This window comes from Mastacembelus armatus, chromosome 11, assembly GCF_900324485.2.
Source record: "Mastacembelus armatus chromosome 11, fMasArm1.2, whole genome shotgun sequence".
NCBI lineage: Eukaryota > Metazoa > Chordata > Actinopteri > Synbranchiformes > Mastacembelidae > Mastacembelus > Mastacembelus armatus.
This window is the reverse complement of record NC_046643.1, coordinates 22,651,930-22,787,543: the sequence shown is the minus strand read 5'-3', so window position 1 is coordinate 22,787,543 and position 135,614 is coordinate 22,651,930. Positions and strand designations below refer to the sequence as shown.

At 43.5% G+C, this 135,614-nt stretch overlaps 16 protein-coding genes and 1 long non-coding RNA gene across 26 annotated transcripts in view; 3 read left to right on the top strand and 14 right to left on the bottom strand.

The window, feature by feature from the left end:
* The window catches only part of pdia8 (protein disulfide isomerase family A, member 8), a 5,330-nt gene extending 5,057 nt beyond the window's left edge, over positions 1-273 (bottom strand). Inside the window, exon 1 of the mRNA XM_026299468.1 lies at positions 20-273. Coding sequence (XP_026155253.1) covers positions 20-183 — 164 coding nt within the window. The 5' untranslated portion in view covers positions 184-273. The remainder of the gene's footprint in view (positions 1-19) is intronic.
* A 1,063-nt stretch (positions 274-1,336) lies between these two features.
* gon4la (gon-4 like a) lies at positions 1,337-12,624 on the bottom strand. 3 transcript variants are annotated; one of them, XM_026299456.1, is made up of 26 exons: positions 12,534-12,624; positions 11,098-11,348; positions 10,643-10,821; positions 10,468-10,542; positions 10,332-10,382; positions 10,194-10,247; positions 9,887-9,982; positions 9,702-9,794; positions 8,662-8,823; positions 8,286-8,496; positions 8,006-8,107; positions 7,743-7,783; positions 7,118-7,233; positions 6,869-7,049; positions 6,451-6,537; positions 5,942-6,119; positions 5,565-5,715; positions 5,328-5,475; positions 5,140-5,256; positions 4,081-4,890; positions 3,740-3,823; positions 2,994-3,191; positions 2,769-2,912; positions 2,289-2,554; positions 1,975-2,077; positions 1,337-1,886 (listed from the first exon to the last, which is right to left on the bottom strand). In XM_026299456.1, exons 2-26 carry the CDS (start codon positions 11,321-11,323, stop codon positions 1,773-1,775), a joined length of 3,987 nt encoding a protein of 1,328 aa, XP_026155241.1. In that variant the 5' UTR covers positions 11,324-11,348; positions 12,534-12,624; the 3' UTR covers positions 1,337-1,772. The 3 variants fall into 3 exon arrangements, with proteins under 3 accessions (XP_026155241.1, XP_026155242.1, XP_026155243.1); XM_026299457.1 differs by having other exon boundaries at positions 11,098-11,341; positions 12,534-12,593; XM_026299458.1 differs by lacking the exon at positions 12,534-12,624 and having other exon boundaries at positions 10,643-10,814; positions 11,098-11,229.
* A 915-nt stretch (positions 12,625-13,539) lies between these two features.
* LOC113125880 (C2 calcium-dependent domain-containing protein 4C-like) lies at positions 13,540-14,691 on the bottom strand. Its single transcript, XM_026299471.1, has 2 exons — positions 14,331-14,691; positions 13,540-14,208 (listed from the first exon to the last, which is right to left on the bottom strand). Exon 2 carries the CDS (start codon positions 14,198-14,200, stop codon positions 13,571-13,573), a length of 630 nt encoding a protein of 209 aa, XP_026155256.1. The 5' UTR covers positions 14,201-14,208; positions 14,331-14,691; the 3' UTR covers positions 13,540-13,570.
* Positions 14,692-14,748: 57 nt separating this feature from the next.
* ints3 (integrator complex subunit 3) lies at positions 14,749-24,329 on the bottom strand. The gene is made up of 29 exons (XM_026299460.1): positions 24,246-24,329; positions 23,027-23,110; positions 22,595-22,678; positions 22,397-22,510; positions 21,710-21,794; positions 21,557-21,623; positions 21,246-21,387; positions 21,033-21,162; positions 20,562-20,659; positions 20,127-20,318; positions 19,949-20,036; positions 19,745-19,824; positions 19,047-19,138; positions 18,861-18,967; positions 18,645-18,764; positions 18,274-18,403; positions 18,082-18,136; positions 17,902-18,005; positions 17,561-17,725; positions 17,308-17,461; positions 17,155-17,223; positions 16,615-16,690; positions 16,418-16,531; positions 16,243-16,291; positions 15,997-16,164; positions 15,793-15,893; positions 15,643-15,715; positions 15,412-15,568; positions 14,749-15,316 (listed from the first exon to the last, which is right to left on the bottom strand). Exons 1-29 carry the CDS (start codon positions 24,327-24,329, stop codon positions 15,239-15,241), a joined length of 3,060 nt encoding a protein of 1,019 aa, XP_026155245.1. The 3' UTR covers positions 14,749-15,238.
* Positions 24,330-25,634: 1,305 nt separating this feature from the next.
* LOC113125870 (atrial natriuretic peptide receptor 1-like) lies at positions 25,635-43,665 on the bottom strand. The gene is made up of 22 exons (XM_026299459.1): positions 43,231-43,665; positions 40,767-41,504; positions 37,860-38,050; positions 37,156-37,269; positions 36,510-36,666; positions 32,797-32,891; positions 32,520-32,655; positions 32,184-32,268; positions 31,186-31,306; positions 31,023-31,097; positions 30,868-30,945; positions 30,494-30,598; positions 29,638-29,709; positions 29,149-29,308; positions 28,874-29,029; positions 28,323-28,491; positions 28,080-28,226; positions 27,819-27,942; positions 27,323-27,391; positions 26,863-27,037; positions 26,672-26,770; positions 25,635-26,048 (listed from the first exon to the last, which is right to left on the bottom strand). The coding sequence occupies exons 2-22, from the start codon at positions 41,473-41,475 to the stop codon at positions 25,861-25,863; spliced, it is 3,225 nt and encodes a 1,074-aa protein (XP_026155244.1). The 5' UTR covers positions 41,476-41,504; positions 43,231-43,665; the 3' UTR covers positions 25,635-25,860.
* Positions 43,666-46,402: 2,737 nt separating this feature from the next.
* On the bottom strand, positions 46,403-48,947 carry LOC113125876 (zinc finger protein 768-like). The gene is made up of 3 exons (XM_026299467.2): positions 48,628-48,947; positions 47,999-48,292; positions 46,403-47,833 (listed from the first exon to the last, which is right to left on the bottom strand). Exons 1-3 carry the CDS (start codon positions 48,848-48,850, stop codon positions 46,845-46,847), a joined length of 1,506 nt encoding a protein of 501 aa, XP_026155252.1. The 5' UTR covers positions 48,851-48,947; the 3' UTR covers positions 46,403-46,844.
* Positions 48,948-49,650: 703 nt separating this feature from the next.
* LOC113126140 (oocyte zinc finger protein XlCOF6-like) lies at positions 49,651-52,976 on the bottom strand. Its single transcript, XM_026299994.2, has 2 exons — positions 52,634-52,976; positions 49,651-51,920 (listed from the first exon to the last, which is right to left on the bottom strand). Exons 1-2 carry the CDS (start codon positions 52,938-52,940, stop codon positions 49,825-49,827), a joined length of 2,403 nt encoding a protein of 800 aa, XP_026155779.1. The 5' UTR covers positions 52,941-52,976; the 3' UTR covers positions 49,651-49,824.
* Positions 52,977-53,328: 352 nt separating this feature from the next.
* On the bottom strand, positions 53,329-57,873 carry LOC113126143 (zinc finger protein OZF-like). Of its 2 annotated transcripts, none has more exons than XM_026300000.2 (2): positions 57,507-57,873; positions 53,329-56,461 (listed from the first exon to the last, which is right to left on the bottom strand). In XM_026300000.2, exons 1-2 carry the CDS (start codon positions 57,790-57,792, stop codon positions 54,963-54,965), a joined length of 1,785 nt encoding a protein of 594 aa, XP_026155785.1. In that variant the 5' UTR covers positions 57,793-57,873; the 3' UTR covers positions 53,329-54,962. The 2 variants fall into 2 exon arrangements, with proteins under 2 accessions (XP_026155785.1, XP_026155786.1); XM_026300001.2 differs by lacking the exon at positions 57,507-57,873 and adding an exon at positions 56,561-56,760.
* Positions 57,874-59,772: 1,899 nt separating this feature from the next.
* Positions 59,773-67,783, bottom strand: lrp12 (low density lipoprotein receptor-related protein 12). The gene is made up of 11 exons (XM_026299993.2): positions 67,076-67,783; positions 66,333-66,389; positions 66,100-66,235; positions 64,552-64,754; positions 64,001-64,248; positions 63,335-63,484; positions 62,980-63,201; positions 62,464-62,730; positions 62,163-62,365; positions 61,927-62,059; positions 59,773-61,594 (listed from the first exon to the last, which is right to left on the bottom strand). The coding sequence occupies exons 1-11, from the start codon at positions 67,140-67,142 to the stop codon at positions 60,680-60,682; spliced, it is 2,601 nt and encodes an 866-aa protein (XP_026155778.1). The 5' UTR covers positions 67,143-67,783; the 3' UTR covers positions 59,773-60,679.
* A 2,063-nt stretch (positions 67,784-69,846) lies between these two features.
* Positions 69,847-72,233, bottom strand: ntaq1 (N-terminal glutamine amidase 1). Its single transcript, XM_026300033.1, has 6 exons — positions 72,145-72,233; positions 71,314-71,413; positions 71,145-71,195; positions 70,908-71,056; positions 70,368-70,492; positions 69,847-70,274 (listed from the first exon to the last, which is right to left on the bottom strand). Exons 1-6 carry the CDS (start codon positions 72,204-72,206, stop codon positions 70,126-70,128), a joined length of 636 nt encoding a protein of 211 aa, XP_026155818.1. The 5' UTR covers positions 72,207-72,233; the 3' UTR covers positions 69,847-70,125.
* A 944-nt stretch (positions 72,234-73,177) lies between these two features.
* On the bottom strand, positions 73,178-79,552 carry bop1 (BOP1 ribosomal biogenesis factor). 2 transcript variants are annotated; one of them, XM_026299995.1, is made up of 16 exons: positions 79,247-79,552; positions 78,730-78,903; positions 78,536-78,610; positions 77,969-78,123; positions 77,753-77,870; positions 77,334-77,435; positions 77,036-77,248; positions 76,787-76,948; positions 76,507-76,587; positions 76,315-76,384; positions 75,085-75,217; positions 74,786-74,969; positions 74,063-74,354; positions 73,872-73,956; positions 73,606-73,713; positions 73,178-73,502 (listed from the first exon to the last, which is right to left on the bottom strand). In XM_026299995.1, the coding sequence occupies exons 1-16, from the start codon at positions 79,355-79,357 to the stop codon at positions 73,349-73,351; spliced, it is 2,217 nt and encodes a 738-aa protein (XP_026155780.1). In that variant the 5' UTR covers positions 79,358-79,552; the 3' UTR covers positions 73,178-73,348. The 2 variants fall into 2 exon arrangements, with proteins under 2 accessions (XP_026155780.1, XP_026155781.1); XM_026299996.1 differs by having other exon boundaries at positions 78,742-78,903; positions 79,247-79,551.
* A 642-nt stretch (positions 79,553-80,194) lies between these two features.
* Positions 80,195-87,013, top strand: hsf1 (heat shock transcription factor 1). 2 transcript variants are annotated; one of them, XM_026300011.2, is made up of 15 exons: positions 80,195-80,651; positions 81,591-81,699; positions 81,829-81,965; positions 82,329-82,453; positions 82,671-82,746; positions 82,883-82,944; positions 83,406-83,484; positions 83,752-83,870; positions 83,952-84,133; positions 84,247-84,397; positions 84,712-84,783; positions 85,247-85,352; positions 85,433-85,486; positions 85,711-85,768; positions 85,865-87,013. In XM_026300011.2, exons 1-15 carry the CDS (start codon positions 80,529-80,531, stop codon positions 86,050-86,052), a joined length of 1,641 nt encoding a protein of 546 aa, XP_026155796.1. In that variant the 5' UTR covers positions 80,195-80,528; the 3' UTR covers positions 86,053-87,013. The 2 variants fall into 2 exon arrangements, with proteins under 2 accessions (XP_026155796.1, XP_026155797.1); XM_026300012.2 differs by lacking the exon at positions 84,712-84,783.
* A 904-nt stretch (positions 87,014-87,917) lies between these two features.
* On the bottom strand, positions 87,918-98,281 carry LOC113126151 (uncharacterized). 2 transcript variants are annotated; one of them, XM_026300021.1, is made up of 24 exons: positions 98,199-98,281; positions 97,493-97,557; positions 97,349-97,414; positions 95,730-95,765; positions 95,342-95,392; positions 94,671-94,730; positions 94,297-94,356; positions 93,802-93,831; positions 93,610-93,666; positions 93,129-93,173; positions 92,706-92,762; positions 92,533-92,604; positions 92,238-92,357; positions 92,112-92,144; positions 91,923-91,961; positions 91,687-91,749; positions 91,554-91,598; positions 91,434-91,466; positions 90,693-90,755; positions 90,533-90,598; positions 90,416-90,451; positions 90,280-90,315; positions 89,913-89,957; positions 87,918-88,535 (listed from the first exon to the last, which is right to left on the bottom strand). In XM_026300021.1, exons 1-24 carry the CDS (start codon positions 98,207-98,209, stop codon positions 88,501-88,503), a joined length of 1,224 nt encoding a protein of 407 aa, XP_026155806.1. In that variant the 5' UTR covers positions 98,210-98,281; the 3' UTR covers positions 87,918-88,500. The 2 variants fall into 2 exon arrangements, with proteins under 2 accessions (XP_026155806.1, XP_026155807.1); XM_026300022.1 differs by having other exon boundaries at positions 91,554-91,595.
* Positions 98,282-102,137: 3,856 nt separating this feature from the next.
* Positions 102,138-111,442, bottom strand: stm (starmaker). The gene is made up of 17 exons (XM_026300019.1): positions 111,310-111,442; positions 110,278-110,336; positions 109,499-109,531; positions 109,266-109,301; positions 109,149-109,187; positions 108,451-108,486; positions 108,290-108,349; positions 108,028-108,066; positions 107,800-107,838; positions 107,668-107,706; positions 107,197-107,232; positions 106,208-106,246; positions 106,032-106,064; positions 104,385-105,110; positions 104,044-104,100; positions 103,724-103,773; positions 102,138-102,487 (listed from the first exon to the last, which is right to left on the bottom strand). The coding sequence occupies exons 1-16, from the start codon at positions 111,318-111,320 to the stop codon at positions 103,763-103,765; spliced, it is 1,293 nt and encodes a 430-aa protein (XP_026155804.1). The 5' UTR covers positions 111,321-111,442; the 3' UTR covers positions 102,138-102,487; positions 103,724-103,762.
* An 11,887-nt stretch (positions 111,443-123,329) lies between these two features.
* rnmt (RNA (guanine-7-) methyltransferase) lies at positions 123,330-127,495 on the top strand. 4 transcript variants are annotated; one of them, XM_026300025.1, is made up of 11 exons: positions 123,330-123,411; positions 123,768-123,891; positions 124,379-124,508; positions 124,873-124,998; positions 125,476-125,591; positions 125,673-125,854; positions 126,055-126,219; positions 126,469-126,586; positions 126,734-126,835; positions 126,913-126,946; positions 127,292-127,495. In XM_026300025.1, the coding sequence occupies exons 2-11, from the start codon at positions 123,775-123,777 to the stop codon at positions 127,327-127,329; spliced, it is 1,128 nt and encodes a 375-aa protein (XP_026155810.1). In that variant the 5' UTR covers positions 123,330-123,411; positions 123,768-123,774; the 3' UTR covers positions 127,330-127,495. The 4 variants fall into 4 exon arrangements, with proteins under 4 accessions (XP_026155810.1, XP_026155808.1, XP_033181333.1 ...); XM_026300023.1 differs by having other exon boundaries at positions 126,734-126,946; XM_033325442.1 differs by having other exon boundaries at positions 123,374-123,392; positions 126,734-126,946.
* Positions 127,496-128,052: 557 nt separating this feature from the next.
* LOC113126138 (toll-like receptor 13) overlaps positions 128,053-135,614 on the bottom strand; it is a 7,613-nt gene continuing 51 nt past the window's right edge. The window contains exons 1-4 of the mRNA XM_026299992.2: positions 135,398-135,614; positions 130,292-132,786; positions 128,839-128,956; positions 128,053-128,659 (exon numbers count right to left, since the gene is read on the bottom strand). The exon at positions 135,398-135,614 is cut by the window's right edge and continues 51 nt beyond it. Of these exons, the coding sequence (XP_026155777.1) occupies positions 128,422-128,659; positions 128,839-128,956; positions 130,292-132,764 (2,829 nt within the window). The 5' untranslated portion in view covers positions 132,765-132,786; positions 135,398-135,614 and the 3' untranslated portion in view covers positions 128,053-128,421. The remainder of the gene's footprint in view (positions 128,660-128,838; positions 128,957-130,291; positions 132,787-135,397) is intronic.
* The window catches only part of LOC113126165 (uncharacterized), a 4,206-nt gene continuing 4,024 nt past the window's right edge, over positions 135,433-135,614 (top strand). The window contains exon 1 of the long non-coding RNA XR_003295277.2: positions 135,433-135,556. This is a non-coding gene — a long non-coding RNA (uncharacterized LOC113126165). The remainder of the gene's footprint in view (positions 135,557-135,614) is intronic.

Genomic DNA, 135,614 nt, shown 5'->3' with positions numbered 1-135,614 from the left:
GCTAACGTCCCTCCGTTACCATGGAGCGTAGAATTTCACCAGCATGGTCTCGTGCTCCGTTGCCAGGTAGTCGAAGTCCGCGTCCCCGAGCTCGAGCACGTCTCTGCGCGAAGACATCGCGGCGGGAAAACAGTACAACAGCGCGAGCGTAACGGCGGGAAGAAGGCGGACAGCGGCCGCCATGATGGAGGGAAAATGTGATTTTAGGTGGAAAAATGAAAACTATAACAGAATCGGTGACCGTTAAAGACCAAGGAGAGCGTCCCGTTACACCGGGAGTCAGAGCGGATGAAAGCATCGACGTTTCCGGTCACGATTTCCAAAATAAAATCCTTATCTGCTGCAGACGAGTGACAAAGCTGTTGAGAGATTTCAGCCCCACAGTGATCGCGTTTTATTAATGGCTCAAAAGACTATTGTTAGCTTGTATGGCGTTATTTGTTATTGAAACTTTCACAGCCTGTACGTCTGTTACGATTGTTGCTTTTTATTAACACATTTTCGCCTTTAATTAGAAAGGGCAGAACTTTTTTTCTTGGGAATTGCTGTATACATTTAATACATGCCCCTTATTATTGATAGATACTTACCAAAACTGTGAGAAGTTGAGTACAAAGTACGGCAAGTGAAACAATGATCTATATAGCTTTTTTTACAGCTTTTAATTTGAAAGCACGTCATTGCACTTCTGGTATTCACGTGGCTAAGTGGCGTTACCTTGACAACCTCAGCTGTCCAGCTGTCAGATGAAAGGTGGGACTTGAACAGAAAAATACCGGAAAGGCGCTCTCTGATTGGTCCACAGCGGTTAGCGATGATGTGATGTAAAGTTCTCATTGATCAAATGACCTGTCAATGACATTGCGTCACCACCTAGCTAAAGTCCTGAGAAGCAGCAAATGTTTGATGAGCTGACAGTTTGATTTATAAAGTATATTTTAGTTTTAAAAGGCAATATATTATTTTAATGCAGAGATAATAACTACAAGTAAAACTTGTAATATTTTACGTTTCATTTCCTAGTTTGTCAAGCTGCTAAAACAATATTACATGTTCTTTTTCTTCTGGATCAGACCAAATTGAATGTAATAATAATAATAATAATAATTTAATAATAGCTTGCTTGTAATGAACATTTAAACAGTCTAAGCAATGTTACATCATGTACAAAATCCATTTTTGAAAGCACAAATTTTCTTTTTATGCTAGTTTATAATAAAAACTTTTTTTTAAAAGTAAAACCTAATAAAGTAGTATTCGAGTTTTCCGTTTTCTCTATCCTGTATCAAAGTAAATTCTCTTTACTATTACTAAACCATTAATGTACATAAAACAGTTTGGAAAACAATAAAATATGTTTTATTAAAACAGCTGACCTTCATTCATTCATATTCAATATGAATAACCAAACATTTTCTACAGAACTTATGCAGAACAATGGTGCATCCTTCATTAACTCATATGTGAGGGTGCTATGAATCATAGGATTGGTGAGGTGGGTTAAACCTGCTCCATCATAGGAAAATAAAATTTCTCACAAATATTCAGAAGACATTTTTAACATGTTCTACTTCTAGTGCAAAGTGTTTCAAGTATTTTAAATTAAAAAAGCTCAAAGTTTAAAGTGTAGTTTGTGTTACTGTTGTTACTGGTTGGAATGATAAACCGGAGCAGAAAATCATTTCATCAGACAAATATGTGTAAATACAAAAAACCCACAGCAAAGGCCATGTTGTGGTTGTTTGTAGCCTAATCTGTGACTGGTTCAGCCTTCAGTCCTGGGCTGCCTCCTGTCTGCTGGTTGGCTGGCCCTCTGAGGAACAGGAAGTCGACTTTTGGGATGCAGAGTGGAAAAGAGCCATCAGGTACTGAAAACGATGACTCACCTGGAGAAAACAGAGGAATGAACCTTCAATCTGTTTTAATATTTAAAGAAGCATGACTTCAGGGTTCTTTACACCTGCCGCCTCTCACCTGTTGGGTGGTCTTGTTTCCCAGCTGTGCAGACACATGTCTGAAAGTTTTTCTACTGGCTCCTCTCTGCTGACAGGCCATCAGGATGGTGCGGTCTGCCTCCCTGAAATAGGAAGGGTAATTTTATCTTGTTTTAATGACTTCTTACATATTCAACATACTCTATGAAGCTTCTAAAATGTTCTGAAATGTTTTTTTTTTTTTTTTACAATTTTTAAATATCTCTAACATTTGATGACCTTATGTAACTAGACTTGTTAGATAAATTCCAACAAACTGATCATCAATTTGTTTCAGATGAATTTTGTTCTGACCGGGTCCAGGTGACTTTTTCTCCAGTCAACGTCATCAAGATGTTTTTAGCACAAATCAGTCGATCCTCCTCTTTCTCACTTCCTGGCTCTTCCTCTTTGTCAATACTCTTCCTGTTCCTGTTCCTGTTCCTGTCGGGAGGATTTGGGGAAATAGGGTCCACTTCCATGGTCTCACAGCTGGTTTGTGATGTGCAGGTGTGAAGCTGCTGGAAAAACTCCCAGAATTCCTCTTGCAGGTTGGGGTGGTGTCTGAGGAGAGTAGAGATCTGAGAGTAGAGGCGAGATCAGTCACAAAACAGATTTTAACTCCTATAGTTTACTCTGGATTTAGTCTAAACTGTGGTGGTCCAGAATGAAACAGGACTTCTGGTATGCTTCCCTCCAGCGGCTGCACACTCAGTATGTAATCTAATTCTCACTTAAAAGACCAACAATTAAATGATCAGCTGAATTCTGGTGGGGTCAAAGGTCATCGTTTACCTTGTCTATGTCCTCAGGTGGGGGGGCGGAGCTTCCCTGCAGGACTGACACCACCTGTTGATAGAGACAGGAGCTTTCTCCCAGGCTCTGCTCCAGTCGCTGTAGAAATTTTCGGCTACGTTCAAACAGCTGTTGCTCCAACAGCTGTTGAGAAAAACCAAAGAGTGAACAGGTTCAGTCTGTTTCTAAGTGACATCAGAGGGATGTCAGAGTGATGTCACCCACCAGTCCACACCGGCGGGCCTGTCCTCGGCTCAGGAAAGCGGCAAAGTCTCTAAGCAGCTGAGGCCAGGGTTGCAGCAGTCTACTCAGCTGGAGATACAGAAGCTCCGGGGCCCCGAGGGGCCCTGCAGCTGAAAACTGGTCGAGCACCTGCAGCAGCTTGTCAGACAAACCCGGAGACATCTGCACTGCTTCACACACCTGCACAGAAAACAGGAAGTACAAACATACATTGTCTGGACAATGAGAAAGCAGGTGGTTGGGTCACTTGTTCAGGTGCTGCAGATAAAATGGTTTAATACATTTTAACATTAACCACATCAAAACGGTCACAGTGACACCGCTGCTGACATCAGTGGTGATGGATCGGCCACGTGCCACCTTTAAGGTAACTGTAAAACCTGTGTGGTTAATAAGACTATGGGTGTTGCTTTATACATTTGGCCACTCACTGTGGTCACTGCACTGGTGCTGTTTGTCTCGTTTGGTTGTCATTTTAGCATCAGATTCCTGAAATTCACTGAAAGGTTTTAAACTTTTCTTTAATTAATTGGATCAATAAATTTGTATAAGTAAGTATTTGTATAATAAGTTTTTATAGTTAACTACAAAAAAGTAAAAATGCTGAGTATTTATAAAACTATAACTTCAAATATGAAAAGCAGATTATTAAATACAAACTGTCAACAGCTGGAAACATCTGTTTCACAGAACTAATCACTTTTGCTCTCACTGATTTCAAATCTTACTCTGTGCAGATAATCCTGAGCAAACGCCACATCCCTCTGCTCTTCTTCACTGTCATCCTCAGTTCCTTCTGGAGACAGCTTCTCCTAAACACACAAAGCATGTCTTTATTCTAGTGTTGCAACTGCTTTGTTTATTTCCCATGAACCTGCACATTATTTCCTCAGTTCATCGTTGCTCAGGGAGCCGTTGCAAACAATTACTCCTGCAGCTCTACACATTATCAGTCCAAAAGCAGAAAATCCAGCGTTTTCCTTAAAAACTGACTGAAACAATAAACTGATTAATAAAATGGCTGCAAACTTTATGGTGTAACATGAAAGCTGTAAAATCTATGACTGACCTGCAGGCCCAACACTCTGGATTTAGCTGAAGACATCCCGCCATCATCATCATCATCATCTCCTCCTTCTTCGTCTCCTCCTGTATTTGATGGCGTCAGTGTCACTTCCTGTTCAGTGTCTGATTCCACCTCCTTGGGGTCGGCCAGGTCGTCACTGTGGACAACACTTCCTGCAGCGCTGGATGAAGATTCAGACAGAGTCAGCAGCACCTTGCTCTCCTCCTCCTCCTCTTCATCTTCCTCCATTCTTTGCTCCTCCTCCTTATTCATCTTCATGACATCATCACCAACCTCCACCTGGGAAAGGACTGGAAGAGGCGGAGTCAGTGCCTCTTTGTCAAATCTCCTCCTCAGGCTGGTCAGGGTTCGATAGTGGCGTCTGATTTGGTCTTGGGTTGCCAGAGAGATGGTGGAGGTGTTGGCAGTGAGGCTGTCAGTCTTGGTCAGGAGGAGTTGGCGGAAGAGGATTTGAGGAGGTCTGCGGTCTGGGGGACAGCATGGTTTGTGAGGTGGTGAGGGAGAGGAGGAAGGGTCCATCTGTCCGTTAGGTAGGGGAAAGTAGTCAAAGGCAGGAGGGGTGAGGGGGTTCTGCAGCAGGATAAAGCCAATGCGTCTGAAGTCAAGGTTTTTGGGAAGGCGGGGCGGGTATCTTGTCCCAGGAGGGAAACTGTAGGCGTTGGATGCGGACCGGAGAAAGGTCAGGTGGCTCTGACGGGATCGACCCAACCTGGAGTGGAGCAGTGCCAGTGGGGCAGAGCCAGGCGGGCTATTATAGTGTTTGATGGTCAGGTAAATGACAGGAAGACTCCTCTGTGGGGGTGGGGGGGTTGTGTTTAAAAAGACCACAGTTTACATAAACCTCTTCATGCTAATGTCTAAACTGTTCAGACTCTTAAAACTCTGATTTTCTTTTGTAGTGAAATACTTTTTTCAGTGGGTGACTGATCCAACTCAGCTCGAATATGTATGACATGTGCTAACATTAACATATATGATCAATCTGATTCCAGCTGTTGATCAGTGTTCAGCTTGGACTAGACTTGTATTACTGTCACCTACCACCAGCCACAGAGGCATGGCACGATCTTCTCTCTCCACTGGGGGACGTAACTCTGATGGGTCAACATGGCTACAGGCCACTGGCATCGGCCACAACACCCGCTGATACCTAAAGGCCTGCGTAGGACAGATGTGGTCAAACACAGATCCAGTGGTTCACATGGAAAACAGCTGGACACGTGTGTCACCTTGACAATGTTGTCAGGAAAACCAGGTCTACAGCATTGCAGGATTCTTCGCCGGACTTGGACGAGAGTCTTTCTCAGCAGGAACTGGGACACCAGTTTAGTCGGGTCACATGAGCCCTCCATGTTCCTGAGACCCAGTGCTAGGAGGCTGAAAACACAAATGTTAATGTCACATACATTTAAAAGTGGAAAAAAAAAAAAAAATTCACAGATACTAAAATCAGTTGTTCAAGGTACCAGTCCTCAGCTGCAGTGAATGCAGCCGTCCTGCGGGGGCAGTACAGACCAGGGTCGAGGCTGGCACAGGGCAGCAGCTCTGGGTAGAGAAAGACCGGACGAGTGGCAAAGAGCCAGGCCAGTTCAGCTGGCATGACGGGGTAACACCGCACTGGAAAGCCAGGGACATACAACAGCAACAGCTCATACTCAGAAACACTTTATTTCTTAAACTGCTTTAGAATTATTTCATGTCTATTAGTGAACCTTAAACATCTGACATTTCTGTTTTAGAGGAGTTTTATCTTCTGAAAACAGGGATACTTACGCACATTTATTTTTGGTTTCCACACATTTCTGGTTTTCTCGAGTTTATCTTAATTAAAACAGAGACTCACTGTGTCCTCTGGCATCAGGAGGATGGTGTTGTGGCTGGTAGCTGATTGGGGTCTGTTGTAGCTCCTCCAGCAGCTGCAATGCCCCCTGCAGGTTAGAGGCTCTGAAGACGCTGCAGAAACCAGGACAGGCTGAAGACATGAGGAGCTCGGCTCTCTGAGCCAACATGTCCAACTCGAACTACAGAGAGAGGTTGTCATGCAACAGCATCCAAAATCACATGCATATTGTCGTTAACTTCATTTACGTGATCAATAAAGTCTGTCAGTGTGTGTTTATGTACACTTGTATTTGTACCTTTGTTAGAAATATTTTGAGCATAACTGCACCTGAATGAGGACATTTGACAAAGTGAGTCCTCACTTTGTCAGACTCCTGTTTAAGGGTTAACACTTGGTGTAACGGTAAGGGTTAGGTATTTAGCTGTGATAGTTTCAGCGTTAGTGAACAGATGATGTCAATGTTTGTCCTAATAAAGATAGAAATACAAGTCCACGTGTGTGTGTATTACCAGGAACTGTTTCGTGGTCTCAGCCTCACTGTGAAGTTTGGCTACAGGTGAACTCAACAGGTGAACCTGAGTCAAAAGCTGCACATGCTAGAGACAAACAGACAGAGACAGGTATTTTATTGCATATAACGACTTCCTGTATTCTCACTCCACCTGTCTGCTCTTCGCTGTGTGAGAAGCGTGGATAAGCCATGACCTCGGTAGGACACGACAAACTAACACTCCACCTGGTTTGTGCCTCTTTCCCCCATCATTCAAAAAAATATCACAACAAAATATGGCGTACAGGGGTCACACCACATTCTACCACATCAAAAATTAATTCTTTGTCTTATCTTACTAAGAAAATGTTATATAAAAGTTATATAAGTATACTGCATGTGTACCTCAGTGTGTACACCTGTATACTGTGTGTTACCTGTTGTAGTTGTTGCTGCAGTCTCAGCTTCTGCTGCCGGTTCAGTTTCAGCGTATCAAGCTCAGGAGTGAGCGTGTTTGTCTTGCAATGTGTGTGTCTCTTCCTGATCAATGCCAGCTGCTGCTTCACCGTAAGCAGCTCTGTGATTGGTCCATCCTCCCCCTCGTCGTCACACCGCCCTCTTTAACACAAACACAGAGGGTTGGTGTGTGTATCACACGTCTATTCAAGTGTTGCTGTGTTACATACATGTTGTGCTGCTCCTCAGGTGTATGTGTCTGAACAGTGTGTGCTTCCTCCTGTGGCTCCTCCTCTTCCTCATGGCCTTCATCATCCACTTCCTGTCCAGCCAGGTCTTCTTTCAACTGAAACACAGTCACAGTCGACACGAGCAGCAAAAGCCAGTTTTATATTTGTACGTTAGCAGCGTTTACCTGTTTTGTTGGTCACTGCTGAAGCATCATCAAACTATCTCAGTCAGGTGCTGAGTAACTGATCACATTTACTCCGTGCAGACCTTCTGATTTCCAATATTTGTTAAACGATGCCTGAGTCCATGCTGGAGGATTACACATGCCCTCGTCTGTACTGTGAGCAGTAGATGTGTAGTGTAGCTCAGCTGATGCTAAATTTTAATACTGATGTGGGATTTTAAAAAGTCAGATAACAACAGTAGTAGATATGTGTTGGTCCAGACAAACATGATGTATTACACTGTAATGATCAGATGCTCAGTGTGTTTCTGATCACCGCAGAACGACACTGATAATGGATAGATATCAGTAAATATGTGAGGACAGAATATCTGCGATGATGCCGGTGATTGTCACATTAGCCAAGGTTTGAATGAAGAGTGGATGGGTGGTGTATGTACCGTTTCAAATAGTTCCTCCATCAATTCGTTCACCTCCTTCTCTGGAAGACAGAACATCAATCATTAATTATTAAACCATTCAGTCTGAAAAATAATCATCAGTACATTTATAGTACTGCTATTCAGTTTATTAGTGATGACAAACACTTTTATCAATCTAATATTCCTCAAATGTAATTGATCAACTGATCAGTTAATGGATCGATGGTTAAAGCACCAATCATTATCAATGAAACAAACAACTTCTGGTTGTGGGTACTGACTGGTGATTCGGACAGCCTTGTCATCACGGTAATCCTCCAAGTCTGGTTCATCGATGTCAGCCAGAAAGTTATACTCTGGATCATCTTCATCATCACACTCCTCTGACAGAGACACAGAGAGACTGTAGAGGAACATGTACCAGTGATTCTTGTTCATTTCCCACCAACACAACCTTCCACCATCCAGAGAGAAACAGGTGCCTCTTATATACGTTTTAGTGTCTGGCGCTGTCCCTGCCAAGGGCGTGGCTTACCCATGCTTCACACACCTGTCCCTCACCTTCATTGTCCACATCTGAGCTCATCAGACCCCTCAGCCAATCAGTCCACTCCCTGTCTTCATGGGCGGAGCTAGAGTCGTACATGTCAGGGGTGATGTCAGGAGCTTGGAGCTCCGCCTCTAGCTGGCCCAGCGGGACATCACGTAGAGGACGCTTGGACCGAGTCCGGTATGCCATCAGACCCACCTCTGCCTCTGTGTCCGACAGAGGCTGACAGGAACAGAAGTAATCAATGATCAATAATCACTTATTGGAGGACAGGTTTATTTATTATTATAAAACTATTTTTGCCTGTTGTTACTGTTGTGACTTGTAAATCTCCACCCACTGGTCACAGCATAGTGTGGAGCTTCTGTACTGTCCAGTGGTTCTTACCTGGTAGGGCTCCATGCACACAGCCAGCTCCTCCTCCACAGCATGAAGCTTTTCCAGAAAGGTGCTGTCTGTCACAGGTTTGTGGGGCAGAGCTTTAGGAGGAGGGGGAGGGCCCATTGAGACAGACCCTGTCCTCAAATGTCTGGATCTGCTCCGAGAAGTCTTGGGGGGGGCAGAGAAAGAGACTTTAAGGCAGGGTTGTCAAACTCTAGTCCTTAGGGGGCCACTGTCCTGCTCTTTCCCAACTATCCCTCCCCTGGCAGCTTCTAATTAGATGAACACACCTGATCCAGGTAATCAATAGGGGAGGGATTGGTGGAAAACAAGCAGGACCGTGGCCCTCGAGGTTTGAAACTCCTGCTTTAAGGTTTGATCCATATTTAACCTTAAAGGAATAGTTCAGGACTTTTTCAAGTTGGTGTTAAAACAATAATGACCCATCTTTACATAGATGAGAAGAGGCAAGGCAAGTTTATTAATATAGTAAAATTCATACACAATAATTCAAAGTGCTTTACAGAAATAAAAGACAAATTAAAAGTACATAGGCAAAAAAAGAAACAGTAAATAGTAGAAAATGAACTTTTAAAAAAAAATTGAAGGAGATTGAGTGCAGATAGGTATTTGTCATTGTCACTTATCTTACTGGGAAAGTCACTACACTGTAAACAAGCTGTGCAACTTTCATTCTGTGCAAAAACGCACTCCAAAGTTCCTTTGAGGCTCAAATGCAGCTTCTGCTGACCCACCAAGCTAATTTGAGTCAGTACCTTTTGCAGTTGTGGTGTATTTAAGACAAATTTTTCACTTTTTGTTCCCTGGGAAGTACTTTCTTGCTAAGCATACATGGCAAATATAACGTATCGCTCCGCCAAAGACCTATTCTCACGTACATAAATCTAGCACAATATTAAAAAATCCCAAATTACTCCTCAGGCAGGATGAATCGGTGCTACTGGTGTTACTGGGCTTTTCAGTTATTCTTGTGGGAACAGTTTTGATTATGTGAACTTCATTTTCAAACTCCCAGCAGACTTTACCTGCCAAGGGCTGCAATTGTCCTCCTCCCCCCTGTTCAGCCGACTTCCCCTGGGAGATGAAGCCGTGCTTTCCATGTCGCTCTCTTGGAACGTCTGCACAACAATCAATAATCAATAACAGCTTTACACACAGATTGGTCAATAATCAGTGAGCAGGAAGTGTGCAGTCAGAGCAAAAGTCTCACATCTTCAGCTGTCTCATCCTCCTCTTCCTCATCTGGACAATACTCTTCATCAGAGGAGTCTTCCTCAGCCAGAGGGATGTCCACGAACTGAGGAGGCTGAACACAAACAAATGAGACCAAAAAAAATTTCAAATGAATCCGTTTGAAATATTTGCATGCTAAATGGAAATGGTGATTGCAATTTGCTTGGGATTTTTGTAAAATCGATCCCAAAAAGGGAAAAAGTACAAATAAATGTGAACACAAATACTTAATAACATTTATTTGTTTTGACCTTAATGGAAGAGTTTAAACCTTTGAACTTCACCTTATTGACATCACTGGTTTTCTTGATGGGAGAAATGTTCCAGGCAGGAATCACCTGACAGGAAACACAGGTGTGTTACAAACATATTTGTCTACTGAGATTTTGAACATTTCACATCAAACAGACGTCGGGTCTCACCACTCCTTTCTCCACCACTTCTTTAAACTTGGAACGAGTCATTTTGAGCTCCTGGGGAAACAGAAAGGGGTCAGTGAAGGCACCTGCACACACACACACACAAAAAACCTCTCATCAGGTCCAACAAGAAACTCACAAATGGAGGAACAGCCTCGGTCTCATTGATGGCTGCTTTCATCATGGCCACCACGTGTTCATTAGTGATCACTTCCTGTAGGTCAGAGGTCACATTTGTATTTAGGTAATCAAGCCACCAATCAATAATCATAGACAATGTAAATCTCCAGCTGTGCTCGAGTGGAGGAACTCACATGGATGATGTTTCTGACGTTCATTGTGGTCAGGTTATGTTGTTTAGACTTTGTCTCCAGTGATTGGTCCAGCTGTCTGTCAATCTCCACCTCCTCTCCCACGTCCTCCTCTTCGTCCAGTTTCTTCCTCTTCTTCCTCAGCACTCTCCTCCTTGCTGCCTTCACCTCCTGACTGTCCTCTGACAGACACAATAATTTCACTTGGAGAATCTGTATCAGCACTGTCATAAACTAGGCGGTGGTCTGGAAAAAACTGGTCCAGGACTAATTTTTCACCCCACACATCAAATAAGAACCAACTGCTTCTATATTGTACTGCATATAACTTGCCTGGACATGACACACATGGACTAAATGACACAAAATTCTGGTGTGTGTCTGTGTCTATCTATATGTATATGTATGTATATGTATGTATATGTGTATGTGTGTGTGTGTGTGTGTGTGTGTGTTACCCATGGTTATGATGAGGCTAGAGTCTGTGGTATCTTCCTCCACCACCAGGTAACTGTCCTCCTCCTCAGCTCCGCCTCCTGCAGGAGCTGAAGAAGGAGGCAGCAGCAAAGCATTATGGAGGAGACTCGGGGGGCTGGACTGAGGCAGTCTGACTTTCCGGGCGGACGACAAAGTGACAGCAGGGTGTGGCTTGGACGGGCTGAGTTTGAGGCGTTTGCGGATCATAGCAGAGGAACATGACCTCTGACCTCTGAAAGATGGATCATTAATGAAAAAGTAAATATAAAGTAAAATATGGACTTATTTACCTGTTCACCTTGAGAACACATGCAGGTATGTTAGTCATGTGACCACATCTGGATATTTTGGACAGCTGTTCACTCTGGGATGCTACTAGCAAACACTTCATATGGCAATTTTTTTTGTTAAACCATGGTTCAAAAATTAATTATAAATAAACCATATGTGTGTGTGTATACATAATTTATATATACATATATAACATTGGTTTGAGATCAGGCTTTTTCTCTTCCGTGTTCCTGATACTTATATATTTTATAAAACAAGAAAAATAATTTTAAAAAATAATTTACATGTTTTTATGTGTATTTATATGGCAGCAGCTGGAGGTGTCTGATTTTACTTTGGTAAAATCTTAACCAGTGAGAACAAACGTGAACAAGCATAAATGGAAAAAAGACTTGTACAAAAAACAGAGGTTGTCAAGGTTGTCCAACATTTCATATTTAAATATACAGAATGATAGCCAGAAGTCTGACAGAATTTTAAAAAATCCTCGTTTCACAGTAACATGAAATTTTACCAGAAGAGCTTAAAACCTGCTCTATTCGCAGCAGTAAACTGTAGGTTAGCAACTGGCTTCTGTTAACTAGCAACTGACATCTGTTAGCTAGCAACTGGCTTCTGTTAACTAGCAACTGACATCTGTTAGTTAGCATCTGGCATCTGTTAGCTAGCAACTAGCTTCTGTTAGCTATCAACTGGCTTCTGTTAACTAGCATCTGGCATCTGTTAGCTAGCATCTGGCATCTGTTAGCTAGCATCTGGCATCTGTTAGCTAGCAACTTGCTTCTGTTAGCTAGCAACTAGCTTCTGTTAGCTAGCAACTAGCTTCTGTTAGCTAGCAACTAGCTTCTGTTAGCCCCTCGGAGTCCACTCCGGCCCTAGTTATCGGGTGCTCAGCCCGTTAAACCGGATATGTGGATGGTCTGTGGCTCCACTGCTGCTAACAGCTAACATGCTAACACAGAAATGTCACCTTCCCTGCTTGTTAGCTGCTAACGTTTGCAAGCTAGCATAAGGACGCAGTCTAAACAAAGCCGGAGCCCGGACAGGTTCTGACTCTAGCGGAACGGTACCAGTCACTTTCATACAGTTTTACATTAACGTTCTAGTTCAACAGAAACACACTTACCCGCCACAACAATAAAACTCTTCTGTCGTGTAAAAACTACGTTTCCGGGTGTTTGCTTGCCCATACCTGTGACGTCAGCCGTTCTTCTTCTTCTAAAGCCCATTCGCAGCGTTTGTCCGCGGCTCTTCTTCTTCTCTTTTGATTCGCTCAAACTAACATTTCCCTCTAAACTTTTCCTTCTTCGGCGATTCTGTTTACATTATATAATGTATATAAATATATAATATACATTTTTATTTATTGGATAAAGTAGCCTATCTATTACACCACTGTTGCTCCACTGTCTGAGGGTCTTTAGAGTCATCTGTAAACAGAACAAATTCCCCAAACATGTGCTCAACTCTGTTTCTCACATCAAAGACACAGTTTCTCGATTATTAATTCAAGTCCACCTTAGGGCCATACAGTCAGGCTAAACTAATAACTTACACCGACATAGACAGCCGGTTGATTTCCAGTCAAAACTGTGTTTGTAGTACAGGACAGGAATTTTATTTCAAAACGCTTAGACTGCGTAGACTGTAACGTAGTAAAATACGTGATGATTTAAATAACATTCTATATAATAAATTTGCAAAGATGGTGTAGAAATTTAAAAGCTAACGGGGGTCACTATTTCTTTGACCCGGACACAAAGGTCACTGGCTTATGCGTGTACATGGGAACATGCTGTGCAGGAGCGTAGTTACATCCACTCATTTCTGATTAAATTAAAAAAAATAAAATAACAGCCTCCCGCGCGGACTGATAATTAGAATAAATCACTACACCGCTTATAAAGAAGCTTTAAGGAGAGACTTTCTCAGGAAGGAATAAGGCGTAAACTGTTTTTGTTTTTCTGCTTTACTGGATTAAAGAGCCCGGTCAGTGTCATGGAGACTGACCCAGAATCAGACCAGAAACGCACTTAAGTTTCATTGAGACGTTTTAATAAAAATCCTTTATTTCATTTAGTTTTAAAAGTACTAATCCAGTTCCCAGACCAGCCGCTCAGTTATGTTTCCGGTCCACCTGTCAGGTGTGTTTACGATGTGACGTCAGCGGGTCTCAGTCCTCCTGTCTCCAGGACTCCGCGCCTTCAGAGCAGCTGCAGGTTTCTTCAGTTCCTTCATCACGTGCACACCGAGAGCTTTAACGGGCCGCAGGGAGACCCTGGGCCGACCGGGACCAGGACTACGAGAAGGGCGGGGACCTTCCAGGTTCTGCTGACCCAGATGCTCGACCTCCAGGACCGTGGACTCGGTGCCCGCCACCGGTTTGCGCCTGTGAAATAGAGACTCCCGTCGGCGCGTGCACGGGCTCGCAGCCAGCACGGCGCGGAAGCCGTAGGGCGTCGTCACCTTTCCCACGTGCGGCAGCGACATGGCCGCGCGCGTCGTCACGTCTGTGTCCGAGACGGCGGCGCGGCTGGGAGCTGTGCTCCGCGGCGGCCGCAGGTGGAATGGGAACCGGGGCGAGGCCGCGGGACTGAGCGGGGTCTTGGGAGAAATCGCCACTGGACTGTCATCGTCATGGTCGGACAGGAGTTTGGTGCGGTCAGGGGAGGTCCGGGAGCGACGCGGAGAGAGCGAGAGGAACGGACTGCAGGACGGGACTATGAAGCCCGGGATCCTCTCCGGGGTTAGAACCAGGGTTCGCAGAGACGATCCGGACTTAACAGCCGACATGACTGAATCTGCGGAAAGACCAGAGGACACTTCAGACAACTCAGCAAGAACCAGCTCACCTGAAACGTTCAGACACCATGAAGCCAAAAACCATTGCACTGACTGAACTGCACCTGTGAATGCCACTTACCTGAGCGTGAGCCTCACCTGGGGTAAGCAGGTCTGACGCTGGTGTCCTGTTTATATCAGCAGCAGCAGGTGGCTCCAATCACACTGATGACACATCAGTCCACCAGTCTTGTTCATCAGGATCAAGACCGTGATTGTACATGCGCTGGCAGTGGTTGTGTCTGAGTTGATGGAGATCAGCACATGAATCCACCACAGAAGAAGAGGAGCTGATTACAAGATGAAAACATGATGAAAACCCGTAAAGCTGTTACTCAGGTATTCTTCGCAAAAATGAAAATCCAGGTTTATTTGTTATAATTATTGTTTTTTGTTTTTCATGTTTTTAGCTTCAATACACCATTAAAAATGGCTGAGATGGCCCTTGCTGCACCACAGTGCGGCCCCCCCCCCCCAGTAACAGACAGAGGACGACCAGCAACAAACATCAGTTTTTATGACAAAATCGGCACACATGAAGTTCAGAACAGATGAGGAGCTTTTACTGCAGCAAGACAAACAGGAAGGGCTGCTAAAATCAGCAGGAAGTCAGGATCCTCCACAATAAGTCCAATATACCCCTCCAAAAAAAGAAGAAAAAAAAAAATAGTACCCACAAATCTTCATTTGTATTATCATGTTCCCTGTTTAAAATCAGTCATTTGGTTTCCAGAGTTCATAGTTTCTTCCTCCCAGTGCATCATGGGAGTTTATCAACTGGGGACCCACATGGTGACCTTTGACCTGGTCAATCCTTGTCACCTGGAAACAGCATCAGTCTCATGTGAAAGTCAGTTCATCACATGGACCTAAAGTCCGTGGCATCTCAGAGCCACTGGAGGGGGTGGGGATTGTTCCAGTGGTCAGAGAAGCTGGTTGGCTGGCGGTTTCTGTGGCAGCTGGAGTGTGACTGGTCAGAGGATGAATTCATCAGTCACTGTCAGAACCAACAGCTGACGAGCCTTTCCTCTTCCTCTTTGGCGCTTTAGGCTTAGAGTCCTCCTCGTCCTGAAACAGAAACGACATGACTGAACATCAGAACGCTTCCTTTATTTACCTGTTAACGTGTGCGGCCAGGTGCGGTACCTGAACTTGGTACGTACCGAGGCACTGCTGGAGGCGCTCTCCTCCTCGTTGTTGGTGGGTGGAGCTGCTCCTTTCCTTGAGCGAGGCGACGAAGCCGGCGCTTTACGGCGAGACTTCGGAGGCTTTGACTGAGAGTCCTCATACTCCTCTGCCAGCGCAAACAGGTCACTGAACCTGCAGGAGGAGGAAGTGATGTCATCAGCACCTTCTATGATGTTGCCCATCGGTGCATTTGTGTGTATGCGTACCTCATCTTGTGTGCTTCGTCACAGCTTGCCTGAACGTGCTGCAAAGCCTGGAGTATGGGAGTCTGAGTGAAGACTGGCAGAGACAAACAACCAATCAGGCATCGATACATCATCAATAATCATTAATCAATAGGTGTGGCAGATACTGACAGTTGTTCTTGGTGTTGCTTAGGCTCAGTCTCAGGTTGTCCATGTGCTCCAGAATCTGTTCCAGGGTCAGCTGAGCCAGTTTACTACTGGAACTACGCAGGCTGAACACACACACAGAGTTTTTTAATTCTGTCTGTAGCTTTGTCTTTACAGGAAAACTTGTCTCTCCCCGTCTCTTCACCTCCTGTCTCCTTGCATTCTCACCTTTGTCTCTTGCGGGGCTGGTTGTTGTTCTTGATCAGCTGGGCTTTAATGTGTTCTCCCAGCGTGTCGTCATATTTGGATGCCCAGTGTCTCAGGATGCTGGTGGTAAACTGGTCCTCAGGGTGGCAGGGACGACTCAGGACCATCTTCACCATCTCCTCAGTTGGCCTGACACAGACAGGGACATTAATGGACATGGAAACATCCAACATGAAGAAGGACAAAGTCTTTGTGTGCTTGTCATACTTTTCTCTGCGGAGTTGCAGCAGCAGACAGGATAAGGCCTCTGGATGTTCTGGAAAAAGAGTCAGAGCAACACAGTCAGAAAAACTGCAGGTATTTTGGTTCTGTACATTTTCCAAAAAAGTTTGGACAGAGGTGCCGCGGGCTCGTCATGATCTTGGATGGGGTCAGTTCTCACCTTTGTATTTGAGGTGCTGCAGGATGGGGATGATTGTTTCCAGAGGAATACTGTGAGCCAGAAACAGCTGCCAGGTGCTGTATTGCTCGAAGGTCTCCCAGTCCAGAGACTGAACTGCTCAGACAAGAACACAGAGTCAACTGTAGTGCAGCAACAACATGTTACACTGGAATTGTGGTGTATGGGATGTTTCTCACTTAATATGTTGAGCACAGAGTCTTTCCTGAACATCACCAGGTTCCCCATCATCACATGACACATCAGCTCCTGCAACTGCAGACACGTCATTAGCACAGACGCTCACCAGTGACGTGGATTGAACCTCCTTTAATTTCTGCAATATATTTACGTTTTACTTCCTCTACTGCTTGTGGTCATTTTTTGTTCAGTTTTATGTGCTGTGAGTTTTATCGGGTTCACAGGAGGAAGGCTATTACTTCATATCACCTCATCTTTTCTTCTGGCAGATGGCAGAGTCCAGCAGCACTGTGAGCACCCTAACCCTGTGGCAAATTAACTGTTTGTCCACACCCTGACAGAAACACCACAGACGCCTGTGGACGATCAATGGCATACTCTGATTTCCGGTATCGTTCTGAACGTTGCTTCACTTTGATTTTGATCCAATGTTTTTATTGGATCTGCTGTGTTTATCATCAACACATTAAACACACAGGACACAGCAACCCTTTTTTTACATTTCTTGGTTTGTAGCTGTTTTTGCTCAGGTGAGTTACCTGTGTTGAGTCGATGACGGCAACAATCATGTTGAGCAGCTCTCCACTTCTCAGCGTTTCATCTGGAAACTGATGAACAACAGCAGGTTCAGTAGACACTAGTGAGTCTAAAACTAGCCTGTGTGTGTGTGTGCGTGTGTGAGGTCTGTGTACCTCAGAGTATATGGAGGGCGTGAGGTAGCAGAGCAGCCGGACGTCGTCCTCCTGACATGCCTTCATGTCCATCATCAGACAAGTGTGCAGGTCGCCGAGCGCCGTCGCCTGAGCAAAAGACTCATACAACATCATCTTACCGTTTGCCGCTTTACTGTTAAAAGACACACAAAGTTCACAGATGTTCAGATTTAACATCATGTTTCTAATGTTTCCTCACACTATGACGTCACATCTGTAGCAGGTGTGTCACCTGGCTTTGAGGTAGTACAGCAGGTGGTATCCGATCTTGGGCTGTTTCTGATAAAGTTCAGCCAACATGTCGAGCAGCACCGAGAAGCCGCTGTTGTCCTCCTGCATGGTGACCAGGTTCCTGAAGATCAGACAGACCGGTTTACACACAGACTCCTCCAGAGACCTGCAGAGAGAAAAATGGGTGGTCAGAGAGGGAGTCAGGTACAGACAGTCAGGTAAATGCAGGTAGGGACAGGTAGAGACAGTGAGGTAAATATGGGTAGAGACAGGTAAACAGTCAGGTAAATACGGGTAGACAGTCAAGTAAATACAGGTAGAGACAGGTACAGATGAACTCACTCCTCAGTGATCTCCTCTGGTAGGACGTCTCCTCTGAAATGATCTTTAAACAGTTCAGACAGGCAGGAAGCCAAAGCTGACATCTGCTCTGAGTCAAAGTCCTCCTGGACACAGCAGAATAAAGTAAAACCCAGCAGAACAAAGTAGAACCCAACAGAATAAAATGTAGTATAAACTCACCTCCAGGATCAGGTCCACGATCTCCTGCATCACCTCACACTGAGTCTCTGGGTCACTGTTGACAGGACACAACAGTATTCATTTATTTACATAAACACAAACATACACAACCACTCCGTGATGAATAATTATACAGTGACCTCCGACCGCGGGCCTGATCTGAGGAACTGAGACAAGACTATGAGGGCTCACCTAGTTTTCTGCAGCTGCAGCACCTTCTCCTTCATGGTGTCATCCAGTTGGTCCAGCCAGGGTGTGATGTCAGCAGGTTCCTCCATCACAGCCTCTTTGATTGGATGGAACCGGAACTCCCTTTTCTTTCCTGAACCGTGATTGGTCAATACATGGTGTAATTGCTTTTTAACCACAGGTGGTTTCCAATTAAAGGTTTTAACATCACTGGTTTACTCTGGATTAAACTGATCCAGGTGAGTATTCCGATGTAAACTGACATTTTCTGCTGATAAAATAATTTCTTATTCTGGTTTGAAATCGGTTTGGGTTTGCAGTTTTTAAATCATTACACAAGTATTAACCAGTTTAAATAGGTTTGTCTTGCTCACCTTTGTTATTGACCTCCTCTTCATCATCGCTGAAGGCGGCCTCAGTGTTGTCATAGCAACCCTCCTCCTTGTCCAGCACATGGTTGTCAATCTCCAGGGAAACAGTCTCCTCCATCTTAACTACAGGATATACACACAAAACATAGTAATGTGTGTTACAGTGTGTATTTAAAAGGTAATGTGTTAATGTGTGTGCGCATTAACGCGATGTATTACCTTCAGTGGGGGGGGAGGGTGAGCTGCAAAACTCGGGGAATCTCTCTCTGAGCATCGATCGAAGCTCTCGGTCCAACTTTGGATTATCAAACAGTGGAGCGAGGTGACTGAGAGACAGACAGATCAGTCATCAATAATCAATACTTTATGAAGTGTCAAAGTGAATGCAGTGTGTGTGCTTCTTACGCCAGCACTCTCTTCTCCATGATGAAGTTGAGCGAGTTGAAGATGCCCTGACGGACCTGAGACTCCAGCGGAGGGAAGAAGTGAGGGATGATCTGAGGAGGGACGGAAACATGGAGGTGACAAACTAAGGTTGGACAGACGAGGCGGCATAAAAAGCAGAGTAAGGAAAACACAAGCTGTGATGATTCAACTTTCGAATGAAGTGAAGAAACTTCTGGCTTCACAGCTCAACAACGCGCTGATTAAGCCAAAACATTTGTTTTGTGGAGGGTTTGCTGGTGTGAACCCCCTGAGCTCCTAAACTGCCACCATGGACAGACTGAACTGAAATGTGAAGAACAACAACAGCATTTGTGCACAGTTTCCTCCAAAGCAGCTGGGTTCCCATATGTTCCTTCCAGTTTGGCTCCATCAGAAGCTCCTCCATAAATGTCCAACCAATGTGAAGCATCCTGGTCTCTCCATTGCCAGTGCCAGTGCCAGTGCCAGTGCCCCCCCCGTTGTTTTCCACACTGAATGATGACGACAGGCGACGTGCAGAGGAGGGAGACGTTAAAACAACCACATGGATTCTGATCTGACCGTTCTGAATCTGATCTGAGAACATCTGGTTTGGTCTGTTCACACTGTGGGAACATCAGGACTGAGTCCCTGCAGCTAAGACATGAACACAGCTATCAAGTGTGTGTGGGTGTTACCCTGCACATGAAGTCCAGCAGTGTGGCAGTGATGGCTGGATGAGGTTTCATGGAGTGATGCATCACCAGGATGGCTGGTTCTGTCGCAGGAGGAGAAAACATCATCACTCTGTTCATTTACTGATTTACTGTGTTCATTCTGCACAGTTATCGTTCACATCAAACTCCATGTAACTTTCTGTGTATTTAAGGAAACAATGTTACCTATGTTCATGATACTGTCTTTCTCAGGGTTGAAGAACAGCCAATCGTAGAAGAGTGCCAGCTTGGCATTGGAGGCAGCAACATTCGACTGGAGACACACAAATGAATGAATCAATAAGTTTAATTGTTACTGATTTCAATTAATTATAACCCTTAGATTAACAGTGTGACCCCTTACCGTACAGGTGGTGAGCAGCCAGCCAATGATTGCCCAGCGTGGCAGTATGTCAGAGCTCAGCACCTCATTGGATGGATGGACCACGCCACAGATGTAGCGAATCAGGTCGCAGCGTAGTGACTGACTCTCTGCTGTGGACAGGTACTGTCTCTGAAACCAGTCTTGATACCGTTTCTGTTGGCCAAAACGCACCTGGACACACAGGTGAAGACAGTCAAGAGGTTATGACAGTCCAGGTGTTTGTTTTCATTGGTTTATATTTTTAATGATCAACAGTTTCAGTTCTGGAGAAATATTCAGTGGAACAATTCAAATTCTGTGTGAACACCAGACACACAAGCTGAAGCACATCGGGCTGCAGGGTCTGATGGACTGAAAGTGGACCCTCACAGTCCAACATGGTCTCAGTCCTATACACCAGAATCTAGTCTTTACCCTGGAGGTCATGAACAGCAGCTTGGTCTCCATGTCAGGTGTGAGTCGACAGGCCAGAAACTTCCTCGAGGTGCGAGCTGTGAGCAGCTGAAGGATCCCTGAAACAAACGCACAAAGATCGACCAGTCATCAGAAATCGCATCTGCAGCTCTGAACCAGTCTGCGTGAATATTGGTCTCCCTGTCTGAGCTGCAGGATGTGACATGGTGTAACCTTGAACAACAGGAAGTACATCATGTCTCAGCCAGTGTTAAGTTACTCTCAACCGATGAATGATGTTTGTCATTTGTGTGACTTTTTACAGAAAAAATAAGTAAATTACTCAAAAATCTGATTATCAAATTAAATCAATGTCATAAAATCTTGTAGAATCACAGCTTAATCAAATTGCACCATTTTTATCACTTTTATTTGACTCTACAAAGATGGGCTTTAACACCTGAGCTGAGGACTGTGGGTAGTGCAGTTTACCGGTGAACTGAGGACTGAGGACTTGTGGGTTGTGCAGCAGGTCTCTCCACAGCAGCTCCATCTCTGGGATCCGAGCGACGTTCTGCAGGAGACGAACCAGATCTCTGCCAATGATCAGACACTCCATGAACTGCAAACAAAGAGAAAAAGGTTATCACCATGAACACTAGGGGGAGCGATACAACTGACTGACTTCCTTTCCTCCCTCCTTACCTTCTCCCTCAGCATGCTAATGCAGAAGTCCACCTCTTTCTGGCGCAGAGGCACCAGGTTTGGGGCTCCGTGGTCAACAATCAGACGGAGGTAGGTGTAGACCGCCATCGCTATCAGCATCCCGCTCTTCAGCACCCACTCCCTACAGGGGGAGGAAAACATTTCAACTGTGTTACAATAAAATCTCCCAGCTGCTTCCCAGCAGCGTTTTCTGCCAACAAAGTGTGATACTTGATTGATGCTGGTGGAATCACGTCAAATGGTGCAGTCAAAGTGAATCAGTCTGTTACCAGATACAAAGAAAAACGTACTTTTGCTCTAGCAGGATGTCCAGGACACTCTCCGCCAGCCACAGGTTCTTGGTGGAGATGTCTCCACCTGAACATGAACACAGTGAAAACACAGTGACTCCAGCCTCCAGTCTCACACTCTGCATGACGAAACTGTATGAGTGAGGGTCTGACCTGCAATCTGTTTCAGCAGCGTCATGACGACGCCGTCGGCTCCCATCACACCACTCTTCACCAGCTCTCGGACCAGCCACACCAGCTGCACACATCAACACTTTCATCAACATAACATGTCAGTTTCCACAAGATTCTCTAGATGAGGCTGCTTTGGGGCCACACCTACAGGTTTCTGCTGTTCGTCATTCCCCTAAATTGGATCTGTCTGACACCAGGACTCAAGAACTGGTTCATTGTGAAAAGGGTCTAACTGCACCAGTGTTTGGGAAGCGATGAGACACTGATGAATTTTAGGGTGTTGTAGTGACATCTGATGAGCAGTAACCTGAGGCTGGGCAAGAGAAATAACCTTGTGCAAAGGTACATTTCATATCTCTTATCTTTCTCACAGTGGTGAGCAGTAAATGCACATTTCAGACACATGGTCTTTTCACAATCCACTGTAGAGTCATGCAATAATAAAATGTAGTGCATTGCATTGCGGGATTGGTAGCAGAAAGTGACGTGCATACAGTGTCCACTACAGTTCGCATTCCACTGAGAAATATTTGAGCACACCAGGTGGACAGGTACACAGTCAGCATCAAGTCATACTACAAAAGGACAAACACACTACACATCTGCATATACACACTGTATGTTTAGCTGGGTGTCTACATGTGCGTGCACCTGCGTCAAGTTCACCTGTGTTCTGGGGATGTCCTGCAGTTTGAGGAACTTTTCCATCAGGACCTGGTTGATCTTGACCAGGACCACATTCATTCCATCTCTGCTGACCAACGTCAGGTCTCTGTAACACTGCCCCCCCCCCCCCACAGAAAGTGATGTCAGAGTGATGTTACAGTGATGTCAGACATGAATAATGATGTGGTGGCGTCTCACCCTCTGTGCTTGGGCAGGCTCTGTGAGGACCAGGGTGAACAGACCCAGACACACTTCCTCATGCTGCTGTAGACCTTTACACACCTGAAAGACAGGTAAACAGAAAGTTACATCACCAAGCATGCACTTGTGGTTGCCATGGTAACAGGAGGAATTATTTTAACTGCAGTAATTATTATTTATGTGTCTGTAAATTACAGTTGCAATGATCATTTGATTCATATTTTAATCACTTGCTAAATTTAGCAGTTTAGTATTTTGTCACAGCCTAAGTTGTAGTATTAGATATATTGTGTATTTGTAGTAGGTGTAATAGCACATAGTGTTTTTACATTGGCAGTGTTAATTAGCACCTATAGCAACGGCTGTAGTATTTATTACAGTATTATTTGCAGTATTAATATTGGGAGCAGTGTAGTGTGTATTTCTTACGTTTGCAGTGAGCACATCGTTGGCCTCCCTCTCTGAAAGCCCATTGGTCAACGACTGGACAATCCCGACACAACGCTCCAATCTCTGCACGCGCGTGCACACGCACGCACACACACACACACACACACACACAAATAAATGTGTGTTGCCTGATGTTTGGTCAGTTTTTATTTTCTGGTTCAACAGCAGCAACATTGTACTGAGCAAGCACACTTTCAGTCTAAGGGCAATTTTATTTCAAGGAAAAAAAGAGCTGAAGTGATAAAAACACAGCATTTTGGTTTAAAAATTCAATTTCAAGACCAGGAGAAATGCACGATAAAGACCTTTACTGCAACAACTCCAGCAACACAAACCAATTCACTGAGGTTCATCTGTAATTCTGAGAACACACAGACCAACAGCACCCAGAGAACTACACCTTCAGTTTTACGCTTCAGTTTTAAGTTTCAGAATGATTAGACAACAATGCCCAGTACGATTCAGGTACCTAAAGTGACATCAGGAGAGACATTTCACCTGGAGCAAACACCTGATGTGTTGTTTTATTAATGTGCTTTCAAGTTCATGAACGTTCAGAAGTGACTTAGTTTATTGGTGCAGGAATTGAAGTGACTCAAGGTGCGTTCAAATGCCCAGAGGTTTGTGCTTTGAAAACAGCACATATACCATGTGTCCTAACCGTCGTGACACCTGACACTTGACACTTCATGTCATGCTCCATGACGACCATCTGTTCTGAACTGGAAACTGGTCTAAAGGGATCCCGGTTTGTTCAGATACAAACAGATAGGTGACCACAGGTGTAACGGACTACCTCACCTGTCTTCATCTCGCTACTTCTGACATAAGAAACACAAGCGCGGCGCATGCGCATCTGTTATCTTTCATCCATATGTTTACGTAGTGTTAGCATGCTAGGCTAACATTACTCAGCTGTGACTTTGTACCATGACGGTGACGTTTGTCATAAACACCTGAAACACCTCACCTATCCCACCGGGTGGGTTAAAGCACATACAACATGTTGACCCCTGTTAACACAGCGCGGGTATATGCTAACACTCCCCGTCAGCTATGCTAACTAGCCTAGCCTCGGTCCGGTTGGTAAAATGGTTGCATCTCTTTGTATCCGGTTCAAACAAACACACCGCTGATGAACCCGCTCCAGCCCGCTGTGTCCCGGGTTCTAGGGGGCTCCGTGAGCCGGTCACCCTACCTCCTCCAGCTCGTCCTTGGCGTCCAGCGGGGTGGACACCAGTAGCCGGCCCTGCGGCTTCGCCTTCGCCGGTGCAGGCTCCATCTGCTGCCGCCGCACCTCGCCGGGCCCTCGGAGCTGAGAAGGGCTGGGAGTCCCGGATCAGAGGCTTATAAATGTTTGCGTCGTACTGCTATCGGTGTCAGGGTCCCTGACTGAGACAGTTCGCTCAGAAAAGGTGTGTTTTTAAAACTTATTTCAGGGACGCGGCGACTCTCGGTCCCCCTCCGAGAAGCTGTCCGAACACAGGAACATAACGGACATCCGCACCGAGGGACCGGGGCGGGGACCGTGGCCTTTCGGGCCAATCACTTTACGTAGTCTCCTGAGTGACGTTTGTGGGAACCAATGACAGGGTAGATCTGGAGCCAATCCCCGAGCTGCTGTAGTGAGGACCACCTGCATGGAAACCGTTTAGACCAGATTTAATAAGTCCAGGACTTCATCGTGTTTATCAATAAACCAAGTAAATCCGAGAATTATTTCACATTCTTATTCTCATATGCTCAACACCAACCACAACTAATAAAGCTGTATGAAATCAATGCACTGCTCTTCCTCTAGTAAACAAATCCCAGTTCACGGTGAATTAGCCAAGTTTACAAGTTGAATTCCTTCAACACAAAAACCAAAGTTTTCCACAAACCTTTGGCCACACGTTATCAAATCATGATCATGATGTATATTGTACCTATTCAAATGTTGTACTTTCTGCTCGTATTTTTTTTATTCTATTTTCATTTTTATTATTTAGTAGTTTTCAAGATCGTCTGTATGTAACTGAGCTACTGTGATCAAGGAATTTCCCTTGTGGACCAATAAAGTTTATCTAATCTAAATCTAATTTAATACTGCCACAACCACCTCATGCTCCTCATGTTCATGTGGGTTAAGGTCCCTTCAGGATCTGGGACCTGCAAAAACATAATTTCCTGTTGCATTCCGACACTTTCCACTTGTCAAGGCAAAGCCCATACTTCCATGTCTTTGTGTTACCGTTTGTGAGTTATTTTTGCTATCTGTCCTTGGGTTTGTGATCAGCTCACGGATGACCAATTAACTTTGAACAATGGCCCAAATGTGCGCAGGAGAGAATAAAAACGCTCAAAATACCTTTTCTAAAACAAACAAAAATAGAGGCTTGAAACAGAGTTTAGTTGTTCTCAGCCAGAAAGAGTCTCAGTGTCGATGGTCCAATCCTGTAGGTGTATGAACTAAACCAAGAAAAAATCTTATCTGTGTGTGTCCCACCACATCATATATATTTATAGCTCCTCTTCCCAGAATACTTTATAGAAAATTACTAAAAATATTATCCAATTTTAACAATTTATAAAATAAAGTCTTACAACAGCCTGATGTTTTAATAACACAAAAATTATAAAACAGTTTTTTTATTTACATAATAAACTTCAAATAATTGTTTCACACAATTAATTATTCAGTGTTTTCTGTGCAGTTTGTTTTTTCCATGTAACATCCTGAAACTCTTGCTTTAAATGACATCAGAGATAAATATCCAATTAGCCGAGGAGGGGGGATTTAAAACCAGGAGGCTGTTTCTGATGCCTGCCAATCAGCTGTCAGTCATCAAACAATCATCAGCCAGTCGTCTGTCAGCTTCAGCAAAGTCCTCTCCCAACAGCCAGTACGTTTTCATGCGTCCTTTTCCTTTCACCTCGATCTCGCCACGGAGCTGCAGCAGGAAGCAGCTGAAGTCCTGCAAAACCTGACGAGTCGCCTCGGACACATGAATCTTCAGCGCTGCAGAGACACATCACAATCTCAGTTACTTGAGAGTCAACATGGATTTATGGTAAGACGGGCCTCCCATTGTTGGTGAGGAAGAACCACGTGAGCCAGGTCAGCGGTGTGGCTCCCTGCTGTGTTTTTAAAAGTTTTTGAACAACAATGGAGGTTTACGGCTCAGACCCATAAGCTGAACCAGGTTCTGGATTCACACACATTATGCTGAGGACACCACATTGATTGGTGCTGTCAGTCTCTGGATGGGATCTGGACTCAGTAACACACAGACTGAATCAGCAGCCTTAACCTGCATTGTCTGCCTGGATCTGAGCTCCTGGGGATTCTGATCCTATCCACTTCAAGTCTCCCTCTTGGTATGATTGTAAAGTCTGAGTGAACACAATGTGGACTTAACAAAAAAAATAATAATGGATCAGCTTTTCCTGTGACCTAGACCAGATGAACCAGTCTACAGGTGTTAAACTGACTGTGGAGTAGTGAAGTCCACACTCCTGAATGTGCCATTTTCACCCGAGGGGCCAGTGAAACACTGTGTTCAGCTTCAATGGGGGGGAAGGGTGTACCTGGTCTCACGTTTCAAATTCAAATTCAGTATCTCACTGGTATTTCTTTGTTACCTTCTCCATTGGACTCCATGCGGGATGCTGTGTTGACTGTGTCTCCAAACAGACAGTACCTTGGCATCTTCAGCCCGACCACCCCAGCACATACTGGACCTAAACACACACACACAGAAATCCAACCATCAGACAACAGAGCAGTTATTTTACCCTCCATTGACCACTGACAATCACAGAAACACACTGACCGCTGTGGATGCCGATGCGGAGCCGGAGCTGCTGGTTCGGATGGTGTCGGATTCTGAAGGTCTTGACAGCATCCAGCAAGGCGAGAGACATCCGAGCAACTTCCCTGCCATGAAGTTTACCATTCCTCACCGGAAGACCCGACACCACCATGTAGGCATCACCGATGGTCTCCACCTGAGGGCAGTGCTCACGAATCTCAAATCTTACTGTACTTTCTTGTTATTTGGAAATTAAATCTGGAAATGGGAAGGATGGCTAACCCATGTTTATAATGCATTTGTTTATTTGACACACAATTTATTTCTTCGCATCTCAGAGTGCTGTCGAGTGTCTTTGCAATGAGAAAGAGATTTGTTTCTAACAGAAAAACATTTAGAAAACAATTTGTTGGGAAGGTGTTTAGATTAGGTGTTTAGTTTACAGTGAGCAAGGCGGACTGTGTGGAGAGGAACCTGTTACCTTGTAAACATCAAAGTTGTCAATGATGGCATCAAAACAGGTGTAGAGGTCGTTCAACAAGGTCACAACCTGGAGAAAAACTATATTTAAAGCTCCCAGTGCGGAAAACTCATGCACATCATTACAGGACAATTCACAAAGACAGACATGTTTAATCCAAACGTTTTGTTGTAATAACATGTTAAACCAATAGATGGTGCCATCCTGTCAGACTCTGTATATTTACTGAGTCCATAGAGAAATATGAGGCGATCTTGTAAATAAAAGTGTTGAAAGGAACATCAGATGGACTGATTCATGAAATGATCCTCCAGCGTCAGAGCAACCACCCATGACACAAGAATCACAACACTAGATCCTGTTGCAGCCAAATGGGCCGGGACCTGGTCCTGGTCTGGATATTGGTTTGTGGTTGGCACAACTACCTGAGCAGGTCACAGTGACCCCTGAAGAGATAGTCATGGGACTCTACTGAGTTCTATTGAGTTTTACTGACCTGTAGCGGCGTGCTCTCAGCAGACAGGGCAGTGAAGCCGACGATGTCGCTGAAATAGATGGTGACAGAGTCGAAAGCTTCAGCCTGAACTGTCTCACCTCGTTTTAACTGCTCCGCTACTGAACTGAAGGAAACATCAGGTGAAAGTACTCAACATAACCCCATTTTACAGTACCTGACACAGTAATACTGCAGTATATTTACTGTGGTAGCATTTGGGAGAGCAGCAGTATTCTATAGTATTTGGTGCAGTATATTTACTGTGGTAGTATTTGGTAGAGTAGAGCCTCGGCTTTGCGTTTTTCCTCGTGGTACGCCTGCGTTCTCTCCTCCACCAGCTCCTCCAGATTGTTGGCATACTGCGCCATTCGAGACAGAAGGTTGTCCAGGATGTTGGAACCGTAACCTCTGAAGACACAGGCAGGGACAGACAGGTAGCTGATCGGTGTTAGATTTTCAGTAAAGTGTCCCACATTGCCACCCCCAACTTGAGTGTCCTCTAACCTGTGTTGCTTCCTCAGCAGGACCTTGATGGTGTGGAAGTCCGGCCTCTCACTTGGCTCCTCGCACCAGCAGCGCTGCATCAGGACTCCGAGCTCCTCGCTGTGACTGTGGAAGCAGAGGGAGGGACGGAGTGGGGGGACCATGCCTTGGCGCACCGTCTGGATGATCTCTGGGGGGGGGGGGGGGGGGGGGGGGGGTTATGTCCTCTGTTAGACTACTGCTCATGCAAAACCTTTCCAAACCTTGTCCACTTAGGGGAAACTTGTACATGTGTATTTAACACTGTACTTTAGTGTTAAAACATGAAAATCATCAGAATATACAGTTGCAGTAAAGTACAGGTAGTAATAATGTTTCTTTTTTTTTTTGATCAAACAATTTATTTATTATTTTAATTTTTGTTTGTTTCTTTTTTCCTGTTCGGTGACTACAGATTTCCAATTATTTTCATTGCATTATAATACATATTATATTTTGATTATATTTGATGTGAGAGGAGTCACTGTGCTCCTAGTTCCAAGTAAATTGTTGGGCAGGACTAATCCGCTGACCTTTAGGAGTCGGTGTGTGTGTGTCCAGGTAGAAAACTCCTCTGAGCACAGCCACTTCCTGCAGGATGATCCCAAAGCTGTACACATCTCCTCTCTGAGTCCCACAGGTGGGGCGGCACTCAGACCTGAGCAGCTCAGGAGCTGTCCACAGTTGACCTGCAGGCAGGGGGCAGCATTGTAAACACCTCAGACCAGTGACTCGCACTAGGTTACTGTTTCCCTGGAGGGCGAGGGTGCGTATTATAAGCCCAACTAATAATGAACTCATGACATACTAGCGTAGTAAGCGTGTGTGTTCTCGGGGATACTGCTGGTCCGGAGACTCTCCAGTCCGTAGTCGGTGATCTTCAGAACGAAGCGGCTGTCCACCACACAGTTCGAGGACTTCAGGTTGCCATGGGAGACAATTACGCTGTTGTGGAGGAATGCCATGCCCTGGACATAAACCAGTAGTTAAATAAACAAGCCACAGTGGTGGAGGACTGTGTAGTTTCACCTGTGACAGCACAGTCATGACATTTTGAGGATGGTGTAGGGCTGATGGTGGTGACATGACGCCACCCTAACACTATAACCCTGGAGCATCTGTTCGTTCTTCAATAATATAATCACACTCAGAATTCAAAATAAAACATTCCTAATATTCAAGATTCGAAACTTCTTACTCCAGCAGGGCTATGGGGGATTTCAGTATCATCATCTCCATGGAAACACTACTGTTTATGTAAGCCCCGCCTTCTCCCAATAGCTCAACAGGTTTTTACCTTGACGATGTCATTGATAAGCGAATATCTCAACATCCAATCCAGAGTGAGGCTGTCGCTCTCCATCAGGTCCTGGAAGATCAACACAGAAACACCTGTGAGGACCCACACAGACCCAACCTAAACCTGGTTCCGACCAGAACAACAACCTAAACCTGGGACTGAGCCTGAACAAAAACTGTCCCACAAGGAGGAGACCCCGGGGAAGACCCAGGACACGCTGGAGGGACTATGTCTCTCAACTGTCCTGGGATCACCTCAGTGTTCCCCCAGAAGATTATTAACTTGTAATGGAGTTTTTCCTCTCTTGCTTTAGTGCGTCTGATCCTTTCAAATGATAATCACGGTAAAATGCTGTGTTTAGATGCTCAGTCTTTCTGGTAAAATGAGGACACCCCATGTGGCAGCTGAATATCCTGCTAGAAACACTGGTAGTGTCTCAGAGCACAATACAAGCAGCTCTAAGCTAAACTGACTAGGCAAGATGCAGCGGTCATCTGGAAACACCCCACACCCCACGCCACCCACATCCACCTACAGCAGGCCGACGGGTGCTCTCATGTTGCTAGGTTACTATCCCGGGAGGTTGCTAGGTTACAGCTCGGACAGATAAGTATAACAGAGAGGTGGAGGGAACAAGCAGTGGATGAAGGTATGACAACTGCTAGGAACATACATGGAGCTGGTAGAGGGTAGATAAAGATTAATACTGGAGTACTGGGACACAAAAAGATGGTTTGGGGGTAGAGGGGATTAGCAGATAATAGAGGGGTGATAGAACGGTATAAAGGGTTGATAGCGGGGTATAAAAGGCTGACAGAGGGGTATAAAAGACTTATGTACAAGTGTACGGTACCTGTAAACTGCCTCTGGGACAGTACTCGGTGATGATGCACATGTTTGGTGGGTCGATGCAGGAACCAATAAAGCGGGTCAAGTGGTCATTCTGAACATCACGCATCTGCAGAAACACAGAGGCTGCTGGTTCAAATCTCCCCTAAACCCTCAGCACCACTCCCAGATCAGATTCTCAGAGGTCAGTTCAAGTGGGCAGACAAACTGATTGATCAATTTGTAGTGTGGTCAGTCTGGAGGTAGGTTCATTGGCAGGTAGGTCAAAAGGTTCAAACCTCACAAAAACCAGAAACAGCCTAAACACACAACCTTCAGAGCTAATCCTAAGCAGTTCATAGTTACAATAGTTGGGTAAGGGATAAAAAGTGTTCTTACATGTTTTAGTTCAAACAGAACTTTCCTGGTAAGTTCTATGCGTTTCTTGTTGATATACTTGATGGCTGCCAGGTTGCCCTGTAGAAGACAAAGCATCAGTGAGTTTTTCATTAGCTGCCATTGGCCGTCAGCAGCGTACCAAGTGCGCTTCACACCTTGTAGTATCCAGTCTTAGTGTAGATCTGCACGTTTCCCTCCATGGTCATCAGGGAGCCATAGTTGGATCCTTTCTGCAGGGAAACAAAATGAACTTGTATGAATTACTGGAAACCACTTCAAATTAACTCTCCTGTCAGTTTGTGTTGTTTAGTGCATCACCAGAGACATGGTGAGTCGGCTGCAGGCTCTTTTCAGGACTTTATCCATGTTGCTCAGCTGGACGTCATCCCAGGTTACTCTCCAGAGCTGAGCTGCCAGTTCACTCTCCAGCTTCAACTTCCTGTGCAGCAGACAGTAAGACAGGTGTGTGTGTGTGGGTGTGTGTGTTGAAAAGAAATTGGGGATGGGAAACAGAGAGAGAGGCAAAAGATAAACAAGAAACAGAGTCCTGGAACAGTCCTGGGATTATCTGATAGTCCAGGTCACAGGTGGAACTAAACAACTTGCTGTCACTGTAACAAGATACTCGGAATTTGATCTGGAGGGGACAGACTATTGGACTCAACCTCGATGACTTTCCAGATCTCCAGTCAAGGAAGTCACAGGTGTGCCTTCCAGCCCTGTTCTTGAAGCAGGTATTAGAGATTTTGAACTTTGAATATCAGAACAACTCCTCCTTCCCTTTTAGTGTAGTCGTGCAAGACTACAAAATCTGGATATTGTCAACATTTAATCCACTGAAAACAACAAATTCTGGACTAAAGGTTTTAATTTTCTCCAGTTCGTGAAAGCAGAAAAACTGTCCAGCATCAAACTCTGAGCCAATCAGAGCCTCAAAGGTTCAAAGGCCTTCATCCAATAGAGGAGGAAGAGATGGAGGGAGGAAAGTAAAGTAAATGATCACAGCACTTTCATTTACACATCCATCCCTCCTTCAGCCTGGGCCTCGCTGATGTCTGTTCAGACAGACGGGTTTGAAACAGAAATCAGCAGCTAGACGAGAGGTGGCGAAAACAGGGATGGTGAAATAAAGACAAAAAGGATGAATGAAAAATAAAAAGAGAGAGACAGGGCCGTGGGCACTGCACCACCAGAAAGTGTCTGTGTGTTCTTGTACATCTATTTTTGTGAGGACCAGCTTAGACAAAGTCAAGACATGTTGGCAGGTCCTCACAAGTGATATAGTACATATAGAAACAGGTGTGAATGGCTCTCACCTGTAGATGAAGACGGTGACGGTAACGATGATGACAAAGACAAAGCAAATCACTATGGCAACCATTTGCTGCATTGACATGGTACCTGAGAAAAGAGGAGGAAAGTTTATTTTTCTGTCTGACTCCGATTATCTCATTTAATAACTTTGAAGATAACTACAGTATTTGTATGTTTCATTTAAACTTGAAGTCACACTCATTATAACCATAAGTACAAAAGCCAATAAAGGCCATAGATTAATCTGCCATTAAGTTATTTGCTGCTTAGTTTCGTCATGTTCATCATTAAGACTTGCATCTAGATTTGTGTATTTTTGTGTGTGTGTGTGCACATACGTGCGAGGCAGGCTGGCTTGTCGTTCTTGAAGCCGCACTCTGGGATGTCTGGAGGTGGAGATCCACCTGGCCACTGGAATCTCCGCCCACTCTGCATTACCAACTGTTTCATGCTGCTGTTATACACAGAGACCACCTGAACACACACACACACAATGAGGCACACACACTTGCACAGGTATATGCACGCCACTGTAACGACACTGAGTGATGTGGTCACAGGTAAAACACCTGTCCTGAGGTGTGTGACACACTCCATGAGTTAACGTGTATTCACCTGAAACTCTCCACATTCGACGTCCGTCATGTCCCACACGGCAAAGTCCACCTGTTTGTCCCCAAACTCGTCCATGTCCACGACACCCATCACACCTGCAGACACACAGTGTGAGTGTGTTAGTTTAAACGTGCATGTGTGTCTATGCATGTGTGTGGCTGTGGTGGTCCCAAAGGAAACCGGGTTTCGTTCACCTGCTGCAGCTTTGCACATTTAATATGACGCCAACACTTCACGTTCCTATCACATTTACAGTTTGTACTACACTCTGTACTACTCTCTGTACCATACCGTACTACACTCTGTACCATACTGTACTACACTCTGTACTACTCTCTGTACCATACTGTACTACACTCTGTACTACACTCTGTACCATAGTGTACTACTCTCTGTAAAACACTCTGTACAGAGGGGGTTTGTAGGGCTGATAAAGGGGTATAATCGATCCATCCATCTCGTCTTCCTCCCATGTCCACATCCTCCTCTCCTGCAGTGTTTTTCCACCTGTCAGTCCTAACCCATTTACTGCCCCGGTCCCTCCACCTGCAGTGACGCTGATGGAGGCCCTGTGACTGTGCTGTTGGGTAAAAGCAGTAAAATCTAATAAAGAGCCGACAGAGCAGCAGTTTATCAGCTGCATCACTAGCGTCTGCCTGTTCTCTGACAACAGCAAGCTCAGTGGCTTCCTGTCGATGTGCACCGTCCTGTGCCACAAATACTAACAAGTACAAACAAACAATACTAACCATAAATACAAACAAATACTGACAAATGTAAACACAAACATATACAAACTCTGTCTGTTCCCTGTGATCCTGTCTGAATCCTGTCTGTATTATGCTGATCCTGTCTGGATTATGCTGATCCTGTCTAGATCCTGCTGATCCTGTCTGGATCCTGTCTAGATCATGCTGATCCTGTCTGTTCCCTGCTGATCCTGTCTGGATCCTGCTGATCTTGTCTGTTCCCTGCTGAACCTGCCTGAATCCTGTCTGGATCCTGTCTAGATCCTGCTGATCCCGTCTGGATTATGCTGATCCTGTCTGGATCCTTTCTGGATCCTGTCTAGATCCTGCTGATCCTGTTTAGATCCTGCTGATCCTGTCTGTTCCCTGGTGATCCTGTCTAGGTCCTGCTGATCCTGTCTGTTTCCTGCTAATCCTGTCTGAATCCTGCTGAGCCTATCTGTTCCCTGCTTATTCTCTCCAGATTCTTTCTGGATCCTGTCTGGATGCTGTCTGGTCTGTGCTGATCCCATCTGATCTGGACTCATCCTGTCTGGTGTTTGTGTCTTTAGGACATTTGCAGTTTCACTCTGTTCAGTGTTTTTCCGTCCACATGACGAAGCATCTCCTTTGCTTGTCTTTGAAATCTTTCACAAACTAAAGCAACAGAAAGTTTTTTTATTGAGGAGAAATCCACTAATTTAAAGTTTAAAACAACATGTTCGTCTGATGGGTGGAGACGATTTTCCAGGCGATAAACTTCGGGCCAGTTTAGACTGCTCTGATGATGAATCACAGCCGGCCTCTCTTTCTTTTCTGATGCTGACATTTTCAAACCTCAGCTGCAGTGTGACTGTACAGAGTTTCACTCTGACTGGGTATTAAAGATTTCAGCCTGATTGCAAATGAACTGTTGACGTTTTATTGTGTGTCTGACTGAACATGAATTGTTATAGTTGTGTGTAGTTGTTATAGTTTCTTAGATTTATAGTTGTTATAGATGTGTGTTCTTTCTTAGATCTGTCAAAACACACTGTTTTTCTTGCTCTTGTTCTTCCTGAAACTCTTTCTCTGACAGATGAGAGATGACTTCCTGCACTGAAACAATACTCTTGAGGAAATCTCAGGTTTGTTCAGAAATGACTTCAGTCTGCGTGGGTTCAGCAGACCGGCGCAGGTCCTGGAGTAAAACTGTCAGATGTAAAATGAGCCTTCACTTCATAAATACATGACCTGCGTAGAAAAACTAGATGGCATCTGTACAAGTCTTCAGGTCTGATTATATCATATTACTAGGGATGCAGGAGTCAAACAATCTTACATTATTTGTATCAATATTTAGTAGACTCCATGATAGAAACATGAGGTAACTGTCAGGAGGAATTTCACTTTCATTTTATTGTCTCTTCTCTCATCCATGACCCCAGGAACATGCAGCAGCTTTAATATGGCTTCAGACTAGCTAGCTGCTCATCCTAATGTTGGCCCATGTGGACGGCAGCTCTCGGTCTCTGGAGTCGAGATGACTGAGGGACCATAAAAACATGTTGCTTCATTTACTGTGTTTATCTGGAATCTGTGAGTTGACAATAAAATAATACAATGAATCATCTGAGACATGAAGCTGGTTTGTTTCCAGTGGGAAACCAGCTTCTCTCCACTTTCAGCCCCACCAATCAATCAATTACTATTAACTAACAAGCCCTGGCCGGCCAATCAGGAGCCTCTGTGCTCTGTGAGGTCACCATGGGAACGTGGAGCCAATGATTTGTTGTGTTTCCACGCATACGCATGTTCTCATGCCTGCGGTGTGTGTCAGCAGGGAGTTAGTGTGGCAGGGTAGTGCTGCAGTGTAAATATGGACCAGCTGTCTGTGACACTGGGAATACTGGGAACATAAAGACAGGACGTCTGGGACTAAAACCAACAACCACGGACGGGAAAATCACACCAAGCGCTCCGATTGGATACCTGGTTCCAAAACAACAACAAAAAAATTGACTTTAAAGATCAGCTTTATTTGGCTGGTTCAGTGTTTTAACTCAGTGTTGCTATGCTTCCTCAGTTGATTCTCTGCTTTAAAAAAATGAGGCGACGAAAAAAAGGAACAGCAAAAAATTTGTAAGGCAAATTTCTCAATGTTGTGCTACTGAGAAACTGCATAGCTAAAAAATGTTTTTAAACTGAAGCGACATTTAGTGAAAGAAGACACAAACCACTCAGTTTCTTATTTAGTTGAGTAATTTTTGTGAAATAATGTTAAAAAATATTGTTCATAGCAGAGTATACACTGTATATGTGCATTTAAAATGTCTTCGGAGAGGATCTCTAATATCTTTGAAAAAGATAAAGAAAGTATAAAATAAAAGTAAAATGTGTTGCTGGTCTGTAAACTAACAACCACTGAACTGAGCACTACAGCTGTTCATCGGTTTACCTGCAACTTGATAATTCAACTAACCAAACCAATCAGAGTCCAGCATTTCCAAAGAGTGTATCCTCACCTGTCTGGTTTAAATTAACTAAATATTTCACACAAATAACAAAAACACCGGATTTCAGTATTGATCGATCAATAAAAGTGAACACCTCAGAGAAATTGCATGACATGAACATGAAAACTCTTTTGCTTTTATAGACAATTCATGACAGCAGTAATACAACTACTTCAGGTTCCCACTGAAGTGCAAACACTTAAAGTATAAACTTCAGTAATGCCTATACTCTGCAGTATTTACTAGTACTTGTTGTACTTACGAGTTACTCTATTTATTTAGGAACAGGCTCTTAGCATTTTTATTACAGCTGCCAGTGAGATATTTCTGTCCTTTGTGGTTTTTGTTGAATAATTTTATTTTTATTCCACAATTTTCTCATCAGCTCTGCGTTCTGATTGGTCATTTGCTGAGCTGGAGGTTCCCATGTGACTCTGAAATATTTACAGTCTCATGAGAAACATCTGTCTGTACAAACATTTGTTCTCACCTGGGAAGGTTCTGTTCCACATTCTCCTTGTCACAATGTCGTGTCTAGGCCTCTGGACCCGTCCTAGACCTGGTCCTCTCTGCTCACTCAGAGTCTCATTTAAAGCCTGGGAGTACAGCATCACTGCATCATAGAACCCTCCAGCTATCAGGTTATACTGACGGAGACAAAGGAAAACATTCAATTAATTACGGGTTGGTGGGAACAGATTGTTTTGATCCAACAGTGAGCAGAAAAATAGAGTTTATGGTTTAAGCAGGGGTGGCCAACCCATAGTCCTCAAGGGCCAGTGTCCTGTTTGTTTTTCAACTGCCCTACCCACTACTAGTTGCCTGGATCAGGTGTGTTTAGGGTGGGTCCATGCCTGCATCTGCTATGACCTGCCCCCTACCCTGCCTCTGATTGGCTAACTCGAACCATAAACTTGAGCAATCAGGGCAACAAGTCCCAGCTATTAAGAAGAGGATCAAACCTTTGAGCCTTTAGTTAAATGCTAACAATATTTTATAATTCCATTAAATTGTTTATGCCTGTCAGCTTTTCTTGTTGAAGACTGCCCATCACAGCAATATATTTAAATTTTTAACTGCACCAGCAGGAAAATACACAGTAGTGAACTAAGAGCATGACATAGTGTGTTTCGTACCAGAGAGTCTTTGATGGTGAAGTTGAACATTTTCTTTGCGTCGCTCTTCAGACTTTCAACAAATTGAAGATATTCTGGATTCTGAGGCTCCAGATAGGTCAACACCTTCACACTCTGACAACAGAGACAGGTAATTCAGCTTACTGATAAATGACAAGCTAAACAGTCAGTCATTCACTTTGTTTCACCAACATTAGGTTCCAGTGAATGAGAAGACCTGCTCAGATATATTAACCCTGGTTCTAATTAACAAATGCTTTTGAGCAAAAAGTTGTGTTTTCCTTAACTCTAAACCACTTGGTATCTCTTTCCCCCTTCTCTGTCTCAGTCCACTAACATGACGTTGTGTTTTTGGTGCGTGGTAAATGACTGTATCATCTGCATACAAGTTGACTCTGCACTGAAGCTGCGTTGAGACAGAAAGATCTGTAGTCTCCATCATTTCACCAGATTTTACACTGGAGCATTCCTTCAGTCTCTATTCACCCCACTCAGTCCAGACAGCAAAAAAACATCCTTCCTTCAGTCTTTGTCATTTTGTCTCTCATCTGTATGTTATTCATAAAAACTCCAGTCTTCTCCAGCACAAATGTTATCATTTTTCCTCATGTCAGTTCAGTCCTGTTTGTAGACCTGGTCTTCATGGAAAATGCCTCAAACCAGTCTACAAAATTTTAACCACAAACTGAGAAAATAAAACTCACTCTGAAGGCATGGAGAGCAGCGTAGTCATCCTGGTCTCCTCTGTACCAGGGTCTCACAGGTCGCCGCCCCCCCAAACTCTCTGCAAATAGATCAATGAAGAAGAAAACATATTCCTCCAACTCCACCCCCTCCTTCCAGAACTGGACCATCAGATTCCTCAAGATGTCCCAGTGACAGCACAGGTACACCACTGCAGAAGAAGAGAAAGGAGGAGGAAAGAATGAAAGACGAGAAAGAAGGCGAGGAAAGAAAGCAAGAAATTAGAGGAATTTTTTTAAGGTCAAATTAATTAACAGTGACAATCTTGGCGCACCTGGTTTCATCTTTAATAAGTAACAGAGAAAAAAATGATGATATAAAACATGAATTTAATAACTTTAATGATGCACACTAACTGTCACTAGACTAAAGCACTGACCAAAGGGTCAACATAGTATCACTACAATAATGAGATAAACTAGCCCAGTGTTTATCCACTGATGCAACATTAATTTATAAATAACACAGACAAGCCCTGGTTAGTATTTAATCTGTGCATTTCTAGTCCGATGACTTTTAGTGTGAATTTTATTGAGACAGTGTCTTGTTACAAAAACATGTTTCACAACTGCTGAAAGAGCGAACTGGTCACTGGCAGCACTTTCACTCCCACTGCATTTTCTAAACACTGAGCATTCGAATGAGATCAGATATGGCTTTTCTGCACAGTCGTGCATAAACGATGCTCTTCATGTTGTATAACCAGCATCAGTTTGGTGTCACTGAGGAACGTGCTACATTAATGAACTGATCATATTCCAACGTCTTAAAGTGTGAACAGTCACATTCAGCCTGTGGAAAATCTTGGCACTAACTTCATGACACATTTTCCTGTAGTTCTGTTTTCTGTTGTGATGCAGAAGAACGTGAAGCTGCTGTTTCACAGTACAATACGACTTTTAATGTAGAGATGACATTAACTACAAAGACCCACTTTTATTCTTTTTACTGATTTAGTTGATTTTAATGAGGAAAGTAAATGCCAACAGAGAGAGGATTGTTGTTTCAGATTAAACACATATTCATCACCCCTGGTGCACGTAAACCCATTTTTGCTCGAACAGTTTCTCTTTCAAAGAAATTAAATATAAAACTAAAATGAGTCAGAGTTAAAACATCCTCCCCTGCTCCCTGCTCTCCCAAAATACCTATACCTCCCTTCTGTAAAAAACAACAAAAAAAAAAAAACTAAACACAACCTTCCTCCTTTCCTGACACACACACAAAAAAAATGAATAAAATGAAAGGACCATTCCTGCTCTCTGATAAAACTGTCAAACCTGGTTCTAACGTAAAACCTAAAACCTGGTTCTAACCTAAACTTAAAACCAGGTCTGAACTATCAAACAGCCTTTTGAGGGTGTGAGGACGAGACAAGCTGTTGTCATGATGCAGAAACATTCTCACAAAAGCCATAGACACACAGGTAATGACTCTCAGTCCAGCACTGCCGGGGGCAACAGATGGCCTCAGTTAGTGTGTGTGTGTGTGATTTAATCATGCTCTCCTGTGTCACGTTCACCATGACATCACTACACAAAGCCGAGTGCATGTTATTTTTGTCACATTAACATTGTCTGCTACTCCGATAAAAGTCAAAACTACAAACTTACACATAAAGACATTAACTACAACTCCCAGAAACCAACAAAACTATTACTGTGAGCAGAGAAGCTGCAGTGGACCTCCAGAGTCTGTAAACAGTGACGGCCGTTCTCAGGTTGTGGAGCTGGTTTTTGGAAACAGACGGGCCTCCCATTGTTGGTGAGGAAGAACCATGTGAGCCAGGTCAGTGGTGTGGCTCCCTGCTGGGTTTTTAATAGTTTTTGGACAACAATGGAGGTCTATGGCACAGACCCATAAGCTGAACCAGGTTCTGGATTCACACACATTGGTGGTGATTTGGACTCAGTAACACACACACAGGCTGCTCCTTTGTAATGAGCAGTAACTTTAAACTTTGACAGCTGTGTCTGAACCAGTCCTAAATAAACTGAATGTGAACAAAGAGAACTCCTCAGAAAGTAAAGAAACTAAGAAGAGGATGGATGACAGGGCTGATTTATTTCTTCCTCTCTCTAAGAAATTCCTGCTCTTCATTATTTACAGGTGTGTACAAGACAACATACAACATAGGTATGTACATGTACAACATACAAAACAAACATACCAGAGCACACACACAGCAGAGCTCAGCCTTTACTGAAACAAAAAAATCAAACAAGAATCAAATAATCAAGAATTCATTGTTCAACAGGGTGAAACAGCAAAAGAAGAAAAATGAGGAGGAAGAAGTGAAAAAAAAAAAACCCAAAGTGAAAGCAATTGAAGTGTCTGACCTTGCCTGTAGGATCTGTTAGACAACCAGAGGACAGAAGTAAAATCACTTAAAGTGAAAAGGAAGAAAGAATTAAATGGAAATAATAACTGATATTAGCAACCACAGATCAATGAGGGGAGTAACAATAGAAGTCCAGAAGAAATAAAATGAATTAAAGAAAAGGAGAAGACAAATCAGCAAAACAGAAAGTGACAACAGTTGAAGCGTCTGACCTGTTACAGCTGTCGTAGACCACTGGCTGCCGATGGACATGAATGACAGAAGAGGAAACAAAGGAAAGGTAGAGGAAGGAGGGAGGCAAGGAAAGAAAAAGCAGTGAAAGCAGTAGAAGTGTTTCAGCCAATGTCTTGAGCTCCTGGATGACCAGCAGCCCATGACAGAAAGTTAATGAAGGATGAATGAGGGCAGAGGAGGACCCAGAGATGGTACAATAGGAAGTGAAAGGAGCTGAAGTGCTCAGCTTTATCTTTTCTTGTTCACCGCTGACCACCAGACAGTAAAGAATAAAAGAGTTAAAGTGTCTGACCTCTGCCATTCTGTCGGATGTCCTGGACCATTGACTTGTAGTTTAAGTTGTCTTTGATGAAGCGCTCTTGGATGGTGATGTTGTGTCGGCCTAGCACCATGAAGATCCCCTCTGCGGTGAAGTAGCATGGCCAGTCATCGTTACCGTCCTTGTTGCCACTGAAAATGAGCATGATTTGCCGCCGCCAGCCAAATGTCTCCTGGATCCTGGCCGCAAACTCACCGAGCTTCTTGTGGGTGGGACCCGTGTTAGTGACCGCTGCAAATTGCTCGAATCCGATGGCACGAGCACCAGCCGTTACCATAGGAACCTCCCAGTGGGTGGTGAAGCGGGCGACAGGCGAGGAAGAGTAGTCACAGCCAGGCCCAATGAAGGCCCAGGGGTCCTGAGACAGCTTCAGATCAACTGCAACCAATGGCGCCATGGAGTCTGAGCAGAAGCCATCACGGTTCTCAGAGCTGCCATGGACCAGCCGGAGCTTCAGGCCTGGCAATAGCCAGGGGTCCGAGTTCACCCGTTTCACTGCCTGGTATAGCGCAGGCGCCACTCGAGGCCACGCCCACGCATAGTCTGTGTTAGTGAGAGGCAAGATGGCGGCCAGAGTCACCTCCTGAAGATTCTCTCTGGTGTTCTCAGAAGAGAGAGAGGACACCATGGATTGGACGAGCAGGAGAAGGGGGAGCGAAGGCTGGGGCCACCTGGACTGCATGATGACAAGGAGTCCACCTGTCAGACAAACTGCAGGGAAAAACAGATCACAAAGCGTTTGAAACCCTGACCTCTGGACAGGAAATAGACGCCTTGTGTTCAACGTGTCACACTGACGCAGCTTCACCTGCCAGTTACACAATACAGTGTGTTACTGTATATTACTGTGTGTTACTGTATATTACTGTGTGTTACTGTATATTACTGTGTGTGTTACCGTGTGTTACTGTGTGTTACTGTGTGTGTTACTGTGTGTTATTGTATATTACTGTGTGTGTTACTGTGTTACTATGTGTTACAGTGTGTGTTGATGTGTGTTACTGTGTGTGTCACAGTTTTACTGTGTGTTACTGTGTGTATTACAGTGTGTTACTGTATTACTGTGTGTGTTACTATGGCTCGCACAACACACTAACACGCCATAACACACAGTAACACAGTGAGAAGGCGTATGTAATGCCAGGACCGTTGTAGAACCCTTACAGGAACATTCTAGAACGGTTACAGGAACATTATAGAACGCTTACAGGACAATTATAGAAACCCTTACAGGAACATTATAGAACCCTTACAGGAACATTATAGAAACCCTTACAGGACCATTATAGAAACCCTTACAGGAACATTATAGAACCCTTACAGGGCCATTATAGAAATCCTTACAGGAGCATTATAGAACCCTTACAGGACCATTATAGAAACCCTTACAGGAACATTATAGAAACCCTTACAGTACCATTATAGAACCCTTACAGGAACATCATAGAACCGTTACAGGAACATTATAGAAACCCTTACAGGACGATTATAGAAACCCTTACAGTACCATCATAGAACCCTTACAGGACCATTATAGAAACCCTTACAGGAGCATTATAGAACCCTTACAGGACCATTATAGAACCCTTACAGGACCATTATAGAAACCCTTACAGGACCATTATAGAAACCCTTACAGGAACATTCTAGAACGGTTACAGGAACATTATAGAAACCCTTACAGGAACATTATAGAAACCCTTACAGGACCATTATAGAAATCCTTACAGTACCATTATAGAACCCTTACAGGAACATTATAGAAACCCTTACAGGGACATTATAGAACCGTTACAGGAACATTATAGAAACCCTTACAGGACGATTATAGAAACCCTTACAGTACCATCATAGAACCCTTACAGGACCATTATAGAACCCTTACAGGACCATTATAGAAACCCTTACAGGACCATTATAGAAACCCTTACAGGAACATTCTAGAACGGTTACAGGAACATTATAGAAACCCTTACAGGAACATTATAGAAACCCTTACAGGACCATTATAGAAATCCTTACAGTACCATTATAGAACCCTTACAGGAACATTATAGAAACCCTTACAGGGACATTATAGAACCGTTACAGGAACATTATAGAAACCCTTACAGGACGATTATAGAAACCCTTACAGTACCATCATAGAACCCTTACAGGACCATTATAGAAACCCTTACAGGAACATTATAGAACCGTTACAGGAACATTATAGAAACCCTTACAGGACCATTATAGAAACCCTTACAGTACCATTATAGAAACCCTGGGCAGCTCTTTCAGTTCCATGACTCTGTACCTGTGCAGCACATGTGAGAACAGCTGATGGAAAAGTCTCCGTGCTTGAGCAGCTGTTTTTAATTAATCTCTGATTAATCTCCGATTATTGGCTCAGTTATTGATCCACTCAGACTCTGTCTAACTCTCGGGTCTTTACCTGCTCAGGCGCTTCCTGCAGCTTCATGTTTCCCGCAGCGCACAAAACCAGAAGAAACGGTGTTTCCACAGAAACGACCCGAACCGGGTAAAAGAAGTCCGGAAACAGGGATCTGGTCTTGCCGTGGGAGACTTATGTCCGCCCGTACCGGTTCTTTCTGTTATCAACACGGACCACGGCCCCGGTAATGTTCTAGGTTCGCCGCTCTTGCTCCGCTCCTGCTCCGCTCCGTTCTCACTCACAGAGGTACCGGTGGGCACGCGCACGCATGCACTATTTTTTCTGTTTCAGGGCACGAGGGCATGTGCGCGTACTCGCTGTCCCATGTGAATAAAATTCATTACTTTGGGGAGTGCGCGTGTACGTGTACCCTGTTTTACTATTTCTATTGTAATGTTTGCTCTGCTGCTCCAAAGTGTCCCGGACAGGGCTCGTCCATCCTCTGTACCGCTCAGTCCAATCCGGGGGGGGGGGGCTGGAGCCAGTCCCAGCATGCAGTGGGTGAGAGGCGGGTCCCCCCTGACAGATCAGCAGCCAATCACAGGGCTGACACACAGAGACAGACACACACTCACATTCACACCTGTGGGCAATTTAGAGTCACCAACCAACCGAACCTGCATGTGTTTGGACTGTGGGAGGAGAAAACCCACACAGACACAGGGACAACATGCAGACTCCACACAGAAAGGAACCGGGTCCACCTGGGTTCAGACCCTAATCCTGACCCCCATGTGTTTGGACTGTGGGAGGAGAAAACCCACACAGACACAGGGACAACATGCAGACTCCACACAGAAAGGCCCCAGGTCCACCGGGGTTCAGACCCACAATGTGGCTCACAGTCTGACACCACTGTATCACCGCGCCATGCTGACAGGGAATCAATGAAGTGTTTTCCAATGTAATCAATGAGCGTGTACGCCACATGCTCCTCTACCCACCTCTCACTCTGACTAGTCTTTGGTTCTGAGACACTCAGTGGGTTTTATTTTTGCATGTTTTGTTATATGTTCAGTTTGTGGGCCCCCTGGTGGCTGAGCCACCTGTGAGGAGACGTGTTGATTTCTGTAAAACATGAAACGACACAACTGTGAAATGTGATCACGTCACACAATTACAATGAGATGAGGGTTAAAAATAGTCCTTCTGATTATTAAAAAAAGCAGCTGCTGATTCAGTGTGTGTCAGAGAGTCCAGATCCCACCCAGAGACTGACAGCACCAATGAATGTGTGTGAATCCAGAACCTGGTTCAGCTTATGGGTCTGTGCCGTAGACCTCCATTGTTGTCCAAAAACTATTAAAACCACAGCAGGGAGCCACACCGCTGACCTGGCTCACATGGTTCTTCCTCACCAACAATGGGAGGCCCGTCTGTTTCCAAAAACCAGTTCCAGACGCTGAGAACGGCCATCACTGTTTACAAGCTCTGGTTCCACTGCAGCTTCTCTCTGCTCACAGCATCAAACATTTCATCAGGTACATATAAAATATGGTGTTTGGATTAGTTATACTACAGTGCATTCAGAAAACATTCAGACCCACTTCACTTTTTTCAGCCTCATACTTCAATTGTTTAAAAACATTTTCCTCATTAATCTGCACTCAGCTCCACAAAATTACAAGCTTCACACCTGGACTGGGGGATTTTCCTTCATTTCTTTCTCTTGTTCTGTCAGTTTTTCTTCTTTCCTGCCCAGGCTGTTATTATAGCTTGAATGTCATTTACTGGACAACTCAGAGGTATTTTTATAAATATATCATCCTGGAGGAAATTATTATGGATGATTGTATTCAACAAAGAGTACTGAATATTTCTATGTGATCCAGCATCATAAAAACCATAAGTCTGAACCCACTGGTCCTGACACAATGAAGACGTTGTAAAATGTTCTTGTTTCTTATTCAAATTTTAAATGGTTTGATCCTGACACTACAACAAAAGTGTGACGTCAGACTCAGTGTGTGTGTTCTTCATAAAGTTAATGGACAACACACACACACAACTTACAACTTGTGTGTTTTAACAGGATACACCCGGTCGACCAGGAAATCACTTAGTAACACACAAACTCTCCCTCTTTGTACCTCTTCCTGGAAATGAAACCACCCACCAACACGCACACATTCCTGCTCTTCCTCCCACACTCTCCTCTTAATGAAAACTCTCTATTGTTTCTCTTGTCTGACATTAAATGCTGCACTTGAACACAGCATGCACACCAAGTCTGTTTGTTCTTTAAAGAACATAAACAGAGTTCGATCAAAGCAGGAAGGCCCAACCAACACTCTGCAGTGATGTCACCAATAAGCTCCACCCCTACCTGTACAAGTCCATGGGTGGAGCCTATATGGGAGCTCTCTGTCACATTGACCACTGATTGATCATAAAAGCAGTAACATCTGTAAACAAACTAATGTCCAACCAGAATATTGACCTGGTTTGATTTAGACCACATCCCTGAGTGTCCTGCTGTTTCCATCAGACCTGCAGTCTGATCCATGTCTGTCAGGGACATGGACCAGGTGTGAACCCCCTGAGCTCCTAAACTGCCACCCTGCACAGCTGAAATGTGAAGAACAACGTCATTTGTGCTCAGTTTCCTCCAAAGCTGCTGGGTTCCCATATGTTCCTTCCAGTTTGGCTCCATCAGCAGCTTCTCCATAAATGTCCAACCAATGTGAAGCGTCCTGGTCTCTCCACTGCCCCCCCTCCTCCATGTTGATGTTTCCTTTGACGACAGGCGACATGTGCAGAGGAGGGAGACGTTAAAACGACCACATGGATTCTGATCAGACCGTTCTGACGGAGCTCACACACTCACACATCAGACAGGAATCAGATCTAGGAGGTGCAGGTGGCTGCAGGTGGCTCAGATCTGATCTGAGAACATCTGGTTTGGCCTGTTCACACTGTGGGAACATCAGGACTGAGTCAGTGGAGGGAAAACAGCAGCTAGGATGTGAACAGTCTAAGGAAAACTCAACAAAAAAATGGTTTGTTGAAGAAAAGCTTCACAGTTAAAATCATCTTTGTTTTTGGATCTGAAAACTGTTGCGTTTACACTAAACTGACTTTGTGGAACAGCAAGCTGCTAAACACTAAGAACTAAAACTGACTAAATAGGTTCAACTGATTAACTCTTTAAAACGTTCAACCAAAATCACACTCGTGTTTGATATAATGCAATTTAATATTAAAAACTCACAGCAGATGTTCCCACTCCATGTTTCACTACAGACATCAGTATGTTGCAGAAACCCCACCTGTCTTGGAGTGTTCCTAACAAACTGTTTTATAAGAAATGTATTTTAAAAAGTGAAGGTTTGAAACTGAAATGGAAACGTACAAAGTCACATTAACTTAGTGGGACAGCTGAAGCCTCATTTGAGGCTCAGACTAACTCAGGTTCTTGCACAGAACAAGGTCTGTGTGTTTGACTCTCTTTTGTCCCAGTGTTGCACTGGGTCAGCACCTTCAGTAAGATTCATCACAATCTGTCCTAATAAATCGCAGATTAATCAATGAAGCTGTTGATCAACAACTTGACACCAAATCGTGAAAATATTTATCGCCACCAGCTGAAGTTCTGTTTTCTGTTCCAACATGTTTCACAACATCATACTGAACTGCTTCGTCCCTTCAGGCAGCCCTGGTCTCTCACTGTGGCTCATCTTAAGGTGGTGGACCAGGTACTCCCTCCTGGTGAACGTCCTCCTGCAAAGTCCACAGTGGTGTGGTCTGTCCCCACTGTGGACCTTCAGATGTCTCTCCAGACTCTCTTTCCTGCTGAAGTCCCGACTACAGAACCCACAATGGTAAGGTTTCTCCCCAGTGTGGACTCGTTTGTGGATTTCCATCCTCCTGATTGAGCTGCACTTCTTCCCACACACATCGCAGGTGCTACCCAGCTCTTTGTGGGACCGCAGGTGGTTTCTGAGTGTCTCAGTTGACTCCAGATAGTCCCCGCAGGCCCCACACTGGTTCTCAGGCTCCTTGCAGTGGTTCTCAGCGTGCCGCACCAGAATTCCCTGTGTATAGAAGGAACTCCCACAGACTCTGCAGCTGTAGGACTTAGCAGGACTCTGGAAGGGAGCTCTTTGTCTGCGAAGGCTGCACAACAACTGGTCCTGGTCCAGAACTGTGTTTTGTCTGATGTGTTTCCTCAGAGTTCGCTTTGAGCTGAACTCTCGATCACAGCTGCCGCAGACCAGCAGCTTCTGGTCCACAGGAGGTCGAGTCCAAGACATCTTGAGACCGGGTTCAGACTGAGAATTGTCACTGTCCTCAGTAGATGTCTCTGACTGAACAATGAAGTCTCTATTTCGATCTGGAGATCTGCAGGCGCCTCCTGGTTCTGGTCTCACGTGAAGGTCTGAGGGGTTGGGGAGAATCTCCTCTTTTCTCTGAGACTGGGAAAGACTGGACGAACCTCCCTCATCATCACTGTTACTGTCCATCACCCATTCAGGATTCAGTGTGACCTTGGGCTCAGTCACCTCTGACCTTGAAGCCCCACCCTCCTCCTGTTTAATGTGAAGCCTGAAGCACTGCCCCATCACCTGCTGCTCTTCTTCTGTGGTGAAAACCTGAGGAACACCTGGGAGATAAAAACAGTCTCTGATGAAGACCATGAGGCTCAGTGTCTCCTTAAACATGACGTCATCAATGATAAAACAATAAATGTCACTCAGACAGTTGGTCTCTCAGTTTTAAATTCTTGCTCTCAGCAAGTTTTCACCTGTGGAAAAAGGTGTGCACCAACCTTTGCGCTGGGAGCTGAGCTCTACTCGGGCCGCAGCTTCCAGCATCATGTGACACCCAGCCACTTCCTGTTTATGTTTGACAGGCAAAAGCTCCGCATCCTCTGAGCAGAACTGGATTTGATTGGCTGGAGGACTGCGGCCTGTTTCAGGCCTCTCCATCAGCCAATCAGGATTTGGTGGGAACTTGGTGTTGGAGTCCTCAGGTCCTGAATCTCCGCGCTTCTCCCTTTTAATGTGCCGACAGAAGCCCCGCCCCCTGCCCTGACGCTCTTCTGTGAACACCTGGAGAACACCTTGGGGACACACAGATTTGTACAGTGCAAACAGTCATTTTACTGCACAAATACTTTTACTACATGAGGGTGACGGTACCTGAGTACTTTTACTGCAGTACTTCCAGCTCTGAAGCGCAGAAATATTCAAGAAGATATTTTTGTACTTAAGTAAATTATTTCTGGCTTTTGATTTCAGTTCATTTTTACTGACTCGAACTTACTGGCTTGAGCATTAAACTAAAACTGGTTTTACTGGTCAAAGTTTGTCTGAACCACAGAAGCGACGTCTGGCGGGAAAAACGCTACGTCACCGCCACCGGCATTTTGTTTCTCAAACCAACAAACGACAGAACCTGCGGCTCCATCCCCCGGCTCGTGTTCCGGCTCGATCCTCGGCCCGTCCCCCGGTCCCCCCGCAGAGTCCAGCAGCCTCCTCTGCCGGTCGACCTCCTGTTTTAACCGGAAAACCTCGTGCTCGTATTCGGCGATCGTTCCAGCAAAACGCCGGAAAATGTCGTCAGTAGCCGCGTTGAGGCGCTGGTCCACGAACTGCCGCAACGTGTCGAGCTTCAGCATGTCGGTACCGGCTGGAGACCGTCCGTGACAGCGGTTCCTGTAGGCCCGACCACAACAAGTCAAGTTCCGTACTCTGAGGCAGCGGCAGACAGGAAGTCGTCACAATAAAAGCACCGGGGAAACGACCTGGTACGGGACGGAGAGAACTCCGGTAAACAGTCAGTAAAACAGTCGGTAAACTGACCAGCATCTCATGTATCGGTAAAACAGTAAACGTTACACGGACATGAAGGAGCTCATGAAACGCGAGAACTCCTTACATGATTCCTTTTATTCTGAAAGTCCCACCTGCCTGTCACGTGACTCCGAGAAGACATGTTTACATAAAAACAACATATACGTTAATCAAAGTATGTATCTGTTGCTTATTCACACTGTCAGGGCTGAAACATCTGTGCAGATGTTTTAGGACTCATTCATATTGTAGAACCACGTGAAATGTCTGTAAAATAATGCTTGTTCTGGCAGTGAAACAAACTTCAGAAGGAAAAATAAAAACAAAGAACTGAACTTTTCAAATGATTTTCGTTTACTCAGGTGAGAGCCAGGTGTTTCCCATCATGCCCAGCTGCATCCTTTCATAGTCACGCGTCTGAGACTTGTGAATTTAATATATGATATAATAATAAATTATTGTGTGACTTTATTTGAATGAAGAAAAAATTTTAAGGAATGTTTAACAGTTTAGTTATTCAGGCGGCACAAAAATAATCGTGGTGATTTAACCACTTTTCTGATTTCACAACCTGTCTTTTTTTTTTTTTTTTAAACAGCGAATGTTGGAAAATATTATTTTAATTTTCTGAAATTTTGCAATAAAAACAAAATTTGTGCTGAACTGTGAAATATTTGAAAGGTAAGGAACAATTTATTTTATTGTCTTGATAATGGATTTTATTTTTGAAACAGTTGTGTGTGCCTGCTGGTGAAAGAACCACTGCAGCAGATTTCCAGTATGAGCACTGGTCTGAACTCTAGAGCTGAATGAAGTCTGGCTGCACACCATCGTCCCTGCTGACTGGCTGTTTGCTGGTGCAAACATCCTGGTGGACCTTCATGTGGACGTCTCGCGAGCGTTTCTCCTGGTAGCTCTTCCCGCAGATCCGGCAACTATAGGGCTTCTCTCCGGAGTGGGTCAGCAGGTGTTTCTTCAGGTCGTTCTTGGTGACAAACGCCTTCCAACACAGGTGGCAGCTGAATGCTCGCTCCTTCTTGTGGAAGCGGATATGGGTTTCCAGGTACCCTTTGGTGCTGAAGCTCTTGTAGCAAAGACTGCAGCTGAACGGCTTCTCGCCAGTGTGGGTCAGCATGTGTGCGTTCAGCCCTCCCACCTGCCTGAAGGCTTTCCCACAAATGCGGCATTGGAACGGCTTCTCGCCGGTGTGGATCCTCTTGTGGACCTCCAGGACGTGGACTGATGCCAGGCTCTTCCCACAGGTCTCACAGGACACGCGATGGACTGGTTTTTCTCCAGTGTGGTTCCTGATGTGTGTCGTTAGGGCGCCATTATCAATAAATGTCTTCCCGCAGAACTCACAGATGTACGGTCGCTCCCCGCTATGAATCCTCTTGTGGCGTCGCAGAGCACCAGGTCGTGGAAAGGATTTACTGCAGATGCTGCACTGGTACGGTTTGACACCAGTGTGACTCCTCATGTGAGTCTCAATATTCTGGTATGTTTTACCACAGATGTGGCAGATTTTACCGACATCTCTGTGAGTCTGGAGGTGGTCTGTCAGGGTCTCTGATGGTGGTACGCTTTCACCGCAGACACCGCACACAGGTTCTGCTGTGTGAATCTTAGCATGTTTCCTCAAACTGCCTTTACTCTGAAAAGATTCCCCACAGACCTTACAACACTTAGAAGTCTGAGTCAACTTATCATTTTCAGTCAGACTCATCTCTGTCTCAGACTTATGGTTCTGAGAGTCCGCTGGAGGCTTGGGGTCCTTGCCCCCGTAGATCTCCCATGAATGACTTCTGCTGTGAGTCTTTAAGGCACTGCTCTCAATGAAGGACTTCCCACAGTGCTGGCAGGTGTATGGTCGCTCCCCACTGTGGATCTTCTTGTGGCGCCTCAGCGCTCCAGGTCGGGGGAAGCTTTTGTTGCAGACGCTACAGGGGTATGGTTTGATCCCTGTGTGGCTTCGCATGTGGGTCTCCATGTTTTGGAAACTCTTCTTGCAGATGCTGCAGGTTCCGCTGGTCTCTCTGTGACACTGCAGGTGAGTCAGCAGACTGTCAGGTGAGTCCACCTGCTGTCCACAGACACCACATATGGTCTGAGACTCCCTGCAGTGCATCTCAGCGTGTTTCCTCAAGAAGCCTCGACTGTGGAAGGAATCACCGCAGACTCTGCAGCAAAGCGAGGCCGGTCCAGAGTCCCGCCTTTTGTCATTCACTGATTTCTCTTCCTCTTCCCTCTGGTCTCTATTGTTGTCTTCATGGATCTTCAGATGATCCTGGAGTAGCTTGTTTTGGGGGAAGGTTAGTCCACAGACTGGGCAGACATCGACGGCACACCTGCTGTGGATCTTCTTGTGTCTCCTAAGCGCCCCAGGTCGGGGAAAACTTCTTCCGCAGACATCGCAGCCGAATGGTTTGACTCCTGTGTGACTCCTCATGTGCGTCTCCATGTTCTGAAACAACTTCCCACAGATCTCACACTTCTCACTGGCGCTTTCTCTGTGAGACCTGAGATGGTCCAACAAACCGTCCATACACTTCAGATATTGTCCACACACTCCACAGAGATTCTCTGGGTTGTCTGAGTGTGTTTCCACATGCTTTACCAGGTTCCCTCTGTGGCGGAAAGTTTTTCTACATATGACGCAGCGGTGAGTTGTGGCCCGGCGGGATGACGCCTCTCGCTGTGTCCGACCGCTACACCACCGTCTTCCATCGGGCGCTGCCGTGTCTCTGTGTTTGCTGATGGAGGACTTGTCGCTTCCCCTCAGGTCGTCGACGCTGACTGAGGAAGCGGGGCTGGGAGGAGCTGTGGCGATGTGGACGACCTTGGACCGCGGGGCCTGGTTTTCATCATGGCAGACAGTGGGTGAGCTGACGGAGTCTGCAAGGAAAATAAAAGTTAAGATGAATCGGTTCATCCTGAGCTGCAAACACACATTTCAACTCTTCCCCCACATGAACCTGTGAGCTTCACATTTAGACATTTGGATTTTGTTGACGACAGAAAGACAAGAGGAAATGACGCGGGGACGTGGGACCCAACAATGTTCCAAGGCCGGAACCAAACTATCAGGATTGTTGCAGGTGGAGGCTGATTCAGAGTCATCCTGTTTTCTAAAATTGGACTGTTTTAATTCAAGACTGTGTGAACCTGATTTTCTTCTGACGTGTCTGGACTAGAACAGTAGTTATTTTATATTTAGAGACAGAGTATTAACATGAATTTATTTATTCACTTTGAAAGCAAATACAACAATCAATGGAAGAACAGAAACCCACATGTAGGGAGAAAAGTCCCGTGATGAGCTCATTTATTACCCGAATAAATAAATAAAATGATAAATCCGAGGGCATTTAACCCTGTCGGAGCAAAGGGTCCACAAAGCCGGGCCCTGGATCTGAAAAACTGGCCTGAGCTCAGAGCTTCCAACACAGTGAGACCTGGTTTCTTTAGACAGAAGAAGTAACCACAGGCTTGTCAACACACGTCATCAATCAATTCTTCTGATTATTGAATCTTGATTCCGAGGTTCCCACAGGTGAACTTCAACCTGACCTCTGGTTACCTGGCAACAGTCTGAGGGTGGAGCTCACCTGTCCGGTTCAGTCGGACCACCGGGCTCAGCACGGCTTCCAGCAGCCGGCTCTGCCGCTCCAGCTGCCGCCGGTACCCCTCCACCTCCCGCTCCACCAGCCCGACGATCCGCTCCGCCGCTGCCGCCAGCCGCTCGGTGAGGAGCAGCCGCAGCAGGTGCAGCAAGCGGCCTCCGCGGGATGCGGATCCGGCACTCCGCTTCTCCAGCAGCCCCAGGACGTCCTCCCGGACCCGCCTCAACTGCTCCGACACCGCCTCCATCAGCGCCCGGAGCGCGCAGCGCGGAGGAACTGGGACCAGAGACATGCGGGGACAGCGTTCCGTCCGCCGGCTAACAGGAAGGAAAACATCCCGGGACTGTTCCGGGTCATCGGGTCACACCGAGCGGAAAGAGCCGGAGTCTGCCCCCTGCCGGACCGGAGCCACCAGTCGGACTGACAATCCTGCAGCAGCACCACTGATAATAGTATCGATACACAAACAGCTAAAGTATTGATCAATCGAAATGGGAAGGTACTGAGCGTGTACTGTTCATGAAGCCATTTAATACCGTAGTATTTTCATTTGATTTAGTTACATGTGCAGTATAAGCTGTACTGTAAATGTGTATATAGAGCCTTGTACTCTTCCTGACAATACTTTGGTAAGGTTTTAAATACATAAGGTACTTGTACTATACGGTGGTACTACTACTTTTCTTCCTGTACATAGTTTTTTTATTTATGAGACTCCACAAACACACAGAACTACACTGTGTCATATTAAACAAAACACTTGAATAAAATAATCAATTAAAAACAATCGTTACTTCACCAAAATGCCAATTAGTATTATTAGTTATTTTACCACCATCAGAAAACTACAGGTAAAATCAGTCACAGTAACCATGGTAACGATTTTATTGCTGACTCTGGCCACAGCAGAGGAGACTCATGGGTATTGTAGTGTTTGCAGAGAAAACAGCTGATTAGTCAGAAACAAAACAATTATCTGTGATAAAACCACTACTGTGATTGTGTGAATGAAAGTCTGAACAAGGAACTGATTCAATCTTTAGTCTGGAGTCAGTAATTCTGTGAAACAACAGAACATCCATCAGCCTGACTCTGAGTCTGACCAGACCAGATCTTCTGCAGGATAACCATTTCACAGAGCTAACGTCAGTTTAGTCCAGAAAATAATCAGTAGAAGAATCGGTAATAAACTCATACATCAGAGCCTGTGGAGACTTAAACTTTGTCCTTTTTCTCATGTAATAAAATAAAAATGCTGAATGCAGAAGTCCAGGACCAGAATGAAGCATGGGTCTGTGCACTGATCACAATTCTTTAAAAACCACATTTTTGTGCCAAAGCACAAATGTTTATTAGTGTTCTGCTTCCAGAGAAAAATGAGTCAATTTGTTTATGTTTATTATAAACATTCCAGTATGAATCTGATTAGGGCTAATTATTTTCTCTGGGAACTAACTGCATGAAAACTTAAAAATATTTTCACATTATCTTAGTACGAGAAAACACGGAGGCATCACAGTGCAAAACCTCAAATCTTTGATTTTCCATCAGTTATGATAAACAATGAACTGTGATTGTTGATCAACTGAAACCTGCTCATTTTGGGCCTTTCAGTTAAAAACACTCAACACTCAGCAGATATTTGCTGCCAACGTTCAGCACCTCATAAGTAGTAAAAGTAGTCAGTAACAGGTGTGAGAGCATCTGTAATAAGATCAACATTATTCTTGCAGGAGCTGTAACGTTTGATTAACTCAGTCATTCAGTTTCCAGCACATTGCTTCTCCCTCTTTGTCTTTCCAGCATTTTCTAATCTCTGCTTAAGAAACTCCTGAGCCCTTTAGAGTTAGAGCTCTTTCAAAGTGAGGATGACTCATGAATAATTTTTATCTACGCTTAAATTTAAGGGAATTTTTGGGAAACGCCCACAGTTCCAGGAATTTTATGTTTATGAATACTGCCCCAGTGTGTGTGGTTGTTTGTCTTTGTTTGTCTCTATGTGGCCCTGTGATGGACTGGGGACCTGTCTAGGGTGTACCCCTGCCTTCCACCCAAAGAGAGCTGGGATAGGCTCCAGCAGATCCCTGGGACCCTGGTTAGGAATAAGGGGGTACAGATGATAGATGGATGGATGGATGGATAGATGGATAGATGGATAGATGGAATACTGCACCTGAAGCCTGATACTTAGTACTAACTGGGAGCAGAAATGTTACTTTTACTGACGTGTGAAACTGAAACACAAAGTTTAAGTTTGTTGGTTTGAGTCTAGCTTTATGAGTTGACAGTAGAGCAAAATCAGCAGGCTGGTCCTCTACAGCTGGACGAATCTTGAGTAGAAGCTGTCCATCCTCTGCAGTTCTGAATCCTTATCCAGTGATCTAGTCTCGTCCTCCCCTGCTGTGTGGACTTTGAGGTGTCCATTGAGTGAACGTTTGGCCTGGAAGCTCTTTCCACAGACCCTGCATCTGTAAGGTTTCTCTCCTGTGTGGATCAGTATATGTCTCTTCAGGTCCACGTCCTGCATGAAGCCCTTCCCACAGACCTGGCACAGGTAGCGTCTCTCTTTGTTATGGAAGCGGACATGAGTGTCCAGAGTCTGTTTTTGTGTGAAGCCCTTTCCACAGATGCTGCAGGAGAACGCCCTCTCACCTGTATGGATCTTCAGGTGCGTCTTCAGGTTGCCGCTCTGGTTGAAGGCCTTTCCACAGAACTTGCAATTATATGGTTTCTCTCCAGTGTGGATTCTCAGGTGCATCAGGAGGGCTGCATGAGCTGGGAAGCATTTCCCGCAGATGTCACAGGTGTTGGTGACCTCGCGATGGGACCGCACGTGATTGGCAAGGCTGGTGGCAGACTCGTACTGGTGTCCACAGAGTCCGCAGCAGCAGGCCGGGTCCTGCAGGTGAGTATCCACATGTTTCACTAAGAAGGTCTTCCTGTCAAAGGTTTCTCCGCATACTTTGCACACATAGGATGGTGCTGAGCTGCGATATCTCTTCGGCTTGTGAGTAGAGTCTTGATGAGTCTCCATGTGTCGTCGTAGGCTGTGTTGCTTCCTGAACTCCTGATTGCAGATGCTGCATGTGTGAACAATCTCGGCACTGTGCTCCTGCATGTGCCGCTCTAAAGACGTCATGTGGCAGAAGGCACGACTGCATTCTTTACATTTGAAGGGTTTCTCTGCCGCGTGGACGCGCATGTGTGACGTCAGGTTTCCCTTCTGGCTGAACTTCTTGCCACACACGTCACAGCTGTATGGTTTCTCGCCAGTGTGCAGCCGGACATGCAGCTCCTGCGCCAAGATTGACTGGAAGGTCTTCTTGCAGAAGGGACAGGTTTTACTCCTCTCCTGGTGTGATTGCAGATGTGCCTTCAGGTCATCAGCTGAGTTAAGACGCTCGGCACAGAACCCGCAGCGGTGGTCAAGGTTTTTGGCACAGACCTGCAGGACGTGTTTGAGCAGAAAGCCTTTTCCCTGCAGAGCACGTCCACACACATAACAGCTAAAACTCTGAGACGGAGGCAACCGTTTCCGTTTGTGTCTTAGGCTGAGAGGCGGACGGCCTCTCTTCTTTTTCCTTGGAGGACTGACAATCTGACTCTGTTCGGTCCAGTCGCTGTCTGGGTCATCATCACTGTGGGTGACGGAGATGTTCGGTGAGGCTGGCGGCTGGTCAATGGGCGAGGGGGATCTAGACATTGGTGACCAGGAAGCATTGCTGTCAATTTGCCCTGGTTCAGTCTGGCTAAGGTCTGCAGGGTCTGGAGGCTGGAGATTTGCCTGCTTCAGGTTCACCAACTGCAATAGCTCTGAGGAGACACAACACTTGATGAATTTAAATTAGTGACTACAAACTAACTGATTTACACAGAATAAAAGATTTGCCCCCTTCAGCATATTTAGGATACCTGTACCAGAACCAGGATGTTTATCTGGTGGGTTATCAAACCTGGTTTGTGCTGATGTTGTTCTATCCCTGCATTTCTGCATATTAATAAAAAACTTAAACAGGAACCACCTCTGGAGAACAACACAACCTGTTCAGAGAAATGTGACCAGTGTCAATTAACTGACAGGTGAAGCAATTCAAGGCTTGGATGGCCCAGAAAAATCTGCATCTATAACTAAAATTCAAACACGTCTATACAGTAACAAGGAACTTTCTCTGTCTTCACTTATTTTGAACACCAATAATTAGATCTGATTGATATTAACATGATATTTGTTTATTTCATCAAAATGTGTCTGTGCTTATCGTGAATGGAGAGCTCTCCCTCCGCCTTCACTTCAGTGTGTTTGCCTGAAAAATATCCATCAGCCCTGAAATCAAACAGTGGGTGTTCTGTAAATACCCACATTTGCCTTTTTTATCAAACTGGAAAACACAGCTTGAAAACCCTCAATTTCCAAAATCCTTCATTGAAATGAAAATAAGATTAAGAACTGCTTTCCTCCTATTTACTCATTATTTTTAACTATTTGATAAATGCCTTAATTCATGGTTTTATGAAACATTGAACAGATTTTTTAAAGTGAATCTTGTGAATTGTTGATTCCACAGAGAAACTGAGACTGACGGACTCTACAAAGGAAACTGTTGCTTTAAAAATATAAACGTTATGTTGTCACTGCTGCGTTAACGGGGCTCGTTATTAAATCCACATACACCGACCATCACTCACCTTTGGCACCACTGGTCACCTGCGTCCCACCATCATGCACCAGTGCGGATGCTGGTGCGACTGTTCTGGCCTGAAAACTTTATCTAGCTCTATCTTGCAGCCCGGGCTTTTATTTTGGAGTAGAGCGGAAGTGAGTCGCTGTGTGTGCTGGGTCCGGGGAGCGGGGACTGACCTGCTCTGTGCAGCCGGACCTCGGGCTTCAGCACGGCATCGAGCAGCCTCCTCTGGCGGCAGACCTCCCGCTCGGACCGCTCCACCCGGCCCTCGTACTCCGCCACGGTCTCCTCCAGCAGAGCGACGATCTCCTCCGCGGCCGCCGTCAGCCGCTCGGTGAGCAGCGCTCTCAGCGCCGGGATCTCCGCCGCCGCTCCTCCTTTCTCCGCCTGCAGCAGGAAGTCTTCGGCGGCCGCGCTGATCCGCTCGTGGACCGACACCCGCAGCAGCCGCACGGCGCACATCGTCCCGCTTTTCTGCGCACTTTCAGCGTCCGGCGAACAAAGGCGGCCGCGGGGAGGTAAACACTGGCCCCGAGTTCCGCGTCGACGACGCTTCGCCGTGAGAGAGCGAAGTAGCGAAGCGAACAGCGACCCCTGCTGGACTGGAGGAGGAACGGGTCCGACAGGCTGACCAGACCGGCTGCTTCGAAATACTGTCCGAAATACAAATTTCAGGTTTGCTGCTGTAAATCACATCCTGTCCGGTTCCTGAACGCCTCTGTGGTTTTTCGATAAACCGACCTCTGCTGCCTCATTTTGATTCACTTTAGGCCTAGACTGCCCGAGTCTGTAAATTACAAAGGTCTCCAATTCTAATCCTTATTTTTCCAAGTGATGCAGGATGACTTTATCTCCAGGTTAATTTTTTTGCCATCCAAACTAAAGATTGTGACAAATTATTCTAATATATTTTTATGCCCTAATGACGTTTTAAAGGTTTCAGGGGTTGGAGGTTTCTAAAGAAAACACTTGGTTAATAGGTAAAAAGACAACCTGATGAAAGGCACAGAAATGTGACAGACCACACCAGTGTCCTCCATTGGGTCCAGAGCCTCAGGTTGAGAAGCTCTGCAGGTCTGTAGTGTGTCCAGCAGAGGGAGGCACATCCATGTTCTGTTAACACCTAACACCAGGTTTCTCCATGAAAACACTGAACAGAGGCTGTGGTTCTCACTGAAGAAGGAAACTGCAAATAAAACCCTGAAACTGACAGAAACATAACGAATAAACAGAAGCGTCCAGACTGAAATGTGAACTTTAATCTTTAGTGCAGTTTAACAGGTTTTCACTTGACAGGCTCAAACAAAAACACCAAACAACTTGAATCATGCAGGTCAGAAAACAGCTACACAACAGCAACTCAACACTATAATAATAATAATAGGCATATTAATAATAATAAATATACACAGTCACACTCACCCAAGGTCTGAGTACCAAAAACTGTAACAAAGGTCATACATACAGACAGGTCCGTTTGAATGGCTTCAGGCTGGGGGGAGAGGAGCAGCAGTAGATTCAGTCTGGAGGAGTTCAGCCTTGTCACATTTGTTCCAAAATCAGAATTTAAAAGTTTACAATGCAGACCTCTGACTGTGGACCCTTCAGACTGGACTACATGATCCTGGTCTGGTTCTGATGCATCTTCTCCAACATAAAACTTCAGCTGAAACACTCCTGATCCAGACTGAAAAAAAACCTCCTCAAACTCTGAACTTTAGACACAAAGTCCCAGAATCAGACTCCTGCAGCATCTGTAGCTTATTTTGAATATGTGACCTCTAAGCTTTCACATACAGATGCATCAGTCGTTTAGGCTTCCAGGTCTTTACAAGTTTTCCTTGATTACTGGGGGCCTGCAAACTGTCACAGCTCTAGGCCCTCTGTGTTTTTGACAAGAAGCTGGTTCAGGACCGTGCCTTCCCTTCACGACCAGCCAGAGACCTGAACTGGCAGAAACATCCGGCACCAGGGAACCAAACAGGAAGCAGATTAAGAATGATCACTGAAATTGACTTTTGTGGTGTTGTGCTTTACTGTCGATATTAACTGAAATGTGCAAAAATGATAACCAGGACATGAATCAATCCTGTGACCTCACACTGCTGCTGAAGCACATGATTACTCAAAACTCAATAATCAGGTATATATGGTGCTCAGAAATGTAAACAGCCCTGGCACCACTTGAGAAACACTGGTCTTTTGTAAAAGATGACGCAGAAAGCTTTTTCTAAACAAGTGGCGACTGAATGTTTTTAGTGATTGCAGTTTTCATGATGATTTTAAAAAGGCAGATACTTGTTCTGCATGTCCAGTTACATTTTCCAAAACAACTGCCTATATTTCTCTAATTATACATTCATGAGCACAACTATATATACATGTAACTGTGTATATATATTCAGGATATATACACAGTTACATGTTACACAGTTACATGATACTGTGTATATATATTCAGGATATATACACAGTTACATGTTACACAGTTACATGATACTGTGTATATATATTCAGGATATATACACAGTTACATGCAGTGTTGTGCATCTCTATTGTCAGTATATGTTGCAGCAATGAAGGTTTATCTACTGACAATATCTTGCTCAGAAAAAAACATCTTTGATTTAAGACTGTTTGGTCGTTTAATCTTGAGTCTGTACTAAACGTAAAATGTTCTTCCAGAGGGAAGGCACCAAACATTCTGCATACTTCCATTATTTGTGTAACTGGTGCTTCGTAGCAGACCTTAACAGTCCTAAAAACCAGCAGGGGGACATGTGGGAATCTGACCAGGAGTCCTGGATCAGATCCATGTTTAATGTTCTCGTGGGAACCATCGGTTCTGCCAGGACTCAGTCGTACCAACAAGCAGGAAATCTTTGTTCAGGAAGTGGTACCACAAGCAGGAATATCCACCTGCAGGCAGGAGGGGAGCATCTTAACGGACGGACCAGGAAAACAACACAGGAGAGGCATCATGGTTGTACCAACATCAGAATCCAATATCCAATCAATGACATGACTCCTCTCGCTCTCTGATTGGTCCAGTCATCTCTGACACCACTAGATCCCATAACCTGCTAAGCGCTAACCTCTCGTCCAGGTAACGTGCTAACAGGTGTTAGATTATGGCTTAGATGTAGTTCAGATTAGAGTGTTAGCATTTGGCTAGCTGAAATTTGAGGTGTAGGGTCAGGTAGTATTAGTGTTAGACACCCAGTTAGCATGTTAGCTAACTGAGGTAAAGAAACGGCAGTTTACTCTGTTAGCAGAGCAGCATGATAGCTAACTGTGGGGATAACGGAAGTGTTAGCCTGTTAGCATGTTAGCCTGGCAGGTTAGCGTGTTAGCAGAGCAGCAGCAGCTCGTCGTCACTGCTCTCCATCTTGCCCGTGGCCTCCAGACATGCGTCAGGGATCTGCGCCGTGTGGACCATGCCACAGTGTTCACAAAGCCCATCCCGCCCTCCTTGACCACGGTTTCCACGGTGCTGGTGAAGGGCAAGGCCTGTGCTGGAGGTGAGGTGTGGCTCCAGCAGTGGTTGTCGTACATCACTGACAAATGAGGATGAGGAAGAAGAAGAATCAGAGTCGGACACAGGGATCAAAAGCTCCACATCGTCTTCTTCTTCTCTGCTTCCTTGTCGGTCGCCAACCTCGGCCCCACCCCTTCCTGTCTCCAGCTGGCGGAGTGGACTGTGACTGGTCCAGGTCTGGCTCTGCTGGTTCTGTGTGGTTCTGGTCAGGTTCCTGGCGAGGCGGTGCAGGTTCTGAGCCAGGCGCTGCAGAGTCGAGGTTGGTTGGGTCTGGAGCTCTGGAGTGTCATTGTGACATTCAGGATCTGGACTGGACATTACGAGAGTAACAGGACTGGAAGGGGGTGGCGTCGGGGTCACGGAGATCGTAGATGTAGTCACGGATACAACAGCCTCCACAGCAGTAGAAGGTGGGGTCTTTTGAGGGAGGGGCGCAACGGGCCCACCCACTGCACCCACGCCCCGCTCCCTCCCTCGCTCACCCTCTGTGTCTGTGTCATCCGAGTCTGGAGACAGAAGGTCTGAACCAGAACTCCCAGTGCTCCCAGTACCAGCACTGTCCTCCAGGTCAGCAGAAACCAGAGCCAAAGAACCGGACCGCCGAGACCTTGAGAAGGTGAAGAGCCGACGCCACAGGTTGCTATGACGACCCGAGGAAGGGAGTCTGAGCGAGGTGAAGCCAAGCTGAGAGCGAACAGCCAGACGAAGATTTTCCAGGACAGACGCCTTAAAGAGACAAATTAAAATAAAACCACCAAACATGTTTCTACTATTTGACTTCTTTAAATTCTGCACTTTATTAACCCCCTGGACTCTGGAGTTTAAGAGCTGAAAATGATGAAAATCCTCCTCTCCTCTCAGAGGTTAGCATAGCGCTGAGCGGGAGGCGAGGTTTATTCCTCAGTATCTGTTTTCATGATTGGGTTTGACATCACAACAAGGACAGTTTAAATACCCTGCTCTCTCAAGGTGGGACATCCAAATATGTAAATAACGTAAAAACAGTAGAGGAGGACCTCATTGTACCATCTCTTTATGGTTCTTACGTATATCAGTACCTGGCTCCCAGAGCACACTGGGAAATCCTCCACAGGTGGGATCAGTCCCTGGGCGATCAGCTGACCATAAGAGGGTGGGGCTTCCCTCCTCAGTAGCTCCGCCTCCACTCTGGAGAGTTGGGTTTCAAATGACCTGCAATGACCAATCACAGCACTTGAATCCCACAGTTCAAAGCAGTCAGTTATGGGTGACATTTAAGTTCTCTGAAAAGGCACAGGTGTCCCTCCAGCCTCACCTGCGTTCAAACATGCGCAGTGAATAGAGTTTGCAGGTGCAACCGAGGGCGATGACCAATAGGAGGCCACAGATGAGACTGCCGATGACAGCGGCAGTTATGACCCTGGTGGGAACAATGACGGGACAGCTCTCTTCATCGCTGCCATCACCACAGTCGTCCTGCGCGTCGCAAACCCACGACTCAAACACACAGCGGTTATTCTGCAGAGGTCAAAGTTCAAACACAGTAGGTAGTCTGCAGAGAGTTCTTGTACAACAAGAAATAAGAGAAGAATGAGAATGAGACAAGAAATTCATACCTTGCAGTGGAAGTTCCCAGGCTGGCAGAAAAAGCAGTTTTTCTCATCAGAACCATTGGGGCAACGGTTTTGGTAGTTGCAGCGATCCGATCGAGGGTAACAGGCTCCATTTCTGGAACAGGGGAACTCGTCCTCCTGACACGAAGAACAGTTCAGCTCGTCCCGACCATTAGGACAGTGCCAGTACCCGTCACAGCGCTGCTGCTCAGTGTAACAACCCCAGTTCCCCCCACAGGGAACCTCCCAGGGCAGGCAGAATCCATCCACCTTAAAATATGTAAAGAACCATAAGAGCAATGTGAACAAACCTGCCAATCTTGATCTAGGCTAATTTAGATTATTAGTATATTTAGAAATGCAACCTATACACCACAGTGACTTACATAAGTTCTTCCGTTCAACAATACTGTTTCTGCTAAAAGTGACTTATAGCCTGGAGAATATGGTAGTGGTTACCCATTATAAGACTAAAGAATTACAGAAACAGGACAATGAGGTTAAACAAATCAAACACACCTGGTAAGTGACGTTGAACCCTCTGGCAGCATTGATCTTATCGGCGTAGAAGTGGACTCGAAGCTGACCTGATGATGAAACCACAGCAACTGGAGCCCTGGAGTCAAAGGCAGTCAGCACTCTCAGGAGACGGCGAGGGTTTTCCTCCAGGCCATCATAGACCTTCACATAATCGCCGTAACCTGTGCCATCGAGTTTAAAGTCTGTAAACCTTAAAATAACCTGCAGGACAAGAATGAAGAGATTGGGTAGATGAACAAGTTATTTCACCTTCACTACGAGTTCAGAGAGCAACTGGTAGGAAAACATAATCAAGCCTATGAGTCATCTTTTTGTGTTGGGGGTTGAAGGTTACCTTCCTGTGGTCACCAGTGTCAATCAGCCAGGTGCAGTTACTTCCTGGAGGGTAGAAGTCTGGGTAGTTTGGGGAGCTGAAGGAGCCATAGAAGTTCCTCAACCATTCTCCACAAGTAGGAACATCACAGTCAATCTCGTCACCCAGATCCTGGAAAACACAAAGTTACAGAGGGAGATCTCCAGCTAACAGGATATCACACTGCTCAGCCTCTCTGAGAAAGTCTGCCAAGGTGCTGGAACCTCAGACTCAGAAGGACTGATGTGGATTCTGTCTCTCCTTATGTGTTTTTGCAGACTTAGAGAAGCGTTATGATCCAGTGACAGTGACGTCTGTTGCCAGACTCTTGGCAAAAAGTGTTCTCAGAGTTTCGCTCCACCACACTTGTCTTGTTTTGTTTCAATTTTAATGAACAAAATATTTGCAAGTGTGAAGCATCAGGGATCAGAGACAACAATTCAAGGACTGAAGCTATGGACCCGGTAGCACACCCCCACTAAAAGAGTGTTTAGTATCTTGAGGCCTTGTGCAACTGAATATTTGTACAATCCACTGATTTCCCTTAAACATGTAAAAATATGACAAATTATTACATCACTTAGTTGAGCCAGGATAAGTAGGATTAAATCAGTGCTGGACCACATGAAAATGACTGAACTGGTTTACCTGGCAGTCAATGCTGCCATCACAACGCAGGCTGTGCGGAAGGCAGGTGTAGATCCGGGTATATCGGGACAAGCAGGGGAACTGGTTCAAACTGCAGGGCTGAAAGGAGAAGGGCGAGTCTACACAAAGCTCCTCATCTGAATTGTCACCACACTCGTCCATGGAGTTACAACGCCACCAGTCTGGGATGCACTTCCCATTAGAGCAGTGGAACTGGTCCACATCACAGCTGGACACCTCTGGCTTACCTAAGAGGTATTATTGGTTATTATTAGTTATCAATAAACTTCTTCCAGACATCTGTGATAAAAGTTCATTGACATTCTGTGGGATCTCGCTAGTCTTTAACAGAAAACTGCTCACATTTCATGGATCAGGATTTACATCAGCCTCTAATCCACATTTTACCATCATTTTATTCTGAAAACACTGGTTATGTGCTTTGTTTATGTTTATGTGTTTGATTCAAACTAATCCATTCTGTATAGCAAAAACTAGTTTTAACGTGTTGATCATGTTGCCCAAATTATGCCATGTGGTGAAATCCTCACCCGTAATGTAGGACAGCCTGAAGCCCTTTCCTGTCAAACTCTCATCAGAGTGAAAGTGGATCCAGACGTGGTCCTGGGTGGAGATGTATGGTGGTGGCAGAGAAGAACCACAAACCCGCAGCCCATCTAGGCTCCTATAGCTACTGATGGACATCCAGTCTGAAGAGCACCGATGGGAACCCTGCAGGTCAAAGTCCTGGAAACTACAGAAGGAGAAAAAGGAACACTGATTATGCCACAATAAATTTTCCAAAAACCCTATGCTGGTTCTAAACCCTGTAACCTCTTCTCAGACTGGTTCTGAAGCCTGAGTTTGCCTCTTTTGTTAAATTACATCGGTTAAGGTGTGTGTAGGTGTGTGTGTGTGTGTATCTTTTGCTGTCAGTGACCAGTGTAATTCTTTCTGCTGACACATTCTTATGGAACCAGGGTTAGGTTACTGCTTTAGGTTTACAACATGAGCCCAGCGTTGGATGTTTTCACTCTTCAGAGTGTTTAGGAAGCACAAAAAGTAAAACTATTTTTTGTACATATCATCCATGTGATGTGTAAATTATGTAACGACTAGTGTTGTCAAAATTATTACATTTTCAGTACATTTTGAATATTTGAAACAGTATTTTTTCCCCCACATTATCACTACATCGATATTAGCTGCACGTTTCTCCCTCGGACCACAGGTTCCACACACTCAATGCTGCAGTGCCTACATAGCCCCGCATCCTGTCACTCAGACACATACCTGTCCTCTCGTCTCTCTACTATACAATATGTAATTAATAAAATCCATCCATCCATCTTCTATATCCATGTTTTTTCCTTAGCCAGGGTCCCAGGGATCTGCTGGAGCCTATCCCAGCTCTCTCTGGGTGAAAGGCAGGGGTCCACCCTGGACAGGTCCCCAGTCCATCACAGGGCCACATAGAGACAAACAACCTCACACACTCACACTCACTCCTATGGGCAATTTAGAGTCACCAATCAACCTGACATACATGTTTTTGGACTGTGGGAGGAAACCAGAGTACCTGGAGAAAACCCACGCAAGCACAGGGAGAACATGCAGACTCCACACAGAAAGGCCCCTGATGGGTTTCAAACCAGGAACCTTCTTGATGTGAGGCAACAGTAATTAATATAATATAATGTATACTTATATATCCTGATATATAATACAATATGCAAAATTGCATATGATATAATCTACTTTTTGTGAGGGTTTTAGCTACTTTCTATTGAAACAGTTAATGTTTACTGCAGTCACTCTGCTGTCTCTACTAGCCAAAAAAGGAGTAATACCTTGTTGTCATGACATTAATCTTCCAACAAAAAATTAAGTTTATGCCCTCGATATTGTCTCGAAGTTTCCCGGTGGTATTGAAAATTGTACCAAATACCAGCCTCTTTTTTAAGGTACTGACTGTACCAACGTTACTGAACAAATTCAGTACTGTGACATCCCTCATAAGAACATGACTATGTGTCCTAAGAGCAACTTGTTTAGCTACTTCTGGTGCTGTAACAGTAAAAACAGCCCATATGTGCTACCTGATGGTAATGGTGTCTCCAGGTCGAGCTCTGATGTTCCAGCTGCAGTTCAGTCTGGCTGGATACTGGAACGGCCAACCAGGGCTGGTGATGATGCCGCTGGACGCCCGCAGGAGCTCAGCCACATCTCCGCATGCTGGACATACAAACACACACGGCCTGTTAGCACACTGTACATGTTTAGTTTGGGCTGACGTGTTTCTGATGTGTTATCAGTGTGGCTCTGACCTTACCGTTAGAAATTCCTGACACATAGACGTTGTCGCTCCTCTGAGAAGCAGTGGTGCATTCTGCAATATGAGTCCACAAATGGTTTATAGGATGAAGCAAGAAGCACTTAAAGAGAAGGTATTTAAATTCATTTAAATTCATAAAATAGACACACACAAACACCCAGCTGTGTTTTTTAGTGAAGGTAATGCCTCATCTGAAATAAACCTCCTGAGGACATTATGATGTTTTAATGAAATATCACCTCACATTGAGCTGCAGGGAAAATAAGCAGTGGAGCTTCATCAGGACTCTAAACTCTCATCAGTAAGTGCACCAGCATTAGCAGCTAACCCTATACCCAACAGGTTATTGAAGCTAGGAGCTGTTTTATTTACTAGGCTATTGGAGTTGGGAAAATCCTGAATTCAGACAGATGGGATAGCTTTCTATAATGTCCCTGAGGGAAACCCTCCTGTGTGAAAAGGTTCAAAAATGACAAAGACTGTAGCAGCCCAGCAGCTGCAACCGTAAACTGCATTATCTATGTGTGTAAACTGCTAAACATCACACAAACAAGACAGATTTCAAATGTCCAACTGTAAGACAGTTATCAGTAGTTACCAATGGAGTTCATCAGTGTTACCTTAATTATCACACATAAGGAAACTGTTCAGTTGTTGTGATATGTAACAAAAAAATCAGCGAATTGTCACACTCGAGAAGCTGGAACTGACATATCTTATTTTCCATTCAGGGAACTCACCTGACAGTACGAACAGGTAGATGACCCAAGCTGAGCGGCTCCGCCTGCAGCCTGATCTGAGGGCCATAATGACCCTGACGTCTCCACCGGGCTCACTGTGATGATGATGGTGGTGATGAAGGTCAGCGCAGTGACAGCTTCATGGCAGCCACAAATCAAATCTCTGAAATCAGTCTCAGGTCTCAGCAACAAACGCAGCGTTACTGATTTGCCAGATGAGTTAGCGTCACTGTGCTAACGGAGCTAACTAAGCTAACCTGCTGATGGAAACAAAGACAGAGAGCTAGCAGCTGTTAGCTCTGATTAGCCGTCAGCCCTGAACCACTAAAGCAACATGTCGTCAGTTTCTGCTGTTTGAAGGAAAAGCCACGTGTATTAAAATAACAACACAACTACTACAACAGCTAACGGATAAATAAACAGAAGGTAGCTCCCAGGCTAACCGCTACTGCCATAGAGATAAATGAGGCAGAAGCTAACAACACTGAGAGCCGCTAACGGAGCTCAGAGCTAGCTAGTCCGCTCTCCTCCACAACACCTGAGACATACAGCCCGGCTCCGAACAACTAACCGGATTAGTGAGAGAAAACCCACGTTAATGAACACAATCAGGGAGGGATTAGCCCGCTCTGATGACGCTGTTAGCGGCTAGCAATTAGCAGTTAGCTTGTCGAGCTGAACAACAACAGTCCGGCAGCGGTGAGCGGCTAAGCCCCGCCCTCCATGCGACGTAACGAACATATGTTCAGATTCTGTTTTCCCACACACAGTAAATAAAGTGTTTATAAATAATGATCACACTTTGGGTCTTTATCTGAAAACCAACCAAATTAACAAGGTTTCCTGATCCATCAATTAGCGGATTAACAGAAAATGAATCAACTATTTTGATAAGTAATCACTGACTGCTGGTTTATATTACTGAATGTTTACCTACAGAACGACAACACGAAAAAGATATATTTTAAAACCTTCAGAAACGGTGTTGATATAAAATCATTTATGATTATTTCCTATAACTTCACCAGACCAATTAATGAAAATGTTAAAAAGAAAATTATATTGACACAAGCACAATACAGCTTAACACTATGTCTTGTTTTTATTTCTACTTGTGTGAAACAGAAAGGATGTGACGTCCTGCCAAATAACTACGACTGATATTATTATTACAAAGTGTTTTCCACAGTAGTAATGTGTTATATGTAGTTTTTAGATGTCCATGTGAACAGCAGCTGCAGCTTCACTCTCAGCTGTTGTTCCCTTTGTTTCGACTCAACAACCCCCCAGCACACAGACCGTCCATCTGCTGCTGTTTGGTCGACCCCTCGCCCTCCTGTGCAGGCACAGCAGTGTGTGGCTGTCAGGGTACCGCACCACACTTCGTGTTCATTAGCTTTAGATCAGTGGTCACATTTTCCACTGAATGTTTACAGAAATGAACACACCATCGAGTTTTGTGTACAGGTGGCATCAGACAGATAAAACACAGGTAAGAGACAGCCCTGACTAAGTACCTGAAGAGGGAACTTTACAGACATTCTGCCTCTGATCTGCCCTTATCAGGGATGACATTTGGGAAGCAGCAATCCTCTCTCAGGATTTGCATCAGACTGGACAAACAGAAACTTCTGGTCTCCAGCTGCTGCTACTTCCAATGACATTTGAACAACTGCTGCTGCAGCTTACTTAAATCATTGACCCAATAATCTAAAGCTGTGCAGGCATACCGCTGTATGCCACCTAGTCCAGGTTCTGGTCCAGTGTCTGGGTGAAGGATGATGAAGCAGGTCATAAATCTAAAATCCATCTTTGAACAGTAAGATTAACATGTGACTCCAACACACTGCAGGACGAACAGTTTTAATTCAGTTTTTATTCATGTCGAAGTCCATATTTTCACTGTTTTATGTTAAGTGACATCTAAGGGAAACTAGTGACAATGTTTAAATTAGAGAATAAAACTAAACTAAGATCCAGGCAGACCTGAAACATGAGCAGACTGAAGCACCAGAAGAACCAGAAAAACATGTTAAGAGTTTGATTTAGTGCAGCTATGTGATTTACAGTGTTGTGAAAAAGTGTTGGCCCCCTTCCTGTTTCTTATTTTTTTGCATGATTGTCACACTTTAATGTTTCAGATCAAACAAATTTAAATATTAGATAACACAAGTAAACACATCATGCAGTTTTTAAATGAAGGTTTTTATTAAGGGAAAACAAAATCTAAAACTATATGGCCCTGTGTGAAAAAGTGTTTGCAGCAGGACAATGATCCAAAACACACCAGCAAGTCCACCTCTGAATGGCTGAAAAAAAACAAAATGAAGACTTTGGAGTGGCCTGAATCCGATTGAGATGCTGAGGCATGACCTGAAAAAGGTGGTTCATGCTCAAAAACCCTCCAATGCGGCTGAATTACAATTCTGCAAAGACGAGTGGGCCAAAATTCCTCCACAGCGCTGGAACAGACTCATTGCAAGTTATCGCAAACACTTGATTGCAGTTGTTGCTGCTAAGGGTGGTCCAACCAGTTATAAGGTTTAGGGGGCAAACACTTTTTCACTCAGGGCCATGTAGTTTTGGATTTTGTTTTCCCTTAATGATAAAAACCTTCATTTAAAAACTGCATTATGTCTTTACTTATCTTAGACTAATATTTAAATTTGTTTGATGATCTGAAACAAAGTGTGACAAACATGCAAAAAAAAAAAAAAAGATTTGGAATGAAAAATGAGCTAAACAGACCAGATCATCATCAGACGCCGACAGACATCTGCACACAAACATTTAATGAAGCCAAGTTGAAAGAGACACAAAACAAATTTATAACAACTACAAAAATATAAAAGAATGACCACAGATGCATGAAACAGTAAAAGTGAAGATGAGTGGTTTTCAGTTTGCACAGGGTCTGCAAGTCCTGTCAGGCCTCACACAGACCCAGAGGCCTTCTGTTAGCTGGCAGACAAAAACTGCACACCTCGGAAGAAAATCCACCTGGAGCTGAGAAAGTGGGGACCTGTCTGCTTCAGTCTGACGCCGAACAGCTACGGCGAAGCGGCTGCTGCTACTGACGCTGATGGAGACAATGAAGAGTGTCCAATGTATCTCTGCAGGAAGTGGTCCAGGCTGAAGACCGTCCCCCAGCCCACAGCAGGGTCCATACTGATGAAGTCATCCAGGTTCATCTGACACTCTGGGGGGAAACGCACCACAGCATGATGTCATCATGAGGTCACATGGTATACATTATCAGACATGATAAGATTAACAGGAGGTGTCATGTGACCTGCAGTGTGTATGGGGGGGTAGTGTGGGGGTGGCATCCTCCAAGAACCATCAGAGTTCTTCATGTGAGAACGATCCGAAGCGAAGTTCAACAGGAAGCTGTCAGCAGGTACAACACGCAACTTCCTGTTAGAGGAGACAGGTAGACTTCACTGTGATGTCACATCCTCCACAGACACTCAGGTGTTCTGAGGTTTTATTCCGGAAACAGACCAGAGCCACAGTGTGTGTTTGTGCAATGACTGACACAGTATTGAACAGCAGGCAGCGTCATGTTTGTGGAGCATAATTAAGTTTTATTGACTCAACTTTTGTTATTTTAACTAAACTATAACAACTCAATTATAACTAAACCATAAAAAAGTACAAATATTAGGTTTTACTGTCACTGTGGTTACTAAACCTGACTGTTCACTGCAGAGAACACCTGTTCTCTATTTAAGACCTTTATTTTATCGCTTAGCTTAGGACCTCCACCTGTTGCTCCAACATTTACATTTCTTAGATTCGACATGTTACCTGCAGTGTTCAGGTGTGTTACCTGTGGTACTCAGGCTTGATGTTGCGGTCTGAGCGGAGGGCCTGGGCAGCGTACAGTTTCAGGCTGCAGGGAAATGACAGTTCAGAGTCCAAATCATAAACCAGAGAGTCCGACTGGTGGCCCACCTGCATCAGGATGACGTGGTAGTCCTGAAACACATGATGATGTCACAGGTGATGTCATCATCATTATCAACATAACATCACTAATTCTATGGACCACAGTCACATCACCGACCCAGATCACCGGCTGCTTGTCACGTCCGGACTTCTGCTTCCACAGAGGAACCTGAGGGAGAACAAACGCAGAGTATCTCTGAATGTGATTTTTACCACCTGCCAGGTGTGTCAAAGACACAGATGTTTGATAGAGCCTGACAGATGTTCCAGCAGTGTCATGTTCTCACCATTCTGTTCTCATTGGAGATGAAAACCACAGACATCTGTTCCAGCTGTGCAGTTCTCTCCATTCGGACGAACTCACAAAGTTTCCAGACATTTTCTTCACTGTGGGATAAGAAACATAAACAAATGAATCAACAGAAAATTAAGTGGAAAAAAAATTGATAATGATTGATCATGTCACTGATTTATTGATCAAACCTCCTTGCGTGTGCACTGGAAAGCGAATTTCTGTTTTAAATCAACAGATGATTAATTACAAAAAACATAGCAAGTGTGGTGTGTTGATCCATTTACTGTATGATCAGAGACAGCAGTAATATTCTTCCTGTTTATAAAACATGTAGCAGACAGTCTATAAAATTTGTATCGTTATTTGTGTCTTAGCTTCAGTCTTATTGATCTGTTCATGCCAACAATTATCAATAAAATCAGCTGACACTGGTTCATGAGTGAACACAGGGAGGATAATGAGGCTGTGGGAGGAAAGAACAAGACGCTCGTCTTCAAATGATGGAACAGCAGCTCAGTCTGCAGACTCTCCAGGTGGAGAGGGAACGCAAAGACACCTATGGGTGCAACAACAACAGGTGCTGTCTGCGCCAACAATGTTAGCCTCAGCCACAGGGTGTGAGGCTGCTCCAACATCACATCACATTTACCTGGAGAGTTTTTACCTGCACAGGTTCGTTTCACAGGAAACTACACACATTTCAGAACATCTGGAGACTGAGGTGAAACACCTGTGTTGTAGACTTACACTGAGACTGTGGAGCAGATTGTGCAGTATATAGTGTAGTTTTTCGGTGTGTATATTGCAGCATCGCAGTATTTACCAGTAACAGCTAGTGTAAACGCAGTTCTCGCGGACCGGTATGATTCTGTCTTCTCGCTTCATGTTGAGGTGTTACACTAAAAATGCTCCGCCGGACGTAAGCGTCATGACGTCACGTCCCCTAAAGACTGCTCCCTACAGCATTTACACTAAATAGTGTTGGATCAATAAAATAAATGTTCACTCGGTTATGAGCCCTAACCACCAATTACTAACCAGCTGCGGCGCGTTGCACTGTGGGATTGTTAGCAGAGCGTACCTGCCAGGTGCACGTTTTGTTAATGCACCCTCATTTAGACACTACTACAAAACTGTGACATCACTTAGACATATAAACAAAGATGTGGCGTTGAAGTGAAGCGTTAGCTCCTAAAGCAGAACTGTGTTTTGTTGTTTCTCTGACGGGCTGCTTACATGCAGGACAATCTTGCAAAGTCAGTGCAGTAAGTTTGGTCTAAGTTGAAGCTGCACAGCCCTCCCATGCACCGCACACTCTATACGAATATGTATTTAAATAAACTGTAAATGAGCATAAAGTATAAAAGGTTTATTTAATCAGAAATGTAACTAAAAAATAATCATACTGCTTCCCAACATTTTGGACATTTATCATTAGTGTTACAATCTACACAAAGTTTTTTGGAACAAAAATCGACATTTTTAATGTAACTGAATGCCCAACACTCGACAGGAGGCTCAACACTGTGTGTCCAACAAGGCGGCCGCCAATTATAACCAATGCTGTTGGCCTCGCTCCAAGAGCGCACCAAGAAAACCGGCGAGTCTGACAGAGACACAAAAAGCTTCAATCAGAACCGGGCTGAAAGGAGCCGCATTAATGCCAGTGGTAGGATGATCATTTTAAAGATGTCAAAGCCAGAGGCCGTAACACTCGACTTCATGCTTGAACAGTGAGAAAATATCATGTGCATCATCTCAACATTGACCAAATGTCTACAGGCCTCTGACAGATATTTATCACAGAAACTGTGTGGTCTCAATCACCATGGCAACAACAAACAAGAACGACCAGATTAAAAATTAAGAGTTTAATTAAAAACAAACAAAGAAAAAAATGAAAACAGTCTCATGGCATAGCATCCCTATTTACTTAGTTTCTACAGCAGCCTGTGGTAACCTAGCAACATCTCTGACTGGTTTCCAGGTTAGAACAGGCATGGTTGGTGGGTCGCCAGGGGCGGTTGCTAGGTGAAGAGGCGGATGGTGGCATCAGCTCCAGAGGAGAAGATCCAAGGCTGTGTGGGGTGAAAGGTCACATCCAGAACACCGAGGTCATGACTGATCACATGACCTCTGAGGACCTTCACTGGGACAATCAACGGGTTCTGCAGCAGGTCGCTGGGGGGAGGGGTTGTTCACGTATTAATACTGTGTCCTGATGTGTATTCATGTATGTTACTGTGTCCTGATGTGTATTAATGTGTATATTTGTGTTTATTACTTGTAAACTGTCCCATGACAGACGATCACTGAACCATCATCGGATGCTGAAGCAAACAGTGGGTAAACTCTGTGATAGGCCACTCCCCTTACCGCCTTCTTATGGTGTCTGCAGGAAGTGATTAATATTATCATTACAATCACTGTGATCAATAAGACCAATTCAATCAATACAGTGAATATGAACCTATGATCAATACTGCAGCAGGAAAAATCCAAACTTAATCAACGGTCTAACCTACTGTTTGTACAGGGGCAGGTACGTACCTCAGCATCTTGTACGGTTTGGTTGACAGGTCGAGGTCAAACCAACTCAGCCTGCAATCGTAACTCCCACAGATCACATGGTCACCTGCAGGCACAGAGACAGGTGAGTCAGACTCCAGACCTTTGCACTAAAGTCACTCTGTTCTAGATAAAAAGGCTTCATGGTGGCAGGTCTGGTCTGGTGTGGTTACCCCCTGGGTGGACGGCCATGCTGGAGATCCACTTGGAGTTGGCCTGTAGTTTCTTGGTCATTTCCTGTTTGATCAGGTTGTAGATCCGGACAGAGCGTTGCGTGGCCACGAAGAAGTAGGGCCTGACTGGGTGGAAGGATACGCACTGAACCAGACCTTTGTTTCTTCTGAAGGGGTTCTGGCTCCGCCTCCGGCTCACCTGGTGGATGAACACCTGGAGGTGGCTCGAGTGATCCGGCATAACGGACGCCAGGTAGTCTCCTTTGGCGTGCCACGCCACCTGGTGGACAGCCTGAGGGATCAACACTGATTTGTTAGTTCAGCCCAGGTATCGGTCTGGTCTCTATAATCGATCGTGTGTGCACTAGGGACGGGAAGATTAACCTGTTCAATTGACGATTCATCAATTATTACGTGCTTGCATCAATAAATTAGACCTACTTTACAGTGAGGATCTAGGGCCAAGAGCAGTTATTATGCAAGTATTGCAGGTTTTTTCAGGCGCTGCTGGCTAACAATTCCATTCACTCAAAGATGATAACTTCAGCCACATCGTATTGTACTGGATTGCACTGCGTTGAATCACACTGTGATCGGGGTGTCAGGTATCATATCACATCGGTAGCTGCTGCAGATGCATCTTTAATGTGTTTAATGAGATTTGTATTGTATGATCCTCAACAGAGATGCCTAAACCTTTTGTGTACGAGTGCCTGTTCTCACTTTGGGGTGTTGGATTTTGAGGCGGATCCCCTGGTTTAGCTCATCCCCTTCAGCCTCAACCCACGTCACTGACGCTGCCCCCTCTACTGACTCCGCCTCCTGCTGACCAAAGAGGAGTCGCTCTGATGACGAGATAACCTGTCTGTCTGCCAGACAGGGAGACAGGATCAACACAACCGAGTCCCTGAAACATAGAGAACGAGAGAGAGACCAGTAGACAGGTAAATAAACAAACAGCCTTGTAAAGAAATACATAAATGGAGACAGGTAACTAAATAGTTAATAGTTAGTATACTTACAGGGCAACAGCCAGCAGGCAAAAAGACGGGTTTGGGTTCCAGGCAACGCTCTTCACAACCCCACCCACCTGGACTGTCTTCATACAGCGAGACGAACACACCTCCCAGAACCTGACCGAGCCGTCATCACTGCCTAAGTACAGGAACAAAATGTCACAGGTCAGCAGTCTGGTTTCTCTGCCTACTGCTGTTTGAATATCACACCTGCAGACTCAGATGCCTGAACTACCTTCCCCTAGTTTGTCATCCTCACAAAACAAATATAACCTGTCTAGCATCCTAGCAGTCAGCAGCATTACAGGTAGGGTTGGGTCACATGGAAAAAAACAATGAATATAATGAATTTTTTTCATATTGGTTGATATATACTCATCCAGTTAATGGTACCTTTTAAGTGACGTAAAAATATAAGGATTATTTTGGTTTAAATATTTTTATATTTTCTTTTACAATTTGAACATGGCAAACACAGTATTTTATAAAACGGTGTTTCAAAAAAATAAAACATATATAATAAACTAAAACACATTCAATTTGATGAACTCCAAATAAATAAAACAAAATCTTATTTCTTATATCTTGAATCTACAACTAAAATGTTAAAAACTTTCACTTTTTACACAAGATCAGAAACTAAGTGTCACTCTTGTTTTAAGGGACCACCAACACCTGCCTGGGTCTGGGACTGTGGTAAAAAAGGTTAGTGGCATTAGTTGTTTTTAGCAGAACATTTGTATATTCTTGTCAAATATACGTGTATGTTTCACAGTGCATGCTACTTTTCTTCTTCTTGTCCGAAAAAGTCATCAGACCCTTGCTTTCAACATTGCTCTCGTCTTTTGAGCCCTGGGCTGACTCTTTTGGTGTTTTCATCGTTAAGGTTGTGAACATTTTATGTTCATCTTCTCTTTAATCAGGCTCCTGACACAGTGGCTTACACAGCAACAGCAGCCTAAATATCAGCACGTGAGCTGCTACTCCACGCTCTGTGCGTCAACCTCACTGACCTGCTCTATCTCTCTTCCAGCCACATGATTGGTTCAGCGTAGCACTATTTTCATTATCATTGGCTGTTTGTGCTTTCTGTCAAACCAATAACAGAATGAGTTCTATCGTTGTCTTAAATTTCTATGGAAGAAAGTTCATACCACAATAATTATTTCTATCATTTTATCACCCAGTCCTGGTTACAGCTATTACAGAGAATGTTGTGACTCACAGCTGAGTTACCTGAAGCAAGCCACTGTCCTGACGGAGACACGCTGATGGACCGAACCAGACTGCTGTGACCACGATACACCTGAACATAGATACAGGTGACACACAAGTACACCATGTTAGCGAGGAGTCATCTGTCAGCTGACTGTGTGTGCAGGGCCAGTGTAAACCCTCACGGTGAGGACATTTTTGTGATGTGTGTACCAGAGACTGTGTGGTCGGAAACGGCTGCAGGTCTTTGGGTTTGGGAAGTTTTGGGATCAGATCCTCTGGATTCACATTCACCTGCAGAGGCACAAACCAACAGGTAAAGATCAGCTGCATTTCCTCAGACATTCCTGTGCTGTGATTGGCTGCAGGCATTATCCTCCTTGCACCCAAAAGAACTTGTGTGACAGAGCGTCACTAACGTCAAGAGATATTTTCTTTTTTATTCCAGATGTGAGACACCTGCTGGGTAGAGGAGAAATCTGGTGGTAATTACCCTCAACTTCCTCTGTCGGGGACACAGGTAAAGGTCGAGGCACCTCTCAAATCTCTCGTGGATAAAACGAGGAAACGCAGGAACCTGACGGAGACTCGAGAACTTCATGGGAACAAATGGCAGTTTCCTGTCTGATGGATCCTGCTGCTCCCACAGAGCTCGCTGCAGAGTGAAGCAGGCAAGTGTGAAATCTATTTTATAAGCATGTATGAACATATAAACAGGTAAACTCTTCACCACATGTTGTACCTCCTCGTCAGTGAACAGGTACTCAGGTGGGGGGTTGTAGGACTCCTGGTGACCAGGTAGAGAGATTTTGGGGGCAGGCAGGTGCATCCTGTGTTTAGCCAGAATGGAAGAGTCCTCACTGGCCCAGAGGTTGTAGTAACGCCCTCTACTGTCATCCTCCACCCGTCGAGGTTTGATCCAACCCATCTTTATAGCATGGACCAGTTTAGACACCTGCAGACAGGTAAGCCAGGAGGAGACAGGTGAGGAGTCTGTAGAGTTTTTACCATGACAAAGTTGCAGGGAGTTTGTATTTTACCTTCTCCTTCTCGATCAGAGACGGGATGAAGCTGCGTTTGTCTGCAGGTCTGTTGGTGACTGGGTGGAGCATCACATCTTTACTGAAGAAATCCACCGAGGGCTGAGCAGGAGGAAGATGAAGAGGAGGTATAAGAGTCACTAACAGGTGTGGTTCAGATGAATATTTGATACCACAGAAAAAAAACAAAAGATACATAAGCAAAAATCTGTTCATCGTACTCGACAACATAAACTTTGTCATGCAGCTGCATTTAAAGTCTGACATTAAACCAGGTGAGCAGGTGTCCAGGTGTGCCCCTCCCATTCAGCAGACTTGATTAGTGGTATAACTCAGAACCTGGACAGAGGACTCCAAGAACGTGTTTAAAGACATACACACAGGTAGGGAGGAGCCTCTCCTCTGTCGCCTGAGCATACCTGGTACTCATTGAAGTTGACATCTCCAAACTGTCCTCTCTGCAGACGATTCACCAGCTCTACCTGCTCGTCTGACAACACGATGTCATTTCCTGTCTGCTTGTCATGGATGGTTCTCCTGCGGAGAGAATGCGGTTAGCTGGGAACTGGAGGTTAGCATGGTTAGCGGCCCCTATCACATGAGTAGGGGAAGTAGCATCATGCTAGTTGGCTCACCAGTAGTCTGGGTTTTCCATTTTGTCCAAGAAGTCGTCCAGTTCATCCTTGTTCCTGATTGGCTTGTAGATCTTCTTCCCGTCCAGGTCATAGCCAATGTGAGGGAAGTCTTTGTACCACTCCATGGGAATGTTCCCCACCGTGTTCCTGATGTCCTGCACAACAATGAGGAGGTCAAAGTACTGCAGAAGATTGCTAGAATGCTAGAAACCCAAACACATCAAGAACCCCAAAGACCACTGACAGAACCTGACAGAAGTTTTTATAAGCCCTGACAACATGCCAGAACCTTAGTGAACCCAAGAAGAAATTAGACAATCCTGAAGAATATTGTAGACCACAGCAGAGACCATTAGAGAACCCTTAAGAACATTAGAGAAGTTGAAAGAACAGCAGACGCTCAGAAAGAGGTTTTAAAAATCTGACAGAACATTTAGAGGAATGGCAGAATCTTAGAACTTTAGGCTCATCCAGCAGACCATCACAGTCTGCAAAGATGACTGACTCAGAAAACCCACAAAAACCTGAAGAACCTACAGGTTCTCTGATCTTAAAAAACATTTTCACCTCCTCGTCTGAAGAGTCATGCTCATATTCGTCTTTTTTTGTTTCTTCTTCCACTGCTCCCTTCTTCTTCTCTGTCTGTAGGGCAAAAGAACACAGGTGACGTTCTAAAGGAGAACACTGGAAACAGCAGCAGGTTTAAAACAGGTGAATCACCACCAGCCAATCAGCTGTCACACTGACAGGTCAAACTCTATCTGAGACCGCACCGACTCTGCTTCCACATTGTCGTCCTCATGTGATCCCTGCTCTTCGTCATCCTCGCTGTCACTCCCAGAATCCTCCAGTCCTGAGTACACGCTGTCCTCGCTGTCTGACAGGTCCTCATCCTCCAGCTCTTCCACAGCAGGTTTACTGTTGAAGACGAAGATCTGAAGATGGAACAAACTCTTGAAATCAGTTAAAGACATACCAGCCTGCAGGATTTAGCAGTGCGTATATTTTTCAACCCTGTGGCCGCTGAAATGTAAACAGTTTAATATTCGTGACTGACTGAGGGTCTTTTTTCTCCCCACAAATGTCTCAGGGCTCAGTCCAGCAGGAGCTCAGATCCGATCACATGTTTGTTTCCAGGAGCAGTGCCCTGGACCCGTTCAGGACCGTCACTGCCATTACCGTTTAATTTTGTTAATCGCCAGGCAGCATGCTAACAGCTAGCCGCCCGGACCGCTCCAGTTCTCCCAGTAAACCCAGTGCTCCTCCTGTCTGTCTCACCTGTTCCTGCTCCTCCTCATCTTTGCTTCTCTTCTTCGGTGTTTTCTCTCCACATTTCTTCATCTTTCCTCTCTGTTCGGGGCTCCGCACGTTCCCCCTGCTCTCCGCCATTAAACCACGTGGGAACTTGCGAGGTCAGAGTTCACACGTCACGTCCGCGGCATTTACCGCTGGCGCCACCTTCCGGTCATCCCCTCCAGGGGCAGCCTGACATGCGCAGGTGTGAGCACCAGCCAGGTGCCGCTCCTGCCCCCGCCCGCACCATCTCCGTTTGGGTTCTGAAAACCTAAACCTGAAGCTGATTAAGCGGACCCAGCTGCAGGAACAGGAACAGGAACAGGAACAGGAAGTAGTTTCACACTGAAAACACATTGAACCTGAAAGAGACACAGCTGGTCTCTGCTGATGCCTCACAGTGTCCTTAGTGTCCTCAGTGTCCTCTCAGTGGTCTCACAGTGTCCTCTAATCTCATGTTGTCCATCCATCATCTAGACCCCCTTAGTCCTAACCAGGGTCTCAGGGATCTGCTGGAGCCTATCCCAGCTCTCTTTGGGTGAAAGGCAGGGGTCCACCCTGGACAGGTCCCCAGTCCATCACAGGGCCACATAGAGACAAACAACCTCACACACTCACACTCACTCCTATGGGCAATTTAGAGTCACCAATCAACCTGACATACATGTTTTTGGACTGTGGGAGGAAACCAGAGGACCTGGAGAAAACCCACACAAGCACAGGGAGAACATGCAGACTCCACACAGAAAGGCCCCTGATGGGTTTCAAACACTCTTTTTTCTCTGATTTATCACAAATTTTTTCATAATGACGAACCTTTATTTTCATGTTACTGTCAGACACTGTAGTTATTCAGCCAGAATTAGCCCAGTTAAAATTAGACAGGAACTAGGCGACTCCTCTTTGCGTCATTACGCGACCCAGCGTTGACGTTACGTTTTGCGTGACGTAATCGTGTTGCGACAGTAAACTCGCTACGCAGTTGTTGGTTTGATGGGATTTGTTGTAATTTTCCACCGCGGAGTGTTTTCAGACAAGTTTAACAACCGTCAGGACATCAACACAGAGTCCAGGGCGAGGAGCGAGTCCTGTGTGATTAGGATCAGACCTCAGTCCGGCTCCGTGTCGCATCTTATTTGCAGTTTGGAGATCTTTGAGCAGGGGTTGGGTGGCGTTAACAGAATGCTAACAGTTAGCATCGTTAGCTCAGATTAAGCTGCCTGCGTCAAGAGTCGTAACTCGGTGTGCGTTTGATTTTATTTCTCCGATGGAGTATCATGGAGGAGGAGGTGGGGCGGTGCTGAGCGGAGGGAACGTCCCGGCCTTCCTCACCAAACTATGGACCCTAGTGGAGGACCCGGAGACCGATCCGCTCATCTGTTGGAGCCCGGTACTCACTTAGCTTAGCCCAGCAGAGAGCTAACGGCTAGCCGTCAGGGTGATAAACAGCAGGCTCCAGTCAGGGGTGAAGGGTCAGGGGTTAAACGCTGATCTCTGTTAGCTTGAGCAGGTTTAACCTCTGCGGTGACGCACATCAGCAGCGCTAACATGCTAACGGCAGATCAATAACAAGATCAGCAGTCTGCTGCTTTTCACATTCAACATCCGAATCACTCCCAGGTTCCTAATTTAAACTGATCAAAACAATCAGTCAGCTATTGATCAGAAGATGAGCAGCTGTTTAACACCGTTCTGGTCCAGAGCCCCGAGAGCAGCGCTGTCAGAAGTAGCAGGCCTCATCAGTGATCCTGGTTCTGGTCCTGGTCTTGATCAGTTATTTGGAACTTATGGCAATAAAAAAAAATAATGAAACTGTCGGTCCCTTGTTGAGTTAATTTAATTTTGTTGTTGATATTACCAAACATCAACATCATATAAAATAGTCATTTGTTGATAATTACATATAATTAATTAATTAAGTTCAGCAGTAATAACTTTGCCTGATTGTGTCAGTGTTTTTTTTATTCGCAGTCAGTGCTGGTCTATTGACACACACTGAATGGTCACGTTATTAGGAACCCCTGTGTAGTCTCATACTGTGCAGTACAATACGTGTCTCTATGAACTTTGTAATGTTGAGTTTTAGTTTTTACTGTCACAAACGTGAATGTTAAAGAGTTAAAGACGGTGTTGCTTTCTGGTCAGAAAATTAGGAACACCTCTGAATATAATGCAGCCCAATACAACAATTAAAAGGATGTGTCAGACTTGTATCAGGTAGCATCACTCTGTAAACTGAGCTGGGGCACACTGATCCTGGACCACATGAGCTAGACTGAACTTTTGTTTATATTGTTAATACTGATGTTTTTCTCTGCTCTGTGTTCAGAATGGAACCAGCTTCCATGTGTTCGATCAGGGTCGGTTCTCCAAAGAGGTTCTGCCAAAGTTCTTTAAACACAACAACATGGCCAGCTTCATCAGACAGCTCAACATGTGTGAGTATAACCTGCATACTTGGACAGCCTTTTAACTGCAACACAAACGCATGAAGTTAAACAAGTTCACTGACAGCTGACTGTATGATGATGCTGAATCTGTTGTTTTGTGAATGGAATTCTGTGCAGATGGTTTCCGTAAAGTGGTGCACATTGAGCAAGGCGGGTTGGTGAAACCAGAGAAAGATGACACAGAGTTCCAACATCCATTCTTCATCAGAGGACAAGAACACCTGCTAGAGAACATCAAACGAAAAGTCACTAATGTATGAACCTGTAAAATGTCCGTATAGACCAGAGAACACCCTTATACACCTGCATGTATCTGATTACACCTGAACAGACTTAGGGTGTAATCACACTAGGTAGTCTGTACCGTTCCCATGCACATTTGACCCCTGAAGTCCAGTTCCTTTGCTAGTCAAGTGAGTGCTCTGTGCTGTGCACGGTAAACACAGTATGATCCTACAGAGGCTAGCTGGGGAGTGGGGACGGGGAGCAGCTGTGCCTAGTATGAGTACACCCTTACATATACAACCCACCTGAAGATAAAGCTGTAAACCTGCAGTTCCCTTCCCTGAGCTGCGGCTGGTCTCCATGGTTACAGTATCTGTGCTCTCACTGGTCAGGTGTCCTCGGTGCGTCAGGAGGAAGTCAAGATTTCTGCAGACGAAGTGAACAAGATCCTGAGCGATGTTCAGCTGATGAAGGGAAAACAAGAGACTATCGACTCCAGGATCATCGCCATGAAACAGTAAGACCAGATCCAGAACCAGGTCAAACCAAAGATCAGGAACTTAATGAAACTATAGCATCAAAAACAAATGTGTATGTGTTATAACACAGAAATCCACTGACTGATCAACACCATGAAACTGTCAGACCACAGCCACAACTTCACACCACAGCCAGACTGGTCCCAGTGCAGCAGGCAGCAGGTGTCCTGATTTTTAACCATGTCTGTGTTTCAGTGAGAACGAGGCTCTGTGGAGGGAGGTGGCCAGCCTAAGACAGAAACACGCTCAGCAACAGAAAGTTGTCAACAAGGTAAGCGCCACCTGGACAGACCTGCGGACGGATCATGATGTTGGCCTATAGGAGTTAGCGCAGTGCTAACAACAGCTACAGTATATCAGTGTTAGCATGCTAGCATGTTAGCTTACTTCCTCCTCTCTCTCTGCAGTTGATCCAGTTTCTGGTGTCTCTCGTTCAAACCAACAGGATCTTGGGAGTCAAGAGGAAAATGCAAGTTTACTACTATTCTACTGCAAATATACAATATACTGACAGTTTACTCACCTTAGTAATTGCTACTAACATTATACACTGACCACAAAAACTGCAAATAAGACAAACACTACACAGTTTACCACAATACACCATAATGTACTACACAGTGTACCACAAATAACCCACAGTTCACTACAAATACTACATAGTTTACAGTTTGTACTACACAGTTTAAGGCAAAGATTGGACATCAAGAGGTTTCCTCCACTGATGAGCAGAAAGAATAAACTCTCATTAATGATACCAAATATACAAGTTTGTCATTCAAACCATATATTTCCCGCTTCAAGACATTCAGTTTTACTTGAAATGTGGAAAATATCCAGAACTTTCTACCTCCACTTCCTTGCCCCATTCTGGACATCAAGTATAAAAACAGTGGAATGACCCTTTAAAGAATGTCCTTCTCTCTGCAGTCCTCTGATGCTCAATGACTCCAGCTCTGCCCACTCCATGCCTAAATACAGTCGGCCGTTCTCATTGGAGCACATGCAGGTAACCTAATATTGACTCACCTGTTTTTGTATGTTTGCTTCTATGTGGATGGAGAATTACATAAATTGAGTTTTTAAACCACATCTGAGGGTTTCAGCTACAGTCACGTTTATACGTGAGGATGTATTTATTGCATACTTATATTTATATTTTATATTTATATAGTATATTTATTGAAATCTGTGTGTTTATTTTTAAGCAAAAGTGTTTCGCTGCTCAGAGATCATCAGTAAATGGACCTAAGCCTCTGTATGTTTGTGTCTTCAGGCTGCAACCAACCTGTTCTCAGCCGACTCCCCAATAATGTCTGGACCAATCATCTCTGACATCACAGAGGTGGCCACATCCACTGCAGAGGACGAGGCTAACGATTGGACAGATGCAGGGTAAGAGCCAATCGGATTGTGCCTCCTGTCAGTAACTGATGGGTCCATAAGCAGTGACTAACGATGTCTGCTTATTTACAGAGAGAGCCAGTCGGTTCACGTCAAAGAGGAGCCGTCCAGTCCTGAGACGGAGGTGTGTCCTGTAATGGAGGATGGGGCTGCACCTGTGGACACACCCTTCTCCCCCACCACCTTCATCAACTCCATCTTACAGGACAACGAGGCTCAGCCAACTCCCAATACCTCCACCATCTCTACACCAGGTAAACACCTCCACCACCTTCTCTACACCAGACAAACACCTCCACCACCATCTCTACACGAGGTAAACACCTCAGGCACTGATGATTGTCTCACCTATCTGTTTCTTCTTTAGCCAGTCCTATTGTTGTGATGAGCACTGCCTCCACTGGTTCCCTCCCTCAAGCCCCAACCAGTCAGTCACCCGTCTCTGTTCCCACAGTCAAATCTGCCCCCGGCCCCCCATCACCTCAGCAGAAATGTCAGACCATCGCCTGTATCGACAGGTAAGACTGTTACATGTGATACAGGGTGTCTGCAGGTAAATCTTGTGGTACCTGTTAGGAACTACCCTGCTACAGCTAACAACCGCTCCAATATGTGCCAACACTTGGACAGTCGCATCCTTCAACCTGCTGACACCTGGCCCAACACCTGCCGACAACTACCAAAACATCTGCCCTCAGTGTGTTGAAGCGGTCCTTTAACCAGCCCTTGTAGTAGCAGGAAGTTTAAGTGTGATCTGCCTGAATCTGTACCTTTGTAACTCTAGTCCTTTTGAAGGTCATCTGTGTCATTAAAACCCCTGTGCTTCCCTCAGACCCCGCCCCCGTCCCTCTGCAGATGGACTCTCGTCTGATGTTTGGTGCTTCGTATCAACACAACCTGACAAGTGAATCACTGAATCTAAAAATTACTTTTTTAAATATGAGTCAGTTTGAAAATGTCACTTTGATGATGTTCTCTATTTTCCTTCTTGTCGTCATGTGCAAACTCAAACCAGCACTAAATGGATCCCACAGGCAAATACCTGTGCATACCCAGAACACGATCCAAATGTGGATGAATCCACTGTGGAAAATAATCCCCACTAAATCAACAATTTCCTATTGTTTGATCAAGGTTACGATCACCAGCTGTTTTAGGAAATAAATGGACCATATAAAAACATGAATGTCCACGTGCACCTGTGGCCAGAGCTTTTTTTTTTTTTGTTTTTAAGATTTGTCTTCACTAAGAACCAATAACCCACAGACAGGAAGTCACAAAGTGCTGAGATTAACTTGATTTGTTGACAAGAAGAAAAATAAAGAAAAAAACAGGTTAATGAAGTAACTGTCTGTCTGTGTGTTTAGGTCTGAACTCTCCGATCATGTCGACAGCATTGACAACGGTCTAGAAAATCTTCAGAACATCCTCAACACACAAACATTCACCTTTGACGCTTCTCCGTTCATTGAGGTCAGTCTGAACCTGTTAATAAACACGCTGATGTAAGTGTGTCAGGCATACAGTACTGACAATATCTTTAACTCTGGCAGTTTTTCAGTTCGTCTGGTCCCTCTGGAGACTTTGACCTCGACAGCTTGGACATTGTGAGTTCAACTACACATGCTCTTATTTAGGTTTTTTGTTTCTGCACTTCCTGTCTCAGTAATTTTCACAATAAAATCACTGATTCTGTACCAGATGTGTACAGGTATATGTTCAGGTAGCTGACATACAGGTGTGTATAAACAAGTATGTACAGGTACTCACAGGTTTGTGTTTTGAAAAAACAGCCTGTTGGTTTGTTGTTGATGTTGCTGTTTCCTCTCAGCTGCTGTCTGAAGAAGCTCCCAAAGGAAGTGATGAAGCCACCAATAACAGTAACACAGGTAACTCCCTCACGCACGCACGCACGCACACACCTTTTTGTGTTTTCTGTTGACCTGTTGTCATGGTGATTCTCTGCTGTTCTCTGATTGGTCCAGGGAAGCAGCTAGTGCAGTACATGGCAACACCTGTCCTGATGTCTGAGCCAGTCGGCGTGGAAGAGGGCGGTGCTGACCTGCCGTCACTGCTGGAACTGGAAGCAGAACCTTTCCTTGACTCGGACCCGTCCACTGATGACCCCGCCACCACTCTGCTGAGCCACGCCCACCTGGATTCTGACCTCTGACATCATAAGGAACATGATGACTCATCAGCAGCAGCAATAGATTGTAATTAAATCAGTTGATCAGCTGCAGATCAATCAGTAGGTCAAAGGTTATGTTTTTATTATGCAGATGTTATTGACATTAACCCTGTTATATACCTGTGTCCTCTTTTTCTTCTATTTTATTTTAGCTTTCGGTTTTTCTTTGCTGCTTTAATTCTGTAAAACAAAAACTCAGAGAACCATGGTCACATCTGTACCTGCCGGTCCAGTGAAACATCCCTGAGGTTAGTGTAGACAACACAGCTGCCCAGGTGAAGCAGGACCAAGTGAACAAGGTGTTCTCTTTGTTCTGCATGTTGAAGTCAGAGTTAATGGTTGTTTTTGTTTTCATGAGTGAAATATAAATGGAGAGAATCTGATTATTTTTGGAAAACTTTATAATAATTGAGTGTTTATCCTCACCCCAAACCTCTGTTACCATGGAGACAGCGTGGCACCATAGAGCGATGCAGTGGTCTGATCTATTGGCTCAACATGAGCTCAGGTTAATCAGATCAAGTATCAGTCATGATGTGATTGATCAACATTAAATAGTTTTTCAGTGTGACATTGGTTGTTTCTGTCATTTCTTTTACATAAACAATCTCAGCTTGGGGTCTGAAAGAACTTTATCCCATCTGGATACTCCGTGCGGGGGTTGCAGTATTTGTCCTGTAAGGGTTTTGTGTGTGTTGGCTGGTTAGGATTAGGGGCTACAAGCAGTATTCAGTCTTTTTGAGCTTCAGCAAATATTTATCTGCAGTATTCTGACTGTATGCAGTAACAGGATAGAGTATGCAGTAACAGGATAGAGTATGCAGTAACATGATAAGAGTATGCAGTAACAGGATAGAGTATGCAGTAACAGGATAGAGTATGCAGTAACAGGATAGAGTATGCAGTAACAGGATAGAGTATGCAGTAACATGATAAGAGTATGCAGTAACATGATAAGAGTATGCAGTAACAGGCAGAGTATGCAGTAACAGGATAGAGTATGCAGTAACAGGATAGAGTATGCAGTAACAGGCAGAGTATGCAGTAACAGGATAGAGTATGCAGTAACAGGCAGAGAATGCAGTAACATAAGAGTATGCAGTAACAGGCAGAGAATGTAGTAACATGATAAGAGTATGCAGTAACAGGCAGAGAATGCAGTAACATGATAAGAGTATGCAGTAACAGGCAGAGAATGCAGTAACATGATAAGAGTATGCAGTAACAGGCAGAGTGTGAGAAGCTCAGAAGCTACAGGTCTCTGTGTCACAGGTAGGACCTGTTACTACGGCACAGGTTTAACAAAACTGATTTATTTATTTGATTAATATGTTAAAGTGTCTCCTGATGTCCTGAAGTTCATTTTGTGACAATAGACATTTGATTCTGTATTGGGGGAAATCCAGTTATGTTCCATTGTAGAGGAACCCTGGTGAAGCCTTAGTGTTTGCTATCTGTGTCAGAAATGCTCCCTGTAATCTAAATGTCTAAGGGAGAAGAGGAGTGTTTATTGTATTCACGAGTGAGATGTGCATTGGTTGGTGATAGTTTGTTTTGCTGATTGAGATAAGCATGATGAGTCAACATACTCGGTCTGAAGCTATGTGTCCATCTGCAGACATAACTAAAGTATCCAGAAAAAGATCTTCAGTTGTTGGGAGTTTTCACTACAACCTGTCAGAACTGATCCACAAACAAGAAGTCACTGCTGCTAATATATTTACATGTTTGATCATTTTCTTGTAGAAATAAACCAATTAAATATGCTTAACAATCCATTTAACCTGTCTAAGCTTCCTCCATTCTCACATGACAGGTGACAGTTGTGGACTGTGGGAAATAAAGACTAGGTCCATCCAGCCATCACCTGTACCCCCTTATTCCTAACCAGGGTCCCAGGGATCTGCTGGAGCCTATCTCAGCTCTCTTTGGGTGAAAGGCAGGGGTAAACCCTGGACAGGTGAAGACTGGGTCTAAGGTCACAAATATACTCAAATATTCTGACTCAAAAACCCAAGTACAAAAAACAACATTGTGGAATTTATTTAATACCCAACAAGATGCACCTGATGATGGTCATGATGTCATCAGATTATTATTGAATTGATCAGTGACTTCAATTTGATGTTCAAAATAGATAAAAACATTTATTGCAGAAGCTTAAAACAGTCCTGACGGTGAAGATGATGTCACATCCTGTATGATGTCAGAATCACCACCTCAAGATTTGGCTGACATCCACTCTGATTCTAAAACAAATGTCTATAAAAAATAACTCCACCTTTTTAATATAAAAAACACCACCAACCTCCCTGTTCAGGGGGCGTGGTCTACAGCTAGTGGGAGGGGTCAGATTTCCTAGGCCATGCTGATTGGTCGGTACACTGGAATCGGTATCGCAGAAGTTGAACACGTGGCTTAATGTGGAAGTCAGCAGGTATCCTCCAGTTCCACATTTTCTGCACCTGAAAAACACAAAACGTCTTTCAGATTTGACCTTTTTCACCTTTGATAATGGCACTAAAAAGACTTTGTTCCAGATTTGAAGCATTGATAATACTGACACTTTACTGCTCCAACACCTATAACTACATATTCATATATTCATCCATGCCATAAGAATGAAAAACTTAAAATAGGGTAGAGATCTATTTTGTTGTTTAAGAGTTTTTCATTGGTTGCATCACAAGGGCCAAAAACAACAAGATCTTGTTTTAACATCTACCAAATGACAATGAGCAGTTGGAATTTAACTCGCTGTATGTGACTATGTTTACTGGATGTTTATTTCCTACTGATGGACCTGGGGCCTGCTCTGCAGTTCTGGGGTTTCCATGAATTTTGCTGGTTTAAAACAAAGCTTTAACACAAAACCACATTATGACAATTAAAGCTGCTTTGTTAGTTGCTTCCTGATGATGCTGATGCTTTTAGCTCCATCGCTGCAGCTCAGATTACCACTGTCCCTGTATATGTATAAATAACCCTCAGAGACTTATTTCCCATGATTATAAATACTTTCCTGTCTCTTCACACATTCAGTGGAGATGAGTTTGTGAATAGTTTATCATCAGACAAATAAAATCAAAACACTCTTTCAATAAGACCTTCATAGTAACTGCTGCATTCACAGTATTATTTTTCACAGTACATCCTTACTTCAGTACTTGGGACTTACCCCCATTGTTTTTATTTTTAAGTTCATGAACATCAGAAAGCCATTTCATGTTATTGAGTGAGCTACTCCCTTCAGCTTCAGCTAAACCCGGCTCCACAGAACCAGGTGACCCCCAGCTTTGTGGTACCGGTCATCTGAACCAACACAACCAGTGTTGGGCCCAGTGAAACCACATAATTACAGGAGATCCACATGAGCTGCACTCGTGTCAGGGTCCAGGTATGGCTGAGAGGTAACCTTAACCCGTAACTGTCCTCATTCAGGTCTTCTGAGACCCCAGAAACGCTTTAACGGGGCTTCTGAGGAGACTGCTCGCTGACATCCACTCTGATTCTAAAACAAATGCATGCAAATTGCTTCTAACATGCATGTGACTTTGTCACATGCATGTTAGGACTAAAGTCACATGTAAACATTTCTGTTACATGTATGACAGGAGCGCTGTATAATTATTATAACCTATATGATCTGTATGAGAAAATAAAGAATAAATCAATAAATCAAATCAATCAATAAATCAAGACTGAACGTAAAAGTGCTCCTGGATGAGGGACTGCTCAGTCCAGAATCTGGACTGTGATGAAGCAGCTGTCAGCCTAGATTGGAGTGGGTTAAGTTCCGAGTCAGTAAAATGGATCAGGAGTCAAAGTGTGTTGTTACAAACCTTCAGGACCCTGACCAGATGGGTTGTACTGTTCAGTGACCGGACCTGCAGAGAACAAGCAGAACCAAGAAAAGAGAAAGAACAAGCCTTCAGCACCTGCTCTCAGGTAAGATATGAACTATGAACTTGAGCCTCAACAAGAGCATTTAGTCCCTTATTGAGACCACTTAACACCAACCAGAACCTAAACGAAGATCTACACAAGCCAGAACCCCTCAGCACTGGTTCTGTCTGGTTACAGCGACTTTTTGTAGCAACCAAAACCGGATAGTGTGGTACAATTTGGGACTGAATTAAAACTGGTTTCAGACTGTTTTAAAAACTGGTTTCAGGCTGGTTGGTCATGCTGAACATCTGTAAAACTTACCAGCCATCTGGTTTTGGTCTGTTACAGCTGGGTGACCTGAAACAAACATGTTGATAAACATTTCTACAGCAGAAGAAGAAATGACCGTCATACGCCAACCTAAATTCTTCTTCATGTGTTAATAAAAGTGACTTACTGGAGTCGAGTGGACTTCCTGTCTGAGCTGCTGAAACTACAAATATAGAAAAAGATGTAATAACATATCTAACCTTTGACCTTTAACCTGTTGGCCATATTGGATTATGGGACCTACCTGTATCTGATCCTATTAAGCCTGTCGCCATGGTAACCATTTCTGTGTTGGAATTAACTCCTAAAACTGAACAAAAAAAAACAAAAACAAAAAATTAGGATGATTCGCCCACGAGAAGCATATCCCCACGATGTGACAGGTGTGTATCAGACAGGTGTACCTGAATTCAATGTGGGTGTGAAGGCATCTACAGAGTCTGTGATGAGGACGACAGGAGCTGACTCTGTAACACATGATCATGTGACAGGAAACACATTTCTAAAGGTCAAGTGACAAGTTGCAGGTAAAAGAAACTCCTAAGCCATTTTCTCAATACAAAGAAGCCCAGTCCAGACTCCTGTACTTGGGAGTTGAAGCCCCAGGCCATGGTTGCAAGGATGGAGGACTATTTGCTGTGGGAACAGCAGCTCAGCTCAGCTCAAAACACCTGGACAGAAATGTATCTTAATGTCCGGTGACTTTTTCAGGTTGATGTTGTAAAAGATGTGGTGCCTGTTATCAAATCTGTAATGTACATTAAAAAACATAACTAAATTTGGACCCACTGCCTCCCTATGTGTCCTTATATGCAGGTAAATATATATGGACCAACGCCCACAGCCCAAGAAGACATTTTGTTCTATCAAACATTCTGCCTGTGAAGTGAAAAGGCTTGCAGACGTGAGGCTGTTCCCCCCTGGATGTGTGGGGACATTAACCAGACAGTCGCTCCTCTTGGAAGCTCCCGGCCCAGCACCTGAGAGGACCAGCTAGTCTTACCTAGAAGGTGGGTCCTAATGTGGACTTGGCTGGATGTGGAACTTTAGACTGGGGCTAGACTTAGACTGAAGTCAGTGTTTCACAAGAACATAGAAGAAATTGCTTTTAATTCTGATGTGACTGTCATAGTAACAGGTCTTACCTGTGACATCATGGCCCAGTCCAAGAACTGAAGCTGGAACCAATAAGAACAAAAAGTGAGGTTTCTCTCAGCGATCATTAGTGTTAATTGGTCTGATGATAACGTAACTATTCCTGTCACCTGTGAGGGAAATGCGAAGGCTGGTAACTGACTCTGCTCCACCTGCTGACATCATCACAACAGAGAGTTCATCACTAATTAATGAGTAACGGTGGCTAATACTCCATCAGATCAATAACCTCTGCTGTTGTACCTGTGAGATCAGACTTGAGAGTCTGAGTCTGAAGATCACTGAAGGAAACCAGCCGATCAGTCGCTACAGAAACAGAACCAGCAGTCAAAGCACAGCCCGGATCTGGACTGATGACAGCAAAGACCAGAAGAGCCCCGATACAGCCCTGAGACCCCGACTGATACAGTTCTAAGAACCTGACATGACTCCAGAGGTTTGACTGCAGAGGTCTGTGTTTGTGAAATCAATCAGTTTACCTCTGTTTGTGTCCGTCAGCAGTGTCTGTCGACCATTTCCTGAAAAACACAAATTGTCACAGGCAAAAACACAATAACTGATGTGATTCCTGCAGAATATTATCTAGTTTGTTCCAAGAATAACAGGTAAAAAAAAACATTAACATGGCAACCATCACACACTGGGTTTACCTGTACAGGTGAGCTTACCTGTCTGTTCTCTATGTGATGAAGGTGAGGAAGCTGATGAAGACAAACATAAAATGACAGCAGTTTTTCTGAATTTTCAGAGTAAGTGTCTCACTAGATTTCAGAATAAATGTCTTTTACACCAACCATGGACTGAGAAGTGGGAGGAGCCTGACACAGAGCTGGACAGTGATTGGCCAGGTTTTGAGCCCAGGGTGTGGTATGGTCCTGATTGGCTGAGGCTGCTATCAACGTGACTAGCAGGATCTTCAAGAAGATAAACACAAGAAAAAGAAAAGGGAATTTATTTTGAGTCTAAAAAATGATTTTAACATTTTTTAAAATAATTTTCAGAAAATTAATTTAAAGGCTAAGAAACATTTGGATGGAAACCTGACCACTGATCCCTGACCACCTGACACCTATAGGGCGGGCTCAGTACCTGCAGGTGAGTCCGGACTGGAGCTATGGCTCTGATCCGCAGATGGAGCTGCTGTCACATCTGAACTGATCACTGAAATACAATAATCAGATCAATCAATCACTGATCAACTGTGAAGATTTGTCAGATGAACAGCAGAACTATAGTTAATTCTTTACTCCACAGAAACAGACCTGAGATCAGACCTGGGACGGTGACAGAAACATCTGGACTGAACGGACCGCCTCCACCTGGAAGCAACAAATGATCAGTTTTCTTTATGTTGTGTTATTATTGTGATCCTAACTGTCAGGGACTGTTTTAACCTTTGTGTTATTTTGCCTTAAAGAAAATAAGTTGATGAAGTTAAAACAGATTATAAACATAAAACATTTACAGTAAATTACTTTGTTCAGATCTTATCAGGACTTACAGTGAGAGAGATTTTAATTTTGACGTAAGTACATGACTAAACTTTAGCTCCAGGGACGCCTTTTTTATTTAAACAGGTAGGACAAGAAGGAAATTGACCTGTGACATTGGCACCCTGACTGATGATGTCATTCAGCTCACCATTTGAAAACTTTATGGATTAAAGAGGTGAAATGCAGGCTTACCCATCAGGCCGAGCAGGAAGTCGTGACTGGGCGGGTCGATGATTACTGCAGAAGAAGAATGAGATGAACGGGTGGAGGAAAAATAGCAGAGGAGACAGAGAGCTGATAAACAACTAAACAGTCTGACGGAGGGTATAGGTTTTACTCAGACCCTGGTCCTGGATCAGTTAAACAGCTGCTTCGTGCTACAGGTATCAGGTAGATCCGGTCTGCTTGTGTTTATAAGAAACAAATGTTTGATTGGAATCCTCAATGTTTGATCGTTAAACACTTCAATAATCAGTAATCAATAATCAGATCTGATAAAGGAGAAAGGATGACAGATAAACTTGACCCGGAACCCTATCCTGTATAATCCATGTGACAAACTCCACCCCCAAATGAACCCAACACACCTGAGAAACAGGTAAACAGAGAGAGACAGATAGGTAAACAGGAACACCTGTCAATCTCCTCCTGTAGCCCCGCCCCTGCTCCTCACCTGTAAGACTGTCAGCTCTGCCCCCTCCTCCTCCATTCAGCAACTTCTGTCCATTACCTGAAACACACCTCACCCCAGTAAACTTTGTTCTGTTTCTTGTCTTGTTTATATTTGTCACTGAATTATGTCAGGTGTGTGTATCAGTAAGTTATTGATCAACATATATTGATGATTTTTTAAATTTATATTTACCATTGGACTCCGACCTGACTCCGTCAGAACCTGCAGACAAACACACGTTTCATATCTGCTCACTTTCGTTTGTTTATGTTATGGTTGGTTGGTTAATTCCTCCAGTGTTGGTCAGGTGGTACCAACATTAATGAAAATCATTCGCTAGGGTTAGCTTTAAGATGACTTTGTTTTCTTCAAAGAAACTCATCGTGTGAAATATGCACAGACCTTCCTCTAGGCCCAACAGCAAAACAAATGTAATAAAATATCTAAAAACAGATTATAGAACAAACAAGACAGGAAGTTATGGACAGGACAATAAATGGCCTATTATTATTTCACACTTAAACAGTTCACCGAATGGGAAATGACTAAAAGTTATTCAAACTGAAGAAATGTTTTACCATTATTTTCAGTGTGAGCAGCAGATTCTGGATCTGTGCCTGAAACAAAGACTCACATTTCACACAAAAACACTCAGAACAGTTTATTTTACATTAAGCTGCTGTTTACCTGCAGGTTGAGTGTGGCCAGTGGAGACACCAGAGGGTTTTGCTGCTGCCTCTGCTGAATCTGGGGATAACAGAAAAACATTATGGCTTCTTCCCATTAACGTGATGGTCTTGATGCTGTGGCACCAGTACAGCATGATTAAGACAGGCAGGGTGGTTTGGTTTTTGTCACAGTTCTGATAAAGACTGATTCCACCTATCAAAAACGAGAGACTAAAATGTGGACATGAGATGATTCTGTAAAACTATGATGGTGGACATTATTACTGAGCTGCACAGGTGTTTGATGTTTGTGTGTTTCCTGTAGATACTGGACTGAAGGTTCAGGTCTGGTTTAACCAACGTGTGTTATCAGGTCTTTAGTTGCTCGCTTACCTGCAGAACTTCCTGCTGCTCCATGTTTCGTTCCTTCTCCTGCTGCCGACGCACCGCTGACTGAAACCGAAATGAAACAAACATTCGTCTTTATAGATTTATGGTTCATGCTATAAACCCGCCCACCGGCCGCAAACTATATTTCTGATTGTATTTCCAAATATTGTCGGCCCAGTTCGAATAAAGTCCAACAAACTATACATCATTTGGAAGCAGAAAGCCTCACAAGTCAAATAGGGGTGAGTGTGTGTCTGTCTCTGTGTGTCAGCCCTGTGATTGGCTGCTGATCTTATTTTGTTGTATATGCTGCACATTTTGTTCTCATTTTCTTTTAATTGTTGTTTGTTAAAATGTGTGTTATGCAAATGAACCTTAATATTAATCTTATTGTACATCTGATGATGAAGTTAACAGCACACTTTATTTGCTGATGTTTGTGGTCACTTTCAGCAGGTGGCGCTGTGGCTCCAGACCTGAGCTCCTGCAGTCACCTCAGACCTGCAGCATCAAGCGCTACCTGGCACATGGACAAAAAAACCTCAGGATGTGGATCCGGTTGAATAAAGTTAATCCTGGTCCCAATACCAGTGAGATAATCTGGATTAAACCTGAGCCCAAACTCGAACAAACCAACTATTCAGGAGGAAAAAACCTGATCAGGATCAACTCACCTGAACCTCCAGATGCTGCTGCCGTGGTGGTCTCCAGCCTGCCAAGGACTCCTGTCAGGAAGGGGGTTCGGGGGGGGGGGGGACAGGTATCAGGTGTTCAGGATGAATAAAGCTTCTGTTTTCATCAGCTGAAAGAAAATTAACTAACAGATTTGATTAAGACTGATTCATGAAGGATCGCTACCACCTGACAAAGAACCACTCAAATTACTGTTTGACTTGATTTTTAAAAATGTTCAGTGTTTCCTTGTCATACAATCAAATGCTCAACTGACAATAATTGTAGTTTTTAGTCAGACCTTAATACTAGTAATTGAACTTGACATCTCTGTGTTTATGCAGGTTTATGATGGAAAGTTAAAGGCCACAGTGTGTTTTATCCTCTCACCCTCAATCTTATCCTGACTCTTGGAGTCATCATCATCTGGAAAGAAAAAACATCCAACATTTACTTCTCTAAGGATGTTTTAACAATACTTTTAATATTTACATCAGAAGTCAGTTTTAAACTGAGCAGCATTAATTTATCACATTATAATAATTTATTTCTATGAGCTGTAAATTCAACATGTTGGTATTTTTATTCTCTTACTACAATCACTTCTGTCAGTTTTTTTGTTTAGTTGTTTTGCTTCTTCCCACCAGACAAAAACAATGAAATTAGACAATTTAACAATTATCTTCACATCGGTTTCCCCCAACAAGCAAAAAAACAAAACAAAACAGTAACTTCATCAGTTTTTCGTTCATTTAATCTTTTCTGCTTTTCTTTTGTCTGTTTCTTCAGACGCAGCTTTCTCTCACTGCTTTGCTGTTTTCTGTCCTGCCCATGTTTGTTCTGTGTTTATCACACTGCACCAAAGCATTTCATTCAGTTACTGACTGACTAACATAATAAATAAGCAATTGTGACATAAAAATGTATTATTTACCATAAACAAAAACAGAAAAAACAGCAGCTGTTGTTTTCACTGCAACTGTTTCTTTTAAATTAAAGATATTTGTTCTAATGAACTTACATATTGCTAATTCATGTCATTTTCCATAGAAAATGAGGCAGCAGTTAAATTTAGTCATAACACATGAAAGCCAATGAGTTGAGCACAGTAGCTGCCATCAGAATAAACTATAGTTTAGTGTTGGGTTCATATGGGGGTGTATTAGTTTGCTGATGTCAGAGTTTGGTGAATAAAGCAGAGGCGTGTGGAAGACAGCAGCTCTGGTCCCCCTGAACATAATCCTGAAAAAAACCTACCGATACTGAGTCACAGCGGAGACCAGCTGCAGTCAGACTTATTACAATATTTGACCTAAATTTTGAAAAACCGTCACATATTATGTCAAGTCAAGTGGAGTTTATTGTCATTTCAGCCATATACAAGTACAGCACCAAGGTGCTACATAAGACGACATGTCACAGTCATGTTAAGCTCATTTCTCTTGCATTTCTCTGCAGCTCAATTTCTGAAGGATTATTTACATATCTGGACCAACGGCGCCCTGACAGAATATTATGGGTCCACTAACAGACCTCTTCTGTTAGAAAAACAAACAAACGAGTGTGAGATCCGGTTTGAGCACATTAGTCTATTAGTGAAAAATGAATTTAATAGAGCTCTGCCTCTGTTCATCTTCATTTATATACATTTACTTTGTTTATGAAAATGTTCTGAATATTAAAATAAAACACCATATTATTAAAATAAAACACCATATCTGTGTCTTGTGTTGTTCAACTAAAGGCCCAGACACAGAAAGTGAGTGAAAAAAGGTGCTGTCTTTTTGTTTAGGCTCGAAAAATAGTACTGGATTACCAAAGCTGTTGTGATGGCTTCCACTGAATCACTAATGATGATGATAATAATAATAATGCATTTTATTCAAAAGCACCTTTCTAGACACTGTACAGAACATTATTATTGATCAACAAACACTCATTGTGATTTTGTACTTTGTGACTATATAAACATCCAGGAAGCTGCCTTTTCAAAATAAAAGCAGGCCTACCCTCCTCCTCCTCGGACAACTCCCCCTCCTCTGTGGCCTCCAGCTCCACCTCCTCCCGCTCCTTCTCTGAAAAGCACAACAGAAACGCTTTTCTCAAGGAATCAGGCGAAATCAAATCTAATCCAATCTAATATGAATTTTTACCCTCGACAGGAGCCGTAGAAGCAGCCGTTGCCAGAAAGACGACCATCAACACTATCAACAGGTTTCTGTGGTGGCAGAAGAGATTACTGCTGTAATTAGTACCAATCAATACTGATCACTAGATCAGATCAATATCAGTCAGCACAGAGCAGCAGCAGTCAGACATGAACAATACCAATCAATAAAAGTTTATAAAAGTTTGGTCAGTACTTATCAATATAATCAATATTAGTTCTGAACAGCCAGACAGCAGCTGGAGAGACAAGGTCTTTAGCTGGACATTTATTGGACAGACAACCTGTCAATCAAATGCTCATTGGAGAACCACATCCAATCAGGATGAAGCAGAATGTTATCCTAATACTTGTATGTTACTGCAGTACTTCTACAGTACCACAAATGTGCAAACAATAAAGTATCAGAGTATGTAGTAGTAGTAGTATCAGAGGGTATTCCTGTACAGATGTACTGTCACAGTAATGGACCAAAGAGACATTTCACACAATGTTCATGTACAGCACAGCAATAGTTAAAGTAGAAATAACACTGTAGTATTAAATGAAGTATCAGTAGCAGAGTCAGCAGTATAAGGCTATACAGTAGTAGAGAGAGAAACATAGGACAGTAGCATATGTAGTAGTAGGCTATAGATATACAGCAGTATATACAGATGCAGTAGTAGTATTTATATAGTAGTTGTACTTACGGCGGCAGCATGCTGCTGTCACTGACAGTTTCTGTTCAGCTACACAGACGACACAGAAAAACTGCAGCTCCTCCTTCAAACGCTCATATTTATACACACTCAGGGAGGGGAGGGGCCGCTCAGACTACTACAGAAAATACTACAAACATTACTGCTAACACCAGTGCCATCTGCACTCAAAACTTAAGGAATACTACTTACTAATATTTCTCTGGCTGTTGCTTCCATCCAGCGTGAATCTTGAGCAGACTGCAGTGTATCCCAGCATGCATGGGGGTAGCCTTCACCTACACAGGTGAACTGTCTGTCACACCAGATTTCACTCCATGTTAATTTGATGATCACAAATCACTTCCTGTCAGGAAGAGCTCTGATTGAACCTTGACAAGTGACATCACTGGGCTTTGCATTGTCCAGCCAATGGGAGAGTAGAGGGGGTGGGGCTGACTGCTCATTGAGGAAGCATAGTTTATGTTCTTACTTAGACACCTGATGAAATCCAGTGTGAACACACCTGTGTCCTGGTTCTGCACCTTTGAACCTGTTCAGGGTTGTGTGAATCTGGCGGGAAGAAAACCTGACCAATCAGAGCTCCAGGTGGGGATGACGTGTTTGCAGGTGCGTGCTGCTGTGAGCAGACTGTGTTGATATATCATTGCTGATTGGTCAGAGGAGTGAACACAGACACTCACCTTTTTACACCTGAGATGAGCTTCAGCTGCAGGTCTCTTACCTGTGACCTGCTGACAGCTGTTACAGCGACTGAACACTGAGCGTCTGCAGCGTTTTCACGGCGAAGAAACATTCAGCCATGTTCTAACAAAAACACTGACGTCATAATTACTAATCATCAATAATGTTCCACTCAGCTGCGTCAGGAATCACAGCAGAACCTGGATCTGTCTGAGTCACTTTAGCCTGTCCTCTGGTGGTAAACAGCTCCACATAATTATAATCAATAACTATAATTAATTTTCAATCAATAATTATATTTAAATATGTTTTAGGACTTCAGAAGACTAAGACACAACACGACTGAAGCAGCACTGCACCTGTTTCAGACTCTTCTCTTGTTGATCCGGTTTCAGTTCTAATTAGACTCAGATTGTTCAGCAGAAAAACACACACACACACACACACACACACACACACACACACACACTCAAAGACATGGGAGATACAAAACATAAAATGAACCAAAGAAAGACATAAAAACAGCAGCAGCACTGGTTCAGCTGGAGAACTGCTGTGAATCACTAAAACCAAAACACGTGATTTTTGCATGTGGTTCCTTATTCTGGTGGTTAATTAGTGAGAACCGTCAGTTGTCATCTGCCATTGGGAGATTAAAACTTTTACAAAAACATTTTCAGACAATAAATGTCTTTACAGCAAACACATTTTAGAGGAATTTATTGTGACCCGAGAACATCAGATTTCCTGTCACTCTATTTCAATGTCTTTGCTCCAGCTTCCTGAAATTAAACCCTGAGGAAACTGTTTGTATTGTTTGGATCCACACAGCTCCATAGTCAGTCCGTTTGAGTTAAAGGTGACTGGTTCTATGAGACCTTCATAGTGTGTGTGTGTGTTTGTGTTGTAACATGCATTCTGTGGTCTGATGGGAAGCTCCTCTTACTGGGCCATGACCATTGCTACAGTCTGTGTCCAGTGGGTTTGACTGGTGGCAGCTATTGTGCATCAAGCCACGAAAATGTTCAGGTGTCGTGTGCACATCAGGTTGTGAATCACGGATTTGAACCTAAATCCTCTTTCAGTGTGAAAACCCAGTGACCTGTGCTTTTATTTTGAAATGAGTTTCCTGCTGACTGTGGGAATCAGGGTGGAACATGAGTCTGTCTCTACAACAGGACGTCCTGAAATCAGAACCGATTTGGAGCCAGGCTGGACTCTGGGATAAGGTCCAGAAGAGGAATTAAGGGCATTTTAAGGTATAGTCTGGTCCAGCTTGGTTCTGAATGACTGGAGCTCATCTGGACCTTTGATCCTTATGTCCAACTGTAACCAAGAGCTGTGGGACACAGTGGAAAACAATATTCAGAAACGTTACTGAGTCTCATTATTCTGCATTTATGAAGACCATCAGTGAAGGTTGTGTAAATATTTTATTTTGGAAAATACGTAGATACATGGGATCACAAAGGCTACTCAAAAAACCTTGATGGAAGAAAAAAGTCTCAGCTGCTTATCTTTATTAGATATGAGATAGGGGGCAGTGTGCAACAGGCAAAACAACAGGTAGAAAGAATAGATGAGGGGTTAATTAATCTTCACCCTATCATCAGTGAAAATTGCACCAGTAAATGATCTGATGACTTTTTCCACCTGTGCGCAGGTGTGTGTCTGTCTCAGGTAAAGGTAAATGTCTTCTCACAGATATCGATCTCTCGGCTGCTTCCATGTGAAACTCACCTGAACAGTTTTATTTTACACACTGAGCATGTCAGGCTCCACTGACTCTCCCCCTGCCATTGGCCTCAGCCACGACCCCAATAACCAATCAGGAGCCTCTTTGAAACAAGCACTCTTTGTCCTGCCAGGACCCCCCCCCCAATTAACCTCTGAGGACCTGCAGGTCAGTTTTCATTCATCGTCTCAGCGAAACTTCATCTCCTTCGTCTCAAGTCAGCGACCTGTGGCACCAGGTCACCTGACTCCTCCCCCTCCAACACACCTGTAATCAGCTCCAGGCTCTATCTGCATAAAATATCAATTCTCTGTCAGCCCTGATCTGACAGTCCTTTACTACCAAGAATTACAAAAACAAAAAGGTGATATACAGATGTGACGGTTGGGTAGGTAACCAACAGGTGAACAAAACAAGTAAAAGAACAGGTGAAAGAAAAGGTGAAAGCTCTGAAATAGTTGAACTTAAAGGTTTTACAAACTATTGGTACTACTGGTATTACTGGTACCCTATTGTTTTGAATGACCTGTGAGATGGGGTTTTAGTTAAAAATGTTGTTGCACATTTGATTTTCTGTGCACACGTGCTGGGACATGAGATCCAGTCTGGCTCAGCCTCCTGTGACCCTTTGTAGGAACAACCAGCATGGATCATGGATGACTGGGTGCACATACTGGGAAATGCATTCAAAACCCAGATAAGTTCAGTTAAAATATCACAGAAAAGCACAGAGTGTAAAGCACATATAGTTATTTCATATATCAGAAACATGTTTGCAAAAACACAGAGAGCAAATATTAAAGAAATATTCCTGTATAAAAACAAAGGGTCTGGTGAGTGTTTTTCATGTCCTGCAGAAAAACCACACATCCTCAGGTTTTTACCATTTAATCAGTTTTACCATTATCTGATCCAAAAATATCATATCTCAGTATCACAGATCAATATCTTTCATTGTGGACAGGAGCCACCTGGGAAATGTGCAGCTTGTGAGTGAGTGAGTGACTGGCACAAACTAATCAATACATCAATCAGCTGATATTTATAGTGGTTTATATTTACATTAGTTTACATTCATACTATTTATATTCATACTGTTTATATTTATACTGGTTTTATATTTATACTGGTTTATATTCATACTGTTTATATTTATACTGGTTTATATTTATAGTAGTTTGTATTTATAATAGTTTGTATTTATAGTAGTTTGTATTTATAGTAGTTTGTATTTATAGTTTGTATTCATACTGTTTATATTTATAGTAGTTTATATTTATACTGTTTATACTGGTTTATATTCATACTGTTTATATTTATACTGGTTTATATTTATACTGTTTATATTTATACTGGTTTATATTCATACTGTTTATATTTATACTGGTTTATATTTATACTGTTTATATTTATACTGGTTTTGACCTACTTATCATGTCGGCAGAAGACCCATGATGACTGTGGAAAGATCTGATTGGGCAAAAACAAGTGAAACTGGTGCTGCCTGAAAATAAAGAGTCAGTAAGTTCAGCCTTTATTAGCATTTCCTCTGTGTACAGTCTTTTGTCACGGACATTTTATTTTGAAAACTGTGATTAATGCCTGGAGAGTGAATGATGTATGTACACTTTAATGTGTGGACACAGACGCTGGTTTACTGTTAGACTGAAGGCAGAGGTTAAAGGTCACACAGACACAAAGACACATTTTTTTCTCATTTTGATAGAAACTAAAGCAGCCATTTAAAAAAAAAACAATCAGGGATGAGGAGCAAAACAGCAGAAAGCTAAAGGTTAAAGTGTAGATGCACTTTAGTTTGTTGTTGCTGTCGTCGTCACGGCAACTGGAGACGCGATGGGCTCTGACAAGAAAACATAAAATTACAAGATTATTAATGAGCATATTTATGTGAAACAGTCATTGCCACATTAGTCAAAATATCAAAAATGCTGAAAAATGAATGTTCACACTTGTGTTCAATTAGTTCTGCTCTAATTGTTCGTTTTTTCTTTGTATTTTGCCCAAATGTAGTACAGGATGTGTAGAGTTTGTGTTTGTGAAGTGTGGGGAGTTTGTCATGACACATTTATCTGATAACTTTAGTTCCTTAAGTACTTCAAATTAGAAGTATATAAGGTAGTTAACGTCAGCTACCCAGCGGTATATAAAGTACTTCAAATTAGAAGTATATAAGGTAGTTAACGTCAGCTACCCAGCGGTATATAAAGTACTTCAAATTAGAAGTATATAAGGTAGTTAACGTCAGCTACCCAGCGGTACATAAAGTACTTCAAATTAGAAGTACATAAGGTAGTTAACCTCAGCTACCCAGCGGTACATAAAGTACTTCAAATTAGAAGTACATAAGGTAGTTAACCTCAGCTACCCAGCGGTACATAAAGTACTTCAAATTAGAAGTACATAAGGTAGTTAACCTCAGCTACCCAGCGGTACATAAAGTACTTCAAATTAGAAGTACATAAGGTAGTTAACGTCAGCTACCCAGCTGTATATAAAGTACTTCAAATTAGAAGTATATAAGGTAGTTAACGTCAGCTACCCAGCGGTATATAAAGTACTTCAAATTAGAAGTATATAAGGTAGTTAACGTCAGCTACCCAGCGGTATATAAAGTACTTCAAAGTAGAAGTATATAAGGTAGTTAACGTCAGCTACCCAGCTGTATATAAAGTACTTCAAATTAGAAGTATATAAGGTAGTTGACGTCAGCTACCCAGCGGTATATAAAGTACTTCAAATTAGAAGTATATAAGGTAGTTAACGTCAGCTACCCAGCAGTATGGAGGTAGTATGATGAACAATAATCCATCAATAATTAAAATCCAATAATCTCTGTGATCATGTGCAGACATTAAAGTTAAGGAACGATGTTCAATTTGTGCCAAAATCCTTCACTGACTCTTAATTTTTGCGTCTCATGTTGAAAATGTGAATTTTTCCTCAGTATTTGAGTTGGACCCAAACAAAGATCATACTATCCCAGGTTTTAATAGCAAGAGGATCACAGACTGGTAGTGTCTGTAGTCTTATTTAACATGTGGACTGAAGTGCAGTAAAGGAGGTGGTGTTTTGGTACCTGGAGTCGGTGAGCTTCCCCAGTTCAGAGGCCAAGTGTCTAAATCGAAGCTAAAAGGAGAAAACAGAGGTTTTACTTCTGTTCGTCTTGTTAATTAAACAATAAATAAAATGAACCCGTCACTGCTTTGCTATAGTTTCTTCATCAGTTGACAGGAGGCCACAGACTCGATGATGAGACATTATTTATCTACTGGGATTTGGTCAATTTCAGGACCCAGACTGAGGCCAAAAACTGACTGTGATCCTGCACCTAGACCTCAACCACCTACCCACTGAGAACTAACTGAGGGAACTATGTTGTTGCTGTATGAGCATTACCCTGTGTGGTGGCAGCGATGGAGTCATCAGGTTGGTCTGGTTGGTCAGCAGGTGACGCTGCAACAAAAATAGCATGAAAACTTTAACATAAAGGAACAGAAGCTTTTCCTTCACTAACACACTTTATTCCCTGATGAAACTTTGAGGTGAGGCCATAAAATTATTTGTCGGCCACTAAATGTTTGTTACTCTTTAATTTGATGCCGTTTGATAAACTCTGAATTCTTCATCTTGGCATTTCACATCTTGACACCTCTAAATTCAGTGTCCTGCACTTTTGAACTTTGAACTTTAGTTCAACTAAACATTTTATAAACGCAAGCAACATATGACTGATTTACCTTCAGTGGAGTCATGTGTCTCTGGACTCTGCTCTTCAGCATCCTCAGAGTCTGACTTTGCAGAGTTGTCCTGGTTTCCCCCCTTGTCCTCTGTGACGTCAGAGTCCAGCGGGTCACTGCTGTCCTGACTGTCGGACTCAGCTTCATTGTCCACGTCCCTACTGTCACTGTCCGCTGGATTCGTGTCACTGTCAGCTTTGCTTGTTTTGTGCCCGTCCTCTTTGTCTTCGGCCTCACTGTCATCATCCCCTTCATGATTGTTCTTTTCTGTGATCGCCTCCTGCTGCTCCTCTGCTGCTTCTGCCTCCTCTGACATTTCTCTTTCACGTATCTCGTCTCGTTCACCCTCCTCCTCCACTGGCTCCTCGCTCTCGTCCTCACCGTCGTCTTCGGCCTGGCTGTCATCTTTGTTTCCTGTGGTTTCTTGACGCTCGGCCTCAGTGTCAGTGACGCTGTCGGTGTTTGAGTTTTCAGTGGAGTCAACGTCACTGCTGTCGTCATCTTTCTGGCTGTCGTCATCTTTCTGGCTGTCGTCATCTTTCTGGCTGTCGTCATCTTTCTGGCTGTCGTCATTGTTCTGTTTGTCGTCTTTGCTCTGGCTGTCGTTCTTCTCTGCTGTGGCAACCACAGCCGCAGACTCAGAAACATCATCAGTGTTTTCTGTTGAGTCTACATCGGGGGCAGCGCTGTCGTCTGTTTCTCCTTTGGCTGCAGTTTCCTCCATTTCTGAGGATGAACAATATCATAACTGCACACCTAATGATCTGTAATGATGCCTCTGGTAAATGACAGAGAGGGTGATCTAGGCCAGTCACACAAACATCACAACCTGGCTGACATCTTCACTCGAAAGATAAGTTCTGACGTTTCTGTTTATCTAAGACTACTGGTAGAGCTGGTGTACTACTGGGAATAATAACACTATTCCTACTGTACATAAAACTTGACATGAGCCCACATTTGTGTCCTGTTTGATTTCTACACAGAACATGATCAGAGGCGCTTCAGATCACCCAGACCTCCTGTGCTAAACTGAACAGAAATACAATAATGATAATGCACAGTACCTGCTATACATAGACATGAACACTCACAGACGTAACATGTCCCTGAACATCAGGATCTGGGGTTTATTAAGCGCAAACGTAAACAGTTCTCTGTCTCAGAGTTTGGGTGTGGGGAACTCCTAGTCAGCAGTGGTAAAGACCAGACCATAAACCATCAACGAAGACCGTCCTGTTTGGCCCGAACCAACAGAAGATCTCAAAACGATGGGAGCAACGTGTCCGCACACAGTGATCACCCTGCAGTGTGTGGGGCTCAGGCTGGAGCTCAGGCTGGTCATAATGTTTCAAGTCATATTTACACACTCTATATACTGTACATCCGTGCAGTTGCACAAACCCCAACATTCATATTACCGTAGTTACATCAGTGCAAAGCCGTCGGCAGCTTCCATATCTGACATTAGTGGAAAAACTATGTTTCTTCCTGTTTTCTGCCAAATGTCTGGTAATCATAATTATATTTAATTCCAGTAAATATCATCATTAGGACGACAGTTTCTGTTAATGCTGCAGTGTTTCAGGACATTATAGCTGAACTCAGCAGAGCTAATGTGGCTAAAAGCTCAGAATATGCACTGACCTGATTCAGTTGTCTCAGTTGAAGCTGAAGGAGCTGAAACATAGAAAAACATGTTTATTTGTTTGTTTCTATGGATCTTCTCATTTTACTGCTTCAGACGAGGAAGACAAACGAACTGAAGACACGCAGGACGAAGACAGAAGAATGAACCGTGGAGTCAGGAGAACAGATGTTACCTTCGGACGCCTCAACAGAGTCAAGGCCGTCAGCAGCATCTGTGGAAATAAACACTCCTGTCAATGTGATGATGTCATAATGTGAGCGATGATGTCATCAGTGACGTCAGATACGCACGTTACCGAAAAGCAGCAGTTATAGTACCAGGAGCAGTAACTGGTAACAGAAATGTTGGTGTAGTATTAGTACTCAGTAATTTTCATTGCTGGTATAGTATTAGTACTCGCAGTAGTAGTCGCAGTAGTAGTCGGTGTAGTATTAGTACTCGCAGTAGTAATCATTGTCGGTGTACTATTAGTACTCGCAGTAGTAGTTGGTGTGGTATTAGTACTCGCAGTAGTAGTCGGTGTAGTATTAGTACTCGCAGTAGTAGTCGTTGTCGGTGTACTATTAGTACTCGCAGTAGTAGTTGGTGTGGTATTAGTACTCGCAGTAGTAGTCGTTGTTGGTGTAGTATTAGTATTCGCAGTAGTAGTCGCTGTTGGTGTAATATTAGTACTCACAGTAGTAGTCAATGTTGGTGTAGTATTAGTACGTGCAGCAGTAGTTTTTGGTGTAGTATTAGTACTCAGCAGTAGTTACTGATGCAGTATTAGTACTCGCAGTAGTAGCAGTGGTAAAAGGGGTGATGGTGCTTTCTCAGAAATGCTTCTAATTGCTCATTTTGTAACGTCGGGTCTGGGAGTAGGTTTGGCTGATATTTTTAGAAGTTTTTTATCAACAGTGATTTTTCCTTTGAGGGTTAGGGTTATTTATGATTGATTGTCCCTGATCAGTCACCCAGTTGAATTTTATCTGGTGCTGTTCTGAAATTTGACAATTTTTACTAATGGCAATATGAATATTGGTACTGCTCAGGTTTTTTGGCTCATTACTTCAGATATGTAATGATTTTCTTTACTTCAGACTGTGCTGACGTCACTATGTACAAATATGAAAGGAGATGTGATTGGTCTGATTCTGGATAATCAGGAGTGAGTATGTTTACCAGTTAGCTTCATGTCAGACTCCTCACTGTTTACACCTGTAGAGACAAACATCAGTACAACACAACAATGCTTAATAAGACATGGACTGACTTTAGATTTATAGTAAATGATGCAGTACTGCAAACTAAGTAAAAACACAAATTAGAAAAAGTGTTTAGGAAAATATCTACATGTACAGTCATTAGTTGCATTTAGTTTTAAATTTGGAGGAACCATTAGTGCGGTTGAGCTAACGAATTTCTTCTTGTTTGATTTGTTTATTACAAACAACTGAAAGTTTGTAATTTTGCCAGTATACCTAATTTGCAAAGCAGGTTGAATATTTTCGATTGCAAGTGTACCTGTGTATATAAGCATGTACACATATGCAGGATCGACACACTAGGACAACCATGTTTCATGTACTGGAAACATAAGTGTACAATGTACAAAAGTACGATGACGAATATTAACAGAATTAGTGTAATTACCAGAGTCAGATTCAGTGGAGGCCTCCAGACTGCTTCTACCTGCAGACACAAAACATCATGTAGTAAGAGTACCAGGTTTGAGTGAAGTAACAGGTAAACAGAGACCAGCAGACAGGTAAACAGGCAGGTTACCTTTAGTCTGTTCCGCAGAGTCGACATTATCAGTAACACCTACGGAGACAAACATGTTGTTAAACAAAAGTATTTTATGTGATAGCCTTTTCAGGTGATCAGACAGGTGAATGGACAGACATAAACAGACAGGTGAACAGAGGTAAACAGACAGGTGAACATACAGACAGGTAAACAGACAGGTGAACAGACAGACATGTAAACAGACATGTAAACAGACAGGTGAACCTTCAGTCTGTTCAGCGGAGTCGGTGCTGTCAGTATCATCTGTGGAGACAAATAAACATATTGTACAATGTACAGCAGCAGTAACAGTAATAATAATAACAATAACAGTAGTAATAGTTGTGTTACTGGAAATAATTGGTTTTAGAATTTAATCTCTTCATGGTGGTTTTGAGACTTGGGTCCAAGAGGATCCTGATTCCTTAGGGTAATTAATCCAGAACATATATAAAACAGACATAAAAAAGAAAAAAGACAGAAATACTATTGTCACTGTCAGCTATGTCCATCTCCTTTGTTGTAGGATCTTTTCCATCGCTGTCGTCTGAAGTGGTTAAAAAACAAAAACAACATTTTAAACTAAACTAGAAATCAAAACAGAAAACAATTTGAAAAAAATAGCTTTATTGAACAACAGACACCAACCTGGTGATTCAGTTGTTTCATCTGATTCTGGGGGAGCTGAAACCAAGACAAGCATAAGACAGGTGAACAGACAGGTGAACAGACAGGTGAACAGGCAGGTGAACAGGCAGGTGAACAGACAGGTGAACAGGCAGGTGAACAGGCAGGTGAACAGGCAGGTGAACAGGCAGGTGAACAGGCAGGGAACAGACAGGTGAACAGGCAGGTGAACAGGCAGGTGAACAGACAGGTGAACAGGCAGTGAACAGGCAGGTGAACAGGCAGGTGAACAGGCAGGTGAACAGACAGGTGAACAGGCAGGTGAACAGGCAGGTGAACAGACAGGTGAACAGGCAGGGAACAGACAGGTGAACAGGCAGGTGAACAGACAGGTGAACAGGCAGGTGAACAGGCAGGTGAACAGGCAGGTGAACAGACAGGTGAACAGGCAGGGAACAGACAGGTGAACAGACAGGTGAACAAACAGGTGAACAGAGGTGAACAGGCAGGTGAACAGGCAGGTGAACAGACAGGTGAACAGACAGTGAACAGACAGGTGAACAGACAGGTGAACAGACAGGTGAACAGACAGTGAACAGACAGGTGAACAAACAGGTGAACAGACAGTGAACAGACAGGTGAACAGGCAGGTGAACAGACAGGTGAACAAACAGTGAACAGACAGGTGAACAGGCAGGTGAACAGACAGGTAAGGTTACCTTCAGTCTGTTCAACGGAGTCAGTTCTGTCAGTATCACCTGTGAAGTCAAATAAACATGTTGTACAATGATGTGTGTAATTTGTATACAGTGTGTTTATGTGCATAGTGTTACTACCTGGCTGTACAGTCACAGGTTCACCTGTAGGTCCTCCTACAACAACAAATTAAACAACACACCTGAGCTGTCAGTGTGTGGATGTGCAGGTATTACACTGTGGGGACTTAGGTTAATGAAGGGGCTTGGTTTAGTTTTGGTAAATTGGAGCTATGGTTATCGTTAGTGTAAGTCAGTGTGAAGTCTCCATAAGGAAATGAAATATAAAGGAAATAAAAATAAATATGTGTTACCGTTCAGCTGAGTCAGCAGCGCTGCACTTCTCTCTGAAACACAGACACAGGTACGTTTATTAAATTTGAGACTTAAGGTGTGCTTGTCCAGGGTGTACCTCTGCCTTTCACCCAGAGATAAGGATAGATAGATGGATGGACATAAGTTGTGGTAAAATAAAGACTTTAGGACCTGAGATCATTTCTACAACATGCTGAAACATAATGCATCATGTGATTGCAGCTGTAATGATGGCTGTGGCCTCTAGAGGATGCTGTATGTCTGATTAACAGTCTGATGTGCTCTGATTGGCTGATCATTTGGGATGACAGTGATGTCACCATGGAAACACTGTGTTGATTGTGATCTAACACTAAATATCTGAGGATAGTAACATATTACTTCCATGTCGATATCGTTATTTTAGTTTTTATGTAGGATATTAATATTCAAAGCTAATCAGTTTAGTCACATATAAACTAACAATGACACCATATGACATTTTTAATGGACAAACCAATAACACAATTTTAAAAATCAGTCCTAATATTTAGTAAGTTTAACTGTGCAAAGTAAAAAGTGTCACTGCACAAATCAATGAAATTCATTAATAATGATTCATTTCTGATTGATTATGAATCTTTGAAAATCAATTACAAAGACATAAAATAATCTATTATTCATGAATCATTTCAAATTAATATTGGGTATTGCTAAAGTGAACAATATTGATCATTAGTGATAACAAATTAATTAACATTAATGATCAGTGATGATGAGTGATGATGGTATAGATTACCTGGGACGGGAGTTGTCAGAGAAACAGCAGCAAGGGCAACAAGCAGCAACACAACACACCTGTAACACACACACACACACACACACACACATTAGTTTTCGATTCACAGACACTGATTCAATTTGACCGACATGTTTACATGCTGCAGTCACACAGGACGAAGATATAACCTTCTAAAATCTAAATAAACACAAAGGTCTCTCATAGTCCAGTCAAAAGACAAAAAAGTTTAAGATAACATCATGAACAAGCCAAACTAAAACTAAAACTAAAAATTAAATGAATAAACTGAAGGCACACATGAATGATAGCTGGACAAAACAAACTCATTTGTGTAAAGTGCCAAATGTAAAATAAGGAATGAATAACAGGCAGAGTGAGTTTCTGGTGTGGTGACCGTGGAGAAAGCAGCTTTCAGCCCTAAGGGTTAAATGACCCGCGTTTCTTTGTGTTTCCTCCACAAAAAATAAAACAAAGCGTCTCTTCTTTTCCAACGTATAGAGAGAAACGAGCTGCAAGAGAAAACCAGCTCCAATCCACACAGAGACAGAAAAGCTTTAAGGTCCAGAATGAGAGTCGAGTGTCGGCTGCTTTATCCTGAAACACTGGAGTCCTTCTGCAGGATTCACTCAGACCGACACAGGCCAACGAACAAAAACTGAACCCTGACGTCACAACGAAAGCGAGTCCTGAACTTTAAGAAATATCAGCTTTAAAGTTCACTGAAAAACCAAAACTAAAAATTCTGTTATTTATTTTAATTTAGTTTTTAGTTTGGATTGCAGCTTTCCTTCATATTGAGTCACTCAAAATCCATTTCTGCCTTCAGGTTAATGTCCTGGTCAAAAACACTAAACTGTTCTTGTCAGAAAATGGAAATACTTTTGTTAATCGAAAGAATTGTCACATTTTTACTCCACTACAGTAATAAGCAGTAATGTGACAGTCAGCAGCTTCCTCCAGCTCTGATTTTGATAAAGTTGGTTTAATAAAGTGAACTATTCAAGTTTCTGAGGTGACGAATAAACCTACCGTTGGAGCATGTTGTTGTTCAGCTGGTCAACACAAAACAAACCTGATGTGATGAAACTTCAGCGATGGTTGAGTTTCTGAACTCGGCGGAAAGAGAGCTGCAGCTTTTTATACCCTTCACTCCTCCTCCTCCTCTGTCTACACTCAGCTTAGCACTGTTTGATCCTCTGATTCAATCTGGTCTGTTTCAGCTGAACATCAAATACTCTTTCTACTCTCATCACAATTTAAGACCAGATTTATACTTAAAAAGTTAAACCCAGATTCAGTACAGATTTAGGTTTACACTGGGTTTACACCAGTTTTTTACAGGTGATTCAGTCCAGGCTGGGAACAAAAGCCGGATATGCACCAAATGTATTGACTGAGAAAAGATTTATACTGGGGTTAGACTAGGGTTAGACTGGTATTGTTGAAGGACTGGTTCAAAGTCTGTGGGGTATTTAAAACATAAATGTTAGCATACAGCATGCTTACAGACACAGAGAGGCAGTAGCTGGGAGCTGTGCAAACACATTTACAGAATGGAACAAAGGTATTGATTAGACTTTATGCAAATGCAGGTGTGATCAATGTTTAGATGTTTGTGTGGCCAACAGCTGACAAACATGAAGCAGCTCCCAGGTGTCACCTGATTAGCTTAGAGAAACAATGATGTCACGTGATAAACAGCAACCGAACTTAACAAAAGATTCGTTAGAAAGTCAAGTTTTATCAATCTAAAAACATTTACACTGGCTGGACCAGATTTATACTGTGGGCTGGACCAGATTTATACTGGGCTGGACCAGATTTACACTGGGTTAGACCAGATTTATACTGGGCTGGACCAGATTTACACTGGGTTAGACCAGATTCACACTGGGTTAGACCAGATTTATACTGGGCTGGACCAGATTTATACTGGGTTAGACCAGATTTATACTGGCTGGACCAGATTTACACTGGCTGGACCAGATTTACACTGGGTTAGACCAGATTTATACTGGGTTAGACCAGATTTATACTGGGCTGGACCAGATTCACACTGGGTTAGACCAGATTTATACTGGGCTGGACCAGATTTATACTGGGCTGGACCAGATTCACACTGGGTTAGACCAGATTTATACTGGGCTGGACCAGATTTATACTGGGCTGGACCAGATTCACACTGGGTTAGACCAGATTTATACTGTGGGCTGGACCAGATTTATACTGGGCTGGACCAGATTTACACTGGGTTAGACCAGATTTATACTGGGCTGGACCAGATTTACACTGGGTTAGACCAGATTCACACTGGGTTAGACCAGATTTATACTGGGCTGGACCAGATTTATACTGGGTTAGACCAGATTTATACTGGCTGGACCAGATTTACACTGGCTGGACCAGATTTACACTGGGTTAGACCAGATTTATACTGGGTTAGACCAGATTTATACTGGGCTGGACCAGATTCACACTGGGTTAGACCAGATTTATACTGGGCTGGACCAGATTTATACTGGGCTGGACCAGATTCACACTGGGTTAGACCAGATTTATACTGGGCTGGACCAGATTTATACTGGGCTGGACCAGATTCACACTGGGTTAGACCAGATTTATACTGGGCTGGACCAGATTTATACTGGATTGACTGAACTGACTATAGACAGTTTTAGTCCAGGAAATGCTGAAATATCCATGTACAGTGTGTGTTTAACTGAGTTCATGTGTGTGTTTGTGTATTTGCTGTGTGTGCGTTAGGGTTAGTGTTAGATGCCATTCAGAGAAGAAATTCTTGAAGTTCAGGCAAGAAAATAAAAGTAAAGTTAAAATAAAAGTGTTTCAGTGTGTCTGCATTTATGTTCCTAACAGACCTGTCAGTTACTGTGTCTGGGTTCACTTTGTCTCTTCATCATCATCGTCATCACCTTCATCATCAACATCATCATCATGTAATTGAACGTCTTAATATTAAAAGGCAGACAGTTTTACAGCAATGGTGCAAGAAAATGATCTACAATGATATGGTCAAATCTAATTTGTGCCATGTTTTTAATTGTCTGTAAGGTTTTCGTAGAGGAATGAGGTAGGCTGCTAAAATAATCTAAATGACTAGAGATAAAGAGATGGATAAGGACTTTGTTGTCTGCTTTGAAAAGGCAAAGCCGACCCCCCGGTCAGACCGCTATGGTGAACGAAATGACCACAAACAGATGCTTCCATGCTGAGACAGGAGGGTTATGAGGGTTTGGTGAATTCAGGTGTGAACATATTAACAAACCTGGAGTGTGAAAATGTTGTTGCAATGGTAAGTATTGTGAGGTTCATGATGTCTGTAGTAAATTAATATTTAACATAGTGAATATTCATTTTTCATTTTTTTCTCCTATTTTGATTTTAGGTAGATGCTTTCTATGTTTTGAAAAGTTGCTCATGGCTTGATTGATTCTACTTTGCATGTTATTTTGCTTTGGGTCCAATTTCTCTTGTTTATTCTCCAAAGACTAGGCTGTAACAGGAAATGGAGACCGGGCAGTTAAACGTGTAGGTTTAACTGTGTCAGGGTGGAGCCAATCAGCTCCCTGGACTTAGACACATACTTAATCACACAGTTGTTCAATCAGCCAATGAGAGCAGTTCACTTACAACACACCTGGCAGAGATCCACAGTCACACACAGTGACGCTGTGTCCAGTGTTGTAGGCAAACCTGACGCAAACTGAGCAGACCTGCCGTTACAGCAGGGACACATGGCCCAGGGCCCAGAGTCTGAGTCTGAACCACATTGAACCACTTTCTGGGTGTGTGAAGTCACACTGATGTTTCTTCAGGCCATGAACAGTGTTGAAGGAAACTACCATAGTCGTTTATATTCTTTCTTGTTTAAAGTGTAAAGTTCTTTATCTGTGCACGGAGGAAAGAGTAGGAGAGAGAGCTAAAGGTGTTTGTGTCTGTCCACAGTGAGACCAGCAGATCTTGGTACCAAGGTGAGACTCACCAACCTCAGTACCGGGAAAGAATCTTTGTACAGCATGACCCATCCAGACCGTCTCCTGTGTCCAAACATGTGGTCATGAACTTCCCACTTTCCTCTGGGAGCCTGTGGGACAGAAAGTGATAACTGAAAACCATAAGTTGGAAAATATTCTTTGTCCAGCCTGTCCTGCCCCCTTTCCCAGACCTGCTCAGTGTCACCAGACTTTTATATTAGTCACAGTTTTTTTCATGTCAATATGTAAAATGGAGCATAAACACAAAGAGGCATGGACGATGTGCTCAGAGCAGTGAAAAGTGATGCACTCCCACTGGTGCTGAGGTAAAAACCAGAAGAAACAAAGTCCTTGGATCAGACTGAACAGCTGAGCTCAGAGGTCGAGCAAGGACAGAAAACACAGACCAAAAGAGGCAGAAATAAATCTGTCAGAAATACTGTGTGTGTGTCTGTGTGTCACTGTGTGTGAGTGCTAGCATGCTAACAGCCTTTAATGAGGTTGTTCACTTCACTGTGATTGATAATGAAATTTGTAAGAACAGGAGCTGCTTCTAAAGACAAAAGAGCCTCAGTTTAACACCGACCTGTTTGTGCTTCACTAACACTCGGCTGTTTCGATGCCAGTTTCACTGAAATAGTTTCAGTCAATATTTTAACTGATCGTTTACAAAAACACTCAGCAACAAGTTCAGTTTTATTTTTAATTCAACATGGACAAAGAGTCTCCATCTGCCCATGGAAGATCATGTGACACAACAGAAAGCTCCAGAACAAGTTGAGACTGAATCGTAAGGAGACCCTTTATTCTCCGAATGTTTTTCTGTCTGTTGCTGCTTAGTTTCTGCAGCAACACAGATCAACCAAACAAGTATGTTTCAACACACATCAGCACACACACACAGTGACAGACACACACACACACACACAGTGGCACACACACACACACACACACACAGTAAATCCTCCGCTTTGTTTCTAAAATCTAGTTTGGTTTCCGAAAGTCTTCACATTTGATTTTGGATCATTTTGTGGTTCAGTTTCAGTTGTTTTCCTCAGATCTGGTAGATGCTGACCCGGATCTTCACAGCACTCTGTTCTCTGTACCAGTCTGGTTTGGATCGAACAGACAGCTCCTGAACAAGAAGGTTAGACTCCAGAACGGGGACCTAACCTGTCCAAAATAATAACCAGCAGGTGTGGCCAGGAAGTGAAGGAGGATGAGCAGCACAGCTTTTCATTTTCACGTTCTCATATTTTACCTGTGGTCTGATCAGATTTACAAACATAAACATACAAGTTTTATTCATTTAAGAGCTGATGAGCAGGTTCATCTAGAAAAGACAGAGCTGCTGAGGACGATGTTTCTGTGAGGCTGACCCTGAAATATATCAGAGGAAGAGGAATTCTGGGTAATTAAATGGTGCCAGGAAGGTCAGAGGTCAGCTGGATTTCATTTTAATTCAGTATTACATCATTTAAAAAGCATAATATGGGACTGACTGACCAACATGTTTTAATCTAATGTTCACAGGGCCCAATTGTTTGATCCAAATCTCTGCTAAATGGAAACATGTTCTGTGTGTTTGGGTCTGTATGTCCATTATAAACCCGCTAATCAGTTTATACAAACTTGTTGCAAACTGGAACCAACCAGACACCTGCAATTATGTCTAAATACAATCTGGATCCAACTCGACTCATTAACATAAAAACCTGCACCTGCTCATTCAGCTCAGACCAGTTGTCGAAGTGAAGCATCAAGACAGATAATAATCAGTAATAATCAATTTGAGGGTTCTGGGGGGCATAGGATGCAGTAACGTGACCTGATCGGGTCTGAGAACCAATTCACAGACTGATGAGTTGTGTTTTTTCAGTTTAACTTTAATAAATCAAGACAAGGGAACAAAAACAACAAACATCATGTCCCATTATTTCAGTCGCAGTCAGACAGTTATGAAGGAATAAAACATATGAGCTGACCAGATTTATAGTGAGGTCTAAAGGAGTCCAGGGGGAGAGATGAAAAAACATATCATCACAAACTCACGAACACACCAAACAATAAATTCATGAAGGTGTCAGTTTTCTCAGAGCTGAGATTCAAATAACTTGATTTTCTCCTGCACTAGTTTCTCTCTGCTAACATACGTGTGCCGTCAAACAATCAGGTGATCAATCAATCAACCAATCAGATGTCTGGGTGTCTCTGCAGCATTTAGTTTGTTTTAGTTTTCAGATTGGAGATGAACAGATCTTTCGCTGTGTAACGTGTTTTTTTTTGTCGGTTTATCGGAGTCAAAGTTTTCATCGTCACCACGTCGTGTATCTGTGCGTTCATGGGGCTTAAATGGATAAACGGCGGCTGGTCCTAGATCGTCTCTTGGACGGTCGGGTCCTCACAGCAGCTTTTGGCTGGGGTCTGATTGGTTGAGGAGGGAGGGCGGGGCTTTGAACTGGGTGGGTGGGATTCTGTAGTATGTGGACGTGGTTTTGTTGAAGTTTGGTTGATGGGGAGCTGAATTTTTTCTTCCCTCCTTCTTCAGAGTCAGACTTCTCATCTTCTGCAGTGGAAACAGTTGGAACAGAAGAACAACCCCTGTGATTGTGTTTCTATTAATTAATGTTTTTTATATTGCATATTATGATTTAGAGTCAATCAGGTGGCTACAGAATATTTTATGTGCATTATTTATTAATGAAATAGTTTTAAACCTACACTGTGGGACATAAAAACACTGAGTCCCACTGTTCCTCAAAGTTTGACATATATGTTTATTTTATTTATCACGTGTTGATGTATATTATTGACTTGTTTGTGACAATGTACTGAAAAATAAGATAATTTGAGTTTTAAAGTTTCCTGGTTTCATTTATGTAAGTGTCTGAGGTGGTACCCCTTAAGATATGGTACAGTATGTTAATGATACAGCGTAGTACTGTGTAGTACAGAGTACAGTCTGCTACAGTGTAGTACACTGGAGTAGTTCCTGATAGTGTTATCATGTAGTATAATACAATATATTTCAGTAATGAACAGAAAGTTTTGGTCTCACCGTCTTTTTCTTCCACACTGTTTGCAACAGGTTCTGAAATCAATCAATCAGTCAGTTAATCAAGTGACCATCATTAAGTTATGATTTAGTTGATCACAGGCAAAGAAAGAAATCAGGACATACCAGGTGCTGTCACCTGATTGGCTGCTGCAGATACAAACAAACATGAAAATCAAATGAATGCAAGATGATAAATGAATGAACAAACTAACTGAATGAACAAATGAGGAAACTGCATTAAAGCAAAGAAAAAAAAATCATGGCCAAGTCAATGTTTTCACAAATGGAAAGATGAGTAGATGAATGAATGACTAGAGAGATATACATCAATATGGATGTTAGTGTTGTTGTCATCATCATCATCATCATCATCATCGTCATCGTCATCATGTTCCTACCTGAAGCTCCTCCTCCATAATAACGGTGTTCTTCTGAAAACAAAAAAACTCAGATTTTAGAGGTGAAATTTATCTGGAACTGATCCAGTAAAACCAGGAGATTTGGAAACGTATGTGCTATAAATAAAGTTCTAAGTGTTGGACAGATCTTGTTTTAATTTCAGTCCCAAACTGTGACAGCAGGGACATAACGGGTGATTCCATTAATAATTCTTAGTGTAATTTTCTTGCTGAGAGACGTGAAGACAGTGACCACTAGATGGCAGACTAACACAGGAAGAAAAGGGCAGTTTCTACCTAGAGCTTGATGCTTCCACTTGGACCTGATTTGGCTTTGTGCTTATTGCGTATATCAGTTCTTATTGTTTATATCAGTTCTTGTTAAAATTGTCATATTTTGTATCAGTTAATTGTGCAAATGAGATCTTGTGTGTGATCTTCTACTGACAAATGAATGACAAATTCAATTCAGGTATATTTTCTGTGGCAGCTGTTAGATGTTCTACACTTATTTGGGTGACTATCAATATTAAAGAATAATCATCGTTTCGTCGTGGATTTATCTGTGACAGCAGATTCTAGTTTATCAGCAGCAGCTGTTTTCTAACAACACGATGCTGTGACTGTGTCGCTGAGCTCCAGCTTATTGAAGTTGCAGCTCTGGAGCAGCCGCTTCCTGCTGAGGGAACAGAACCGTGAGTCTGGTCCGGACAACAAACTCTGGGTCTTACCGGGTTGTCCAGGAAAGACGGCGTTCAGACTCTCTGAAATGACAACGACAACATTATTTCCCATATTAACAACAACAATTTCATCCTGTTCAAGTCTTAACTAAAAAATGTGTTTATGTGCAGGTTCACACGTTTTAATCAACAAAGCTGAGACAAACTAAGGTTCTACAAATATGTTCCAGTCATATGAAACAATCAGATCTAAACTGCACATACTGCTCTTTGGAACATCATGAACATTTCAACAGAAAAATAAAACATTGATATTATTATTATTAATATTGATATCTGCCCCTCAGAGCCCACCCCTCTCTGCCAAAACACTGACAGAAAAAACCTGAGAGCAGGAATTTTCAGTATTAATAATTTTTTCAATAGCAAAGGTTTTTGCTCAGCACAAATGCTTCTATGTTTTAATTGTCAGTTCCAATTTTGTTTTCCAGTGTCAAATTTTATTTGTCACTGTTCTGGCTCTCATTGCAAATCATTCAGATTAATGATGACGTTCCTGAAGTGGACTGATGCTGATTTACCTGTAGGTGCCTCATCAGACGTAGAATCTTTATCTACTGAAGTGAAGAGCACAGACAGGTGAGAGGACAGACAGCTCCAGTATATCAGAGATTAGAGACAGGCAGGTGACTTACCTGTGGATGTGTTTTGTATTCCAACATCTGCAAACACAAGATGTTTGATCAAACACCCGCCAATCAAACTGTGTCATCTAATTTGCTGCAGGTCAGGAGAGAAAATTGATGATCTGAGTTTAAATCTCACCGTTGGTGTCGAGGCCTCCGTCCACCAACAGGACAAACACAGAGAACAGAAGAACAACGTTCCTGCAGCACAAACACAACAATCAGTCTGAAAACCTTAGTGTCCTGTCAAGGCCCCTATACATATGACACTGTTTTATAAAATCCTTTGTACACATGTAGATCATATTTTCATTGTTTATGTTTATTCTTATTTTACTTTTCTATGAGGATCAGGACCAAGTTTTTGTATCATTAGAACTTCAGAAATAAGAAATAAGAAATGATCATGTTGTTCAGATTGTGGATATAATGAATTAACTGGAATTTGACTGAATAAATGTCAAATGAACAAATGAAGATGATTAAAACCAGATAATGATTCAAAACATGGAACAGAAATTTCTAATCTAGATCTGAAATTAATTAATAAATTCAGATTATGCAAACACAGATTGAACTGATTTATTGTCTGTTTTCATTTAAATGATGTTATTTTGACAAACTAGTCAAATTCTGTTAGAATTTTTCTGACCTTTGACCTCCTGCAATGTGAAGTCACAAGCACAATTAGCACACATGTGATTAAATCAAACCTGAAAATCACATTTAAACCCGTTTCGCTCTTTCCTGTTTCTCCACTTTGTCTTTCTGTGCAGCATTGCATTGTGGGACACCTGTATGTTTCCCCGTTTTTCACTGCAAACAGACTGAAATATAATAAAAACATAACGAACGTACCTGATGAGCATGATGCTATGAGGTCAGACAGGTCCCTGATCGGTGCAACAGGCAGGTAGACAGGTGAGTGTCACAGTACTTTAGTATGGCGCTGCAGGAGTCCTCTGGCTCTGAGGATCTGGAGGAGGTTTATATATCGGCCCAAATGTCACCAGGGCAGAGGACGGACCAGAGAGTGTGTGCATTTTACTGTGTGTGTGAGCGTTTCAGGTTTCCATGGTAATGTTTGGCAGGAGGAGCTGAAGAAGACACACATTAGTATTTTTGTTTAGTGTTTCCATGAACAATAAACTCAACAGTAGAATCTGACTTTATATTATGTTCACCTTGTTTTAAATGCCCTCACTTCACACAAACGCCTTCATCTTTCTAGAAATGGTCTCCCTTCAAAGACGTGACCTCAGTGTGTTAAAGGTCCTGATGTTTTGGAAAAGGCCTAACCTGTGGAGCGGAAACTCACCCTGGTCCTCATAAGGATGCAAAAGCACACACAGTCACTGAGTGGACCACACAGTTCAGGGAATCCCCCTAACAGCAGCTCAGGTTTCACCAGACTCAGATCCACCTGATAGAACCTGGACAACAATCAGAGCAGAACAACTACACTTCACCTGGATCCAGATCTATGGCGGATCTGAACCAGAGTGGCCCTAAACCACCACAGACTAGAGCCAGGACTGTAAATCCTCAACGTGATCCACGTTATTAACATGTTGACGTAGATGCTTTAAATGGGACTTATTTTGAGTTTTATTGTTGTTTCATGATTTTAGGTCGGTGGTTCAGTTAAACACAACTTTAACCAACACTCGTGAACTTTGGGCAAGTTTCCCCATTTACATCAGCCGCCCATCAAACTGTGAGCCAAACTCACTTCCTTGTTTCTGGTTTTGTGAAACACTGTCTCATGCAAGCCACTTACTGGTTTTGTTCATATTGTTCATGTTTCGTTCCACAACATTGTGGTGGACCATAAACACACAACCCCTACAAAAGGTCAACAAGCAAATATTTAATGAAATATACAAAAAACAATGTTTTTTACTTGTGTCCATATCTTTGCCACAGTGTTTTAGAAAAGCTGCTGTAAAATCAGAAAATCCAACTTAGAGCTGCCTTTAGTGTTTCAAGTTCAAGAGAATAAAACAAATTTCTCCACAAACACATTATTAAAAATATTGATAGATTCTGTCCAACCAACTCACCTGTGCACCTTTATAAAGCACAGTGACGCACACATGCAGGTAATACAGGTGAGTGCTTGCTGTAATGAAAGCAGGTAGAATGGCTACTGTTCCTGGAGATCCCCTCACACACACACACACACATACACACACACACACACACACACGCACACACACTGATAATGGCAGTGGGAGTGTATAGGGGGAGACTGTGTGGTATTTGAGTATCAAAGCTTCTTCTGTCTGAAAACGTCTTTCTGTGTAAACTGAGACTGGACTGAATGGGTGAAGTCTTTTAAAGCAGCGCTGCTTCATTCAGTCGACACTGTGGCTGTGAAACCTTGTAAGGTCAGATTTACATGTTTATAGAGCTGCCATGCATTAATCAATCCATCCACCCATTCCTCCATCCTCCATCTGTCTGAGGGAGTCCCACAGGAGGAAGGACAGATCTAAAACCCAGCCCGACCGGAAAAAAACACTGGTTTATACCTGACATACCGTAATTATTGTTTCTGTGGTTTCACTGACAGTATAAATAGCAGGATGTATAAATGGAAACACAGGACGAGACAGTGGATACTGGAAGCAGATGAACAGGATAATAATATTAAATATAGAATTTAAATATTTAAATGTGTCAGATTGTGGTTTGGACACAAAAGGTCATTTGAAGACTGTGTTAATTAGATATTTAAGGAACAGAACAAAGAATTGACACGTCAACAGAAAACAATGAGAAGATGACAATACCTGGTCTTCCAGTAATGAACACTCAGCATGTCCTCTTTTTATGTTAATCAGCTGAATATGAGGTTAAAGGTCAGACTGCTTAAGGGTTGGTTTGGCAGGTTCATTCTATCTGATGTGCCACATGACACGATGACCTTAAGGCTGTGTCTTTAATTAAAGTGAAGAATGCAGACTCATAATAGTTTTCTGGATTTGTGTGAGGAAAACTGATATAACAATCACAGCATCTGCCAGCAGAGTAATAAGTCTTATCTCTCCCAGCTCCATCCACAGGCGGAATTACAGACATACCAGACAGGATCACTGTATGAAACTGATCCAGGAGCAGCTGATAGGAAACTGAAGCACATTGTGTCTGTCTACATAAACTCATCCAGTCACCAGCATTAAAAGAGAAGCAGGATTACAGCAGCACAACACGTCATGGATGGATCAGTGTAGAAAACTGTACAGGCCTGTTTTAACACAACGTAAACACAGAACCATCTCAGAGTCATTAAGTTCATGTAGCAGACACGTAAAATGCTGCTTTTATCTTTGATTAAAGCAAGAAAACTGCAGGTTTTTCATTGTACTGCTGGTTTTAACCAGTTGACTGATTTATCAGACTTTTCCTTCAGTTGACGCTCATAATTGATTTGGCACAAACCTCTCATCAATATTTCACTTGAATTTTTTAATATTTTACATCTCCTAGGTCTTTTGAGTGCGTCTCTTTGTGTCTGGTTACCATAGTTATAGTGTGTCTGGTTACCATGGTTATAGTGTGTCTGGTTACCATAGTTATAGTGTGTCCGGTTACCATGGTTATAGTGTGTCTGGTTACCATAGTTATAGTGTGTCCGGTTACCATGGTTATAGTGTGTCCTGCAACTGGATTCAGTCCATCCAGACTGAGACCCTGGTGACTGGGTTCAACGTGATTTCTTTAACATCAGGAGGTAGGTTTTGATGGTCGACTGCCCACGTTCATCCTGGAAACGACTTGTTCCTTCTGGCAGCAGCACAAAGACATGGGCCTGACAGGAACTCCGACATTACAGCCACATCCACAGCACGGTGGCGTCTGTTTGTCTGATTCTCAGTGACTGTGGTTGAATTTAGTCCATAAACCTGAGACAGAACGTTCCTGAAGGGGAGATGCTTTTCAGGCCAAGAGCCAAGCACAAGTAAGGAGAGTTCTGACAACACCTTATGGTTAGGTTTGAAAGTAGAGTAGGATGACAGCGCCACCTGCTGGATGTCTGTAGTGACACAACAGTAAGAACAGTCATAACAGTATAAAAAAGGGTTTTCCAGCTTTGACTTAAAACTACATTGGAAGTAAATATTCGTGTATCTAAACATTAATCTAAGAATGATCGATTATCGATTTGTTACTGATGTTTGGACACATTAGTGCTCGCACACCTTACTGGCGTCACAAAGGCGCGTCACTGGCCCGTATGTTTGTGATGTGGCGCAGAAATGTGACGTAAGCACAACCAGAAGCTATTCTAAGTACGTCCGGCGCAGCACCGTGAGTATACTTGTTTTTATTTTGTTGTGTCGTAAATATTTAACGTTACCGGAGAGTTTCATTGTCAGTGTCACCAGCGGACCAGTTTAAAGCGGGTCAGTGTTTCCCACCAGGTCCGGCTGATCCCAGACTCTGCACAGCCGTGTTTTATTTTAGCTTAGCATGCTAAGCGCTAACAGCTCAGTCAACAGAGCAGCTCGTGTTTGTTTCCCAGTAAGTTACTGGTATAAAGTCCAGTCAGACCAGTGACACCTGACTGGACTTTTCTCTCTCTGTGTCTCTGTGTCTGTGTTTGTGTCTGTGTCTCGGGGTCTGTGATCTTTCAGAAAGTCTAATCTAAGTGTCTGTGTCTTCAGGAGAAACATGGAGCTTCAGTCTGTGAGGACAGAACCGGTGAAGGACGGAGGAGAAAGAAAAGGGAAATCAGGTACAAAGAGACAACATGAGGATGATGATGAGACCTCACCGTCCAAAAAGCAGGTACATTTTGACTGATGATAATTATTGATACTAAGAACGTATCAATAGTGATGATTCATGTGTATGGTCTTGGTTTGATTTGGTTCCAGTTCTTGGACTGTGTAATCCACATAAACTACACTGGACTGGGCTCTGGCAGAGATTGTCATTAACCCAGATCACTCTGTAACATGTCTGCATGACCAGAAAACTGTTTGTGGTGGAGTCTCTTCTCTAAAGGAAGTGATCAGGTGATCGATAAGTACAGCTGAGGCCCAGCTGTAGTTTTTCTGTTCGAATTAGTATTTGTAGACGATTAATGTCAAGAGGTTCGTTACTCCGATCAAGTGGGTTGTAAATCATCATGTGGAAGAATTATTGATAATTAATAAATACATAAATATCAGATTTCCTCTTTTGTCCAATGGTCTTTGAAGTTATTGTGAGTGATTCATCAGGTAATTGATCACAGTGTAAACTTCTTGATTACATGTCATTGATCTGTCAGGCAACTGATCACAGCGTGAAAGTGGCGAGTCACTACAACAGTCTGCAGGAGGTCGGGCTGGCAGCTAGAAGTCGAAGCAGAATTTTTTTCATGAGGAACTTCAACAACTGGCTGAAGAGCGTTCTGATCGGTAACCAGTTATAATCAATATTATCAATAATACACCGCTGTGCACTGCACGGATCAGGAGCTCCATTCTTTGATCATCAATGGAAAATAATTAATGGAAAATGTAAATCTGAATGTGATACAGTTAATAATCAATATTCACCCATTTCCAGGTTCAAACTACAGGTTGCCAACTTTAGAGAAGCTGCTTTATTTACATTAATGTGGTTTCTTTTAAAAACATTGCTGTCAGCAGGTGTGTTGAGGTCTGCAGGTAACTACTGCTAGTTACTGATTTTAGTCCTTTTTAATCAAAGAAACACACCTGACATGCCAGAAACGTTTCAGTGGCTTTGAAGTTGATCGGTTGGTTGTTTGATTGACAGGTGAGATCCTGGAGCAGGTGAGGGGGGAGGGGCCCCAACAAGTGTCTGTGTTGGACCTCGGCTGCGGTAAAGGAGGAGACCTGCTGAAATGGAGGAGAGGAGGGATCAATCACCTGGTCTGTGCAGGTATTCAGTTCTAATCTATTGACCCTTGTCAGCTGCTTTTCTAGATTTCTAAAACAGCTGACCACCTAAAACTGAACCTGGACCAAGTTGAGTTTGTACTTGTTGAGGCAAAGACAATCACCCGTCACCATGACAACAAGAATACGACATCCCTGTGGTGATGTGGTCGGTTTGGACAGGTGGGGTCACCCTGATCAGTGCAGCAGTCACCCATTCTTCACCAGGACAGAAGCCCAGTTCGCATCCAGACAGTCCTGGACCGACTGACACCGTGGTTGAGCTTAAAGGCCACTTCCGCAGGAATAAAAATGAATTTCAAATTGAAAAATGTGACTGTGATAGGTTTCCATGTAACGTGTCATAGCAGCATCGGCTGTAAGTCACCCGAAGAAAGATCTAACAGAAAGTCAAAATCATTTTAATGTTACTAAGCACTTAATAATTAGTAATTAATCAACAAATAAACAATAATTCCAGATATCGCAGGAGTGTCAGTGGAGCAGTGTCAGAGTCGTTACGAAGAAATGAAGAAGAAAAGTCACGTGAATGAGAAAATCTTCAATGCTCAGTTTATCACTGCCGACTGCACCAAGGTAGAGCTATGACACATAGATCAGTTTATCTCAGGGGAAGGTAATGCTGCAGCGTCTGATGATGTATATATGTCTGTGCAGGAGGTGCTGTCGGAGAAGCTGGATGACCCTGAGTTGATGTTTGACATCTGCAGCTGTCAGTTTGTGTATCATTACTCGTTTGAGAGTGAACAGAAGGCCGACATGATGCTTAGAAACGCCTGCGAGCGTCTCAGACCTGGAGGTTTCTTTATTGGAACCACACCAGATGCCTTTGAACTTGTGTAAGAACTCAGATTTACTTTTGTCGATACCAAAAATTAATATGAATTAATATGACATATGAATGATCATGTTTTCAGATGAAAATGATTTTGTAAATATTCAGGTAAACAATGATTTTGGAGACATTAAGATTTGGTTATTATAACAACGATGATGTGTTTTCTCAGTTTGATCTCCTCATATTCCTTCTCCTCTGCAGGAAGCGTTTGGAGGCGTCAGACTCTCTGTCGTTTGGTAATGAGGTTTTTAAAGTCTCCTTTCAGTCCAAAGGCTCGTATCCTCTGTTTGGATGTCAGTATAACTTCAGCCTTGAGGACGTCGTCAATGTGCCAGAGTTCCTCGTCTACTTCCCTCTTTTTGAACAGTAACTATTCCTCCTAAATGTTTCCGTGAAACATAATGAACAAAATGCCAAAAACATTTTGCACTGACCTGAGCTAAATAAACCATTTGTGTTTAGGGGCTGTTCTTAGTTTTTCATAGTGCAGAAGATCTTTAAGTAAGGAAGCAAACAACCATTGACTACAGTGACTAAAACCACTTTAAATGTAGAGCTACTCAATTAATTCTCTATAGTGAAACTCAGATGTAACTGCACTTGTTTTTGCATCAGCATGGCGAAGCAGTACAACATGCGTCTGGTGTCGAAGCACAGGTTCTCTGAGTACTTTGAGGAGAAAGTGAAGAAGGAGCATCATCGCAGACTTATGATGAAGATGATGGCTTTAGAGGTAATCGGTCATAATGATGAGTTTTGTAATCACAACAAAAAGGACCTGTAACTTATGTGCAGTAACATTATAGCAGCATGTACTTCATATTTATTTATCATGTAAATGGGAATGTAGTTATGATGGTAACGTCAAACTTGTTTTCAGCCATTTCCCTGTGAGGAAGTAGGTCAACAGACTGCAGACAGTCAGCAAGAGTACTGCCATGCTAGAGAGCACTGTGGCAGAGCTGGAGTTAAACTGCCTGTGGTGAGTGTGCTGACACTACACTGGTTCAATGTGGCTCGGTCCTGTTGGTCTGACAGTGTCTGTCTGATTTTGTGCAGGGCACTCTGAGCAGATCTGAGTGGGAAGCAGCCAGTAAGTTTCTCACTTTATGTCACGGTTTAAATGGTAAACAGACTGAATTTAATACGATTCAGTTTATTTATATGCCACTAAATGAATAAGAATTTATCTCATGTCACTTCAGAGAAATGACGCTTACAAGTTTATGGCTGTGTAGAAACTATTTTGACTTTGTGATGCAGTAATGTCACACCAGTGTTTCCCTTAAAGCCTCTGAGCAGTTTTGTGATCGAAGAAAATGTAGGTGGTGCCCAGAAAGAGCTGCGTGACCTGCTGAGCAGCATAAGCGAACATGGCTTAAAAACAAATGCTTATTTATTAAGAACTAAAACTTTATTTGTCCTCTGTTCTGTCTAGGTATCTACTTGGTATTTGTGTTTCAGAAAATCTCCTGATGCTGAAAACAAAGTCTTCTTTTGCATGTGACGTCACCTACTGCTCCTCGGATCATTTATTTTCAATTGTGTGTTGGTAGCGTTTTTGTTTATGACAGTTTTTGATAAAATATCGACTTTGTTCACATTTTTGTAGTGAAGAATTAAAATATAATTCAGTCCTGTTTTTGTTCTTGTTTTTTTACCTTCAGAATAAATGGTACATGAATTTCTGTTGCAGGAAATAGAGATGGATTCTGGAGATTGCATTGATGAGTTATAATCACTGCAGGTATATTAAAAACAGGGTTTAGGACTAAACTGAGATACTACAAAATACCTAATGAAAATTTTTCTGATCAGGGTTAGAGGAAAGAGGTATAGGTGTAAAACCTCACTGGGGTACCAGAACTCAATTCATTAATTCTTGATAGAAATGTCTCCCCTCCATATAAAAGGGCAGGCTTTCGACTGGTGACCCCTCCTGTCTGTATACGACCTTCTAATCTTGAGCTATATGACAGCCCTGACAGACACTGTAAGGGCAGACACTTCATCTGGGAACAAAACATGGTCTCAGGTGACAGTAATTCAGGTTAATGTAAGCATCTTATATGCTCGTGCAGAATTCTGTGCATGTGTTGTCTGTAATAATAGGTTTAGCCACAGGGTGGCTGTGTTGTGCAGGCTGTCTCTAAAAGAGGAGTGCCATGGAAAAGAGAAATGTATTTATTTGGCTGGGAACATGGTATGAAGTTGAAGCTGTGCACGTGGACCTGAGGCCCTGTAGCTTTGTCTTTGGATTTTCAGGTAAGTAGTTAAAAAGAAAGTTGTAATATGAGAACCATAACATGTTGAAAGAAAAAAAAAAACAGCAAGACCAACAAAACAAATCACAGTAAGAAAATAAAGTAAAAATCCAAAGTGTAATTCAGCCTGCTGATCCTTGTGGTATTTTGGGTCAGAACATGCTATAGTTCTAGCAGCATCTGACCCTAAGTCAAGCAGGGACAGATTTTATATATATGAAGACAGAAAATAAATCATATATAATTACCCTGGAATTTGTGTGGCATGTACAAACTGTTTGATAATTGGCCTGTGATTCAGGTTTCACTGTCCTGGTCCAGTCAGCAGATTCGTGTTCTCCATGGGAGCGTCTCCGGTCTCCAGAGCTCTCCGGACGTTCTCCCAGAAGACTCCCGAGTGTCCGCCGGCCTGAGGCCAGCTCAGGTAGGTGCGTTTCTTCACCAGCTTCCTCATGCGATGGTACGGAGACATCTGCCAGGCCGGGATGTCCTCCAGAAACAGCAGGATCAGCACGTCCTTCTGCTCGTCGAACAGGCGGAAGCTGCAGGACCAGGAGAGACCAGGACAGATCAGGAGAAGGTTTGGAAAGATGTGAGATGAGAGTAGATAGTTCTGGTTTAACTTATTCATAGAACAATCCATAAATTGGATTCACTGATTTTTATCCATACATCATAATTTTAAGACAAGAGACAGATCAATGAAAGGCAGCGCCCCCACCTGGCCATCTGGATCTCCCTGGAGCACCACTCGCTCTGCAGGTAGCGGCGGCTGATCACACAGATGGTCTTCCTGCTGCCGTAGATGGCGTCCGTAATGTTCTCAATGATGGGTTTACCTGTGGAGACAAGCTGGCACCATTAAAGATTCACCTGGAAACCAAATTGTTTAACTTGTGGGCTCACCAAGGTACAGAAGATCAAATCTGCCACCATCAGGACTAAAAACATGAGAAATCAAGAAGCGATTGTTTGAAAAAAGACCATGAGCTTCGGTGTAACTGCTGCCGGAGTAACATTTGATGTAAAACCTTTTCGACCAAATAAAAAAATTCATTTGACCATAGACCCTGGGAATCTACCAGAGGACCCGTGTGTTCAGCTGCTTGTTTAACTCAGTACTGAGCAACTTCACCTTCGATCTGATGCATTTTACTAAAATATTCTGCTTCAACACTTTTTGTGTGAAAGCACCAAAACTAAACTCAGCAGGAAACTAAAGAGACACTGAGCTCAATGCAAATACCAACGCTGGTACTGGTGTTGTTCAGGGTCAGGTCTGGACTCAAACCACGAGCACCTATGCAGTGCATCACACATTCAGAGATTAGCAGCTGAAAGAAGGATGTGAAACCCTTCGCTGCAGTGACTGTACTTAAAAAAACAACAACGTGTGAGGCAGGAAGAGGACACCAGAGATCAGAACTACATCTAAACATGCCAATGCAAACAGAAAACACAAGGTTTGACATCCTGGCTGCTACTGTTCAGGGTTTTATAATGTGGCAGCATCAGTAACAATGTGGACTATAAACAAAAACCAAAGTCCACCCCCAGTGCCTCCGCTGAAAACTCTTTAGCCCAAACTAACATCTCAAGTTGTATTTGGAGAACTCTGACCTGGGTCCAGCCCTAATCTACCAGCTCCTCAGTGCACCGTCTGTGTGTGGTTTACTCACAATCAACATGTAGGCAAACGGCTTCTTGTCACTCAGCCAAAGCCTGAAGTGTCACGCTGTGCCCACGTGCTGGAGATGCTCTGTGTTAGCGAGGTGGTTTGCATTAGAGCCTCTGAAGCCCAGACCCGTACCTCAGTGGAAACAGCAGCCGGTAGGATGCCAATTTGTAGCATACACCTACTTAATGCTAACCCAAAGTCCGACTCAGTGTGAGTCCAGGAGCTGCAGAGAGCAAGAGGCCTGTCAGTCACCAACAGCTTCCATCATTACCAACAGCACAGTTGTTGCTGTAGTTAAGATGCTGAGACCAAACTATCTCCTGGAAAACAGGAATTATTTGAAGTGAAACCCACATTAGTGGTGTAGGAGCAACTGCAGGCATCACATGTCCACTACATGACTACCAGCGGACTAAGGTCACACATGAACTCTCTCAAGCTCTGCTGCCCTGACTACAGTGTGGGTTTGTCACTTAGAACTGGACTGGACCTGTACCTGGTTGGAAGTCTCTGTGGTGCAGACAGAGTCTCCAGCCCTGTTCTCCCTCCAGCGCTGGAAGCATCTCTCGGTGAACCCAGGGCTCATCATGCACGTTGTAGGAGATGAAGGCGTCGTACTGATGAGGAGCCCCCTTCTTCTTCTTCCTGCTGTCGTAGAGGAAGGCCAGGAGCAGGTAGAAGGTGTAGGCTAGCTGCCACCGCAGAAAGTGGTAGACGAAGGATGTGACAAGAGTCAGAACCACCAGACAAGTACTGGAAATGAAGCAGAGGAAGCCAAAGTCCATCCAACAGGACCCGATGTCAAAGTCCAGCAGCTTTTGTCCGTGTTCCGCCTCAGGAAAAGAGCAGGTGTACTGGTAGGCGTTAACAACCTGAGTTTGGTTGTTGCTCTTCACCCATTGGATGAAGCCGGCATTAGAGCAGTCGCAAATGAATGGGTTATTGTCCAGGTCCAGGTATGTTAGTGCAGGGAGAGACTGGAAGACCGTCTCATTGATCACACTGATCTCATTGTTGCTCAATATTAAATATCTGAGTGCTGGCAGGTCGACCTGGGCCAGAAAGTCCAAAGACCTAAGCTGGTTTTTGGACAGATTGAGATTCAGCAGGTTTGGGATTGGCAGAAACACCTCAGGGTTTAACTCTGTCAGGTCACTCTGAATTATCTGAAGACTAGTCAGGTGAGGGGTGTATTTAAAAGTGTCGGGATGAGGTGATGCTGTGAAGACTTGGTCTGCTACAAAGGACTCCAAAGACCTAAGACCTTTCAGCAGGTCTGGGGAGGTTTGAAAATGCAGATCAACATTTTTTATCATCAGGTTCTTCAAGTAATGTAAGTTGGAAAAATGTGACTTATTTTTTGCTTCAGAACTTCTGGTTACAGTTATAGATTTCAGATGGAGGTTGAGATTTTCTAGGTATGGCATTCCTGTGAAAGATATAGTATCATAAAAAAAGGGTGTAATGGTAAGAGTCTGCAGCTGGTTCAGTCCTTCTAAAGCTCTCTTATGGATCATGTAACATGTGGCCCCTTCTAAATCCAAAGACACGAGGGAAGTAAGATTGGTGAAGTCGCCAGTTTTGAGCTGCCTCAAGTTATTCCCATGCAAATCCAAAACTTCAAGTTTCTGTAATTTCACTTTGAAGAAATCAACAAGTACATGGACTTTATTTTCTCTCAAATTTAAGACTTTCAACTGCTTCAGATTCTCAAACACACATGCTCTGAGTACTGAAATGCTATTCTGGTTGAGAAGGAGCTTTGTTAGACTGGACAGATTCAGAAAGTCAGAACAGCCCAACACACCGATGAAGTTTGAGCTCAGATCCAGGAATTGGAGAGCAGACAGGCCTCTGATGGCGAGCGGCACCGTGTTCAGGGAGTTCTGGTTTAGATTCAGATGTTGGAGCTGTTTCATGGAGGACAGTGAGAACTCAGATAGCTCCTCCAGAAAGTTAGAAGATAAAGAGAGTTCAGTGAGATGCGAGCAGGAATGTAGAAATGTGTCGTTGATGCTGACAAAGTCATTTCCACTCAAATTGAGACTTGTCACATTAGGATTTTTGCAGGCAACGTCTATCAGAGCCTCATCTTGCCTGTACTCCATAAAGCTCAGTGACAGCACCTGCAGCGACTCAGTGCTGTTCAGCATCACTTTGAACATCTCACAGCTAATGTCAAACACGAACAGGTCCAGCATGACGAGGCTCCTGAGGAAGGCTGGCTCTGCTACGTCCCATTCGAAGCCAGTGTTGGTGCTTAGATGGATAGACTGAAGCTGAGGGAAAATGTCTTTGGTGATGCTGAACTTTGTTAGTAAATTAGAAACTAACCATAGTGACCTGAGATTTGAGTTCACAAAAGAGAGATCGTCTGACTGGAAAGAGGCCACCTCATTGTAATCAAGGACCAGTTCATGTAAGTTTGGCATCTGAAAGACTGGCACAATATCGCTCATTTGTTGTAGGCGGTTGTATCTCAGTATTACTCTCTGTACACTGACCAGGGGCTGAAAAGCCAGTGGGGAGATGTATTTAATATAATTTTTCTCCAAAGACAAAGAAATTAAGTTCCCCAGTCCCTGAAACATGTTGTCTTTCAGTTTGGTGAGGTTGTTTGAAACCATATCAAGCTGCTTTAACTCTGCTAAGTCGGCGAAAGCTCCATCATCTGTGTCTGAGATCTCGTTATTTCCAATTTCTAAATATCTGAGCTTGGACAAACTGCTTAGATCTGCTCTGTGGATCCTTAAAATCAGGTTGAAGCTAAGATCTAGAGAGGTTGCATTTTTGGGAATGTCATCAGGAACGGAGGTGAGGCTCCGGCCCGTGCATCCAACCCAGGGCTCCACCGCATTGTTGTAATAGGCGAAAGTGCAGTTTTTCAGTGAGTAGGCCAGCGAGGGGTTAAAGTGAAGCTCAGCACACAGAAGTAAGAAGAGGAACAAAGGCCAACTTCTTGTCACCATTATGCTGAACCTGAGGGTCAAACTGCCAGAGTCAAAAAGAAGAGGAATTAGTGAAAATGTGTTAAGGGTCCTGGGTCAGAGCCCTGATCCCTAAACATAAATAACTGCACATAACTGATAAATAACTACCTTATTAATATGATGAATAGCTGAACCTTATTAATATGATGAATAGCTGAACCTTAATACATTCAGTTAATTTTTCTCTCTTATTTATTTAAAAGGGACAGCACATATTAATTAACACATCAATGTAAATATGCCAGAATTAGCAAAAAGGCTACTTTACATCAGTGGAGCAAGTCAAGATTAACCTGTTCAGTTTGGTTAATACCTGCTGTTTAGATATCACAGCTTTTATGAAGTGAGAGAAATACTTCGCCATATCGTGTGGTCAAAAAAGCATAAATCTGCTGCCAGAAATATTCAGAGCTGAACACATTTTGCCCACAAAACCTTCACTGTCAAAAATTTATTGGGCCCTCCCGATACTCCTCTCTTCCCCTCACTCTCCACCACCTTGTGCAATAACTTCCTGGATTTCTTCTCATCAAAAATCGAAAATATACACCAGCAATTTCCCCCCATCTGTGACACTGCGAACTGCCTCCACTGTACCCTACCCTGTCTATCAGTATCCTCCCCGCTTTCGAGTTTTATCATTCCACCCACCACGGTTATCTCTTCACTGATCCTCAAATCCAAACCCTCAACCTGCAAACTTGACCCCCTACCAACCAACCTCGTCAAGCTCTGTCTCCCCTCTCTCCTTCCTCATCTTACCCACATTATTCACACTTCCCTCAGTTCTGGTATCGTACCCCCATCACTCAAGACAGCCATCATCACACCAATCCTAAAAAAACCTGGCCTCGATCCTGCGAACCTTAACAACTTCCGCCCTATCTCCAATCTCCCGTTCCTCTCTAAAATTCTTGAAAAAGTTGTCCACCACCAGGTCCATACCCACCTTGCCGCCAATAGCTTATACGAACACTTTCAATCTGGTTTCCACCATCTTCACAGCACTGAAACTGCCCTGGTCAAAATCACCAACGACGACCTAGTAGCCGCAGACTCTGGCCTTGTCTCCATCCTCATCCTCCTTGACCTAACTGCAGCTTTTGACACCATCTCGCACAATATTCTCCTCCATCGCCTTGCTTCCATCAGCACAGCCGGCTCGGTCCTCTCATGGTTCACCTCCTACCTCTCTGACCGCACCCAGTCCGTCCATCTCCAGAACTTCCACTCCCAGCCCTCTACTGTCAGTTGTGGTGTGCCCCAGGGCTCTGTCCTGGGGCCCCTCCTCTTCATTATTTATCTCCTTCCTCTCGGACATATCTTTAGGCAACATAACATCAATTTCCACTGTTATGCAGACGACACCCAGCTCTACCTCTCTGCTGCTCCATCTTCTACCCTCCCCCCTCCCTCCCTCCTTACCTGCTTACATAATATCAAATCCTGGTTCACCCATAACTTTTTGAAACTCAACCCCGACAAAACTGAAATTCTCCTCGTGGGCACCAAATCCACCCTTTCTAAAACCAGCACCTTCTCCATTTTAATTGACAACAATACTGTCCTCCCCTCCCCCCAAGTTAAAAGCCTGGGTGTCATCCTAAACGGTACTCTCTCCTTCACTCAGCATATCAATACCACTACCCGGTCGGCCTACTCCCATCTCCGTAACATAAACCGCATCCGTTCCTCACTCACCATCGATAGCACGGCCATACTCGTTAATGCCTTTGTCACCTCTCGTTTGGATTACTGTAACTCACTCCTCACTGGTCTACCTCTCAAATCACTTCATAAACTTCAACTTGTCCAGAACTCTGCTGCCCGAATCATCACCAGAACTCCATCCTCACATCATATTACCCCTGTCCTTAAACAACTTCACTGGCTCCCTGTGTCCTTCCGTATAAACTATAAAATCCTCCTTCTCACCTACAAAGCCCTCCACTCTATTGCCCCACCATACATCACTGATCTACTTCATATCTATTCTCCGCCTCGTACTCTCCGTTCCTCCAGTTCCACTCTCCTCTGCACCCCTACAGCGCGCCTGGCCACCATGGGCGCTAGATCCTTCAGCCACACTGCGCCCCGACTTTGGAACATTCTCCCTCATCGCATCCGGTCGTCTCCGGACTTATCAACTTTTAAATCATCACTCAAAACGTATCTGTTCCGTATAGCGTTTTCCACCTAACTGTCTTAACTTCTCAAAGCAGCCCGTGATGTTCTACCACCCTCCGCCTATTTCATATTGTCTCATATTGTTTCATATTTGTTGTTCTGTCATCTGGGTTTCTGTGTTTCAATTTGCTCTTGCTGTACATGCCCACTTCCTGGATGCTCCGCACTTTTGCCTTTACATTCTGGCCCTCTGTTAATGCATTGTTGATTTTATTGTTGTTTTAATGCACTCTATGTATTTCATGCTGTATGCTTCCTTTTTCTCTCTGTAAGGAGACCTTGAGTGTTTGAAAGGCGCCATGAAATAAAATGTATTATTATTATTATTATTATTTATCAACGAATGTGTCGATAAATCTGCGACACATAAATAATAAAATGAAAACCTCTAAAATGATAAATAGGATGAAAGAGAAAGGTCCCACCTGTGGTCTGTTGTCAGGGCTCCAGGTCTACAGCCTCAGAGACTCGGACGGTGCAGAGGATGTGGTGTTTGTCCTCTGACCAGGAACGAGACTGATGGGAGGAAAAGAAGATGCTCCGATGTCAGGTCGAAGGTCAGCGGCTGCTCTCTGCTGCTTCCTGTAAGTGCTCTGTGCCTAATAAACCATGTGAGTCTGTGCACAGTATGTGATTACTGAC

Bases quoted from the DNA above. Each gene is read 5' to 3' on its own strand.
- gon4la (XM_026299456.1), bottom strand. From the start codon at position 11,323: ATGATCCGCAAACGCCTCAAACTCAGCCCGTCCAAGCCACACCCTGCT. The intron at 8,497-8,661 runs GTAAGAACCACT...TGTTCCTGTCAG, and splicing joins TGTGCATGGAGCCCTACCAG to CCTCTGTCGGACACAGAGGC. The intron at 7,234-7,742 runs GTACATACACCA...ACTGTGTTTCAG, and splicing joins TGGAGGAACTATTTGAAACG to TTGAAAGAAGACCTGGCTGG.
- LOC113125880 (XM_026299471.1), bottom strand. From the start codon at position 14,200: ATGTCGGCTGTTAAGTCCGGATCGTCTCTGCGAACCCTGGTTCTAACC.
- ints3 (XM_026299460.1), bottom strand. From the start codon at position 24,329: ATGGAGCCTGCACCGGCGAAGGCGAAGCCGCAGGGCCGGCTACTGGTG. The intron at 19,139-19,744 runs GTAACACCCACA...GTCCCTCCTCAG, and splicing joins TGCTGGACTTCATGTGCAGG to ATCATCCCTCACTTCTTCCC. The intron at 15,317-15,411 runs GTACGTACCAAG...TTTCTGTTTCAG, and splicing joins GCGCCTCCAGCAGTGCCTCG to GACGAGGAGGACTCTAAGCC.
- LOC113125870 (XM_026299459.1), bottom strand. From the start codon at position 41,475: ATGCAGTCCAGGTGGCCCCAGCCTTCGCTCCCCCTTCTCCTGCTCGTC. The intron at 30,946-31,022 runs GTGTGAAGCGCA...TGTCTTCTACAG, and splicing joins CTAAGACTGGATACTACAAG to GGCAACCTGGCAGCCATCAA. The intron at 30,599-30,867 runs GTAAGAACACTT...GTGTTTCTGCAG, and splicing joins TTCTGTTTGAACTAAAACAT to ATGCGTGATGTTCAGAATGA.
- LOC113125876 (XM_026299467.2), bottom strand. From the start codon at position 48,850: ATGCTGAAGCTCGACACGTTGCGGCAGTTCGTGGACCAGCGCCTCAAC. The intron at 48,293-48,627 runs GTTCTGTCGTTT...TGTGTCCCCAAG, and splicing joins GCCGGGGGATGGAGCCGCAG to GTGTTCTCCAGGTGTTCACA. The intron at 47,834-47,998 runs GTTGGTGCACAC...TTTATCTCCCAG, and splicing joins GCTCAGCTCCCAGCGCAAAG to GTGTTCCTCAGGTTTTCACC.
- LOC113126140 (XM_026299994.2), bottom strand. From the start codon at position 52,940: ATGTCTCTGGTCCCAGTTCCTCCGCGCTGCGCGCTCCGGGCGCTGATG. The intron at 51,921-52,633 runs GTGAGCTCCACC...TTTTCCTTGCAG, and splicing joins GGTCCGACTGAACCGGACAG to ACTCCGTCAGCTCACCCACT.
- LOC113126143 (XM_026300000.2), bottom strand. From the start codon at position 57,792: ATGTGCGCCGTGCGGCTGCTGCGGGTGTCGGTCCACGAGCGGATCAGC. The intron at 56,462-57,506 runs GTCAGTCCCCGC...GTGTCTCCTCAG, and splicing joins GGTCCGGCTGCACAGAGCAG to AGCTATTGCAGTTGGTGAAC.
- lrp12 (XM_026299993.2), bottom strand. From the start codon at position 67,142: ATGGCCCTCAGATCAGGCTGCAGGCGGAGCCGCTCAGCTTGGGTCATC. The intron at 66,236-66,332 runs GTAAGGTCAGAG...TTGTATGTCCAG, and splicing joins TGTGTCAGGAATTTCTAACG to CATGCGGAGATGTGGCTGAG. The intron at 64,755-66,099 runs GTAGCACATATG...CTCCTTCTGTAG, and splicing joins GGAGACACCATTACCATCAG to TTTCCAGGACTTTGACCTGC.
- ntaq1 (XM_026300033.1), bottom strand. From the start codon at position 72,206: ATGAAGCGAGAAGACAGAATCATACCGGTCCGCGAGAACTGCGTTTAC. The intron at 71,414-72,144 runs GTAAATACTGCG...CTTATCCCACAG, and splicing joins GTTTACACTAGCTGTTACTG to TGAAGAAAATGTCTGGAAAC. The intron at 70,493-70,907 runs GTAACACACCTG...CTCCTCTAACAG, and splicing joins ATCAAGCCTGAGTACCACAG to GAAGTTGCGTGTTGTACCTG.
- bop1 (XM_026299995.1), bottom strand. From the start codon at position 79,357: ATGGCGGAGAGCAGGGGGAACGTGCGGAGCCCCGAACAGAGAGGAAAG. The intron at 74,970-75,084 runs GTAAGTATACTA...TCTATGTTTCAG, and splicing joins TGCCTGCTGGCTGTTGCCCT to GGACTCGGTTGTGTTGATCC. The intron at 73,503-73,605 runs GTAATAAACACA...CCCTCCCCCCAG, and splicing joins TGTCATGGGACAGTTTACAA to CGACCTGCTGCAGAACCCGT.
- hsf1 (XM_026300011.2), top strand. From the start codon at position 80,529: ATGGAGTATCATGGAGGAGGAGGTGGGGCGGTGCTGAGCGGAGGGAAC. The intron at 81,700-81,828 runs GTGAGTATAACC...AATTCTGTGCAG, and splicing joins CATCAGACAGCTCAACATGT to ATGGTTTCCGTAAAGTGGTG. The intron at 85,769-85,864 runs GTAACTCCCTCA...TGATTGGTCCAG, and splicing joins CACCAATAACAGTAACACAG to GGAAGCAGCTAGTGCAGTAC.
- LOC113126151 (XM_026300021.1), bottom strand. The intron at 91,599-91,686 runs GTACAACAGCAG...TGATGATGTCAG, and splicing joins TCTCAAGTCTGATCTCACAG to CAGGTGGAGCAGAGTCAGTT. The intron at 89,958-90,279 runs GTAAGTTTTACA...TGTTCTCTGCAG, and splicing joins AGACCAAAACCAGATGGCTG to GTCCGGTCACTGAACAGTAC.
- stm (XM_026300019.1), bottom strand. The intron at 108,067-108,289 runs GTATTTCTGTCT...TTGTCTCCACAG, and splicing joins CATAGCTGACAGTGACAATA to ATGATACTGACAGCACCGAC. The intron at 106,247-107,196 runs GTAAACATACTC...TTATTTCCACAG, and splicing joins GTCTGACATGAAGCTAACTG to ATGCTGCTGACGGCCTTGAC.
- rnmt (XM_026300023.1), top strand. From the start codon at position 123,775: ATGGAGCTTCAGTCTGTGAGGACAGAACCGGTGAAGGACGGAGGAGAA. The intron at 124,509-124,872 runs GTAACCAGTTAT...TTTGATTGACAG, and splicing joins GCTGAAGAGCGTTCTGATCG to GTGAGATCCTGGAGCAGGTG. The intron at 126,587-126,733 runs GTAATCGGTCAT...ACTTGTTTTCAG, and splicing joins TGAAGATGATGGCTTTAGAG to CCATTTCCCTGTGAGGAAGT.